Below are 137,471 nucleotides of genomic sequence, written 5' to 3'. Positions count from 1 at the left end.
TTCATCGCGTAAGCGATATAATTCCAGGTGACAGAGCTTTAATTACCGGAGAATTGTAGATCTGGCCCACTGGGGTCAACATGCTGGAACATGGACCCTTGGAGACAGGCCCAGGTACCAGAGGACACAAGTCCAAGATGGACACAACTAGGTCCACATCCTGGTTCTCTCGTGTCCAGGAACAAAGCCCGTTCTTCTGCCCATCAGGTCCTTGAGGTCAAACTCACCTGACCCAGGTGAGCTGCTGTAGCAAATTGCCATTGGTGGCTGGTTTTGCCAACACGCCCAGTCACTTACGCGGCAGGTGGGATGATGGAGCTCTGGGCATGTGATTTCAATTCCTTTGCTCAGCCCGGGTCACCTGCCCAGCGGGCTGCACTGGAGCGACAAGTCCCGCATTTCTGGGATGTGGATTCTGCTGTTTGAGCCTCTGGTTTCCATCCCATTGTTCAGCCCAGTGGCCTGGCTGGGGCTGAGCTCACACCTCCCATTGTGAAGCTCAGCACTGACCATCGCGAATACATCTAGAGAGCTAAAAGGCACAACTCTGCCTACCACCATGGCACAGACAGCAGCACACACGGCTCCAAGTCATCAGCTTTCATTGGACACCTCATGGGGTCCTCCCGGCTCCAGAACTGGGGCTGATAGATACACTGGGTGCATAAATATAAAAATCCAGCTGGGCCTGGCCAGCACCCTGCCTGTTCCACCCGGGGCTCACCCTGCCGGTGCGCTGGGGAGCAGGGTCTGGTGGGCCGGGTTCCACCGGGGACTCACCCTGCAGGTGCGCTGGGGAGCAGGGCCTGGTGGGCCGGGTTCCACCGGGGACTCACCCTGCCGGTGTGCTGGGGAGCAGGGCCTGGTGGGCCGGGTTCCACCCAGGGCTCACCCTGCAGGTGCGCTGGGGAGCAGGGCCTGGTGGGCCAGGTTCCACCGGGGACTCACCCTGCAGGTGCGCTGGGGAGCAGGGTCTGGTGGGCCGGGTTCCACCGGGGACTCACCCTGCAGGTGCGCTGGGGAGCAGGGTCTGGTGGGCCGGGTTCCACCGGGGACTCACCCTGCCGGTGTGCTGGGGAGCAGGGCCTGGTGGGCCGGGTTCCACCGGGGACTCACCCTGCCGGTGTGCTGGGGAGCAGGGCCTGGTGGGCCGGGTTCCACCCAGGGCTCACCCTGCAGGTGCGCTGGGGAGCAGGGTCTGGTGGGCCGGGTTCCACCGGGGGCTCACCCTGCAGGTGCGCTGGGGAGCAGGGCCTGGTGGGCCGGGTTCCACCGGGGACTCACCCTGCAGGTGCGCTGGGGAGCAGGGCCTGGTGGGCCGTGTGATGGGGTTCTGGGGTCCCCCAAGCTCTGCACCCTGTCCGCAGGCAGGAGAGTCTCTCACTTAGCAGGAAAACAGCAGGTTTATTAGCCGACAGGACACAGCATCATACAGAGGAGTCAGTACAGCCGGCAGAGACAGCCAGTCCCATCCATGTTGGGGAGAGGAGGCCCCGAGGGGCCCCCAGAGCTGGGGCCTGGCCCCCTTCTTTGTCTCTCTCTCCCTCAGCCCAGACTAACTGCTTCCAACTCCCAGTTCCAATTCAAACCCCTCAGGCTCCACCTCCTCCTTTGTCTGCCGTACAAAGGTGTTACCTGGTTGTTAGGGTTACCCTCAGCAGGAGCCCCACACCCTCTGTGAGCCACACACACACACACAGGTATCCCCCACTCCATCACATCTCTCCCCCCTTCCAGACCGAACTGAGCGGGGTCACTCAGCCAGTGACCTGGGGAAGTCTGGGGCCCTCCCCTCGTGATTGGGCATCAGCTGCACCCTCAGTGCTCCCCTTGATGTGCACCACCTCCCAGCCAGCCTGGAAATTTGCAAACCAAACTGCTTTCTGAGAGCTGTTTTGTGAGTCCCAGTCGCAGAATCCACATGGAGGAATCCCTGTTTATCCCTTACAGGCCCACCAGGCCCACAGCTCCTTTGTCCTTCCCCCTCCAACTACTGCCTCCCCATGGAATCAGAAGTGGAGTCCAGTATAAGAATATAAGTGTTTCCACCATCCGGAGATGGGGAATTGCTGGCCCTCTCCTGCATCCTACAGAGACTGACTGTGCAGCTGTTTTACTTGGTTCTCACAGGGCTGCTCACGTTCCCTGATAGTTTTTACTTTACTTGCACCAGCTTCCAATTCCTGAGAAACTTTTACCCTGCCTGCTTTGGACCCTTGCAGAGCACAGCCAGTGGTTTCACACTCAGGCAGGTCCTGGCCATCAGGAGCTGAAACAAACTTCTCCCCAGGCAAAGGGCTGCTCTGGTGCTTACAGACAAGCACCTTTCCTGTTCACTCTCCTCCACCTCACTCCCATTTTCTGCAGTCCCCACAGACGGGTCAGGAAAAGTTTCAGGGAAACTCTCTTCCTCAAGACCTCCCCCAAACAATAACTCACCCCTGTCTGGCTCCACAGGGGCACTGCTCCCTTGAGCCGCAACCAGCTCCTGTGTTTCACCTACACCCAGGATCACTTCTGGCCCATCAGGCAGATTCCCATGTAATCCCCCTCCAGGCAGACAGCCAGTACCACCGGACAGAAGGTTAGGGTCCCTTTCCTCCCTTCTGCGACCAGCTCCTTTATCTTCATCAGTCAGCATAACTCCATTGCCCATCTGTTCTTGTGTCCTGGCGAGAGGATGACTCTGGTAGGACAGAGTCCTCTCACCCCCTCCCAGTAACACCTCAGCATCAGGCAAAGAACAAGTACCAGAATCGTCTGGTCTCTGGGATTCCCTGATGATAGTAACTGGATCAGACCGAGTTAAAGCATCATCCCCCCTGAGAGACACAGAGGTAGGCCCACTTCCCATCTGGGCTTCAGCTGCCCTCAGATCCAGCTCTGGGATCTTGGCTCCATCTTGGGCCCCCACAGGCTCAGGCAAAGGATTCACTCCCCCAGAAGCAGAAGCACTTTTCTTGCACCAAGGACCAGTGTCCTTATCAGGGACACCACTGCCCATCCCAGAGCCATTCCCTCTGCTCCAGCCCCCATGGCTGGAGTCAGTCACACCTGGAATGCTCTTTCCTGGTGGTTCCTTCTCCAGCCACCCCAGGCTGGTGAAGTCTTCCTTAGACAATGGGCTAGTTTCCTCATTGGCACCTTTTCCAAATGCAGGCTCTGCTCTCTCCCCAGGCTGCTGCTGCTGTTCAACACAGACAGACAATGGGAGACACTCTCTCCTTTGTCCCAGCCCCCCGGCTGGTCTCCACACACACACACACAGAAGGTGGAGCAGCTTCTCTCACAGACAACTTGCCATTCCCAGTGGACAAGCTGCTTTCCTGCACAGACACACAGGCACCTTCCTCGGCCCAGGCCTGGAAAACTCTTCGCAGGTCTGTCTTGGCCACTAGTAGATGATGGGTTGGAATCGCTCCTTCCCTCCTTGAGCTGTGGCAGGCCACTCGGTTCAGAGCTCCAGGCAGTCCAGGGTTCCTTGCCCCGATCCGGGCTCACCTCTGCAGGATTCTCCTTAACCCTCAGCTCTGCCACTGCACATCCACGCTGCCTTGTCCATCTTCTTTAATCTCGATTCGGTTTCCAGGTGCTGCCACTTCACAGCGGAGTTGCTCAGCGTGGTTGCAGGCTCTCAGGCTGATGCCCTCTGCACCCCACGATTCCTGGAAGAATCCCTTCAGTGTGCCAGGCTCCTTGCGGGTCACAAGCTCCCTGGGGTTAGGCCGTAGGCCTCTCTGCCCTCTGGGACCGACTCCAACAGACTCTCAGAGGAACCCCTTCTTCAGTATGACACCCGCTCTCAGGGACCATGAGCACCCTGTCTTGGGAAGAACTCATTCAGCGTCAGCCTCCTTGTGGGTCACTTGTTTTCTGGGGGTTGGGCCCTCGGCCCCTCCACCTTCTGGGACCGACTCCAACAGATTCCCAGGAGTAACCCCTGCTCGGGTGTGGCACCCCCTCTCGAGGACCACGACCGCAGTTGCTTGGGTTCAGCCGCAGGCCCCTCCGCCTTGGGGAGCTGCACCTCACTGCCCTTCAGCACACCTGGGTCTCGCAGGCCCCACTCCTTCCGGGGCCCCGGTCACTTACTGCTGGATGCTTTATCCTCAGGGTGCAGAACATCCCACTGCTGACACCAGTGTGATGGGGTTCTGGGGTCCCCCAAGCTCTGCACCCTGTCCGCAGGCAGGAGAGTCTCTCACTTAGCAGGAAAACAGCAGGTTTATTAGCCGACAGGACACAGCATCGTACAGAGGAGTCAGTACAGCAGGCAGAGACAGCCAATCCCATCCATGTTGGGGAGAGGAGGCCCCGAGGGGCCCCCAGAGCTGGGGCCTGGCACCCTCCCTTGTCTCTCTCTCCCTCAGCCCAGACTCACTGCTTCCAACTCCCAGTTCCAATTCAAACCCCTCAGGCTCCACCTCCTCCTTTGTCTGCAGTACAAAGGAGTTACCTGGTTGTTAGGGTTACCCTCAGCAGGAGCCCCACACCCTCTGTGAGCCACACACACACACACACAGGTATCCCCCACTCCATCACAGGCCGGGTTCCACCCGGGGCTCACCCTGCAGGTGCGCTGGGGAGCAGGGCCTGGTGGGCCGGGTTCCACCTGGGGTTCACCCTGCAGGTGCGCTGGGGAGCAGGGCCTGGTGGGCCGGGTTCCACCGGGGGCTCACCCTGCCGGTGCGCTGGGGAGCAGGGCCTGGCGGGCCGGGTTCCACCGGGGACTCACCCTGCAGGTGCACTGGGGAGCAGGGCCTGGTGGGCCGGGTTCCACCGGGGACTCACCCTGCAGGTGCGCTGGGGAGCAGGGCCTGGTGGGCCGGGTTCCACCCGGGGCTCACCCTGCAGGTGCGTTGGGGAGCAGGGCCTGGTGGGCCGGGTTCCACCGGGGACTCACCCTGCAGGTGCGCTGGGGAGCAGGGCCTGGTGGGCCGGGTTCCACCGGGGGCTCACCCTGCAGGTGCACTGGGGAGCAGGGCCTGGTGGGCCGGGTTCCACCCGGGGTTCACCCTGCAGGTGCACTGGGGAGCAGGGCCTGGTGGGCCGGGTTCCACCGGGGACTCACCCTGCAGGTGCGCTGGGGAGCAGGGCCTGGTGGGCCGGGTTCCACCGGGGGCTCACCCTGCAGGTGCACTGGGGAGCAGGGCCTGGTGGGCCGGGTTCCACCGGGGGTTCACCCTGCAGGTGCGCTGGGGAGCAGGGCCTGGTGGGCCGGGTTCCACCGGGGGCTCACCCTGCAGGTGCACTGGGGAGCAGGGCCTGGCGGGCCGGGTTCCACCTGGGGTTCACCCTGCTGGTGCGCTGGGGAGCAGGGCCTGGTGGGCCGGGTTCTCCTCTGCACCCTGAGGCTCCCCTGACGGGCAGGTGGGGTCTGGGAGGTGCTGTCCCTGGGCAATGCACGCTGCCATGGTTGTGCTACTTCCCTGAGGTAAGTTTGATTCACCTCTTGAATCGCTGGCTGCTCTCTCAGCCCTGCCTTGCAGATGTGGCTGCTGGCCAGGGAACTCTCCCTGCCCTTCAGTGGACCCCCGCAAACAGCACTGGGTTAAGCCTGTGCTCCCACCAGCACACCGGGCGGGTGGGGTTGCTCCTGCTGGGCAGGGGCCGGGCGCGGTGAGAGGTTCCTTGCACCCTAGGAGAGGCTTGTAACACCGAACGGGCTGCAGGGCCTGGCACTCCCTGGCACGGCCCTGCCCGCGTGGAGGCAGCAGGGGTTGGTTCTGAGCATGGGGGGCTGGCCTGGTCCCCAAAGGCTGAGAGACCCCGGGGTCAGCCCCTTTCCTGTGGGTCTGTCCACAGGCAGATGCAATGGCCTGGCGGGCTCCCCCCACACCCCGTGGGAACAGGCTGCACCAGAAGGCCCCTGGCTGGCCTGGGCACAGAGAGAGGCCCTGCTTCACGGGAGCCCTGCCCCCTCCAGCTTGGCACTGCCTGGCTGGGCACCTGCCCCATAGCTGGCAACGGCAGCTGCCCCACTGTACCTGGCACAAGCCAAGGTGCCAGGAGGCCCTCCAGAAACCCCCTTGGGGAGCGGTGAGAATCTCCCAGGGTCCCGGCCTGGTCCTCTGCTCCCAGCAGCGCAGCCCGGCCCCCACCGCATCCCCCCTCCCGCCCAGCCCCCACCCAGCCCCTTCTGCAGGCCCCATCACAGCCCCCCTCCCACCCAGCCTCCATCACAGCCCCCTCCGCAGTTCCCCTTCTGCCTAACCCCCACCACAGCCCCTCCACAGCCCCCTCCCTCCCAGCCCCCATTGCAGCCCCCCTCCTGCACAGCCCCCATCGAAGCTCCCCCAGCCCCCACCCATCCCCCATCACAGCCCCCACCTGTCCAGCCCCCCTCCCACCCAGCCCCCTTGCACTCAGCTCTGCAGCCCCTCTCTGCCCAGCGCCAGCCCCCTTGAGTCCGCTCCTGTGCCCCAGGCAGGCTGCAGGAGAGGGAGCAGGATGCTGCAGCCTGCGACTCCCTGAAGGGAGCTCTGAAGAGGATGGGGAGAGGCTGTTCTCAGGGGTGTCAGACGGCAGAACAAGGAGCGATGGGCTGAAGTTACAGAGCGGGGGGTGCAGGTGGGATATTAGGACAAACTCGTTCCTCAGGAGGGTGGGGAAGCGCCGGGATGCGTTGCCCAGAGAGGTGGTGGATTCTCCATCCCTGGAGGTGCTTAAGTCCCGGCTGGACGAGGTCCTGGCTGGGATGACTTAGTGGGGGCTGGTCCTGCTTGGGGCAGGGGGCTGGACTCAGTGAGCGCCTGAGGTCCCTTCCCACCCTGGGCGTCTGTGGTTCTAGGAGGGGGCTCCAGCCCCGTCCGCCCCTCCGTGCCCCTCCCTGCAGCAGGCCCGGCTGGGTCCCCTGTGCCCCTCAGCCAGCCTGGCCCAGCCCAGCCCCGGCCCATCGTTAGCCCCAGGCTGTGCCGGGCTGGCTCAAGCCCCCACCCCCCCCGCTAGGCACTCTGCCCCCGCCCCCGCCCCCCAGCCCGCGTGGGACTCAGCCTGGCCTGGGGCTCCCGCTCCCCCCGGCAGGCCGATGGCGGTTTCATGAGCCAGGAGGAGCCGCCACCGGCCGTGCGTGAGCCGCTCGCTTGGCCCTTCCCTGCCCGAGGCCTCATCTGGGCCCTGCTAACGAGCGGAGCAGGGGCCTTTCCCTGGGATTGCACAGTGCCTCGGGGCTTGGCCTGCGCCCAGTCCTTAACGCCCATCTGCCCTGGCCTCCCCAGCGCCCCGGCAGGGGCAAGCCCCACTCCTTGCCTCTCTCCCTGGCCCACGCAGCCAGCCTGAGCCACGCCCCACCTCGCAGCCCCGAGCGGGCTCTCCGTCCCGCCTGGGCCTCCCAGGCCCTGCAGTGCTCGGCGCTGGTGCTCCCCAGCCAGCCCCACGGCCGCCCCACGCCCCAGACCCGGCGCTGCCACCACGCCTGCAGGAAACCGCTGCAGGCAGCGACGTCATCCGCGGGGCCCGTCTCCTGCGCCCCGGGGAGCCCCTCCGGCAGCACTTGGCATCCAGGCCCGACTGCAGGGGTGCCACCTGCCACCAACCCCTGGTGCCACCTCTGCACCGCCCAGCAAAAACAAGGGCTCCCCATAGCTGGCAGCTCGGCTGTGGGCCCTACAGGGGGTTGCACAGCCCCCTGGGCACCTGGCTTTGTGGAGGGAAGAGCCCCCCCAGCCGTGGGCTCGCCCTGTGCCCACATTGCCGGGCACGCTGCCCATGGGTGGCAAGACACAGGCCGGACAAGGGGTGACGGTTGCCCCGGCACCCAGCCCACGCCCCGTGACATCACCGAATCCGCAGAGCATCTCTTGCTCTCCAGCAGCTCCCGCACCCTGGGCCCCCCCCCCGCCGCGTCGAGCCGCTCGAGTCGTTAGCTGGCCGAGCTGCCTTCCATTAGGGCGGGTTGCATCAGCAGCGGCCAAGCGAGCTGGAAAGCAGAGCTCCCCCAGGGGCCGGAGCCCGGCTGAGGAGCCCGCTGTCCCTGGGGCGGGGCCGGCTGGAAAAGGGAGGGGAAGGCAGGGACTGCTGCTGACAGGGGCCCCCGGCCCCATCCGCCTGCAGCTGCATTCCTGGCCCCTTCTTGAGCCAGCTGCATGCCAGGCTGTGCCCCTCAAACCTGCGCCCATGGGCAGGACAGCCCCTGTGCAACCCCTTGGCTCCCTCCACCCCTGTGCCCCCGCCAGCCTGGGCGAGCGCCAGGGTTCTCCAGGCCCCTGGGAGCCCCCGGGCCCCCGGCAGCTCAGCCTGGGGCCCCTGCCACTCTCCAGAGTCCCAGCAGTGCAGCAGGAGGGGGCTGGTGCTCGGGAGCTGTGGGGCTGCACCGCGGGAGCTTATCACCTTTGGGGTGGCATTGGGACGCCTCAGAGTGGCCCCAGTGCTCCGGCAAGTGCGTGAGAGGACGGGGTTTCTGGGCACAGCAAGAGAAGTCAGTCCCAGGCTGGGATTTCCTTCTCACCAGCCACCACAGCACCTCTGCCAGCCCCGCTGGCCAGCCAGAAGCCACAGACTGCCCAGCTGCTCTGCCAGCCCAGCCCAGCAACCCCCTGCTCAGGTGAGAGGTTATTAAACCGGTTTCACCAACACCACAGGATTCTTCCAGACCCCAGAGGCCCCAGCCCCAGACCCCCATCAATATACACTTGGATCTTACCCAAATCACCATGCGAAAGCCAGATCCTGAGATCTAATATCTAAGGGCTTATTAATACAGAAGAAAGTGCAGGGTTAGAGTCGTTAATGCAGCCAGCAGTGTTATATGCTGATTCTTCAAAGTCTTTGCAAACACCCCTCTGAGGGACGGGCCCCCAGTCCAGGCAGGCTTCACTCATGAGGACAGAAGAACAGGAAAAGTCCCTGCCAGGGCCCATCTTACAGCTTTTCATACGCGGAGGGAAAATTTCATCCTTGTCCACTGGCCTTGGCCCACCGCCTGGCCTGCTGGGTCTCTGTGCTGAGTTTCCATTCGTTGCAGTCCCAGTAGGAAAACCCACCACCACAAACTGGGTGACAAGTATCAGACAGGAGCCGTGTTCATCTGTCGCTTCGAGAACAAGCAGTCCTGTGGCACCTTATAGACTAACAGAGATTTTGGAGCATCAGCCTTTGTGGGCAAAGACCCGCTTCAGCAGATGCATGAGACAAAATGGGATAAAATGGGTGTTCGCCGTCTGGGCCTGTGCTCAGTCTGTTGTCCTGGCTGGGGTGGAGCCCCACCTCCCTCTGTGAGCCTCAGCACTGAGACATTTCTCACGCAGCTGTAGAGCTGAAATCAGTAACTTCACCTACATACATGATACAGACACGCGAGGAGCACGCACAGATTCAGGGCATCCTCAGTTTTGCTTAGACACCTCTCACACACACCCCAGCACAATATCGGGGCCAATAGCCACACTGGGCATTAAAATAGCTCCCAGACCCAGTATCAAAATCCAGCCACACGACAAAGGGCCGTTCCAGGGTCTTGCTGCTGCTCTGAACACTGTTCCCACACGCTCGGGGTGGGAGAAGTTCACAGATTGCTGCAGAAAGGGCGGGCGCCCCCTGCCCATGTTTGCCCAGGTGTGGCTACTCCGAAAGGAGCTGCCAGCCCAATGTCAAGCGGAAGTAACCGAGTTACAAGGTGCCGATCTCGGCCATTGCTGCCCCCGCGGCCCTGCATTTGCCGCGGACCTGGTAGAAAGCATGGCTTGTCCTCGCTGGGCCTGCAGCCCCGAGCGTTGGGCCGGACTTGCAGTTCCCTGTTTGCTTCTGAGCAGCACCAGTGATGTGCTCCGCCAGGGCAGGGCGAAGGGGCCGCTCCAGGCGCTTAGCTCCCCACGAGGCCGGGAGACTTTCCTGGGAACCTCCACACTGGACTGTGGCGTAGGGCCTCTGCTGCCACCGGCGGCTTCGCCCGTGTGACTCCAGGCTCCAGCCTGTGGCCGCTCTTGTCCACGTGGGATTCCCGCCACGTGGCGGACAGTATCCGAGGCTCTTGCAACCCCTCCATTCTGCTCTTTTTCTGCTCCAGCCTCTGCCAAGGGGCGTGCGCTGGCTGCCGACTGAGGGCCGCCAAAGGTTTGGAAGCAACCAGAGCCTTGACTGAAGGCAGCAGGTTATCCCATCTCGGCTGCACGCCTGCATGGAGGCTTTTGCAACTGGTGTGTGCCTGAGCCCTGCCGCAATTTTAACTTGCTTCCGTTCTTCAACCGTCGCTGCCTTTGGCCCAGTATCTGGAGCCGGCCGAGGTGTGATGGGGTTCAGGGGTCCCCCTGCACTGCACCCCGTCCGCTGGCAGGAGAGACTCTCACTCAGCAGGTACAACAGAAGGTTTATTAGGCAACAGATGCCCAGTTTCTCACAGAAGCGACAGCACAGCAGCCAGAGACAGTCCTTCCAACCCATCCTGGGGAGAAGACCCCGAGGGGTGCCCCTCTGGGGTGTAGCTTCCCCCTCCTCAGGCTGGCTGCCTTCCAGCTCTCCCTTTTCCTCCTCTCTAACTGCCACCCCCGATTCAAACCCCTCTCAGCTCCTCCCTGCTCTTTGTTCAGGCAGAGGTGTTACCTGCCAGTTGTAGCCCCAGGGTCATCCTTAGCCACTGGGAGCTGCTGCTTGCCTCAGACATCCAGCCTGACTCACCCATGCACCCCCTCCCACTCCATCACATCTCTTCCCCCTTCCAGACCGAACTGAGCGGGGTCACCTAGCCAGTGACCTGGGGAAGTTCGGGGCCCTCCCTGCGTGACAGGGCATCGGCTATGGTGTTGTTGTTCCCCTTGACGTGGACCACCTCCATGTCGTAGTCCTGCAGGAGCAGACTCCACCGCAGGAGCTTGGCGTTGGCCCCTTTCATGTGATGCAGCCAGGTCAGGGGTGAGTGATCGGTGTACACGGTGAAACGCCGTCCAAACAGGTACGGCTGCAGCTTCCCCAGTGCCCACACCATGGCCAGACATTCCTTCTCTATGGCCGCGTAGTTCTGCTCCCGGGGCAGCAGCTTCTTGCTCAGGTACACGATGGGGTGTTTCTCCCCTTTGTCATTCACTTGCATTAGCACCGCCCCCAGCCCCACGTCTCAGGCATCGGTGAACACCAGGAAGGGCTTGTTGAAGTCGGGATTTGCCAGCACTGGGGCCCTGACCAGAGCCTCCTTCAGCGCGCAGAGGGCCTCTTGGCACTGCTCGGTCCAGACCACCTTGTCACGCTTTCCCTTTTTACACAGTTCCGTGAGGAGGGCTGCGATGGAGCTAAAGTGGGGCACAAACCTCCGGTAGTACCCCGCCATCCCAATGAAGGCCTGGACCTGTTTCTTAGTCTGGGGTGTTGGCCAATCTCTGACAGCCTCCACTTTAGCTGGCTCTGGCTTTAAGCAGCCGCTGCCCACCTTGTGGCCCAGGTAGGTCTCCTCAGCCATCCCCACCTTGCACTTCCCTGCCTTGATAGTCAGACCAGCCTTCTGGAGTCGGTCCAGCACCTGCTTGACCTGGGACACATGGTCCTCCCACGTCTGGCTGAAGATGCAAATGTCGTCCATGTAAGCCAGGGCAAAGCTCTCCATCCCTTTCAGTAGCTGGTCCACCAGACGCTGGAAGGTAGCGGGTGCCCCCTTGAGGCGAAAGGGCAGGACCAAGAACTCGTAGAGCCCCACAGGAGTGATGAAAGCCGACTTCAGCCGGGCATCTTGGTCTAATGGCACTTGCCAGTACCCCTTGGTGAGGTCTATGGTGGTGGGGTAACGGGCTCCCCCCAGCTTGTCTAAAAGGTCATCAGGCCTGGGCATTGGGTAGGCGTCCGAGACTGATGGCGTTAAGCTTGCGATAGTCCACACAAAACCGAACAGACCCATCTTTTTTAGGGACTAACACCACGGGAGAGGCCCAGGGGCTGGACGAGGGTTGGATCACCCCCAGAGCCAGCATGTCTTCAACCTCCCGCTCTATGTCCTGAGCCGTCCTCCCTGTGGCTCTGAATGGCACACACTTGATAGGGGCGTGGGTGCCTGTCTCTATTCGGTGGACAGCAAGGTCAGTGCGTCCGGGTCTGTCCGAGAACAGCTGTTGATGCAAATGCAGCACCTCCTTGATCTCCGTCTGCTGGGCAGGGGTCAGCTGGACTGAGAGGGGAATAGACTCCAGCAAGGAGCCGGCTCCAGTCCTTGTGAGTAAATCCACCAAGGGATCATCCCCCTGCCCCTCCCAGTGTCTGCACACGGCCAGCACCAAGTTCTGCCTGTCCCAGTAAGGTTTCATCATGTTCACATGATAGACCCGGTGGCTGTGGGCCCGGTTCGACAGTTCCACCACATAATTCACGTCATTTAGCTGTTTGACGACCTTGAAGGGCCCATCCCAGGCCGCTTGCAGCTTGTTCCGCCGCACAGGTATAAGGACCATCACTTGATCCCCGGTGGCATAGGCTCGGGCCCTGGCGTTACGGTCATACCAGACCTTTTGCTTCCTTTGGGCCATGGAGAGGTTCTCCCTGGCCAGGCCCATGAGCTCGGTGAGTTTTTCCCGGAAGGTCAGTACATACTGTACCACTGACTCCCCTTCAGGGGAGGCCGTCCCCTCCCACTCTTCTCTGAGCAAGTCCAAGGGTCCCCGTACCCTCCTTCCATACAGCAGCTCAAACGGGGAGAACCCCGTGGATTCCTGGGGCACCTCCCTGTATGCAAACAGCAGGTGGGGTAAGTACTTGTCCCAGTCATGGGGGTATTGATTCATGAAGGTTCTCAGCATCTGCTTCAGAGTCCCATTGAACCTCTCCACCAGCCCATTGGTCTGCGGGTGGTAGGCTGTGGCCCAGGTGTGCCGGACCCCACACTTGTCCCACAAGCTTTGCAGTAGGGCCGACATGAAGTTGGACCCCTGATCTGTGAGGACCTCCTTGGGGAACCCCACTCTGCTGAAAATGGACAGCAGTGCATCAGCCACGGTGTCAGCGTCGATAGAGGTCAAGGCCACTGCTTCTGGGTATCGCATGGCAAAATCTACCACTACCAAAATATATTTCTTCCCCGAACGCGTTGCCTTGCTGAAGGGGCCCACTATGTCTATAGCCACTTTCTGGAAAGGCTCCTCTATGATGGGCAGTGGCCTCAAGGCAGCTTTCCCCTTGTCCCGGCTCTTCCCCACCCTCTGGCAGGGATCGCAGGACAGGCAATACAGACGGACAGCTGCAAAGATCCCTGGCCAGAAAAAGTTCTGTAACAACCTTCTCCTGGTGCGGTGGATCCCCTGGTGTCCTGCGAGCGGGACATCATGGGCTAGGTACAGCAGCCTGCGCCGGTACTTTTGGGGAACCACCAGTTGCCTCTGGACCTTCCATGGCTCCGCTTTGCGTCTGGGAGCCCATTCCCGGTACAGGAATCCCTTTTCCCACAGGAATCTCTCCCTGCAGCCCTCCCCCAGCTGTGGAGCTGGGCTGAGACTGGCCAGTTCCCTCAGCTTCTGCAAGGAGGGGTCTCTCTGCTGCTCTGCCTGGAATTCTTCCGCTCGGGCAGGAGCGGATGCTACTTCCCCATCCCTGCCTGGCTCCAGCATCCCTGGCCTGTGAGATCTGGTTTTTGGGGGCCCCCTTTCTCTCAGGGTTGGCCCCTGTGGCTTTGGCTGGGCCTGTACCCCTGAATCTGGGGAACGCACCCCTCGTTTTCTTTGGCTACGGGTCAGGACCAGGGCACGAGGGCGTTCACCTTGCCAGTTCTCCAGGTCACCCCCCATCAGTACATCTGCCGGCAAATGGCTGTGCACGCCCACCTCCTTGGGGCCTTCCTTCTTCCCCCATTTCAGGTGCACCCTCGCCATGGGCACCTTGAAAGGGGTCCCATCAATTCCTGTTATCGTCAGGTGGGAATCGGGTATCATGCAGCCCGGTGCCACCACCCCGGGTCGGGCCAGCGTCACGTCAGCGCCTGTGTCCCAGAACCCCGTGACCTTTTTCCCGTCTACCTCGAGGTGTTTGAGACACTTGCTCCACAGAGGTAGCGCTGCCCCCACTCTGTAAACTGGCCTCTGAGCATTTGGTCCCCCTGAGGAGCTGGTCTGTGGGGCGGACTCGGCCCAATCCGAGTGCCCATTGTCAGCACCACCCGCCTTGGCCGCCAGCCCCTCTGACTTCTGGGACCCCACCCAGTTGACTCCATGACCCCCCGGCCTGCTCAACCTGTCTGGGAGCCTGGGGCACTGGGCTGCTCTATGCCCCTTTCGCCCACAGCGATAACAGCCTGGGTCTTGTTGTGTCCCTCGGGCCGGCTGCTCTGTCCGGGCTCTGTTTGGCTCTCTGGGGGGTGGGTGGCTGGCCCCTCTTTCCTGGGCCTGCCCAAGATGTGGTCCCCTCTGTCGTACAGTTAGGGACCGGTCTCTCTGAGATTCTCGGTTTCTCCAGGACTCCCTCTCCCTCCGGGACTCCCTCTCTTTGTGGGGCTCACTTTCAAACCTGGCCCGGCTGTTTGTGAAGTCATCTGCCAGTTTCCCTGCATCATGTGAGTCCCCTGGCTTCCGGTCCATGAGCCACACCCTCAGGTCAGGTGCGCACATCTCGTAGAATAGCTCCACGACCGCCAGCTCGATCAGGTCCTTTACGGACTGGACTCCCATTCCGAATGCCCACTTCTGGTAGTATTGCTTCAGGCGGGCAGTTGTATCTACGTGGGTTTCCTCTGGCCTCTTCTGCGCCTCCTGGAACTTCTTCTTGTACATCTCCGGAGTCAGCCCGAACTTATGCAGCAGGGCCTGTTTGAACCGTTCATAGTCCCCAGGCTGCAGCCCCACCAGCTGGCTGAGCACCGCTGCGCCCTTCCGGCCCAGCAAGGGGGTGAGGTGCCGGAGCCACTCATCTGGGGGAACCTCATGCAACTCACAGGCTCGCTCGAAGGCGGTAAGGAACTCGTCCATGTCCCCTGGGTGCTGACACTGGGCCAGCACACGCGTCTCCAAGTGACTGGCCACCCCGAGCCGTCTGGCCCTCTCCCCGCTTACCGCAGCTGGGGCCTCTTGGCGTCTCGCCTCTGCCATGGTTCGCTCATGCTCCCGCTCTCGCTCTCTCTCCTTCCGTTCTCGTTCTTTCTCCTCGGTCCAGGCCTTCATTGGGATGGCGGGGTACTACCGGAGGTTTGTGCCCCACTTTAGCTCCATCGCAGCCCCCCTCACGGAGCTATGTAAAAAGGGAAAGCCTGACAAGGTGGTCTGGACCGAGCAGTGCCAAGAGGCCCTCTGCGCGCTTAAGGAGGCTCTGGTCAGGGCCCCAGTGCTGGCAAATCCAGACTTCAACAAACCTTTCCTGGTGTTCGCCGATGCCTCAGACGTGGGGCTGGGGGCGGTGCTAATGCAGGTGAATGACAAAGGGGAGAAACACCCCATCGTGTACCTGAGTAAGAAGCTGCTGCCCCGGGAGCAGAACTACGCGGCCATAGAGAAGGAATGTCTGGCCATGGTGTGGGCTCTGGGGAAGCTGCAGCCGTATCTGTTTGGACGGCGTTTCACCATGTACACCGATCACTCACCCCTGACCTGGCTGCATCACATGAAAGGGGCCAACGCCAAGCTCCTGCGGTGGAGTCTGCTCCTGCAGGACTACGACATGGAGGTGGTCCATGTGAAGGGGAACAACAACACCATAGCTGATGCCCTGTCACGCAGGGAGGGCCCCGAACTTCCCCAGGTCACTGGCTAAGTGACCCCACTCAGTTCGGTCTGGAAGGGGGGAGAGATGTGATGGAGTGGGGGGAGTGCATGTGTGAGTCAGGCTGGATGTGAGAGACAAGCAGATCAGCTCCCAGTGGCTAAGGATGACCCTGGGGCTACAACTGACAGGTAACACCTCTGCCCTGAACAAAGAGGAGGGAGGAGCCGAGCTGGGTTTTTGAATGGTGGGGGGGGGCGGCAGTTAGAGGCTAGGGGAAGAGGAGCTGGAAGGCAGCCAGGCTGAGGAGGGGGAAAGCTACACCCCAGAGGGGCACCCCTCGGGGTCTTCTCCCCATGACAGGTTGGAAGGACTGTCTCTGGCTGCTGTAGTGACGCTTCTGTGAGAAACTGGGCATCTGTTGCCTAATAAACCTCCTGTTGTACCTGCTGAGTGAGAGTCACTCCTGCCAGCGGACGGGGTGCAGTGCATGGGGACCCCTGAACCCCATCACAACCACGCACCAGCCAGCCCTGCCATGAGCGCACCGCATGGGGCCAGCAGCTCTCTGTACCGTGCACCAGCCAGCCCTGCCGTGAGCGCACCGCACGGGGCCAGGAGCTCTCTGTACTGTGCACCAGCCAGCCCTGCCGTGAGCACACCGCACAGGGCCAGCAGCTCTCTGTACCGTGCACCAGCCAGCCCTGCCGTGAGCACACCGCACGGGGCAACGTCTGCCTGCTCCACGTTGGTCTGGCGGCTGCCTCCAGGCACGGCCGTGTGGGTCTCATGTGTGACGAACTTTGGCCCTGCAGGGAATCCAGCATCTCTGGGTTGGGCTGCGGGCGCCAAACTGGGGTCCTTGGCCTCCCAGAACAACCTCTCGGCCTCTGTTGTCCTCCCCCGAGGGAGGCCACCTCCAGCTCAGCAGCTGTTGGGGGTGAGGGGGAACTGCTGATTTCCTCGTGGGCAATGCCCGCAGGCAGCCCCAGGGGACAGCAATGGGTCACTCCGCTACGGCACCACGCAGGGCCATCCCCCACCAGCCCGGCTGCGTTCCCTGTCACCAGGCGTCTCTGGCCCCGGCTCACGTCGTGCCGAACGATCAGCTGTGGCTCACCCACAAGTGCTGGGCCCGGGGCAGGAACCCTGAGGGGCGATTGCCAGCGGGTGACAGGGGAGTGCACACTGGGTGACCCTAGGGGGCCCCTGAAGCTTATGGAAGCTCGGCTGCATCTAGCTCCGTGCCCGGGGTGGGGCTCAGTCTCCTCCCGGGGGGGTGCGGTGGGTTGCAGTGGGGCACGTTTTGTGGCTAAGGGAGGGGATGGGGAACATTCACACCCCCGCAACAGCCCGAGCTGCAGATCCAGAGGGACTGTCCCTGCCCCCAGCCGCTCACAACCAAAGCAGTTGGAGTGGGAGCCCAGCCACAGCCTCCGGAGGGGGAAACCGAGGCCCAGACTCCACTCGCAGCCTGCACAAGCGCCAGGTGTCCTTTGCACCCCAGGGCCCTGCCTTAGCGCCAGGCCTGCCTTCTCTGGCCCTGTGCCCAGCGGCTCAGCAGCAGGCTGGACGGCCCACCGCTGTGCCGTGGGCTTGGGCTCTTGCACTTGTAATGGTCTGTCCGAATGATGCCGATGCTGGGAAAGCGCTGGGCAGGTGAACAGAGCGCCGGGGGCCGAGGGCGTCTCCTGGGCCTTGCTGCACTGGGGGGCAAGGGCCCGGCTGGGACCGGCATAAGGATCCCCTTGGAGAGCGTGGCTGTTGGCAGCTGGGAGCTCCGAGACCTTGGCTGGCGCGGGGCCGCAGGCTGCAGCAGCGAGCGCCTTCCAGCGGGGCTGGGGGCTGACACGTGGCTCACAATGAAAAATCCCTTGGGTGGCCGTGGTGCCCTGTGGGCAAAGAGCCCTCTCCCAGGCAAGCAGAACTCACCCGACGCTACTTTCCCCAGGGCCTTGCCCAGTCTAGCGCCCGTCCCAGGCTCCAGGACTCCCACCCTCCTGTATGGAAACAGTCCCAAAGCCGGCCCCGGGATGTCCTGATCTGGGGCCAAAATACTCCCCTACCGGTCGTATGCCGCCCCCCCACCCCGAGGCTGGCACCGGGGCACTGGCTCAGCTCATCCAGACCCATTCGCTCTCTTCAGCTTCTGGCCCAAACCAGCCCCACCAGTGCCCGTTCTGCAGTGCCACACGGCCCTGGGCAATGCCCCATCCCCACACCCCGGCGGCCGGCTTGGCTCAGCCCATGGGGCAGGGTGACGTTACTGGACTTTAACACGAGGGTGAGAACCATTAGTGTAACCATGGGCCTCAGGCTGCAACCATCGCGAACTGAATCTTGTGCCAAGGGGGCCGAGGGAGGAGTCTCGTGAAAGCTGGTGAGTCACTGGGACTGTGTGTGCCACTCGTCTGCCAGTGCCATTCTGAGAGGCAGAGGTGTAGAGGTGTAAGTCCTGGCTCTGGGCTTCCCACTGAAGTTAGATCACAGTCGGAGGGTGGTACCTCCCAGCCAGGTGATGCTGGACTTCCCAGGGAAAGGGCCTCACCACACCCCAATCCACAGCGCAGGAATTCAGCTATGGATGTGTTGTCTGCAGGCTGCTGATGGCTCAATGCCCAAGGAAAGCACACGGCCAGGTGACTTGCTCATGTGTGTCTCCATTGCCAGCGTGCTCCCAGACAGGGATGATTTCCTTCCACGTGGGAACCCTGAAGTTCCTCCATTTGGTCTCCAAGCTTCAGTCTTCAACCCAGGAGCAGCTCTGCCATGAACCGAGCCCGGAAGGATCCCTGACCCGTCCTCACCAAGGCCGCACTCCAGACGCTTTTAAGATAGCAGCTTATTCCGCCTGCTGCAGCCTGCACCCAGACCTTCAGGCCCAAGGTGTGTAATTTGATTGCGTCAACAATCTGACTCTCCCCCGGTCTCCTTTCCTTGTATTAATAACCCTTTCGCTTCTAAAGGCCGGGCCCAGCACGCTGGTTGGGTAAGGGGTTCTGGGGCGCATGGCAGCCTGGGGATGTGGCTGCTTCTTTGGCGCTGTGAGCACCTGTGTGGGGTTGGTGTGATTTGGTTTTCAGACCCTTCCGTGTGCGAGGAGGGGCTGGGCTGTGGCACCAGGGAAGCCGGAGCGGCTGAGGGTGTTGCCCACGAGACTTCTGGCTGGCCCAGGGGTCAGCAGCCTTTCCGCAGCAGAGGGCCGAAATTTGCCCTCTTGCCCCTCTACAGAGCTGGGGGCCGGAGATGCTTTTTCAGGTCACTAATAGTCCTACTGACAAGAGCCTCCGTCATAAGCGAAGGAAGCCGCAGACCCTTACCGGCTGGGCGGGTGGTAGCATCTCCCCGGGCGGCCTGGGGCGGTGGGGCAGGCCTGAGCTCCCACTGCAGGTGCTGGTGGAAATCGGCTCGTGTGCCGCTGCTGGCGTTTGGGCCAGCGGCTGCTGCTGGCTGGGCGGGCTAGGGAGGCAGCAGAGGCGCCCTGTGTGACCGGCGTGGTGCCCGAGGGCGGATGCGTCACCCAGACGGGGCCGTGTTAGCAGTGGCCCAGTCTGGCTCTCTCCGCTGTGCCTGGGAACTGTCCTGCGCTGCAGCCAGCACCAGCACTGCAGGTGTGGGCACCCTGCCGTGGGCAGGGGCAGGGGCAGGGGGAGGGCAGGGGGGCTGGCTCGCTGCCAGGAAGGTCTCCAGCAGAAAGCTGGCGCGTGAGGTGCCCTCCCCCAGGCAGCCGGAGGGCCCTGCCTGTATTACGGTCACTCAGTCCCTTGTCGGGCGGCCGCATCCCCTCGCAGCAGGGCACCTGCCCCGGAGGCAGCAGCGAGACCCTGGGGACCATCCCAGCCGCCAGGCAGAGCCAGCCCTGGGCTGTGGCCGGCCGGACTGGTGCAGCCACATCCCCCAGCCCCGTGCCGTGCCGTGGAATTGCCCCACCAGGCAGCGCGGGGCAGCCCTGCAGTGGGGCTGGTCTCTGGCTGCAGAGAATGCTCTGGCACGAGGGTTGTCTGCACCGTCAGCAGCCCCCAGCCCCCTCTCTGCCCGTCACCGCCGGGACCAGCCCAGGCCTCTGCACAGCTACAGGTGGCGTCCGCCAGGCGACCAAGCACAGGCTCTGCCAGTGGGTGGAACCGATCTCCTCTTCTGGGTGGATCGGCACCAGCCCCGCAGAGACCCTCCCAGCACGTGGCTGGAGCAGCTCTAGTGTAGACAGTGCCTCTGCCGCCCTTCCCCCTTGTCTCTCCTCGGGCGGCACGTCTGAGTTGAAGGCTCCATCCGAGGGGATCCTATGGCATCGCCTGCCATGTCTCCAGGCTCCCTAGTGCCTCAGCATCTGCCAGCCCCACGCCGGCCCCAGAGCAATCCCCGGCCCTTCCCTTTCCCGCCTGCTGACATGTGCTGGGGAGGTCCCGCTTGCTGGGCTGCTGTGGGGACTGGCAGGAGGGTGGAGGTGCTGCTCTGAGGGTTTGCTATAGGTGGGATGGGTGCGGGGGGGACCCCACTTTCCACAAGCCTGTAGGGTGCAATCTGCAAGGAGTGCCTTTCGCCTTTGGGGGCAGGGCGGAGGGCCTGACGTACGCAGGTGGATTTGGGCGGGCGATAGTGGGGTCCCCTTGGCTGGGTGGGCTTGGGGCAGTGCTGAGGTGTCGAGTTACACCCTTGAGTTTGGGGGGGCAGCATTGACAGCTCCGTTCCTCAGGGTGGCTTGGAGTGTCCCTGAACTGTGTGAACTTGAAGGCCATGCAGGGGCCCTACTAATGGAGTGGCTGGGAGACTGGCGGGGCTGGCTGGGATCCCTTTCCCTTGGTGGGTTCAGGGAGCTGTCTGGGTCCTGCTAATGGGGTGGATTGGGGTGCAGATGGGGGGCTGGCTGGGGTCCCTTCCCTTGGTGGGTTCTGGGGCCCAGCTGAGTTCCCACTAATAGGGTGGCCTGGAGGCCCTTTGGATGGGAAGATTTGGAGCTGTATAAGGCCTTTACCCTTGTGGATTTTGGGGGGCAGCTGGTGGGATCCTTTATCTTTGTGGGTCTGGGGGTGCTGGTGGTTCCTGCTCACAGTTCAGGTTTTTGGGGGGCAGGATCAGGGTCCCTTTGGATTTCAGGGGGCCGGGTGGGGTCCTGCTAATTAGTAGACAGGGGTGCAGATGGGGGGAGATGGGGGTGCAGACGGGGGCTGGCTGGAGTCCTGCTTATCAGCAGACGAGGGTGCAGATGGTGGCTGGCAGGGGTCCTGCTAATCGGCAGATGGGGTGCAGAGGGGGGTGCAGACAGGGGCTGGCTGGAGTCCTGCTAATCAGCAGATGGGGGGCAGACGGGGGTCCCACTAATCAGCAGACGGGGTGCAGAGCGGGGGCCACGGGGGTGCAGACGAGGGCTGGCTGGAGTCCCGCTAATTGGCAGATGGGGGTGCAGATGGGAGGAGATGGGGGTGCAGACTGGGGTAAGCAGGGGCTGATGGGGGTGCAGACGGGGGCGATGGTGCAGATGTGGGTGCTGGCAGGGGTCCCGCTAATCAGCAGATGGGGGCTGGCGGGTGGTGATGGGGATGCATACAGGGCCTGGCTGGGGTCCTGCTAATCGGCAGACGGGGTGCAGAGGGGGGTGCAGACAGGGGCTGGCTGGAGTCCTGCTAATCAGCAGATGGGGGGCAGACGGGGGTCCCGCTAGTCAGCAGACGGGGTGCAGAGGGGGGGCGATGGGGGTGCAGATGGGGGCTGGCTGGGGTCCCGCTAATTGGCAGACAGGGGTGCAGAGCGGGGCCGATGGGGGGTACAGACGGGGGCTGGCTGGGGTCCCGCTAATCGGCAGAGGGGGGCAGATGGGAGGAGATGGGGGTGCACACTGGGGTAGGCAGGGGGTGCAGACAGGGGGCGATGGTGCAGATGTGGGTGCTGGCGGGGGGCCACGGGGGTGCAGACGGCGGCTGGCTGGAGTCCCGCTAATTGGCAGATGGGGGTGCAGATGGGAGGAGATGGGGGTGCAGACTGGGGTAAGCAGGGGCTGATGGGGGTGCAGACAGGGGGCGATGGTGCAGATGTGGGTGCTGGCGGGGGGCCACGGGGGTGCAGACGGCGGCTGGCTGGGGTCCCGCTAATCGGCAGACGGAGGCTGGCGGGGGCCCCTTTCTCCCGGCGGTGTCGGGGGTCCGCGGGCGGATTCGGGGGCCCCGGCGCGGCCCCCGGCGGCGGCTCGGGGAGGGGCCGCTCCTCCCCGGAATGATGTCAGCCGGCCCGGCCGCGGCCCCCGCCCTCCCCGGGGAGGAGGCGGCGGCATGGCCCGGGTCGGCCAGGCCGGCAGGGGCCGGGGCCGGGGCCGGGGCCGGCCGGGGGCGCAGAGCGGCGGCGCCCCGGGGACCGGGCCGGGGGCCGGGCGGCCGGTGCTGCTGCTGCTGCTGCTGCTGCCGGGCGAGGGGCGGAGGAGCCGCGGCGGGCGGCGGGGAGGCGGCCGGCCCAGGGCCCCGCTCCCCCGGGAGCGCCCGCGGCTGCTGCTGCTGGTGCCGCTGCCGCTGCCGAGCGCCAGGCCCGCCGCCGCCGCCGCCCCCGCCTGGATGGTAACCGGCCCCGATCCCGGGCCCGATCCCGATCCCGGTCGCGCTGCCGCAGCGCCCCCCCTTCCCCGCCCCGCCCCGCCCGCGGCGGCTGATTCGCACTCGGCTCCCGCTCCTCTCCAACTTCTCCGGAGCTGCCCCCGCCCCGCCCCGCCCCGGTCCGCTCCGCCCCGCCCCGCCCCGCCCCGCCCGGCGGCCGCCAGCCCGGCCCAGCCCGGCCCAGATGCGCTCCGCTCCGCTCCGCTCGGCTGCCGGCCGGGACGCTCCCTGCACCGGGTCTCCTGGCCGGGAGCAGCGCGCCCCGCCCCCTCCCCCCGCCCCGCCGGCTTTGGGGGACCCCCGCCCCCCGCTTTTGAGTGGCATTTGCTAGAAGTTGGACCCAGCCCAACTTTCCCCCGGGGGGGCGCCGGCCCGGGACCCCCGCCCCTTGCCAAGGCCCTTTGATGTTCTCCACCCAGGAGGGGCTCCCCAGAGGCGGGCTGGCCATGAAGGAAGAGCCCTTGAGCAGTGGACTGACATCCGTCCGGTCCTGGATGCAGGGCGCTGGCTTCCTGGATGCCAACACCGCAGCCCAGAGGTAAGGGACCCGCCTGGCCCGGCCCGGCCTCCAGAATGACACAGCTCTGCGGTCCCCGCGCATCCTCCCAGGGCTGGCACTCGGCGTGGTGCTGTGGGGGCCAGAGCTGTGCCAAGGGGCCCAGCGCTTGCTGCTGGGTCTGCGCAGGAAAGTTGGTAGTTTTATTCTGGTTGGCGTCTTTAGTGTCTGACCTGGTGGCGAGGAAACCTCCAGAGAAGCGGCCGCTGGGGCAGCCTGGCAGGAGAATTGGGGGGGGAATTTCGGTTCGGTGCCCGGTACCTTTTATCTCACGCACTCATTCTTTGGGAGGGTAGAAATTACCATCATTTTGTCCAGGCGTCTTCTGCCGACTGCCAATAAAGCCTGGAGCTGGCTCTGGTACCAGAGAAGGAGAAATGCACTTTGGGGCTTCTCACAGCAGCATCAGCGGCAGAAATAGGGATGCTTTCAGCTGCCTCTCTCCACAGCATCCGACCCGGCTTTGATAGGAAATGACAGGGGAGATCAGTTCATGTTACAGAAGAAATCTCGGTTGTGTTTCCTTTCCCAGGCCCCGGGAAAGGGTTTGGAAATTAACACTTCTGGCTGGCACGGCGCAGAGAGAATGGGCTCTCCACCAGGCAGGAAAAATTATTCCTTTGCTGAACGCCCACCGCTCTGAAACTTCAGACCCAGGACTCTTAACTGTCAGGGAAAGTTGGTTCTCAGTTTCTGGGAGGTGTGCAGCCTCTGGGTGGGTTTGGTGCTTTTTAATTGGTTACTTTATGCATGTCCCATACTGGCTCGTGGTGGGATTTAATGGGGGAATGTAAACACAGGACACTCTCAGTTTGCTAATGCTCAGACCCTTCTGTTGTGTGGAAGGGTGGACCTGAGGTGAGCCCGTTGGCCTGTTCTGCGGGTTGCTAAACAGGAGTATGCAAGGGCAGAGATTGGAGGACAGAGATTTTTGCTTCTTTCGATTGTAATTGTTTTCCTTTTCCTTTTCTTGATCACGAATATTGCCAGAGCTTTGGTTTCTGCCATCCTTTAGGGTTTGTGTCGCTCAGTCATGCAGAGGGGAGCTGGGGATTGTGGCTGTAACGTGGCTTAGATCCTACCTAAAGTGTGCGTCTTTAGTTTAGCATTTCTGCTGTCTGTCTCGCTCACTGGCCGGCTGAGTTTTCCCAGGAGTGGGGAAGGCGCTGAAGCCCTCCAGCTGGGTGATCTCCTGACCTCCTCTAGGAAAAAGGGCTGTGAACTTGCCCAACCCTTGGGCTAAGCCTGGACCTGAAAGCGCCCTGCAGCGTGAGGCTCCGGGGGGGCAATGTACCGTTTCGCTCTGGCTAGTCGGAGCTTGGGAACTGCCTGGGAACGTCACACAAACTGGAATTGCGGAGGGGCTGGCTCTGCCCCATCGCTCCTGCCTGGTCAGTCCCTAGCAGGGCTGTCCCCTTTTCTCTGGCTCCTCGTTCCGAGGCGAGGCAGTTTTTAAGCATCACAAGCCACCAGGCTGAGCAGGAGTTTGTCTTTCAAATGCATTTTGGGCTGTTTATGTGGCAGTCCCTGGAGAAACGGTAAAGGCTGATGTTAAACCCTACGGGCGGAACTGCGCAGAAGTCCATCTCTCGGTCTGTCTGCCTCTCTGCACGTCTGTCTGTCTACCCCCCCGCAGCAGCTATCTGCTTGTCTGTCTGTCTAGCTGTCTGCTTCACTTAATCCATTTAAACGGTTCCATCTGTTGAGTTCCACCCCTGCAGTTGACACTGCTGCTCTCTGGTGCAGAGGGCACCGGGCACAGTAGGGTGGACTAGGCAGGGCAGCTCTGCCCCATCTCCCCTCCTGTGCCCAGCCCCGGGGCCAAGGAGAAAATTGGGTGACCCCAGCCGCGAGGCTGGGCCAGGGCGTGGAGGAGGTGGCCAGGCTGGGCTCTCACCACTGACCTGTGCTGGGTTTCTCCACCCTGCACCAGGCCCTGCCAGGCTCCCCATAGCGATGAGCTCTCCAGGTGCTCTGGGGCCTGCTGGGGCTGATCTCAGTAACCACCTGTGACTCCCACGCCAGTAGCTGAGTTTAGCTCTGCTCTGCCCGTAGGGCCCCTGCCAGCCCCCATGGGATCAGCAGAGAGGTGCAGGCGGGTGGCTGGGCTGGGGTCTGACCCTCTTACACTCACACAGCGGTTGGCATCTTCAGAGCAATTTGCCCTGCCAGCTGCCTGCTGGGGTTGGGGGGAGTGGGGCCCAGGTCCAGAATACCTGGGGTAGGTATACCCGCCCCCCCCCCCCGGCACCCCTGACATTAACAGGCTGAGCCAGGCAGACATGCACAGGAAACAGATGAATTCAAAGATCCCTCCCCGCTTTGCTGGGCTCCCTGTCACCTAACCCAGCACCGAGCGCGCTTGTGAACAGGTGTCCAGCCCTGCCTCATAACCAAACCCCGCCGCTGGTGTGCGAGGGGCGGCCGGAGTCGGAGCTCACGGAGGGAGCGGGTTCCAGCCGGACGGAACGTGTCTCGGCTTTTGTTCCATGGATTAACTCTGCCGGGGCCGATAGTGCTGGTGGGGCCGGGGCTGGGCCCCGGGGTGCAGAGCCAAGGCGCGGGGGCTCTTCCAACCGGCGCTGTAAGAACGGCACAGACCCCGGCCGGCAGCGGGAGGCAGAGCTTGGCTTCGCTGCCTTCCCCCCTCCCCAGGCGGCCGTGCCCACGGCTCCCTGGCGTCAGCGGCAGCTGCAGGAGATCAAACACAGGAAGGGTTTCGGCTCCTGGCTAATTGCCCCAATGGGGATTAGTTTTTCCCCAAGGTGTGTCCTTCGCCTGCGCTCCGGCTGCTGGGCGAGTCCCTCTCCGGGCCGCAGGGAATCCTTACCGGGCAACACCGCAGTTCCCAGGACGCTGTTCAGCCCGGAGTTGGCCGGAAGGGCTAATTAACCCCGAGCTCAGGTCCACAGGCGCCTGCTTGGCCTTTCCTCGGGCACCCGCCGGAGCCCAGTCCAGGGAGTGAGTGACACAGGGTGGGCTGGGGGAGGTGAAGTGCACTGGGCCAAAGGCTGAGCTAGCAAAAATCAGGGGGTTCTCTTGACTCTGGGGGCTGGGCAGAGCTGTCCCCGGCTGCCCCAGAGGAGGTGGTTCTGGGGGGCCAGGGAGGGCTGGCGGTTGGGGGGGGGGCTGGCCCCTCAAGCAGGGAGGGGCCGAGCCAGGGAGGGCGAGAGGCGCCTGAGTTCGTTGTAGCAGCGAAGAGCAGCATTGGTCCCGTCTTACAACCCATCGGGCCCTGCACTGGTTCCACCCGCCAAGGCTCCCTGCTCTGCTCCCCCTGCGCCGCCTCCCTCCTGCTGTCACCCCGAGCGAGTGGTGGGTCTCCCGGCGCCCCTGGTTCTTCTGGGCCCAGACCGGCCTCTGAGCACGTCCCGGTGCAGCCCCGCAGGCGAGCCCCTGGCCCCAGGATGGAGGGCGGCAGCGTCTCGGCAGCGTGATTCCATCGGGCCCCTGGTTCCTGGAGCAGCCGGGAGCGGAAGCGGCTGCTTTCCTGTAACAGGCATTGGCTGGGCTCGTTTGCTAGGAAATGCTCTGATTTCCTTTAATAATTAATGGCAGCCGGGCCAGCCCTCGGCGCAGTGGGGCCCAGCTGCGCTCAGCGCCTGACGGCTTCTGCCCTCGCTCAGTCTGTCTGTCTGTGTCCCTCCGACCCTCTGCTCTCCCTGCCGGGCCAGGGGCAGGGCATGGAGTTACAGGCTGGCACGGGCGTGCTCCCCGGCAGGGAAATGTTAGCAGGAGCCCTGGTGGCAAGCCTGGGTGTCCAGTCCCAAGAGCCAGAGCCAGGGCTGCCCCCATTGGGGGCTGGTGATGCGTCCCGCCAGACTGGCCAGAGCTCCTGCAGGGCAGGGCAGGGCAGGGCCGGGCCGGGGGTGGGCCAGCAGCTCACCGATGGGGCTGCAGCGCCCGAGCCGGGGTGACCTAGCGGAGTTGTCCTCGGCAGTGCACGGTGCTGGGCTGGGCAACGCCTCTCCCCCTCCTTTCCCCACTGCTCCACAGTAATATAACACAATGGGCCCAGCTCTGCGGCCTTCCGCACGCCCGTGCTGGTGTCCCTCCGGACGCGGCTCCCCCAGCCCGCTCCCAGAGCAGCTGCTGGGAGGTGGCTGGCCTGGGGAGCAGGGGCTTGGCTCCAGTGTCTGGCAGGTGACCGGGTCGCCTGGTGCAAGCTCCCGGGCCCCAGGCAGCGTCTGGCTCAGGGACTGTCTCCCAGCTCGGCGTGCCCTGCGCAGCCCTTGGCCAGCACCAGCTGCATGGCCCAGAGCTCTGCAAAGGGCCTGGGCGACGGCTCCCTGGGCTGCCTGAGGATGTGCGGCTGGCAGGGAAGGCCCAAAGCTGACGAACTGACTCGCACGAGTAACGTGCAGCTCTGTGGATCTCACAGGGCAGCTCCCGTGCTTGTGTCGCACGGGTGCACGAGCGTGTGCAGGGTTGGTGCTGGGGCTGGGCACAGCAGGGAGTGCCACCCCCTCTGCAGCTGCTTCCGAACAGCCCTTGCCCCGAGCCTGGCACGTGGCCGGGGGGAAGGGAATGGCAGTGAGGAGCCGGGGGGGGACGCGTGTTCCCGCAGGCTCATTCGTGAGAAACTCTGCGGCCAAGCAGCTTTGTACTTGCAGTGCAGTGTTGGGGGGGGACACCCAGCCACCAGCGCCAGGCGTGGCAGACCAGTGCTGGAGGCCTGGCCCAGCCCGGCCTCGCACGGAGCAGGCGTAGGGCAGAGCTGCTGGTGCTTGGGGCTGGCTGTGCTTTCCTTCCCCAGCCCTCTCACGCCCCCTCCTTCCCGGTCGGACGACTCGGGTTTCAGCCCCCCGCTCGCGGTCGGCCCCTTGGCACCTGCGCACACGCTTGGATGGAGCGGGGCTGGCCCCTGCTCGTCCGCCAGCCCCAGGGCTGGGCATTTCTCTTTTCCCAGCTAGGGTCTGTCCTCCCCCAGGCCCCACCTGTCCGGACTATATCCCAGGGGAGCCCAGTGGTGCCCGGACAGGCCTGCGGCCCCAGGGACCCCCGGGACTATGGGCTCAGCCGTGCCGGCTGGCTGGCGTGGAAGTGATGCCCAGGGTGTCCCTGCCCAGCTTGGAGCTGTCCCGTAGGGATGCTGGAGCCTGTCTGTTCTGCACCAGGAGCTGGTGGGGATGTGGAGGTGGACGGGCTCCTTGGGGAGGGTGCAGCCCAGGCTGCCGGGTCTCTAGCAGGGTTTGGCTGGCGGAGGTTTGCCCCGGGGCTCTGGTGTTGGCGCTGCGCGAGACGCAGGGCAGTTGATATTTCGTGAGTCGCAGGGCGGCGTTCCCTCACGCTGGGTGTCTGAGCCCGAACGGTTGTGGCTAAGGCACTGCTGGCTCTGTCGCCGCAGCACCATCCTCTACCTGCCTCCTCCGCCCACGTGCCGTGCCTCAGTTTCCCCTCTGGCTGTTGGGGAGAACCGCCCCGCCCAGCTCCCCAGGCGTGTGAGGAGGTAGCCGGGAAAGTGACAGTGCTGGGGAGCCGTGGCCCTGCCAGCACCCCCCAGCAGGGGCGGGGTGGGAGGGCACACGGAGGGGACTGCTTGAATTGCTTGGCTTTTGGCTGAGCCCTGTGGCAGGTGTCCAGGAGAGCCACCATCGACAGATTCATGCCTAGGGCTGGCGTCTGTGGCTGCTGGGTCACAGCAAGTGCCCCCGGCCCCCTCCCCGTCCTTAGGGCACAGAGCCCCCCCTCAACCACCCACAAGCCAAGGGCTGGCTCCCAGGGCTCAGTGCCAGGGCTAAGGTGATCAGGCCTTCCTCAGCCTCGGCTGCTCGTGCGTCCCAGCTGAGCAGTGTGATCCCCGCTGTCCCAATGGGGGTGGAATGTAGAGGCTTTTCTGGGCACTGCTGAGGGTGCCAAACCAGGGCACGTTATTTAACGCTGGGCCACTTGCAGGGGTCCTCCAGTGCAAAGCACTGAACCCGTCCCACAGAGCACGTCTGTCCCTGCGCTGGCCAGCCAGAAGTCACGTGAGTCAGATGCTCCAGCACCCTGGGGCCCCAGCCCGGCCCCTCCACACAGCAAGAGCTCATGAAACCCATCGCACCAACTCCACACAGGTTCTTCCCAGCCACGCCCCGAGGTGCACGTGTACCTCTGGTCTGATCCCAACGGACGCCCGGGGCCCGGCCTTTAGCATCTGACATCTAAGGGGTCATTGATAAAAAAGAAAGACAGACAAGCCCGAGTGTGGAATTGTTAAAGCAGACAAAGTCCACGCCCCGAATGCAGAGTTCCTGGGCAGGGTCTGAGCAGGGGTGGACCAGGCTTCTGCCTGGCGCCTCTCGAGCGCGTGCTCCGGCGGGACAGGTCGCCGACCCTTCGGGCTCAGATGCTCCTGAAGTGATGAGCTGGAAAGGAGACAAAGATGGAGGAGGAACCTTGGGGCCCCTTTATGCCCCAGCCCATTGTTCTCGCTGGGTGACGACACCTCCCCAGGTGAAGGGGGTCACGTGAGCCGGTCACCTGTGGGGGCCTTGCAAGGCCGTCTGACTCTTCCAAGCCAAGTTCTCACCTGTGGGTTGGCAGCTCTGAAGGCCCTTTGCCAGTCACCTCCTGTTTCACCTGCCTGGGAACCTTTCACAGCAGGCGGCCGGCCAGAAGCGAAGGCTTCAAGGGGAAGCCCGGCGCCGGTACCGGCGCTTCAGACACAGAAGTGGCCCCTGCGTGTGAGCTGCACAAGCAGGTTCAGCAACTCACCAGCTTTCACTGACGTCTCCCTGCCCCCCCCCCCCCCCGCCGTGCACAAGCTGTGGTGCAAAGCTCGTGCTGTGCTTGCGGCAATGTTTTGCACGTTCGCCTCAGAATCCCAGGAGCCATCGGGGGGACAAGTCGGCGGATGGGGCTGGGCTGAGCTGGCACTGAGGGAGGCCCTGCCCTGGGTGCTGCGACGGGGAACGAGCACGTTGCTTTGCAGGGCGCAGGACAGCCCCAGGCCGAGCTTGGAGGTGCGCGGTGCCGGGGGCAGCCCGCCGTGGCTGCGGGTAGCTGACCCTGCTCTGCAGCTCAGGGCTGAGTCGCCGGGCGCTATCGCTGGCCGGGGTGCGGTGGGACTCGCTGGCTGGGCGCTGGCTGCGGTTTCTGGAGGCAGTTCTCAGGCTGGGTCGGGCACCTGGCGGGGGCCGAACGTTGGCCGGGTGGGACGAGCTATCGGGGAGGGAGATGCAGCCGCTGGGCTCTCTGCCTGTGCTGGCAGTGCAGAGCTGTGCTGACGTTACCGGGGCTTGTGGGGCAGGACTGAGGGGTGCTTGCAGGTTGGGGGCTGGAAGTGGAGTGCGCTGGCTCGAGGGCAGCCCCGGTGTGGAGCTGGTACCGCCGGGCGCTGGAGCGTCCTGCTGAGGGCTACACGTGGGGGGTTGGAGCTCTCTGGGTGGGGCAGGGCAACGGCAGAGGAGCAAACACAGCTGGAGGGGCAGATCCCCAGCCGCGCCTGGCCTGCCGGTGCCCCAGGGTCAGCGTGCCAGTCATGGGTGGGGCAGCCTCTTGCCATAGGGGCACTGACAGCCTGGGGCTGGGGGTGAACCACACTGCGGGGACCTGCTGGGCCCAGACATCCCCCTGAAGTCCCCAGGGAGCCTGGCTCCTCAGCCCTTCCCGGGGCTGGATTTCCCCCCATGTCTCCAGGCAGCCTGAGCGCTCGGTGCCCATGGCTGAGGCCTGGCACTGCTGGGCGCGTTCACAGGGCCCATGGGGGGCTTTTAGAAGCGGCCTGGCCCGTCGTGTGCCCTCTGTGGAGGAGCCGGGCGGCCTGGAGGTCTCCGTGGTTTTCTCTGGCAAGCCCCGGGGACGGCGGGAGAGCTCCGGGCTGTCGGACGCGAGGGGCGAGTGCTTCGCAGAGAGGATCTTTCTCCCTCAGGTGCACCGAGCGTTGGAGTTAAATAGCCTGTTCCAGACCAGGGCCCTTAGAGAGCCTGAGTCCCGGCGCTTCCTGTGAGCGGCCCGGCTGCCGCGGTCTGCTCATTCCACTGGCTGCCTCCCCAGCGCGTCCTCCTGTGAAAAGCTGGCCAGAAAAGGGGCTGTTTGCAAAGTCCTGCCAGCCTCTCTGTCTGTGGGGCTGGCGCCAGGCACGACCCAGACCCAGTGCGCAAAGCCCGTCCCCGCCCGCCCTGCCTGGCGGTGGGGAGCCTTGGAAACGAGCCCCCAGGCAGGCAGAGAGAGGCTGGGGGCGGAGGACGTGTTTGAATTCTTTAAAAATGACAGACTGTTTTGATTCACACCCAGCCTTTGTCAGTGCGCCTGTTTGCAGACAGCCGGGCCCCGGCTGTGGCTCTTTAAGAGGGCTGGGGGGTGACCCTCTAGTTACAGGCGGCCGCGCTGAGCATGGGGTGCAGTGCGTGGGGTGGGCTCTGCCATCAGGGACGAGGCCCTTGTGACAGTCTGTGGCTGCACGGCTCTTACTTCTGTGCTTGCCGGGGGCTCCTGGAGCCTGGGGACAGCCACGGGGGTGGGACTGGGCTCCTCCAGACTCTCCAAGCACCAGGAGAATCTCCGTTAGCATTACAGGGCCCATGACACACGGCCAGCCATTCTGATCCTGCGTGCTGGGGACGGGGGGGCACCCTGGATGGCTCCTGACTGTGTTGGGATGTCAGGGCGATGCTCTGGCTGGTCCAGGGAGTGCCCCGGCCCTGCACCCCCTACCCCACGGCAGCCTCCCACCCTCAGCAGACAACTCGGCTCTCAGGGGCTTTTTCAGAGTCTGGGGCTGGGATGAGTCTCCTGACACCCTGCCCTGCCCTGGGTCGCCACTCCTGCCCCACACGGAGCAGGGGGCAGCCCTAGCCCCGCCCTGGTGAGCCTCTGGGGAGCGGTATGTAACGGCAGCCTGCCTGCCCCCCACCCCGGCACACGCCATGGGGAGGCGAGGGGCCTCCCTGGACCTGAGAGGGGCTGTGGGAAAGTAAGTGGCTGGGTAACAAAGTGCGAATGCGATTGAAGGTGGCTCGCTGTGGAGTAAGGCGCTTTGGGGGAAAAGCCCAGCTCCGTGTGCCAACTGGGGGGCTCGTTAAAACGGGCCTTAGAGGAGGGGGAGAATAGCTCTGACCATCCCTGGTCCACTCACATCCCCAGTACGGCGGCCGGCTGCAGTCGTCTCCTCTCCGAAAACAGGGCAGCAGCAGCGGCTGGGGCGGGAACGGGCGCTGTGTGCAGAGGGGAGGACGGGGCTCTGCTGCTGGGAAGAGGGGAGACGACGGGGGACGTGAAATAGCACGTGAGGGAACCTCATTTGCTGGGTCGTCTCCAAATGGAGTGAAGGGGCAGCAGGCCGAGGGCTGGAGACGGGGGTTTCTGAGGCGGCGCGGGGTCGGCCGGGGGGACTCCTCGCCGGGGCGTTGGGAGGACGGGGCTCCCCCAGGGCTGAGAAAAGGGCTGGGTGCAGGCGTGTGCCTCAGTGGCCCTTGGCCAGGCCGGGCGGGGAGCGTCCCAGCCGTGGTCGTCAGAGGCTGGAGATGGGTGACGGGGGGTCGCCCAGTGATCACCGGGGTGCCCGGCACTGGCCGCTCTCGGCAGACAGGACACAGCTCCGTGGCCCTTGGATCTGACCCAGTCCGGCCCTTCATGGGGGGACGCCGATGCAGGGGGTTGTGTTGCGGGGGGGAGTGTGGTGCACCTCCCCCAGGGTGCTGTTGCGGGGGGAGAAACTAGGGGGTCGTCTTCTGACCCCAGCGCCAGGCTCCCTCCCACACCCCAAACTCTGCAGCCCCAGCCCACCCCCCCAGCCCAGAGATCTCTTCCCAGCCCTGAGTCACATCCTGCACCCCCAAGCCCACATTCCCAGCTCCCCGCAGCCTGCACCCCAACTCTGCCTGTGCCCCCCACACCCCCAAGCCCACATTCCCAGCTCCCCAGAGCCTGCACCCCAGCTCTCCCTGTGCCCCCCACACCCCAAAGCCCACATTCCCAGCTCCCCGGAGCCTGCACCCCAGCTCTCCCTGTGCCCCCCACACCCCAAAGCCCACATTCCCAGCTCCCCGGAGCCTGCACCCCAGCTCTCCCTGTGCCCCCCCACACCCCCAAGCCCACATTCCCAGCTCCCCGGAGCCTGCACCCCAACTCTGCCTGTGCCCCCCACACCCCAAAGCCCACATTCCCAGCTCCCCAGAGCCTGCACCCCAGCTCTCCCTGTGCCCCCCACACCCCCAAGCCCACATTCCCAGCTCCCCAGAGCCTGCACCCCAACTCTGCCTGTGCCCCCCACACCCCCAAGCCCACATTCCCAGCTCCCCAGAGCCTGCACCCCAGCTCTCCCTGTGCCCCCCACACCCCCAAGCCCACATTCCCAGCTCCCCGGAGCCTGCACCCCAACTCTGCCTGTGCCCCCCACACCCCCAAGCCCACATTCCCAGCTCCCCGGAGCCTGCACCCCAACTCTGTCTGTGCCCCCCACACCCCCAAGCCCACATTCCCAGCTCCCCGGAGCCTGCACCCCAACTCTGCCTGTGCCCCCCACACCCCAAAGCCCACATTCCCAGCTCCCCAGAGCCTGCACACCAACTCTGCTTGTGACCCCAAAGCCCTCACGCCCAGCTCCTGGCATGAGGGGCCCTGCTCTGGGTGGTCGGTGCAGCACCCGACGTGAAGGCCCCGCTCTGGGGGGTTCTGTGCAGCGCCCGGCATGAGGGGCCCCTCTCTGGGGGGTCTGTGCAGCGCCTGGTGCGAGGGGCCCCCCCGGGGGTTCGGTGCAGCGCCCGGCGTGAGGGCCCCTCTCTGGGGGGTCTGTGCAGCGCCCCGCGTGAGGGGTCCCACTCTGGGGGGTCTGTGCAGCGCTCGGCACGAGGAGTCCCGCTCTGGGGGGTTCGGTGCAGCGCCCGGCACGAGGGGCCTGCTCTGGGGGGTCTGTGCAGTGCCTGGTGCGAGGGGCCCCCCCGGGGGTTTGGTGCAGCGCCCGGCGCGAGGGCCCCTCTCTGGGGGGTCTGTGCAGTGCCCCGTGCGAGGGGTCCCACTCTGGGGGGTCTGTGCAGCGCTCGGCACAAGGAGTCCCGCTCTGGGGGGTTCGGTGCAGCGCCCGGCACGAGGGGCCTGCTCTGGGGGGTCTGTGCAGCGCCTGGTGCGAGGGGCCCCCCCGGGGGTTCGGTGCAGCGCCCGGCGCGAGGGCCCCTCTCTGGGGGGTCTGTGCAGTGCCCCGCGCGAGGGGTCCCACTCTGGGGGGTCTGTGCAGCGCTCGGCACGAGGAGTCCCGCTCTGGGGGGTTCGGTGCAGCGCCCGGCACGAGGGGCCTGCTCTGGGGGGTCTGTGCAGCTCCCGGCGCGAGGGGCCCCTCTCTGGGGGTCGGTGGGATTCTGTGGGCAGGACTGACTGGAGAGGAAAAGACCCCGACGACACTTTGTTAACTGAGCTGGTTCCCATGGGCAGTGCCCGGGGGTGACGCAGGCCGCAACGGGGGACACTGGCAGAGCTGGGCGTGGGGCCAGCCAGGCTCTGGGGGTACCTGGGACCTGCACGTGTCTCCCCACCACCCAGCCCTATGGGCTTTGCAAAGCAGCTCACAGAAGACCCACGAAGTCAGCGCCAGTGGCTCCCTGGGGCCTTTCCTCCTGCACTGGGGTTTTGACTGGCTGGGCAGCATCTGGGTCTGGGCTCCAGAGCCTGTCCCCGTGCGAGGCTGGCTGGGCAGTAGGTGTGTGTGGGCTCCGGAGCCTGTCCCCGTGCGAGGCTGGCTGGGCGGTAGGTGTGTGTGGGCTCCGGAGCCTGTCCCCGTGCGAGGCTGGCTGGGTGGTAGGTGTGTGTGGGCTCCGGAGCCTGTCCCCGTGCGAGGCTGGCTGGGTGGTAGGTGTGTGTGGGCTCCGGAGCCTGTCCCCGTGTGAGGCTGGCTGGGCGGTAGGTGTGTGTGGATTCTGGAGCCTGTCCCCGTGCGAGGCTGGCTGGGCAGTAGGTGTGTGTGGACTCTGGAGCCTGTCTCCGTGCGAGGCTGGCTGGGTGGTAGGTGTGTGTGGACTCTGGAACCTGTCCCCGTGCGAGGCTGGCTGGGCAGTAGGTGTGTGTGGACTCTGGAGCCTGTCCCCGTGTGAGGCTGGCTGGGCGGTAGGTGTGTGTGGACTCTGGAGCCTGTCCCTGTGCGAGGCTGGCTGGGTGGTAGGTGTGTGTGCTCTCCGGAGCCTGTCCCCGTGTGAGGCTGGCTGGGCGGTAGGTGTGTGTGGGCTCTGGAGCCTGTCCCCGTGTGAGGCTGTCTGGGCGGTAGGTGTGCGTGGGCTCTGGAGCCTGTCCCCGTGCGAGGCTGGCTGGGTGGTAGGTGTGTGTGGGCTCTGGAGCCTGTCCCCGTGCGAGACTGGCTGGGTGGTAGGTGTGTGTGGGCTCTGGAGCCTGTCCCCGTGCGAGGCTGGCTGGGCGGTAGGTGTGTGTGGGCTCCGGAGCCTGTCCCCGTGCGAGGCTGGCTGGGCGGTAGGTGTGTGTGGGCTCCGGAGCCTGTCCCCGTGCGAGGCTGGCTGGGTGGTAGGTGTGTGTGGGCTCCGGAGCCTGTCCCCGTGCGAGGCTGGCTGGGTGGTAGGTGTGTGTGGGCTCCGGAGCCTGTCCCCGTGTGAGGCTGGCTGGGCGGTAGGTGTGTGTGGATTCTGGAGCCTGTCCCCGTGCGAGGCTGGCTGGGCAGTAGGTGTGTGTGGACTCTGGAGCCTGTCTCCGTGCGAGGCTGGCTGGGCGGTAGGTGTGCGTGGGCTCTGGAGCCTGTCCCCGTGCGAGGCTGGCTGGGTGGTAGGTGTGTGTGGGCTCTGGAGCCTGTCCCCGTGCGAGGCTGGCTGGGTGGTAGGTGTGTGTGGGCTCTGGAGCCTGTCCCCGTGCGAGGCTGGCTGGGCGGTAGGTGTGTGTGCTCTCCGGAGCCTATCCCCGTGCGAGGCTGGCTGGGTGGTAGGTGTGTGTGGGCTCCGGAGCCTGTCCCCGTGCGAGGCTGGCTGGGCGGTCGGTGTGTGTGGGCTCTGGAGCCTGTCCCCGTGCTGGGAGGGCTGGCTGGGCGGTAGGTGTGTGTGGTCTCCGGAGCCTGTCCCCGTGCGAGGCTGGCTGGGTGGTAGGTGTGTGTGGTCTCCGGAGCCTGTCCCCGTGCGAGGCTGGCTGGGTGGTAGGTGTGTGTGGGCTCTGGAGCCTGTCCCCGTGTGAGGCTGGCTGGGTGGTAGGTGTGTGTGGGCTCCGGAGCCTGTCCCCGTGCGAGGCTGGCTGGGTGGTAGGTGTGTGTGGGCTCTGGAGCCTGTCCCCGTGCTGGGAGGGCTGGCTGGGCGGTAGGTGTGTGTGGACTCTGGAGCCTGTCCCTGTGCGAGGCTGGCTGGGTGGTAGGTGTGTGTGGGCTCTGGAGCCTGTCCCCGTGCGAGGCTGGCTGGGTGGTAGGTGTGTGTGTGCTCCGGAGCCTGTCCCCGTGCGAGGCTGGCTGGGTGGTAGGTGTGTGTGGGCTCTGGAGCCTGTCCCCGTGCGAGGCTGGCTGGGCGGTAGGTGTGTGTGGGCTCCGGAGCCTGTCCCCGTGCGAGGCTGGCTGGGTGGTAGGTGTGTGTGCTCTCCGGAGCCTGTCCCCGTGCGAGGCTGGCTGGGCGGTAGGTGTGTGTGGGCTCTGGAGCCTGTCCCCGTGCGAGGCTGGCTGGGTGGTAGGTGTGTGTGGGCTCTGGAGCCTGTCCCCGTGCGAGGCTGTCTGGGCGGTAGGTGTGCGTGGGCTCTGGAGCCTGTCCCCGTGCGAGGCTGGCTGGGTGGTAGGTGTGTGTGGGCTCTGGAGCCTGTCCCCGTGCGAGGCTGGCTGGGCGGTAGGTGTGTGTGGGCTCCGGAGCCTGTCCCCGTGCAAGGCTGGCTGGGTGGTAGGTGTGTGTGGGCTCTGGAGCCTGTCCCCGTGCGAGGCTGGCTGGGTGGTAGGTGTGTGTGGGCTCTGGAGCCTGTCCCCGTGCGAGGCTGGCTGGGTGGTAGGTGTGTGTGGGCTCTGGAGCCTGTCCCCGTGCGAGGCTGGCTGGGTGGTAGGTGTGTGTGGGCTCTGGAGCCTGTCCCCGTGCGAGGCTGGCTAGGCAGTAGGTGTGTGTGGGCTCCGGAGCCTGTCCCTGTGCGAGGCTGGCTGGGCGGTAGGTGTGTGCGGGCTCTGGAGCCTGTCCCCGTGCGAGGCTGGCTGGGCGGTAGGTGTGTGTGGGCTCCGGAGCCTGTCGCCGTACGAGGCTGGCTGGGTGGTAGGTGTGTGTGGGCTCCGGAGCCTGTCCCCGTGCGAGGCTGGCTGGGCGGTAGGTGTGTGTGGGCTCCGGAGCCTGTCGCCGTACGAGGCTGGCTGGGTGGTAGGTGTGTGTGCTCTCCGGAGCCTGTCGCCGTGCGAGGCTGGCTGGGTGGTAGGTGTGTGTGCTCTCTGGAGCCTGTCCCCGTGCGAGGCTGGCTGGGCGGTAGGTGTGTGTGGGCTCCGGAGCCTGTCCCCATGCGAGGCTGGCTGGGTGGTAGGTGTGTGTGGGCTCTGGAGCCTGTCCCCGTGCGAGGCTGGCTGGGCAGTAGGTGTGTGTGGGCTCCGGAGCCTGTCCCCGTGCGAGGCTGGCTGGGTGGTAGGTGTGTGTGGGCTCTGGAGCCTGTCCCCGTGCGAGGCTGTCTGGGCGGTAGGTGTGCATGGGCTCTGGAGCCTTTCCCCGTGCGAGGCTGGCCGTGGGGAGGCAGCTGGCTGTGGGGCGCGGCGGGGCGGGGGTGGCGGTTGGCTGTGGGGCGCGGCGCATGATGGAGTGGGGGGGGCTGCATGTGTGAGTCAGTCTGGGTGTCTGAGGCAAGCAGCGTCTCCCGGTGGCTAAGGATGACCCACCGCACCCCATGGCTAGCCACCACCCCCGGCCCTGCAGCACCCCACAGCCAGCCGCCTCCCCATGGCCAGCCGCCACCCCTGCCCCATGGCCAGCCACCACCCTGCGGCCAGCCGCCGCCCCCGCCCCGCCACACCCCATGGCCAGCCACTTCCCCACAGCCCACCACGACCCACGGCCAGCCACCGCCCCCGCCCTGCTGCTCCCCACGGCCAGCCGCCGCCCCAGCCTGCCACGCCCCACGGCCAGCCGCCGCCCCCGCCCCGCCGCGCCCCACGGCCAGCCGCCACCCCTGCCCCGCCGCCCCCCACGGCCAGCCGCCACCCCTGCCCCACCGCGCCCCACAACCTAGGCTGGCAGGTAACACCTCAGCCCTGAACAAAGAGCAGGGAGGAGCTGAGCTGGGTTTTGAATCGGGGTCGGCAGTTAGAGGCTAGGGAAAGGGAGAGCTGGAAGGCAGCCAGCCTGAGGAGGGGGAAGCTACACCCCAGAGGGGCACCCCTCGGGGTCTTCTCCCCAGGACGGGTTGGAAGGACTGTCTCTGGCTGCTGTGCTGTCGCTTCTGTGAGAAACTGGACATCTGTTGCCTAATAAACCTGCTGTTGTACCTGCTGAGTGAGAGTCACTCCTGCCAGCGGACGGGGTGCAGTGCAGGGGGACCCCTGAACCCCATCACAGCGTGGCGGGACAGGGGTGGCAGCGGCTGTGGGGCGCAACGGTCCGGGGGAGGCGGCTGGCCATGGGGAGGCGGCTGGCTGTGGGGCGTGGCGGGCTGAGGGCGGCAGCTGGCTGTGAGGCGCGGTGGGGTGGGTTAGGGTTATGTGGCGGGGCGGGGGCGGCGGCTGGCCGTGGGGCGCGGTGGGCCGGGGGAGGCAGCTAGCTGTGGGGTGCGGTGGGCCGGGGGTGGCGGCGGGCTGGGGGCGGCGGCTGGCCGTGGGGCGTGGTGGGGTGGAGGAGGTGGCTGGCCGTGGGGTGGTGGCTGGCCGTGGGGCGGCGGCTGGCTGTGGGGCGCGGCGGGGCGGAGGGGGTGGCTGGCTGTGGGGCGGGGGCGGCAGCCGGCCGTGGGGCGGGAGAGGCGGCCGGCCGTGGGGCGCGGCGAGGCGGGGGAGGCGGCCGGCCGTGGGGCGGCGGCTGACCATGGGGCGCGGCGGGGCGGAGGGGGTGGCTGGCTGTGGGGCGTGGCGGGGCGGGGGCGGCAGCCGGCCGTGGGGCGCGGTGGGGCGGGGGAGGCGGCCGGCCGTGGGGCGCGGCGAGGCGGGAGAGGCGGCCGGCCGTGGGGCGCGGTGGGCCGTGGGGCGCGGCGGGGCGGGGGAGGCTGCCAGCCGTGGGGCGCAGCGGGGCGGCCGGCCGTGGGGTGGGGCGGCCGGCCGTGGGGCGCGGCGAGGCGGGAGAGGCAGCCGGCCGTGGGGCGCGGTGGGCCGTGGGGCGGGGGAGGCGGCCGGCCGTGGGGCGCGGCAGGGCGGGGGAGGCGGCCGGCCGTGGGGCGCGGCGGGGCGGGGGAGGCGGCCGGCCGTGGGGCGCGGCGAGGCGGGAGAAGCGGCCGGCTGTGGGGTGCGGTGGGCCATGGGGCGGGGGAGGCGGCTGGCCGTGGGGCGCGGTGGGCCGTGGGGCGGGGGAGGCGGCCGGCCGTGGGGCGCGGTGGGCCGTGGGGCGTGGCGGGGCGGGGGAGGCGGCCGGCCGTGGGGCGCGGCGGGGTCCCCAGGCGCCCGCACTCAGCTCGCTGCGCTCTGCCTTGCAGCGGGGTGGGCCTGGCCCGCGCTCACTTCGAGAAGCAGCCGCCCTCCAACCTGCGCAAATCCAACTTCTTCCACTTCGTGCTGGCCATGTACGACCGGCAGGGGCACCCCGTGGAGATCGAGCGCACCTCCTTCATCGACTTTGTGGAGAAGGACAGGGTGAGAACCCGCCCCACGGCCAGCCCCACCTCCTCGCCGTGCCTGCCCCACAGCCAGCTCCGTGCCAGCCAGGGCCCTTCCTATGCCCGGGAGGGGGCGGGTTGGGGGTGGGGGCGGGAGTGGGGGCTGGGGCTCAGATCCCAGCAACCAGCCAGTGCCTGACGCCCCCATCTCCCTCCCCAGGAGCAGAACGGTGAGAAAACCAACAACGGCATCCACTACCGTCTGCAGCTCCTGTACAGCAACGGTAAGGTGGGCCGGGGGTCGGGAGCTGGGGGTCGGGGGCCGGCAGTCAGGGCTCAGGGGCTGGGGCTCGAGCCGGGGGTCAGGGCTCAGGGGCCGGGGCTCAGGGATCAGGGGCCGGGGCTCAGGGGCCGGGGCTCAGGGCTCAGGGGCTGGGGCTCGAGCTGGGGGTCAGGGCTCAGGGGCCGGGGCTCAGGGGCCGGGGGTCAGGGGCTGGGGCTCAGGGGCTGGGGGCCGGGGCTGGGGGGTGCACAGCAGGGAGCAGGGGCTGTGGGACCAAGCAGATTGGGGGCTGTGGGCTGGGGGCTCCGCACCATACACGGCACCCAAGGTGAGCGACCCCCATGTCCCCTCTCTCGTGCCCTGCGCCCCATGGATGGGCTGAGCGACGCACAGCCTGCACCCCTGTTGCCTGGGCAGGTCCCAGAGCCTGTGGGGTTCTCTGGGGCACCACCGGCAGGGTCAGGTCAGGGCACCTGGCTTGGAAAGGGCTGTTCCCAGCCCAGGCTGGGGCCTCCACTGGCAGGCACCAGACCCGGCCCACCGAGCACGTCTGTCGCTGCCCTGGCCAGCAGGAAGCCGCACCAGCAACTCCCTCCGACCCCCAGCGCCCTGGGGCCGCAGCCCAGCCCCTCCGCACAGCGAGAGGTGAGGAAACCGAGCGCACCAACTCCGAACAGGGTCGCCCAGTCCCCCGGGACCAGCCACAGCCCAGGGCAATGTGCGCCCCGGTCCGATCCCGACGGGCGTGCAGGGCCAAGGACGGAAGGACGGACGTTAATTGTTAAAGCAGACAAACTCCACGCCCCGAATGGAGAATTCCCGGGCAGGTTCCGAGCAGGGGTGGCCCAGGCTTCTGCCTGGCGCCTCTCGAGCGCGTGCTCCGGCGGGACGGGTCGGCGACCCTCCGGGCTCCGTTCCGGGTGGGTTTGGTCCTGCGGCGATGAGCAGGGATGAAGACGGATGCGGAGGAGCCCCAGGGCAGGAGTTCCAGTGTTCGCCTGGCCAGGATGGAGCCCGGCCCGCGAGCAGGTCACCTGTCTGTGCCGGACTCAGTCCCTTCGGCGGCCGTGGCTCACCTGCGGGTCTGAACGGCCGGGGGAAGCTCCCCTGAGGGGCATTGGCGCCGAGTCAGGCCCTTTGTCGGCAAGCACCGCTCCTCACCGGGCTAGGAACCGCTCGCTGTCGCTGGCCGCCCTCCTGTGAGGTCTCCCAGAAGCCAACTCTCCAAATACCAGCCCCGGGCCGCGCTCGTCCCGTCGAACGCAGAACTGGCCCTGCATGGGAGCGGCAGAGACACAATCCACGACTCACCAGCTCCTTACACCCCTTGCTTGGCCCCGGGCACAAGATCGGGGGGAACGTAGACCGGGGTCACTGCAGTGATTTGCATGTTCATCTCAGAACCCAGCGTCACAGGGGCACCAGGAGGGCTGGTGGGGGGTCAGAGCTGGGCTGGCGGGGGCTAAGGGTCAGGAATGAGGGGCACCGGAAGGGCTTTTGTGGGGAGCCCAGGGCTGGGCTGGGAGGGGCTGTAGTTCAGGAGTGATAGCACTGGGAGGGGCTGTGGGTCGGGAGTGAGGGGCGCCGGGAGGGGCTGTGGGTCGGGAGTGAGGGTGCCGGGAGGGGCTGTAGTTCAGGAGTGATGGCACTGGGAGGGGCTGTGGGTCGGGAGTGAGGGGCGCTGGGAGGGGCTGTGGGTTGGGAGTGATGGCACTGGGAGGGGCTGTGGGTCGGGAGTGAGGGGCGCCGGGAGGGGCTGTGGGTCGGGAGTGAGGGGCGCCGGGAGGGGCTGTGGGTCGGGAGTGATGGCACCGGGAGGGGCTGTGGGTCGGGAGTGAGGGCACCGGGAGGGGCTGTGGGTCGGGAGTGAGGGGCGCCGGGAGGGGCTGTGGGTCGGGAGTGAGGGCTCCGGGAGGGGCTGTGGGTCGGGAGTGAGGGGCGCCGGGAGGGGCTGTGGGTCGGGAGTGAGGGGCGCCGGGAGGGGCTGTGGGTCGGGAGTGAGGGCACTGGGAGGGGCTGTGGGTCGGGAGTGAGGGCACTGGGAGGGGCTGTGGGTCGGGAGTGATGGCACCGGGAGGGGCTGTGGGTCGGGAGTGAGGGCACTGGGAGGGGCTGTGGGTCGGGAGTGAGGGGCGCCGGGAGGGGCTGTGGGTCGGGAGTGAGGGGCGCCGGGAGGGGCTGTGGGTCGGGAGTGAGGGGCGCCGGGAGGGGCTGTGGGTCGGGAGTGAGGGCACCGGGAGGGGCTGTGGGTCGGGAGTGAGGGGCGCCGGGAGGGGCTGTGGGTCGGGAGTGAGGGCACCGGGAGGGGCTGTGGGTCGGGAGTGAGGGGCGCCGGGAGGGGCTGTGGGTCGGGAGTGAGGGCTCCGGGAGGGGCTGTGGGTCGGGAGTGAGGGCGCCGGGAGGGGCTGTGGGTCGGGAGTGAGGGCGCCGGGAGGGGCTGTGGGTCGGCATGGATTGATGCCGACAAGCCGGCATGGTGGGCCGGCACCGGGAGGGGCTGTGGGTCGGGAGTGAGGGCTCCGGGAGGGGCTGTGGGTCGGGAGTGAGGGGCTCCGGGAGGGGCTGTGGGTCGGGAGTGAGGGCGCCGGGAGGGGCTGTGGGTCGGGAGTGATGGGCGCCGGGAGGGGCTGTGGGTCGGCATGGATGGAGTGGCGCAGGCTGCGTGAGACTGTCTCGTGTCGCCCCCTTGCAGGGCTGCGGACGGAGCAGGACCTCTACGTGCGGCTCATCGACTCCATGTCCAAGCAGGTACGGCCGCCCGCTGGCTGGGGCAGCGCAGGGGGAGATTCGGTCTGGGCTGGGGGCTCAGAGCAAGTCACCCCTCCCAGCAAGTCCTGTGCCTCCATGGTGCCACCCAGCCCTGGACTGGCCTGCCTGTCGGTCTCCTCCTGCCCCTGGGCTTCCCCAGCAGTGCCCGTGTCCTTCCCTGGGCACCAGTGCACCCAGCCCCACCCCGAGGGCAGCACCCCAGCAGGTGCGCGTCACGGGCTGGGTGAGGTCACGGAGCAGGGGGCCTCCAGAGGGCCAGGCTGACTGGCCCACAGCCCCTGGCTGGGCAGCTCCCGGCTGGCCCCGTTCTCTCCGAGGCGCGTGGCCCTGGGTTCGGTGGTCTGCGAGGGTCGGAGCCGCCACCAGCTGTGCTGAGACCCGCGGGCCGCGGCTGGCAGCTCCCTCACCCACTTTCTCCCGCCAGCCCATCATCTACGAGGGGCAGGACAAGAACCCCGAGATGTGCCGCGTGCTGCTGACCCACGAGATCATGTGCAGGTGGGTGCCGCTCAGCCGAGGGCCGGCCGGGGCCTGAGTCTGCAGGGGTGTGTCCCAGCCGGCCCAGCTCTTGCCCAGACACGGGGACCGGCCCCCTTGTCCTGGGGGTGAGGCTGCTAACCGGAGCCCCGTGTCCCCAACCCGCATTGCGAGAGTCAGCCCACGGGCACGGCTGGCCTCTGGGGGCATTGCCGGCACAGTGCCGGTTCTGCCAGGGCTCTCAGGCTGCCCCGTCAGTTGGTGTCAGGGCCCCAAACAGCTGGGAGCAGCTGTGCTCTGGTGGCCGAATTTCTGCCCCGCTGCTGCCTTCCTGTGCTCGGCTCGGAGCCCGGGTCCCCTCCTGTGCTCGGCACGGTGCCCGGGTCCCCTCCTGTGCTCGGCGCGGTGCCCGGGTCCCCTCCTGTGCTCGGCGCGGTGCCCGGGTCCCTCCTGTGCTCGGAGCCCGGGTCCCCTCCTGTGCTCGGCATGGTGCCCGGGTCCCTCCTGTGCTCAGCGCGGTGCCCGGGTCCCCTCCTGTGCTCGGCATGGTGCCCGGGTCCCTCCTGTGCTCGGTGCCCGGGTCCCCTCCTGTGCTCGGCGCGGTGCCCAGGTCCCTCCTGTGCTCGGTGCCCGGGTCCCTCCTGTGCTCGGTGCCCGGGTCCCCTCCTGTGCTCGGCATGGTGCCCGGGTCCCTCCTGTGCTCGGTGCCCGGGTCCCCTCCTGTGCTCGGCATGGTGCCCGGGTCCCTCCTGTGCTCGGTGCCCGGGTCCCCTCCTGTGCTCGGCGCGGTGCCCGGGTCCTTCCTGTGCTCGGCGCGGTGCCCGGGTCCCCTCCTGTGCTCGGCTCGGTGCCCTGGTCCCCTCCTGTGCTCGGCGCGGTGCCCGGGTCCTTCCTGTGCTCGGCACGGTGCCCGGGTCCCCTCCTGTTCTCAGCTCGGTGCCCGGGTCCCCTCCTGTGCTCGGCGCGGTGCCCGGGTCCCCTCCTGTGCTCGGCTCAGTGCCCGGGTCCCCTCCTGTGCTCAGCTCGGTGCTCGGGTCCCCTCCTGTGCTCGGTGCGGTGCCCGGGTCCCTCCTGTGCTCGGTGCCTGGGTCCCCTCCTGTGCTTGGCGTGGTGCCCAGGTCCCCTCTGGCCAGGCCGGGCAGGAGCGCAGGGCACTGGGGTTGGAGGGCGGCAGAGCCCCTGGGCGCTCACTGGCCGCACACAGCCCCTGGACAGCCGACAGAGCCAGCCCTGCCCGAGAGCTCTCGGGAGCCCCCACCCGGCTGTCCGGCCCCACGGGAGTGGGGGGAGCCGGGAGCGTCCCTCCCCCAGCGGCGGCTGCATGTGGTCCCTGGTGCCCCATTACAGCTGCCTTGTTTACGCCGCCCGCACCGGGTGTGTGTGGGAATTAGCGGTGGTGGCAGCGCCTGGCTAATTGATCTCCAGGAGCTGCACTAATGATCCCGGGGCTCAGGGAATAGGGGCGCGGGGTCGGGGGGGGACACTTCCCGGCCACAGCTTTGTGTGGCGGAGCCACTGGGGGCCTCCCACCCGCTTGTTTATCAGCTGCCTCCAGCCCTGCCCTGCCCCCCTGCTGGGAGAGCTTGGGGGGGTCACAGCTCAGGGGGGCTGCAGCTCTGGGGGGGTTGGGGCGGACAGCTCAGGAGGGATCACAGCTCAGGGGTTCAGCTCAGGGGGGTTCGTGGCTGGGGCGGATAGCTCGGGGATCACAGCTTGGGGGGGTCGCAGCCAGACGGGGGTCACAGTTGGGGGGGTGCAGCTCAGGGGGGTTTGTGGTTGGGGGGTGCAGCTCGGGAGATCACAGCTTTAGGGGTTGTAGCTCAGGGGGGTTCGTGGTTGGGGCAGTCAGCTGGGGGAGTCACAGCTCGGGAGGTCTCAGTTGGGGGCTGCATCTTGTGGGGATCACAGCTCGGGGGGGGTCGTGGTTGGGGGTGCAGCTCTGGGGGATCACATCTGGGGGTGTCACAGCTCGGGGGGGTTCGCAGTTGGGCCGGACAGCTCGGGGGGGTCACAGCTCAGGTTCCGTACCTTGGGGAGCCTGCAGGTTGGGGTGTCACAGGTTGGGGTGTCACAACTCAGGTGGTTGCAGCTGAGGGGGGGTCGCAGCCTGGGGGCCAAGGCTCAGGGTCCGAAGCTCAGGGGCCCAGCCTTGGCCAGCCCGGCCCGTGGCTTGGCTTTGGCTGCACTTGGGGTCGGGCTGGGAGGTGGGGGCAGAGCCTCCCCGAGGGTCGGCAGCTCAGCCCCCCAGCTGGCAGTGAGCGAGCCCCAGCGACACCCCGACGGGGGCTGAGGTGTGTGGCTAGAGGGTGCAAGGGGCCTGCCCCGGGGGGAGCCGGGCTCGGAGCGCCTCAGCAGAGCAGCCGGTGGTGTGGTGCTTTGCCAGGCCAGGAAGGGACTGGGTTACCCAGGCTCACTGGAGAGCCCAGCTGGGGGCCGGTCGCCCTGGGATGTTGCAGGTCCCTCCCCAGCCATGGGCCGGGGGCAGAGCTCAGGGCTGGCTTGCTGGACAGAGGCTCTGGGGCATCCGGCCTGCGGCTTTGCCACTGTGATTTACCCCACCACCTGGCCCCACGGCTGCAGAGTCCATGACCGCCGTCCCCCCACCCGGACAGCGCTGCCTGGCCCCGGGCTTAGGAAGGGACGTGCCCCCAGACAGCAGCCAGTTCTTTGGGGCTCCCCCAGGGGGCCTTGGCATCTGGCAGCTCCCACAGCGCTGGCTTGGCCCCTCCATGGGGCAGAGCCCGGCATGGCTGTGCCTCTGCCTGAGCCTGGCCCCTCTGGGCCCGGCGGCACAGGGAGCCCTGCTCTGGTGGGGGGTGTCAGCAGGAGCCCTGCCTGGGGGTGTCGGGGGACCTGGGGGGAAGTGCGGGAGGCTGGGTGGGGGGAAGAGGGAAGGGATGGGGGCTCCTAGCCTGGGCCATCCTGTCCTGCTGCCCGTAGGGACGGGGAGTGGCAGGTGTGCTGGGCAGCCCCCCGGGTGTGGGAGGGGCCATGCCGGGTGTTCCTCCCCTGCTCCCCCCAACGCCTGTCTCCCCTTCGCCTGGCCCAGCCGCTGCTGCGACAAGAAGAGCTGTGGGAACCGTAACGAGACGCCCTCCGACCCCGTCATCATCGACAGGTAAGTGGGGCCCCCCACTGTGGGACCCCCCTGCTGTCCCCAGGGCCTCCCCAGCCAGGGGCTCTGGGCCAGCTGGGGCACTACCGGGGCTGTGCGGCTGCTCCGGGACCCCGGACAGCACGGCGCTGGCTGAGGGGAGGAGAACGGGGAACAGCCTGTGGAACTCACTGCCACAGGGGAGCCCTGCGGCCAGGACTGTGCCGGGTTCTAGCTCGTCAAGCCTGGCCTGGGTCAGGAGAACACCCGATTCCACTGGGAAGAGAGCGGGGGAGGGGACATAACTCCTGCAGCTGCTGGGCTCGAGTCCCCCCTTTCCCGCCCCACCTCCAGGCCTGGGATGAGACCTGCCCGGGCCACGGTGGGATTTCTTGGAGCATCTGAGGCTGGCTGCTGTCAGCCAGGAGACCAGACTGGCCCTGCTGGGCTGTGTCGGACTGTGCTCTCTTGGATGGAATCAGAACTCTTCTGCTCTGTGTCAGAGGCCCCGTACTGTCGAGCGCAGCGAGTCCCCATTAGCTGCAGTGGCGGGAGAAGCGGAGTTCTGCCCCCACTGTTGGTATTCGTGGCCTCCCGCCTGGGCCTCGTGCCAGCTCCGGGGCTGAGCCCCAGGGGACCGTTGCCATGTGTCGGTGTTACTGCTGCCTGTGGTGGATGGGGCTCCGGGCTGTGTGATGTGATGTGTGAGGAGGGGGGTTCCCAGCAGCTAGTGCAGAGCGCTGGCCTGGAAGCATGAGCCCAGTCTGCCCCCACCCTCCCCCAGTGAGCCATGCGACTGCCGGCTCTTGTCCCCAGCATGTTCCTGCTGAGCGAGCCGGCCCATGCAGGCCACAAGCTGAGGCCCTGGTGCCTCTGGCTGCCCCAGAGAACCACATGGCCCTGCTGCGACTGGGGGGGCAGGGGCAGAAGGGGAGACTCCAGGCTGGTCATGGAGGCCCCCCACGCCGCAGTCAGACGCAGCTGGTTCGGGGCATGGGGTGCACACTCCAGCCTGGGGGTTTGAAAAGTGCTCAGGGCACCGGTGGCCAGACACTGGTCTCAGCCTGGGCCCCAGAGAGAGATGAGTTTGGGGGCCTCTGTCCTGGGGCTGGTGCTTTCAGCAGTGGCCAAGGGCTCGCTGGCCGTGGGGACAGATGGGCTCTCTCTGGCGCTAGGGCCCAGAAGTCCCCCCACGCTTGTCAGGGAGGCGGGTTGGGACTGTGGGGCACTGGCAGAGCCGGGGGTGCTGGCCAGGGCTGGCTGAGCAGGGAGCACTGAAGGGCAGCAGGAGGCGTTTGCTGTCTGCCCCCCGCCCCCCCATTCCCTGCTCTGCACTGAAAATTCCCCCTTAAAACAGTCTCACCCCAAAGCCCCCAAACCTCGGGCGCCTGTGGGGCCCCTGCAGCTGGAGAGGAGGCAGAGGCCGGGGGGGGAATCCGGGGAGCGAGTGCCCATCTCTCTGGGGGGCTGAGCTCCGCGGTGCTGGTGCCAGCCCTGAGTCCGAGGCTCTGCCCGGGTTGCCCCCCCAGGGCTGGGCTGCATGCATCCCAGATGGGGGCCCCAGGTCCTGCACCGGCGCCATTCCCGGCCTGGGGCTTTCCGGCCCGGGGTTGGGTGTCTCCCCCAAGCGGGTTCGGCAGGCAAGGTCCCCGGTCCGCAGTGACGCCAGCAGTGCGCTGGGAAGCACTTCCCTCCCGCTGGCTGCCTCCCTCCCGCTCACGGCTGCCAGGCAGCCAGACGTGGCAGATGGCGGCAGCGACACAAGCCGTCAGCGTGCCACCTTCCCTGCAAATACAACAAGTAAATAATACACACAACAGGGAGCCGTGGCCATCCGCCAAACGGGGAAGAGGTATCGGCATGGCACCAGGACGCTCCCACTCACCGGGCACTCTCCGTGCGAGGGGGAGACACGCCAGGCAGGTGCCTCACACACCCAGGGTGTTGCAGGATGCAGGCCCGGCAGCCACCCAACCCCACTGACATGCCACAGGCAGACCCCGCCACGCCAGCTACATACAAGTGTGCAAATGCTCCTCCTGCATCCCACTGCCCACACGCGCGCAGGCGTGCCTCGCACTGGCTGTTTCCACACCGCCCGTGCCGAGCATTCCCACACGTGCCATCATGTGACCCCGCGGCACGCACAGCCCCTACGTGTGCATGCTGTAGGTCACTCGTGCACACGCACGTTCCTGCCTACCGCGGTGGTCTGTCGCCCGGCAAGGTGCGGACAAATTGGAGAATCTGGAGAAAAGCCACGAAAATGATGAAAGAAAACAGACCTCTGAGGGAAGGCAAAAGAGCTGGGCTTGTTTAGTGTAGGGAAGAGACGGCCGAGAGGGGACATGGCAGCGGTTTTCGCGTACCTCGAAGAGGGTTACCAGGAGGAGGGAGAAAAATTGTTCTCCTTGGCCTCTGAGGACAGGACAAGAAGCAATGGGCTTACCAAGCTGGGAGGGGTTGCGACTGCTTTGGAGGACACGGTCATAATTCAAAAGGATCTGGATAAACTGGAGAAATGGGCTGAGGTAAACAGGATGATGTTTAATAAGGACAAACGCAAAGTGCTCCACTTGGGAAGGAACAATCAGTGTCACACATACAGAATGGGAAAGGACTGCCTAGGAATGAGTACAGCAGAAAGGGATCTAGGGGTCATAGTGGACCACAAGCTAAATATGAGTCAACAGTGTGATGCTGTTGCAGAAAAAGCAAACCTGATTCTGGGATGCATTAACAGGTGTGTTGTGAACAAGACACGAGAAGTCATTCTCCCGCTCTACTCTGCGCTGGTGAGGCCTCAGCTGGAGTGTTGTGTCCGGTTCTGGGCACCGCAGTTCAAGAAAGATGTGGAAAAATTAGAGAGGGTCCAGAAAAGAGCAACAAGAATGATTAAAAGTCTAGAGAATGACCTATGAAGAAAGGCTGAAAGAATTGGGCTTGTTTAGTTTGGAAAAGAGAAGATTGAGGGGGGGACATGATAGCGGCTTTCAGGTATCTAAAAGGATGTCATAAGGAGGAGGGAGAAAACTTGTTCTTTTTGGCCTCTGAGGATAGAACAAGAGGCAACGGGCTTAAATTGCAGCAAGGGAGGTTTAGGTTGGACATTAGGAAAAAGTTCCTAACTGTCAGGGTGGTCAAACAGGGGAATAAATTGCCAAGGGAGGTTGTGGAATCTCCATAGCTGGAGACATCTAAGAACAGGTTAGATGTCTATCAGGGATGGTTTAGACAGTACTTGGTCCTGTGGTTGGGGCAGGGGGCTGGACTCAATGGCCTCTCGAGGTCCCTTCCAGTCCTGGCAGGTTGTGATTCTGTATTCTGTGAAACTGCAGCAAGGCAGGTGTAGGTTGGACATCAGGGAAAACTTCCCACCTGTGAGGGCGGTTAACACTGGAATAAGTTACCTGGGGAGGTTGTGGGATCTCCAGTGCCGGAGATATTTAGAGCGGGTTAGACGGACATCTGCCAGGGAAGGTCGGATGGTGCTTGGTCCGGTCGTGAGGGCTGGGCCTGGACTCGATGGCCTCGCAAGGTCCCTCACAGGCGTGTGGCTCTGTGATGACACATCCATGTACTGGCACACTGTGTGCATGTGACATGTTGACAGCACATCCTGTCCAGGTGCAGGTGTGCCAGGCACCCGTCCCCACTTGTGACACACGCCAAGAACTCCTGGACTGGCTGGGAGGCACAGGCTGGTCTGGTTTCCTGCCAAGGAGCCCTGGTAGTAGGAGGCTTGGAAGTGCAGAGACTCATCCGCTAGGAACTTGGCTGAGGCCCCCGACTTCGCTGCCCGTGTGCAGCCCCACTACTTGTGAGCAGGCTGTGCCGTTTGGCCCCCGCGGCTGTGGGAAGTGCTGGGCTGAAGGCTCTGCAGCCGGCTGCCGTTCCCCAGCCCAGCAGGTGCTCTGACTTCAGAAAGAAATGGTCTCTGGGCCTGCCCCCGGGCTAGATGGGGGTTTCCGGGCACAGCTAGGGAAGTCTTCTAAAATCCAGGCCACTTACAGCCCCGGGCTGGATTTCCTTCTCCCTAAGGCAGCAATTCCCAATCTTTTCCAGGCAGTGACCCGTTGTGACAGTACGGGAGGACTTGATGACCCAAGGCAATTGGAAAACAAGGTGGGGAGGCAGGGAGAGCAGGGCCGTAACTAGCTAATTTTGTGCCTGAGGCAAGAATATAAAATTGTGCCCCCTCCTCTTTACATTCACAAGAGTTATTTCATAGAAAAGGGGAAATAGACGAATAAAATAACAACACTACATTTACTGGAGTCGGTCAGAGCGGTGGTGGTGGAAAGACTCATCCCCAAACTGCCCCCATGTGATGGGGTTCTGGGGTCCCCCAAGCTCTGCACCCTGTCCGCAGGCAGGAGAGTCTCTCACTCAGCAGGAAAACAGCAGGTTTATTAGCCGACAGGACACAGCATCGTACAGAGGAGTCAGTACAGCAGGAAGAGACAGCCAGTCCAATCCATGTTGGGGAGAGGAGGCCCCGAGGGGCCCCCAGAGCTGGGGCCTTGCCCCCTCCTTTGTCTCTCTCTCTCTCCCAGCCCAGACTAACTGCTTCCCAAATCCCAGTTCCAATTCAAACCCCTCAGGCTCCACCTCCTCCTTTGTCTGCAGTACAAAGGTGTTACCTGGTCATCAAGGTTACCCTCAGCAGGAGCCCCACACCCTGTGTGAACCCCACACACACACAGGTATCCCCCACTCCATCACACCCCGCCACCGGCTTAAGCCCCACAATCAGGGGCTTGGGGAGTCACACTCAGGAGCTAGGAGTTGCTCAGGGGCTGAAGGGGGCTAAGGGTGTCTCACTCAGGGGCAGGGGTCACTCGGGGGCTGGAGGGAGCTGGGGAGGCACACAGACCCCGGTGGCTGGAAGCCAGCTGGGGCACAGAGCCCCAGCTCACAGGGCCAGCAGGAACCCTGCTGGGGGCTGCGGGACTCCATCTCATGCAGAGTCTGGAAGCCCCGGAGGTGATCGGCTCTGCCCTCCCTCCCAACCTCAGCCTCAGCCTCCATTGGGCCTGAGCTGGGCGCTGCTCCTCAGGTCTGCAGGTCTCTGCCCTACAGCTGAAACGGTTGGTTGGTTGGTTGGTAGGTAGGTAGGTTGGTATAATTAATTGATTGAACTGCCTGATGGCTGTAAATCCAACTGAGAAGTTGAGAACCACTTCAGGAGTGTGAATGGCTTCTTAATAGCCACCTGTGGAGCTGCCCAGCCCAGCCCAGCCCGTGACCCTTTGGAAATGTAATAAGGTTGGGAAACCCTGCACTAAGGCAAATCCAACCAGCCTCAACAGCCCCTCTGCCAGCCCACTGGCCAGCCCAAAGCCACACAAGCAAACCCACAGACTTCCCAGCTGATCTACCAGCCCAGACCAACAACCCCCAGATTCAGGTGAGCAGTTATTAACCCTGCTTCGTCCAACACCACACAGATTCCTCTGGATTCCCGTGGGTCTGGCCGCAGAACCTGGTCAATGTGTACTTGGATCTTACTAAAATCAGTATGCTCACCAGTTCTTTAGATCTACTATCTGAGGATTCATTACTAAAAAAGAAAGAACAGGGTTGGAGAGAAGAATCGTTAAAGCAATACTTTGCACACATCAGTCACGACTACTGGCGCAGCCAGCGATGTTATCTGCTGATTCCTGAGAGTCTCTGAAAGTTCTTTTCAGGTCACATAGATTCAGTCATTGGAGCGTTGTAGATCCGGCCGCTGGGGTCCACATGCTGGACATGGACCCTTGGAGACCATGGCTGCGTCTACACGTGCACGCTACTTCGAAGTAGCGGCAGTAACTTCGAAATAGCGCCCGTCACGTCTACACGTGTTGGGCGCTATTTCGAAGTTGAAATCGACGTTAGGCGGCGAGACGTCGAAGTCGCTAACCCCATGAGGGGATGGGAATAGCGCCCTACTTCGACGTTCAACATCGAAGTAGGGACGTGTAGACGATCCGCGTCCCGCAACATCGAAATAGCAGGGTCCTCCATGGCGGCCATCAGCTGGGGGGTTGAGAGATACTCTCTCTCCAGCCCTTGCGGGGCTCTGTGGTCACCGTGGGCAGCAGCCCTTAGCCCAGGGCTTCTGGCTGCTGCTGCTGCAGCTGGGGGTCCGTGCTGCATATACAGGGTCTGCAACTAGTTGTTGGCTCTGTGTATCTTGCACTGTTTAATGAAAGTGTGTCTGGGAGGGGCCCTTTAAGGGAGCGACTTGCTGTTGAGTCCGCCCCGTGACCCTGTCTGCAGCTGTGCCTGGCTCCCTTATTTCGATGTGTGCTACTTTGGCGTGTAGACGTTCCCTCGCTGTGCCTATTTCGATGTTGGGCTGAGCAACGTCGAAGTTGAACATCGACGTTGCCAGCCCTGGAGGACGTGTAGACGTTATTCATCGAAATAGCCTATTTCGATGTCGCAACATCGAAATAAGCTATTTCGAAGTTGGGTGCACGTGTAGACGTAGCCCATAAGACAAAAAATCCAAGACAGACACTGCTAAATCCACATCGTCCCTCTGAGGGACGGGCCCCCAGTCCAGACAGGCTTAACTCATGAGGACTGAAGAACAAAGGAAATACCTGCCAGGGCCCATCTTACAGCTCTTCATATGCGGAGGGAAAATTTCATCCTTCTCCACTGGCCTTGGCCCACCACCTGACCTGCTGGGTCACTGTGCTGAGTTCCCATTCGTTGCAGTCCCAGTAGGAAAACACACCACCACAAACTGGGTGTTGGCCGTCTGGCCTGTGCTCAGCCTATTGTCCTGGATGGGGTGGAGCCCCACCTCCCCTTGTGAACCTCAGCACTGAGACATTTCTCACGCAGCTGCAGAGCTGAAATCAATCACTTTACCTACATACATGATACAGACACGCAAGGAGCACACACAGATTCAGGGCATCCTCAGCTTTCCTTAGGCACCTTCCATGGCACCCCTAGCACGACATCTGTGTCCAATAGCCACCCTGGGTGTTAAAATGGCTTCCAGACCCAATATAAAAGGCCAGCCCTGTGACACGCCCTCCAGCTGCTTTTAAGGGGGCCCTTGGCTAATTTAGCTTTTTTCCGAAATCCCTGGCGCCCCTCACCAAATGGCTTCTTGTCACCAGGGAACCCCTGGAGGAGGCAACGGGGCTTGGGTGGTCCTGGTCCAAGCGCCACTGAGGGCACAGCAGACGTTGCCGCTGACTGCAGCTGGCTAACCTCACACTCGCCTGTCTTCAGTCACTGGTGACTTTGTTCAGCCTGAAGTTCCCCTGCCTCGAGTCTGCCCGGGGGGGCGGGGTGTGCTTGTTAGTTCTGGCAAATTGGGGTAAAACGGTTTGGCTGGTTTGAGTCAATCAAGTGACCCCCAAAGCCCCTACAACAAACCTGCAACACACGCACCCTTCCCCCCTCGAGACATTCTCCTGCAGCCTGAGGGCGGAAGTTGCCCATTGCTCCCTGGGGAGGAGGTCGGAACGGGCTGGCTTTAGGGAGATAAGGGGCCACACAGCGCCCCGCTGGCTTGGTGCTGGCCAGTGAGGTGCACCCCGAACTGCGGCTGTGGGGAATATGTGCATGGCCGGCTCCGCCGGTGCAGCGTGGGTGGGGCGTGGCTGGGACAGGAGCCCTGGGGCAGGGACTGCATTGGACCAGCTCTGAAGACAGCCGTGTGCTGCTGGCCTGCGCTGTGTGGCTGTTCTAAGCGCGGCCCCCGGGTGGAGGGTCCCTTTAAGACCTCGGCACTTCCGCCCGGCCAAGAGCTCTGCTGCGGGAATTTTGAGGACAACCAGTAGAAGGGCAGGAAGGCGCCAGAGCGACCGGTTGGGTCCTTCTTTGGCTAGACTGACACCTTCCTCCGAGCGTCTCCCCTCCCCTGCCTGTGCAGCACATTGCAGCTGAGTGTGAGGAAGAGATGAGCTGGTATTCCCTTACCTCCTGCACCTGTAGGTGTGTGCTGCAGAGTCGGCTGCCTGTAGCCACCCGTAGGTGTGCGCTGCAGAGCTGAGCGCCTGTAGCTGCCCGTAGGTGTGCGCTGCAGAGCCGGGCGCCTGTAGCCGCCTGTAGCCGCCCGTAGGTGTGCGCTGCAGAGCCGGCCCCCTGTAGCCGCCCGTAGGTGTGCGCTGCAGAGCCGGCCGCCTGTAGCCGCCCGTAGGTGTGCGCTGCAGAGCCGGGCACCTGTAGCCGCCCGTAGGTGTGCGCTGCAGAGCCGGCCCCCTGTAGCCGCCCGTAGGTGTGCGCTGCAGAGCCGGCCGCCTGTAGCCGCCCGTAGGTGTGCGCTGCAGAGCCGGCCGCCTGTAGCCGCCCGTAGGTGTGCGCTGCAGAGCCGGCCCCCTGTAGCCGCCCGTAGGTGTGCGCTGCAGAGCCGGCCGCCTGTAGCCGCCCGTAGGTGTGCGCTGCAGAGCTGGCTGCTTGTAGCCACCCGCAGGTGTGTACTGCAGAGCCGTCCGCCTGCAGCCGCCTGTAGGTGTGTGCTGCAGAGCCGGCCGCCTGCAGCCGCCTGTAGGTGTGCGCTGCAGAGCCGGCCGCCTGTAGCCGCCCGTAGGTGTGCGCTGCAGAGCCGGCCGCCTGTAGCCGCCCGTAGGTGTGCGCTGCAGAGCCGGCCGCCTGTAGCCGCCCGTAGGTGTGCGCTGCAGAGCCGGCCGCCTGTAGCCGCCCGTAGGTGTGCGCTGCAGAGCCGGCCGCCTGTAGCCGCCCGTAGGTGTGCGCTGCAGAGCCGGCCGCCTGTAGCCGCCCGTAGGTGTGCGCTGCAGAGCCGGCCGCCTGTAGCCGCCCGTAGGTGTGCGCTGCAGAGCCGGCCGCCTGTAGCCGCCCGTAGGTGTGTGCTGCAGAGACGGCCGCCTGTAGCCGCCTGTAGGTGTGTGCTGCAGAGACGGCCGCCTGTAGCCGCCTGTAGGTGTGTGCTGCAGAGACGGCCGCCTGTAGCCGCCCGTAGGTGTGCGCTGCAGAGACGGCCGCCTGTAGCCGCCCGTAGGTGTGTGCTGCAGAGCGGCTGCATGGAGGCACACCTCGCTTGCTGCTGCGGCCGGTGCGCTGTGGCCACCTGGGGGGGAGAGTTGTGCGTGATCTCAGGCAGCGTGTTCCTTCCCTGCGTCCTCCTGGTGCTGTTCTCCTTCTCCGCCGTCTGACCTGCCTTGGGAGCTCAGGTTTCCCTCTGTGGCAGTTTCTCCGACCTGACCCGCGGGGTCCCGCAGAGCCTGGCCCGCCGTCGTTGCTGTACCCGCAAGAGCGTCTTGCCTGTGCCGCTCAGCGGGGCCGGGCCGGGCAAGGCGGGGTGGCTTTGCGCCTGTGGCTCTCTCGCTGCGCGTGCAGCGCCCAGCAGAAGGGCACCGCTTGGCGCTGCAGTCCTGGCCTGCCAGCGCAGCGGGTGACGGGGGCGCCCTGTGCTCAGTGGAGCCGAAGAGCCGTGACTCCAGGAGCCGGAGGGACCTGCTCCTCCCGCCTGCGCCCCGATGAGCCAGCGGCGGCTGAGCCCGGGTCTCCATCGGCTCCACCGAGACGCGCACCCCCACCCCGGGCGCCCGCTCCAGCGCCCCATGCAGCCCAGCCGGCCAGGCAGGGGAGAGCTTTCGCCCACCCAGCGGGATTTAACCAGATGGGTCGGGGGCAGCCCTGGGCCCTGCGTGTCCCTCGCCTGTGTGTGCCCGGAGCTGGGGATAGGCGGGAGCAGCTGGATCCCTGCTCTGCTCACTCCCTCTGGGGCCCCAGCTCCGGCTGCTGCTGGCAGACAGGACACGGGCTGCTTGGACCAGGGGCTGAGCCCGTCTGGCCCTTCTGAAGCTCTCTGGGCCGGTGGCTCTTTGCCTCTCACCAGAGGGCTTTCTCCTGCTGACTCCTCGGCCGCTGGCCTGCGGTGGAGGCTGAGCCCAGCAGGGTGGCAGGTCTGACCCAGACGGCCTGGCTGGCCGATCGGGGCTCTCTGCCCACCCCGTGGCAGGGCATGCAGGGTGGAGTGTCGCCCAGCAGGGCTGCCCTGCACTGGGGAGAGACAGCCTCGGGCGGGCCCCTGCAGAGCTCTTGCCGGTCGTTACTGGGATGGGCCATACGGGAGACTGGGCACTGGGGCTCACCAGCTTTCCCGGCCGTGAGAGGCGTCTGGCCCCCGGCGGGATAGTGCCCCGGTCCTCGTGCAGACAGCAGAGCTCTGTGTGCGCAGTCCCTGCAGCACACCCAGACGGGGTCACCGTTTAGCCCTGCGTGTGACACAGCCGGGCGCTTCAGCCCCCCCTGCGGGTCGCCTCCGTCCCAGGGCTGCTCTGCAGCACAGGAAGCCTGGCGTGGCTGGTCTCCAGGGCTCGCGTGCGACTCCGGCAGAGACGTGCCAGGGACCCCAGCGGCCAGGGCTCTTGGCAGGAAGAGGTCGCGGGGCGCCGGGGGGTGCCGTGCAGGAAAGGGAGGCTGACAATTAATTTAGCAGGCGCCAGGGTGCATTGTGGGAGAAAGAGAGGAGCCCAGCTGTCAGTTTGAGAAATGAGGTGTGAGGCGGGGGCCAGATGTGCCGGCGAAGGGAAGGGAGCTCGTTAGCTAATTGCACATGCAAATCGCCACTCCCCATCCCTTGGCACCAGGGCCGAGCTGCGCAGCTGGCACCGTGCGGCTAGGTGAAGGGGACAAGGTGCCCCCCTGATGTCCCAGCCAGATAGGGTAGACCGCTGGCCCAGGTCCAGTGGGACCCCACGCCCCGCCGGCCAATCAGCGCAGCGCAGTCTGGTAACCCACCCGACCCAGCCAGCAGTCGCTGCATTGGGTGCACCCTGCTGCCATGTGCCCATGGATGCCAGAGTCCCCTGCTGCCGCCTGCAGGCCAGGCACTCGGGCAGCACCTTGGGGTCACCCCAGGGGCCAGGGCCAGTGGGGTCATTCAGATGCCTCCCCCAGTCTGAGTGCAGCAGCCCCCACCCAGCAGCAGCCCCAGCTGTGTGCGGGGGAAGGTGTGATCCGGCGTCTGGGCCCCATCCCTCCCGGCCACCGATCCCACCGTCCTTCTCCCAGGCGCGGAGCCCAGAGCAGGGCTGGGTGGGTCTGCGGGCCCAGTGTGTGGGGCATCTCTGCCCCCTGTGCTGCCCTGAGATAGTCCTGCCACCGGCGGAGGAGTGCTGCTAGCTGGGGCGGGGCTGTCGGGGGTGTGTGTCTCGCTCTGGCTGTGTTGCTGTGCGCTGGCAGGAGTCGCTGTGTGTGTGTTCACAAGTGCATGCAAGTGCATGCCTGGCAGCACGGACACTGGGGCGGAAGAGACCCCGTGCGATGGCCGAGGCCCGGTGGCAGGGCCGAGTGCACCAAGCCCAGCCCACCTTCCCGGCTCGCTCTGACGACCCTCCAACGCCAGGGTCCCTCACCCCCAGCCGGTGGCCTGGCCTGTCTCACCGCCGTCTCCCAGCTGATCCTCGCGCTGCCTGCAGCCCCCCTGGCCGCTTCCCAGCAGCCTTTCCCCGGGCCAGACCTGGCCCATCTCTCGTCCAGCCTAAGCAGGCAGCTTGTTCCACCTCGGAGCAGGTGACTGGCCGGGGGTCTGAGCAACGGCCCGTCTGGAAGTGGCTGAGCTTGGGGCAGCTGGTGCCAGGTGTCCGGGGACGGAGACAGCAGGGCGCTGACAGAGCGATGGACCCAGCTCGGGCAGGCAGAGGTGGGTTTCGAAATCGCTCCCAGCTCGGCTGCTCTCCTCTGCCTGGAGCCCTAGCGCCTGGCCCGCAGCGGGGGGCCGAGCTGAGCAGCACCGTGACCCCCGTGGCTGACCTGGCACCGCCGTTGGTGTCCCACCAGAGATAGCCCAGCCCCTTGTTGGCTCATGCTCAGGTGTGACCCACTGGCAGTGCCAGCAGTGGGGGCCCTGCGCTTGGTTCTCCGCTTGGCATGCGGCTTTCCGGGAGGGTCTTCTGTTGATATCAGGCCCCTTCTTAAGCTGTGTGAGTGTCAGTGCTGTGTGCCAGGGCCATTGTGAGCACACATGCTGTGTGTGAGCCCGTGTGTGGTATACCTGGGCCGTTGTGCGCACGTTACTGCATGCGTGCTAGCCTCTCAGCATCTGCGTGTTGTGTGCCTGGGCCAGCCGGAATGCACAAGTGAGTGTGTGCGTGCAAGTGTGTGTCAGTGTGCAGTATGCCTGGGCCAGTGTGTGCACACGTGTTAGTGTGTGTGTGAGTGCCTGTTGCATGCCAGGGTTGTTGTGAGCACACGTGTTGGTGAGTCCACGCAAGCATGTGAGTCAGTGTGTTGTACGCCGGGGCCATTGTGCACACACCTTTAGTGTGTGTGTGTGCGAGGGTGTGAGTGTCTGTGTTGTACACTGGGGCCATTGTGCGCACATGTGTGCGAGCATGTGAGTCTGTGTGTTGTACGCTGGGGCCATTGTGCACACACCTGTTATTGTGTGTGTGTGTGAGTATGCGAGTGTCTGTGTTGTACGCCGGGGCCATTGTGCACACACCTGTTAGTGTGTGTGTCTGAGTGTCTGTGTTATATGCCGGGGCCATTGTGTGCACACCTGTTTGTGTGTGTGTGTGCATGTCTGAGTGTCTGTTGTACACTGGGGCCATTGTGCACACACCTGTTTGTGTGTGTGTGTGTGTGTGCTTCTCAGTGTCAGATGTACGCCAGGGCCATTGTGCACATACCTGTTAGTGTGTGTGTGAGTATGTGAGTGTCTGTTGTACGCCGGGGCCACTGTGCACACACTTGTTAGTGTGTGTGTGAGTATGTGAGTGTCTGTTGTACACTGGGGCCGTTGTGCACACACCTGTTAGCGTATGTGTGTGCAAGTATGTGAGTGTCTGTTGTACGCCGGTGCCATTGTGCACACACCTGTTAGTGTGTGTGTGAGTATGTGAGTGTCTGTTGTACTCCAGGGCCATTGTGTGCACACCTGTTAGCATTTGTGTGTGTGCAAGTATGTGAGGGTCTGTTGTACCCCAGGGCCATTGTGCGCACACCTGTTAGTGTGTGTGTGCGCGTGTCTGAGTGTCTGTTGTACACCGGGGCCATTGTGCACACACCTATTAGTGTGTGTGTGTGTGTGAGCAGTTTTTAAACTAAGAGGTGGGGGAAAGCCGATTGGTGCGGGGGAGCACCTGGATCGGACGGAGACTTCTCTTACACGAGGCTCCATAGACAGGGATTCCCTAGAAGTTAGTCAGATAGGGAACGTGGGAAATAATATATGGGCAAGATCAGATATGAAACAATCGTGCATAAAAAAATCCAACGCGTCTGTGAAAGGCGGACATATAAATAGTGGTAGTTTTCTAACATGCTTTTACACTAATGCTAGGAGTCTGTCTAATAAGATGGGTGAACTGGAGTACCTCATATCAAAGGAGGAAGTTGACATAATAGGCATCTCAGAAACATGGTGGAATGAGGAAAATCAGTGGGACACTATCATACCGGGATATAAATTATATCGGAAAGACAGAACAGGTCGTGCGGGTGGCGGAGTGGTACTATATGTGAAGGATAATATAGAATCAAATGAAGTAAAAATCCTAAAGGAATCAAAATGTTCCATAGAATCATTATGGATAACAATTCATTCCTCTAATATGAATATGGCATTAGGAATATATTACCGACCACCTAACCAGGACAGTGATAGTGATGCTGAAATGATGAGGGAGATTAGAGAGGCTATCAAAATAAAAAACACAGTAATAATAGGAGATTTCAATTATCCCCATATTGATTGGGTGCATGTCACCTCAGGACGGGATTCAGAGATTAAATTTCTTGATGCCTTAAATGACTGCTTCTTGGAGCAGCTAGTACAGGAACCCACAAGGGGAGAGTCGATTCTCGATCTAGTCTTGACTGGAACGCAGGATCTGGTCCAAGAGGTAACTGTTACTGGACCGCTTGGAAATAGTGACCACAATATAATAACTTTTAATATTCCTGTGTTGGGAAGAACACCGCAGCGGTCAAACACTCTGGCATTTAATTTCAAAAAGGGGAATTACACTAAAACGAGGAAGCTAGTTAAACAGAAACTAAAAGGTAGAGTAATTAAACTAAAATCCCTGGAAGCTGCATGGAAACTGTTTAAAGACACCATACTAGAGGCCCAACTTAAATGTATACCCCAAATAAAAAAACACAGTAAGAGACCTAACAAAGAACCACCATGGCTAAACAGCCATGTTAAAAAGGCAGTGAGAGAGAAAAGGGCAGCTTTTAAAAAGTGGAAGTCAACTCCTAGTGAGGAAAATAGAAAGGAACATAAACACTCCCAAATTAACTGTCATAATGTAGTGAGAAAAGCCAAAAAAGAGTTTGAGGAACAGCTAGCCAAAAATTCAAAAAACAATAGTAAAATGTTTTTTAAATACATTAGAAGCCGGAAGCCTGCTAAAAAAGCAGTGGGGCCCTTGGATGATAAAGATATAAAAGGAGCGATCAAGGAAGACAGTGCCATTGCGGAGCGATTAAATGATTTCTTTGCTTCAGTCTTCATGGCTGAAGATGTTACAGAGGTTCCTAAATCTGAGCCAGCCTTTTTAGGCAACAAATCTGAGGAACTCACTCAGATTGAAGTGACATTAGAGGAGGTTTTGGAATTAATTGATAAGCTGAATAGTAACAAGTCTCCAGGACCAGACGGCATTCACCCAAGGGTTCTGAAAGAACTCAAATGTGAAATTGCGGAGTTATTAACAGTGGTTTGTAACCTATCCTTTAAATCCACTTTGGTACCAAATGACTGGAAGACGGCCAATATAACACCAATATTTAAAAAAGGCTCTAGAGGAGATCCTGGCAATTATAGACCGATAAGTTTAACATCAGTACCAGGCAAATTAGTAGAAACACTAGTAAAGAGTAAAATTGCAAGGCACATAGAAGAGCACGAATTGTTGGGCAAAAGTCAGCATGGTTTCTGCAGAGGGAAGTCGTGTCTGTCTAATCTATTAGAATTCTTTGAAGGGGTTAATAAACATGCGGACAAGGGGCACCCAGTGGACATAATATACCTAGATTTCCAAAAAGCCTTTGACACGGTCCCACACCAAAGGCTTTTATGTAAATTAGGTGGTCATGGGATAGGAGGAAAGGTCCTTTCATGGATCGGGAATTGGTTAAAAGACAGAAAACAAAGGGTTGGAATAAATGGTAAATTTTCACAATGGAGGGGGGTAACTATTGGTGTTCCCCAGAGCTCAGTCCTGGGACCGATCCTGTTCAACTTGTTCATCAATGATCTAGAAAATGAGGTAAGCAGTGCGGTGGCAAAGTTTGCAGATGACACCAAGTTGTTCAGGACAGTCAAAAGCAAAAGGGATTGTGAAGAACTACAAAAAGATCTCAGCAAACTGAGTGATTGGGCAGCAAAATGGCAAATGAAATTTAATGTGGGTAAGTGTAAGGTAATGCATGTTGGAAAAAATAACCCAAATTACACGTACTACATGATGGGGTCAAATTTAGCTACGACATATCAGGAAAGGGATCGTGGAGTTATAGTGGATAGTTCTCTGAAGACATCCACGCAGTGTGCAGCGGCAGTTAGTAAGGCAAATAGGATGTTAGGAATTATTAAAAAAGGGATCGATAATAAGACAAAAGATATCATACTTCCCCTATATAAAACTATGGTACGCCCACATCTTGAGTACTGCGTGCAGATGTGGTCTCCTCACCTCAAAAAAGATATATTGGCATTAGAAAAGGTTCAGAAAAGGGCGACTAAGATGATTAGGGGCTTGGAAAGGGTCCCATATGGGGAGAGGCTAGAGAGACTGGGACTTTTCAGTTTGGAAAAAAGGCGATTGAGGGGCGATATGATAGAGGTATATAAAATCATGAATGGTGTGGAGAAAGTGAATATAGAAAAATTATTTACCTTTTCCCATAATACAAGAACTAGGGGACACCAAATGAAATTGATGGGTAGTAGGTTCAAAACTAATAAAAGGAAATTTTTCTTCACACAGCGCACAGTCAACCTGTGGAACTCCTTGCCCGAGGAGGCTGTGAAGGCCAGGACTCTATTAGGGTTTAAAAAAGAGCTTGATAAATTTTTGCAGGTTAGGTCCATAAATGGCTATTAGCCAGGGATAAAGTATGGTGCCCCTAGCCTTCATAACAAGGGCAGGAGATGGATGGCAGGAGATAAATCACTTGATCATTGTCTTCTGTTCTCCTTCTCTGGGGCACCTGGCATTGGCCACCGTCGGCAGATGGGATGCTGGGCTTGATGGACCTTTGGTCTGACCCAGTATGGCCATTCTTATGTTCTTATGTTCTTATGTTCTTATGTGTGCAAGTATGTGAGTGGCTGTTGTACGCCGGGGCTATTGTGCGCACACCTGTTAGCGTGTGTGTGTGTGAGTATGTGAGTGTCTGTTGTACTCCAGGGCCATTGTGTGCACACCTTTTATCATTTGTGTGTGTGTGAGTATGTGAGGGTCTGTTGTACGCCAGGGCCATTGTGCGCACACCTGTTAGTGTGTGTGCGCGCGTGTCTGAGTGTCTGTTGTACACCGGGGCCATTGTGCACACACCTGTTAGCGTGTGTGTGTGTGTGCAAGTATGTGAGTGTCTGTTGTACACCGGGGCCATTGTGCGCACACCTGTTAGCGTGTGTGTGTGCGTGTATGTGAGTGTCTGTTGTACACCGGGGCCATTGTGTGCACGCCTGTTAGCGTGTGTGTGTGTGTGCGAGTATGTGAGTGTCTGTTGTACACCGGGGCCATTGTGCGCACACCTGTTAGCGTGTGTGTGTGCAAGTATGTGAGTGTCTGTTGTACGCCGGGGCCATTGTGCGCACACCTCTTAGCGTGTGCGTGTGTTAGCGTGCGAGTGTCTGTGCACAGTGAGAGTCCCCCGGGAGGGCCGGCAGGGCTGGGAAGACAGGCCCTGGCTGGTGGCGATGGGCAGTGCCGATACCGCGGTGACATTTCTCCGGGTTTCGTCTGCCTCGATAGCATCTGCCACGTCCTGCTGAGGCTGGAGCAGTGGGACGCTGCCTGTCACTCAGCCCTGGCGGAGCTGCTGCCGGCAGAGACAGGGACCGGCCCTGCAGCAGGAGAGATTGGCAGGAGAAGAATCAACCCCATTACCGCCAGTCCCACAGCCATTGTGTGCCTCAGCCTTTCATTCTCCCCTCCCTCCCTTCACCCTGGGGCTGGGGAGTGTGGCTCGGGCAAGGGGGTGTGGGAGGGCGCTGTCTGTCTGTCTGTCCCTGTACCCCTCTGTCTGCCCACCTGATCATCCGTCTGTCTGTCCGTCTAGGCCCCACCACTCTCTGTTGCCCTGACATGGACACAGGGGGCTCCAGCGGGAGAGAGATGGGGTCTGAGGCCCCATCAGTGCCACGCGGCGCTGTCCAAGGCACCGGCAGCCCTCCCAGGGCTTTTCCTGGGTCAGGGATGGGAAAACTGGGCTCCGCCGTTCCCAGCACCTAACCAGGGCTGGCACCACAGGGCAGGTGTGGCCTCGGCCCCTCGGCCGCAGCGTCTTTGGTCCCCTGAGCAGAGAGCCGGCTGCATGGCAGCTGTGAGGCGAGGAGCCAGCGAGGGGCTGTTGTTTCCGCCGGGAGCATTGTGCGGAGGGGCCAGGAGGGAAATTGGCTTCTCCAGCCTGTGCAGAGCTCTCTGCCCTCCCTGCAAAGGGCTTCCAGCGCCCAGAGGAGCCCAGCGGCCGAGTGCCTGCAAGGAGGGACCCCACAGTGGAGCGACGCTGAGAGGGAATGAGGAGCCTGCTGTGGGGGGCAGGCTGTGGAGATGGGAGTCAGGCCTGTGGTGGCCACGTGGCTGTGACGGGGGCTCCCTGCGTGGGGTCTCATCTCACGGAGACGGAAGGGGGTGAGGGGGGTGTCTTGGCTGGAGAGCAGGAGCGTGAGGAGACTGGTGCTGGCCTAGGGCACGGGGCTGCGGGCACCTTGTCCAGGGGGCTGCCCCGGGCGGTGCAGAGCTCCCTAGTAATGACACAGACGCGGCCTGAGCCAAGGACAGGAGAGCTGGCAGCTCCTGCCCCACAGCACAGGGCTTGGGCGGCCACCCCCTGCACCGGCACAGGGAGGTGCTGGCATGAGGAGGGCAGAGGGGATGGGACCCTGAGCGGAGGGAGAGAGTCCCATGAGCCAGGCTCAGCTGAGCACTGGTGCAGGGGCTGGAGAGGGAAAGAGGCCTGTGGGCCCAGCTGTCTCCGCATGGCACACCTGTGACTCACCATCGGACCTGGAAAGCTGTCGGGCATGGCCAGCTGCATCCTGGGGGCACCCGCATGGCCCGGGTGCTCCTGAAGCAGGGCCTGAGTGCTCGGCTGGGCTGGGAAATCCCCCTGCGTCGCGGGGTCACTGCCACGCACGTTGCACTAATAAGCAGGGTCGTGCGTCTTCTCCCTTCGTGCCACGGCTCCCGCTGTGCAGAGCTGAGCAGAGCTCTGGCCTTGCCCCTGCAGGGGCTGGGCACGCCGAGCGACCCGTCTCTCCCGCCCATGCGTGCTCCCAGTGATGGGGCGGTGGGAGCAGGCTGGGGTGAGCAGAGCTCCCTGCGGGAAGGAGTGAGCCAGGTGGGACTCTTCCAGGCTGTGGCCTCTTCCCCCCAGTGGTAGGGAGTTCCGCAGGCGAGCTGCAGTTCCCATGGGGGCTGTCGGCCCTCCCGCAGCGTGCCGAGCTCCGGCGGGCTCTGAAACTTGCTGAGGGGCAAAACGCCCCCGGCTGGCAGGTGGTCAGACGCTCCAGTGGCCTTGGCTGTGCTTCCCAGGCACCAGCCGCTTACAGCCAGCGCCAGGCCGGGTTAGCGGACAACAGGCAGGGGAGGGACCCAGGGACCAAGGCAGCAGCTGTAACACACACGGAGCGCGAAACCCAGCAGACATTGTAATAAGGGAGGTTCTCCTGGGCACAGCCGAGAGGCCAAACTGCTTAAAGTCAGGCGACGTACAGCCCAGACTGGGGGTCCTCCACTGTTAGGCACCAAACCCATCCCAAAGAGCACCTCGGCCGCCTGCCTAGCCGGCCAGAAGTCACACAAGCAAATCCCTCCCACTCCAGCTTCCCATGTGCCACAAACCGTCCTGTCCTGTCCCCCCACCGTGAGAGGTTATGAAACCCATCACACCAAACCCACACAGGTTCTTCCAGTCCCCTAGGGACCAGCCACCTCCCCAGGTCAATGTACACCTGGGATCCCACCCCCGAGAGCATGCCAGGCCAGCCCTTTAGAAGCTAACAGAAGAAATGGAAAAGAAGAATAAAGTGAGCGTAAAATTGAGAAAGCCACCGAAGTCCCTGCGCCAGGCGCAAAGGTCTGGGTGCAGGCTGCAGCCGGGAGAAAAGCTGCTGTCTTAAAATTCTCTGGAGTTTGTCGTCTGCTAGGAGGGGTCGGCAATCCTTCCGGGCTCAGTTCCTAGCAGAGCTGGAGTGAAGACAAGGCTGGAGAAGACCCAGGGCCCTTTTTAAACCCCTGCCGCTGTTCTCGCTGTGCAGAGCCGGGTCCTAGCTGGAGCCTGTCACTGCCCACATCCTTTGGAGGCCAGCGGCCATCACCTCTGCTGGCTGGCATGTTCATAGCCAGATTCTTCAGATGTTGAGTGACGCCGGATAAGGCCCTTTGTCTATCACTGGGCTAGGAACCCTTTCACCCTCCTGTTGAGGTCTCCCAGAGACACACCTTTAAATACGAGCCCAGAACCAATGCTTATAATTCCACCTCCAAAATGATGCACACATCTGAGCAGCGTCAGCCGAATCAGCCCATCACCAGCTTGCACGAGACGCTCCCTGGGCCCAGGACTCGGTGCAGACCTAGGACAGTGGTTGCGAGATCGGTTTGCATGTTCATCTCAAAGCCCAGCACCACCCCAGACCCCTGGGAGCGTCTCACCCTGGCTGCTCTGCAGCTTTCGCTGGCCTGGCCGGGACCCGTCACGGAGAGCAAGTTGCTTGGTCCCGTCTCTGCTGAGGTGGGGAGTGAATACGGCGCTCTCTGTCCCTGCCTCTGGGAGCGCTGTTCCCTGCGTCTCTGGCTGCAGGCCTGCTGGGTTAGCCGCAGGGCTGAGGCAACGCCGGGTTCCTCTGCCTAGCCAGCCCTGTCCCTAGGCTCGGCTGTGTGGCTGAGTGACTCGCGCAGAGGGAGTTGTTCGCTCCCATGTACCGGTAAGCCCCGCATTGCGCAGCGCCATTTGCGGCCAGCCTGGCTGGAGCTGTCCGAGGGCACCCAGAGTTGGCTGCCGGGGCAGCAGCGTGTTGGGCACGGCGAGTTGGCTGGGCCTGAGGGCAGGTAGTGCCCTGAGTCCCTGGCCTGGGAGAGTGTTGTCAGTCTGCAGAGCTTGGCTGTGGGCCCCGGGGCTCTGCGTTGGGCCCGTGCCGTGGGAGGGGCAGAGCGGCTGGTGCTCCAGAGGGCTGGCCAAAGGCGGCTGACTTGGTGTCGGGTCCTGGAACAGCTGCTCCTGCGTCCTTCCCAGGTGGCGCCCCTGCCCCATGCGGCGTACCACCGCCGGGTCCCCCGGCCAAGCAGCGAGGGCAGAGAGCGCCACTGACTGGCCTGTGGAGACCGAGCAGCTCCCTGGCCTGGCGGGTGGCTCAGCTGTCCAGGTTGGCGTCTCCCTGTCCCCGGGCCATGCTGGGCTCCAGCCTCCAGCGCACCCAGCCTGAACCTCCCATCGGCCCAGCCTCGCAGCAGGCAGCGTGGGAGCCCCTCTGCACCTTGCTGGCTTCCTCCAGGTGATCCCAAATAGCAGCTCAGGTGCTGCCGCTGCCAAGGCCAGGAGATTTCCACCCACCTGAGCGCCCGGCGAGCCGTTCCTCTCCCGGCAGGCGGCCGCCATGGGTGAGCAGCTGGGCAGCTGGGCGCAGGCGGCGGGAAGTCGGGTCGAGCTCCTGGGGGAGATGCTGCCAGCTGTCTGGAACCAGACTTCCCACCCCCCTGCCCTGCCCGCTGGGTCACCGGGCACTGCGACACGCAGCAGCAGAGCAGCGTCTCCTGTGAGGGGCTGCAGGAGGGACTCGGATCCCAGGTCCCGGTGTGCACTGGGCTGAGAGCTGCCAGCTGCCCAGGGCGCGGGGATGGGGCAGCTCGGGTGGCCGTGAGGTGCGTGGGAGCCGGGGAGGTGCGTGCACCAGGAAAGGGGCTGGGCTGGGCCTCTCCGGGAATGCCCAGGCTGACAGCTGTGCCGGCTCAGGCTGAGGGGCTGTGTAGCCAGTTCTCCCAGAGCTCCCGCGCCGCAGGTCTGGAGTGCCCTGTCCTTCCCCTGCAGCCTCTGGCTCGTCCCGCCATGTCCTCCCTCGCAGGCGCCGTCCAGTGGCTCTGCGCTTCCCCAGCTTCTCCTGCTGTGTGGGGGAGCGGTGCCTTGTTCCCCTCCCACCCAGCATGTCGCCTTTGGGCCGGGGGTGGCTGGCCCATGAGCCGAGCAGGATGGCGGTGGGACAGCAGGGGGCTGGGCGACCTCCTTAGAAGATGCTGCCTGCTGTGCCGGGGTGGTGGGGGCTCTCCTGGGGTTCGGCGCTGGAGAAGGCCACTGGCCTGGCGCTCTGGGCAGCAGAAACCGATACTGCAGTGAGACACCAACGTCCGAGCCAAACCCGTGTGGGCCTGCCAGGCCCCAGCGCCGGCCCGGGTCCCCTTGGGTTCCCTTCCCGCCTTCCACACAGGTGGTCACCCCAGCGCCTCTCCTCTGGCCTTCCTTCTCCTGCCCCTCCATCCCTCCTGTTCCCTGGGCACCCCCGTCTGCGCGTGGGTCAGCTGGGAGGGGGGCAGGATCTCCCCTTCCGCCAGCCTCCCATTCCGGCCGCTGCGCTGCTCGAGTTCCCCAGCGGACGCCCAGCCCCACTGGTTTAGAGAGCCTGATAAGTGCCCTATCAACATGTTAATCAAATTACTTAGGAGCTAAAATTGACGCTTTTCATTAATTATACAAGATTATTCTAATTGCAAATTCAAATTTATGCGCTCGGAACAGAAGGTGTTCGGCAGCGTTGCTGGGAATTTGCATATTAAATGGGGAGCGTTGTGCATTAGAGATGCTAATGTATGCACATTGTCTTTATTTTTAACTCCCGGGCCCATATGCGCGGCTGCCGCTTCGGGAGGTGAAGAAGTCCGACGGAGTTTTCTTATTATTCCCCCCTCTCCTCTTAGTCGAAGTCGGTGGTGCCTGAGGGGTTGGGAGCAGCCATGGGGGGTTCACTGGGGGCTCGGGGCTCTCTCGCTTGCTGGGGCCAGGAGGGGGGATAGCAAATCCGCCCCCCCACTTCCCATGTTCCTTCCTCTCTCTGATTACCACCTGGGCTGGGTGGGTTACCTGCCGAGGTCCCTGCTCCCGTCTGTCGCTCTGTCTTTCTCCTTCCCTCACCTCCCCCCGCCCCAAGGCAGCGCTGCACTGTCAGCGCATTGCACGGACCCATTGAATCCCCTGCCTGGCCCCACTGCCTTGGGGCCCCCCAGTCCTGGCGAGGCCAGAGGACTGAGGCTGGCACTGTCTTAGAGGCGCTGCAGGGGCTGGAGGCAGAACTGTGCCCCAGGGGTGGCCCAGCGGCACTCCACATGTCTGAGTGTGGGTGCTGCAGGGTCTGGAGTGGCCTGGGGGTTCTAGAGCGGCGCAGCGTGTTCGGGGTTCTCGACCAGCCCGTCCATTCTCGATCGCTGGGCTGGTCAGGGCTCAGGCTGCCCTGGCTGCCCTTGCCACAGTGTCCTGGGCGGGGGCAGGCCCCTCAGTACAGCTCTGCCGTGGCCAGGGCGGGGTTAGTGCCCCCAGGACAGGACGCCCAGTGCCCAGGGAGACACTGTCAAATGCTGGGGAGTGCCTAGAAGAGCCCGGCCCCTGGCCGCAGAGGGGCTCGTCTGCCAGGGCCCGGCAGGCGGTAACCCGCAGGCAGCCGGGCCTGGGGCCAAGGGGACCGCCGAGGGCTCAGGGCTGATGTTCTCTGCATTGTTCTGAGTGCGGCACCAAGCGCTGGGCCCTGCCACGTGGCTCTCACAGAGCCCCTGGGCCGGGGTCGATGGCCAGGGCCTGGCGGACTCGGTGACACCCCCCACTCTGGCGGGCGCTCGCGGGGCAGGATGCGAACCATGAACGGGTGGGGAAGGGAGGCAGGCGGGGTCATGGGAACACACAGGCAGGTCTCTCGGCTGCTGCCTGGTGCTTACTTAGATGCTGGTAGAGCCGAGGGCCCCAGGCTCAGAGTGGGGCGCCCCAGAGTCAGGCAGTGGACAAACCCAGCCCAGAGGGGGTCCCTGCCCACTCAGCCCAGACCAGTGGGGACATCGGGGTGGGGACTGCTCGGGAGCAAGGAGATGGGTGACCAGGGCTGTGGCCACGAGTGCAGCGGGCAGTTCCCAGGCAGTTCGGGGCAGCGTGGGGTTTCAATGTACTAGCCGGGGCCGGCAGCCCGGCGTTCTGGGATCCCTGCGGCTGCTCTGCCCTGCTGCCATGCACAGCCGGGGGTTCCCAGAGGCTCGGACGGGGATCCCGGCACTGAGGGAGGTTGAGAACGGGGGGGGTTCCCTGCTGCCATGCACGGCCGGGGGTTCCCAGAGGCTCGGACGGGGATCCCGGCACTGAGGGAGGTTGAGAACAGGGGCGGGGGCCTCGCCGAGCTAAATCTCCCTGGCTGTAGGCTTCACCCATTGCTCCTGCACACAGAGAGCAACTGGCCCCCTGCTCTGTGACTGCCCTTTACGGAAGTAAGGGCTGTTACCAGGTCCATTCGGTCATCTCCCTGGGGCTCAGCCCTGCCCCCCGGTTCCTCACCACCACCACAGGGCAGGTTCTCAGCTCTCCTCTGCACCCTCTGATGTGCCCTCCTCTCCCCGCGGCCGGCCCCCAGACCTGGCTGCAGCGTGCAGCCTCGGGCTGAGGAGAAGGGACAGTTACCTCCCGTCTTACCTGCGACGTGCAGGGGAATGCCTGCCGCGGCACGAGCCCGGTCTCCCCCGTGGCTCCGATTGGACCTGTGACACCAGCTCCTCACCTTCTCCAGCAGCGCACAGACAAGCCGTCCCCACGGTGCCTGCTATGGCCTCCCTCGAATTTCACCCTGATTTGTCGGGTCCGTTTGACTTCTCACCCTGTCCCCCGCTAGCTGCGCCCTCCCGGCTGAGAGCGAGCCGGGGCAGCTGCTCCTTCAGCCAGCCAGGCACCCCTGCGTAGGAATTTCAGCCAACTCACAGGTCTCTGGCCCTCTCCAGGGACCATCCTGTGGGACGGTGGGACAAGTTCTCAGGGCCAGCTGCCGCCCCAGCCCACTCACCGGCAGCCCCGGCCAAGGAGGGAGTTAGGATGGTTTGGTCTAGGCCAGTCTATGCTGTTCAAGGCTTTGTTCCAGGATCTTGCTGGGTATCAGTCTGTGATTCTCCACGCCTTCCTCCCCCTTCCTAACAGGCAACGTTTGGGCTTCTCCTCCCTGAGTTCCCAGGGACAGTTGCTACAGGTTCCGAGGTCGCCTCGTCTAGCGCCCAGAGAGCCTTGGCTGGATCCCATCACGCGCGAGTACCTGCCCCGGGAGCTGTGAAATCCCTGCCACAGCGTGGGGAGGTCACTGAGGCTCACTCAGGACAGTGTGTTTCCCCTGGGAGAGTCCAGCCCTCCTTGGAGCTGGCCTCTCCCCAAGGAGAGCTGGAGGCCGGATGATGACCACAGCTCCCTGAAATGGCTCCCAAGGGGCACAAGGCTCCCTGTTCCCAGTGTCGTTCACAGAAGGGCTGATCCCTGGAGGTGTCCCTCACCCCCAGCCCGGCCCTGCGAGCCCTGCGAGCTGCACAGCTGTGGCACAGAAGCAGGCAGAGGAAAGGGGTAGCGAGGCCTTGGAGAACCATCTGTGCCCGCTTTGGGGCCAGAGGGGAGCGATGAGGTCTCAGGGAAGGGGCTGGAAGAAAGACGGAGAGCCGGGCTGGGAAAGGCCTGTGTGCTCCCAGCTCCGTCAGCCCCTGGGGCTGTAGTCCTGGAGGCTTTTCTAGGCACAGCTGAGAGGGACAAAGCAGGGCACTTTGCTTAAAACAGGACTACTTATGGCCCAAGATGGGGGATACCCCAATTTAAGGCACCAAGCCAGTCACACACAACATTTCTGTTGCCACACCAGTCTTGTGCCACAGCCAGCACCACCTTTACACGGGTGAGAGGGTCTGAAAACCAATCTCACCACATCTGAACAGGTTCTTCCAGCCCAAGGGGGCAGCCACATCCCCGGGGCAATTATACCTCAGATCTTACCCAAATCAGTACGCTGGGCCAGCCCTTTGCCACCTAGCATCTAAAGGCCCTTCCTTCAAGTCAGACAGAAAATCTGGAGGTTTATTGATAAAAAGAATAGGATGAGAATAAAATTGTGAAAGCCATGAAGTTACACACAGCAGTCACAGTTCTCGCCGCAGGCTTGCAGCAAAGGGGGAATCCGCTGCCATCTTAAAAAGTCCGTCCTTCGTTAGGACGAGTCAGCACTTTTTCAGGGCTCAGTTCCAAGCAAAGATGCTCCTGAAGTGATGAGCTGGAGTGAAGACAAATAGAGGAGCTCTCACGGTTGCCTTTGTACTCTGGCCCACACGGTGGGAATTGCACTGTTCTCCCTGCGTGGAAGCATGGCCAAGATGGAGCCTGTCACGTGAGCAGGTCACCTGTCCAAGTCCTTTGTAGGCCACCAGCCATCCCCTGTCTGCTGGGTGACATGTTCACAGACAAGTTCCTCAGAAGCGAATTGGAACCTGATCAGGCCCTTTATCAAATACTGAACATTTCCAGCAGGTCTAGAGAGGTGGCTGTTCCCCTCTAATCGGCACTGGTGAGGCCGGATCTGGAGTACTGTGTCCAGTTCTGGGCCCCCCAGTATAGAAAGGGTGTGAATATGTTGGAGAGGGCTCAGCAGAGGGCAATTAAAATGATGGAGGGGGTGGAGCACGTGACCTATGAGGAGAGGCTGAGGGATTTGGGCTTGTTTAGTTTACAGAAGAGAAGACTGAGGGGTGGTTTAAGAGCAGCCTTCAGCTTTCTGAAGGGGGGCTCTGAAGAGGATGGAGAGAAACTGTTCTCAGTGGTGGCAGAACAAGGAGCGATGGGCTGAAGTTACAGAGGGGGAGGTGTTGGTTGGATGCTAGGAAAAACTACTTCCCCAGGAGGGAGGTGAAGCACTGGGATGCGTTGCCTAGAAAGGTGGTGGAATCTCCATCCCTAGAAGTTTTTAAGTCCCGGCTTCACAAAGCCCTGGCTGGGATGACTTAGTGGGGGTTGATCCTGCTTTAGGCAGGGGGCTGGACTAGATGACCTCTTGAGGTCCCTTCCAGCCCTGGAATTCTAGGATTCATTCGACTAGGAGCCCTTCCATACTAGGTTGCCAAGTCTCCTGTTGAGGTCTCCCAGAACGGAAAGTTCAAATACAAGCACAGAGGCAAGACTTATAACTCCCATACGAAAATGATACAAACATCTGAGCCATAAAAGCAGATTCAGTGAATCATCAGCCTTCAACAGACACCTCCCTGGGCCCAAGATTTGGTGCAAGCAGAGAACAATGGATGCAGTAAGGTTTCGCATGTTCATCTAAAGTCCCATAACATCACAGGGGCCTCCAGAGCCCAGTTCATCCTCCAGAGCTGTGTCCTGTCCCCGCTGCTGTGTCCCAGCAGCCGTCCTCCCTGGGCAGCTCATTCACAGCCTCCCGGATCCCCCAGTGGGAAGCCCTGTGCCCTGGGGCAGGCTCTAGGGTGGGGCTGGAGCAGAGTCCTCAAGCAAGCTGTTCAGATACAGCTCCTTCGTCCAGCACCCTCAGGGCCTCACTGGTCCTGGCCAAGGGAATTCTCTGGATGAAGGCAGGTGCCCTGCTCCAGCCACCCAGTCTGCTGCCAGCTCCTCTTCCCCCGCCCCACCTCCAGCCCTGGGCCCCCTTATCTCGTGCCAGACCTTGGCCCCTGCGGTCCGACACTGGCCTGGCCACCTCCAGCTGCCAGCTGTGGAGGCTGGTTCCAGCCCCGCGGTGGACATGGCCCCAGCTGCAGCCCCAACCCCAACCACAGCCCTGACCACATGGGTGCCAGCTTCACCCCGACTAAGCTGCTGGCATGGTCCCCGCGCCACAGGCCCTGCAGAGACCTGCTCCTGGCCTGGCCAGGGAGCTGGTCACTGCCCTGACACCAGCCCAGGGGCCGGCTCTGGACCAGCCAGGTTGCCGGCACAGCCCCTAACTCACAGGTGCTTGGTGTGGCCCCAGCCCCATGGATGTCACCTCTGGCCAGGGATGCAAGCCCCGCTGGGTTCCCCCGTCCAAGGTGACTGGGCTCCCCTTACCTCCCTAACCCTACCCTGGGGTCTGTGGTGCAGTGACATCCGTGGTCCTGCCGGGCGATGGATGTTGCCAGACAAGAGAATTCTGGTCTGGGGAGGCTTAACGGTGATGGCGGTGAGACCACACTTCTGACACCGAGCTGGGAGGGTGGCCAATGCTTCGGAGGAGCGGCTCAGAATTCAGAAGGGTCTGGGCAAACTGGAGAAATGGTCCGAGGCGAACAGGGCGAAAGTCAATAAGGACAAACGTGAAGTACGGCGTTTAGGGAGGAGCAATCAGCATCACGCACACAGAAGGGGAAGTGGCTCCCTGCGAAGGAGTCCTGCGGAAAGGGATCTAGGGGGTCACAGTGGACCACAAGCTAAAGATGAGTCAACAGTGTGACGCTGTTGCAAAAAAAGCAAACGTGATTCTGGGATGCGTTAACAGGTGTGTTGTGAACGAGACACGAGAAGTCGTTCTCCCGCTCTGCTCTGCGCTGGTTAGGCCTCGGTTGGAGTATTGTGTCCCGTTCTGGGCACCGCATTTCGAGAAGGATGTGGAGAAGGTCCAGAGAAGAGCAGCAAGAATGAGGAAAGGCCTGGAGAACATGAGCTCTGAGGGAAGTCTGAAAGATCTGGGCTGGTTTAGTTTAGAAAAGAGAAGACTGAGAGGGGACATGACAGCGGTTTTCAAGTACCTGAAAGGGCATTACAGGCAGGCAGGAGAAAAATTACCCTCCTGAGCCAGTGGGGATAGGACAAGGAGCAATGGACTTAACCTCAGCAAGGGTGTGTAAGATGTTTGAGGACTGGTAGATTGCTGTGTGGATGGGAATGCAAGTGTGTGTGGCTGGGTGTGCTGGTAGATTCGTGTGTGTAGATGTGTTGCTAGACCTGTGCACATCAGGATGTCTGGGTGTCTCTCGGTGCCAAGGAGCCAGTTGTACGTGCTGGTAGAACCCAGGGTGTCAGCCTGGGCGTGAGTCCAGGTGTCAAGAGGCCCTAGGATGTGCATCCTGGTGTTTAGAGTCCCAGGGTTGTGTCTGGGTATTGAGAGGCCCTGGGGTGTGTGTCGGGGTGTCAGGAGGCCCTGGGGTGTGTGTTGGGGTGTCAGGAGGCCCTGGGGTGTGCATCCAGGTGTCGGGAGGCCCTGGAGTGTGCATCCAGGTGTCGGGAGGCCCTGGGGTGTGTGGCAGGGTGTCGAGAGGCACTGGGGTGTGCGTCCGGGTGTCAGGAGGCCCTGGGGTGTGCGTCCGGGTGTCAGGAGGCCCTGGGGTGTGCGTCTGGGTGTCGAGAGGTCCTGGGGTGTGCGTCCAGGTGTCAGGAGGCCCTGGGGTGTGTGTCGGGGTGTCGAGAGGCCCTGGGGTGTGCGTCCGGGTGTCGGGAGGCCCTGGGGTGTGCGTCCGGGTGTCATGAGGCCCTGGGGTGTGTGGCAAGGTGTCGAGAGGCCCTGGGGTGTGCGTCCGGGTGTCAGGAGGCCCTGGGGTGTGCGTCTGGGTGTCATGAGGCGCTGGGGTGTGCGTCCAGGTGTCAGGAGGCCCTGGGGTGTGTGTCGGGGTGTCGAGAGGTCCTGGGGTGTGCGTCCAGGTGTCAGGAGGCCCTGGGGTGTGTGTCGGGGTGTCGAGAGGCCCTGGGGTGTGCGTCCGGGTGTCAGGAGGCCCTGGGGTGTGGGGTGTGCGTCCGGGTGTCAGGAGGCCCTGGGGTGTGCGTCTGGGTGTCATGAGGTGCTGGGGTGTGCGTCCAGGTGTCAGGAGGCCCTGGGGTGTGTGTCGGGGTGTCGAGAGGTCCTGGGGTGTGCGTCCAGGTGTCAGGAGGCCCTGGGGTGTGTGTCGGGGTGTCGAGAGGCCCTGGGGTGTGCGTCCGGGTGTCAGGAGGCCCTGGGGTGTGCGTCCGGGTGTCGAGAGGCCCTGGGGTGTGCGTCCAGGTGTCAGGAGGCCCTGGGGTGTGCGTCGGGGTGTCGAGAGGCCCTGGGGTGTGCGTCGGGGTGTCAGGAGGCCCTGGGGTGTGCGTCCGGGTGTCATGAGGCCCCGGCATGTGCGTCCAGGTGTCGGGAGGCCCCAAGTGCCGGCTGTACGTGGTGATGAGCCCCTGGGTGTTCTGGTGCGAGCGCTGCTGCTGCCCATTAATTATTGAGGGCGTGAAGGTGATTCTGGGGCCTGTGCAAGCACCCTGAATATTTCATGAGGCTGAGCCGCTGCTGGGAATGGCTGGGCTCACAGCTCGTCCATCTTCCCCAGGGCCCTGCCCGCTGCCTGCTGCCTCAGCTGCTCCTGGGAGGCAGGGCCAGGCTCCCCCTCTAGCCTGGACTCCCCTCCTCGCCTGCCCCACGGCCATGGGGCACTGCCCTCCCCAGCCCCCTCACTGCTGGGGCCCACAGGAGGAAGTGGCCTACGTAGGGCCTGGGAATGGGGCTTGTTCCCCTTCTCCCCCCCGCCCCCGTCACTTCCCTGGGGGAGCTCTGCCTGGGATGGGGAGAGGGGAGCGAGGGGAAGGAGGTGGGGGGGTGACGTGGGGGAGGGGCACCGGCCCCCCCACGCTGAACACTTGGATTTCTCCCCTTTTCTCTCAGGTTTTTCCTCAAGTTCTTCCTCAAGTGCAACCAGAACTGCCTGAAGAACGCGGGGAACCCCCGGGACATGCGCCGCTTCCAGGTGGGGGCTGGGACCGCGGCACGGCCAGGGGCCGGCAGGAGAGCGTGGCGCCTGCACGCGCCTGCCCCTTGTCCCGTGGCCATGGGGGTCTCTGGGGCCTCAGCTGGGCTGGGCTTGCGGGGGCTGGCTGCCCCCCTCTGTCTCTGCTCCCCTGGAGCCAGTGCCCCAGTGGCAGGGGGTAACTGGCTCAGCCCTGCCCCACGTGGCAGCTCAGGGCCTGAAGGAGGCCAGGCCTGTCTCCGGGCAGGACCCGGCAGTAAGGCTGGGCACATCCCAGCTCCGGGCGACTCAGTCAGCCCCCAGCGAGGGGAGCACCCGGCCCCCCACGTGGCCAGGCTGTGGGGCAGGGCGGCCTGTGTCCTCGCTCAGTGCAGAGGCTGCAGCCTGGCATGCACCGGCCCCCCTGCACCGATGCGGGTGGGACTGGTTCCCTCCACTCACCGGGGCGGGGAGCTGGTGCCTCTCACCAGCCGGCTGCGTCGTTTGCAGCCGGCGCCTCGAGAACAGCTGCACACTTTGTTCGTGCTCCACGCCCCGCGGTCCTCACCCTCTCGTCCCGCCCCGATGCGAAGCGGCAGGGCTGTGTGACCCCGATGGAGGGCGAGCCGCCATGGGCCAGCCTGTACGCCACCTTCATCCCAAGGCTTAGCGGGGACATCAGCTGGCGGGTCCTTCCCGGAGCCATGAGCACAGGAGTGTACTTGGCCCGGTTCATCCCCGTCCTCCGACACCTGCTCCTTTCGTGGCATGAGGGAAAGCCTGGCGCACGCCTACCGCGGGTGTGCCAGGTCACAGCCCCTGTTCCGGCTCCTCTTGTAGGGGTTCTGGCTGCAGCTCTCCCCACACCTGTTCCTATGTGCACACCCCACCCGTGGCCCCACAAAGTCGCCAGACCTCCCCGTCCGCCTCCTCCTGGTGCTCTCCAAAGCTGCGATCTGTCGCACCAGGAGGAGGCTGGAGGACGAGGGGCGCTCTGCGGCTCTGAGGCTTATTTCCGTTCCTCCCTGGTCGCACGCACCTGGGCAGAGTTCCCCTGGGCGCGTCCGCTGGCTCCTTAGCCAGCTGTGAGGAGCAGCGGGCGCCGTCTGGGCCTCTCTGCTCAGTGTCCCCTTCCAGTTCCCTCGTTTTAAACCTGTGACCCTCACCCCCGTCCCTGTCTAATTTGTCCCACGTATCCCCATGGGTCTGGGTCCAGTAGCCCCTCCTGCTAGGCTGGCCTGGCCTGCCCCCACCACCAGCAGCACCAGCATGAAACCCCCCAGAGATTCACCAGCAATGGCTCCCTGCCCCACATACAGCCCAGCAGCAGAGAGGGGGTTAAACCCATCTCAAGGCCAGCGCTGACAGCCCCATGCCAGGGCCAGCTGGCACGCTGAGTTCGGGCCGTTTAGCCCTGGCTGACAAGGCTCCTGGGGGCTCAGGGGAGGAGGCTCGTTAAGTCCCCGTGGCTGGGAGGGAACAAACTCAAGTGAGATACACAGCCCTTGCACTGTCTCTCCCCACAGAACAGGGCGGGAGCCCCACTGCAGGCTGCATGCACTGGGCGGGGACCCCAGGAAGGCACTGGCAAGCAGGTTCTGTCTGGGGAGTCGGTCACCAGGCAGTGGAGCGCATGGGGCAGCTTAGGGGAGTTAGGAGCAATTCCCCCCCGAGTGACTGCACTGACGGATCCTGCTGGGTTCTGGCACCGTTTCTCTGCTCAGCACAGCTTGCCTGCTCCCTCGCCCCAGCCCTCCTTCCACTGGCGCCTTGCCTGGCTCCCGCCCAGCACAGGTGTGAGGGTTATGGTGTCTGCCGGGCGTGGTGTTACGTGGGGCCAGGGGGCTGGGCGAGGCACATAGCAGCAGCCCAGTGGCCATTCTCCGGCATTGTCTGTCTGATTGTCCCACCTGAGAAAAATAGTCAGGGCTGGTATTGGAGACCAGTGCAAAGCCCCAGCCTGGCACCACTGCCAGCTTCTGGGGGCATGGGGGGGCCTGCCAGCCCAGGGCCTCCTCGGGTCTAGGCGAGCCAGGGGTCCCAGGCTGCAGCTGCACTCCCAAGCTTGCCGGATTGAGCCACGTTGCGCTGGGTGGCTGCAGCCCAGGCAGGGGAACAGGGCATCTGGAATGCCAGGTCCTTTGAGCAAGCCGGGGGTGAACGGTTGTATCACAGACACGGCTGTCCCCCGTCTGCCACGCTGTCAGGCAGGGGATCCAGTGTCTCTCCTCTGCAGCGCTCACAGTGCTGTATAGCAGGAGCAACGCCTCAGCCATTCACAGATGGTAAACTGAAGCATGAAGTCCAGCGCCTGCACCCGGCAGAGCAGCTCAGAGCCAGGGGCCCTTACAGAGTGCTCCCAGCCAGAGGGTACATACCCTTTCCCAGCCCTGGTCCCCACGCCCCCGGTGCATTGCTTAGAGCAGCCCGGCACGTCTCCGTGCTCGGCCTGCCTGGCCCCTGCCCGCCCCTAGCATTCCTGCGCGAGTCCGTTCCGGCCTGGCATGCCCAGCGCCCCGTGGCACTGCTGGGTGCAGCTCAGCAGGTGGAGGTGACGGCTCTGGCCCCTCTCCCCAGCTCACACCCAGCGCGGGCGCCTTCATTAGGGCCTCTCGGAAAGATATGATAATTGTGACATTTTTACATGATTAACAACCCATCCAATTTGCATAGCACCGCGGCTCCTGGGAGAGCAGCCAAGCCTGCCCCCCGAGGAGCCAGCGAGTGGGGGGAGCAGGGAGGGGACCTGGCATCTGGGCTGGGGACGGACAGGCCTGGCCCCCTCACCCCAGGAGCATAGCCCTGGCTCCGCAGGGGCTTGCTGCAGCTCGGGGTTTGGGGCTGAGAAGTTCCTGTGGGCCAGAGCCCCCCCCCGCAGCTTTCCCATGACGCACCCTCCTACTCAGCCCCCCAACATTGCACCACCCACCCCTGGCAGGGCTGGGCCACAGCTGGCATTTGGGCTGCGCAGTGCCCGGGGCTACCCAAGTCAGCAGACACAATGGTGTGATGGGCTGTCCCATTTGCGGGGTGGGGGCGCAGATCTAAGGACTGCAGAGAGATGGGCTGTCAATGGGGGGGATCTAAGGACTGCAGAGAGATGGGCTGTCCCATGGGGGGATTTAAGGGCTGCAGAGAGATGGGCTGTCCCATGGGGGGATCTAAGGGCTGCAGAGAGATGGGCTGTCCCATGGGGGGGATCTAAGGACTGCAGAGAGATGGGCTGTCCCATGGGGGGATTTAAGGACTGCAGAGAGATGGGCTGTCCCATGGGGGGGATTTAAGGGCTGCAGAGAGATGGGCTGTCCCTTGGGGGGGGGATCTAAGGACTACAGAGAGATGGGCTGTCCCATGGGGGGGATTTAAGGGCTGCAGAGAGATGGGCTGTCCCATGGGGGGATTTAAGGGCTGCAGAGAGATGGGCTGTGCCATGGGGGGGATCTAAGGACTACAGAGAGATGGGCTGTCCCATGGGGGGGATCTAAGGGCTGCAGAGAGATGGGCTGTCCCATGGGGGGGATCTAAGGACTGCAGAGAGATGGGCTGTCCCATGGGGGGATCTAAGGGCTGCAGAGAGATGGGCTGTCCCATGGGGGGGATCTAAGGACTACAGAGAGATGGGCTGTCCCATGGGGGGGATTTAAGGGCTGCAGAGAGATGGGCTGTCCCATGGGGGGATTTAAGGGCTGCAGAGAGATGGGCTGTGCCATGGGGGGGATCTAAGGACTACAGAGAGATGGGCTGTCCCATGGGGGGGATCTAAGGACTGCAGAGAGATGGGCTGTCCCATGGGGGGATTTAAGGACTGCAGAGAGATGGGCTGTCCCATGGGGGGGATCTAAGGGCTGCAGGGAGATGGGCTGTCCCATGGGGGGGATCTAAGGGCTGCAGGGAGATGGGCTGTCCCATGGGGCAGATCTAAGGACTGCAGAGAGATGGGCTGTCCCATGGGGGGGATTTAAGGACTGCAGAGAGATGGGCTGTCCCATGGTGGGGAGTCTAAGGACTGCAGAGAGATGGGCTGTCCCATGGGGGGGATTTAAGGACTGCAGAGAGATGGGCTGTCCCATGGTGGGGAGTCTAAGGACTACAGAGAGATGGGCTGTCCCATGGGGGGGATCTAAGGACTGCAGAGAGATGGGCTGTCCCATGGGGGGATTTAAGGACTGCAGAGAGATGGGCTGTCCCATGGGGGGGATCTAAGGGCTGCAGGGAGATGGGCTGTCCCATGGGGGGGATCTAAGGGCTGCAGGGAGATGGGCTGTCCCATGGGGCAGATCTAAGGACTGCAGAGAGATGGGCTGTCCCATGGTGGGGAGTCTAAGGACTGCAGAGAGATGGGCTGTCCCATGGTGGGGAGTCTAAGGACTGCAGAGAGATGGGCTGTCCCATGGTGGGGAGTCTAAGGACTGCAGAGAGATGGGCTGTCCCATGGGGGGGATCTAAGGACTGTGGAGAGATGGGCTGTCCCATGGGGGGGATTTAAGGGCTGCAGAGAGATGGGCTGTCCCAAGGGGGGGATTTAAGGGCTGCAGAGAGATGGGCTGTCCCATGGGGGGGATTTAAGGGCTGCAGAGAGATGGGCTGTCCCATGGGGGGGATCTAAGGACTGCAGAGAGGTGGGCTGTCTCATGGGGGGGGATCTAAGGACTGCAGAGAGATGGGCTGTCCCATGGGGGGGATCTAAGGGCTGCAGAGAGATGGGCTGTCCCATGGGCGGGGATCTAAGGACTGCAGAGAGATGAGCTGTCCCATGGGGGGAATCTAAGGGCTGCAGAGAGATGGGCTGTCCCATGGGGGGGGGATCTAAGGACTGCAGAGAGATGGGCTGTCCCATGGGGGGGATCTAAGGACTGCAGAGAGATGGGCTGTCCCATGGGGGGGATTTAAGGACTGCAGAGAGATGGGCTGTCCCATTGGGGGTGTGGGGGCACGGATCTAAGCACTGTGGAGCAATGGCCTGTCCCATTTGGGGGGTTCTAAGGATTCTGTGGGGTGATAGGCTGCCCAGTTGGGGTGGAGGTTTCTAAAGACTCTGCGGAGCGAGGGGCTGTCCTGTTTGGGGGGGCAGGTTCTAGGGATTCTCTAGTGCGATGGGCTGTCCCACTGAACGGGGGGCTCTAAGGACTGTGCAGTGTGTTGGGCTGTCCCATTGGGGCAGGAGGCTCTAAGGACTGTGCAGTGTGATGGGCTGTCCCATTGGGGCAGGAGGCTCTAAGGACTGTGCAGTGTGACGGGCTGTCCCATTGGGGCAGGGGGCTCTACGGACTGTGCAGTGTGATGGGTTGTTCCATTAGGGCAGGGGGCTCTAAGGACTGTGCAGTGCGATGGGCTGTCCCATTGGGGCGGGGGGCTCTAAGGACTGTGCAGTGCGATGGGCTGTCCCATTGGGGCAGGGGGCTCTAAGGACTGAGCAGTGCGATGGGCTGTCCCATGGGGGCAGGTGGCTCTAAGGACTGTGCAGTGTGATGGGCTGTCCCATGGGGGCAGTGGCTCTAAGGACCGTGCAGTGCAAAGGGCTGTCCCATTGGGGGGGGGCTCTAAGGACTGTGCAGTGCGATGGGCTGTCCCATTGGGGCAGTGACTGTAAGGACTGTGCAGTGCGATGGGCTGTCCCATTGGGGGGGGGGCTCTAAGGACTGTGCAGTGCAATGGGCTGTCCCATGGGGGCAGTGGCTCTAAGGACTGTGCAGTGCGATGGGCTGTCCCATGGGGGCAGGTGGCTCTAAGGACTGTGCAGTGCGATGGGCTGTCCCATGGGGGCAGTGGCTCTAAGGACTGTGCAGTGCGATGGGCTGTCCCATTGGGGCAGGTGGCTCTAAGGACTGTGCAGTGGGATGGGCTGTCCCATGGGGGCAGGTGGCTCTAAGGACTGTGCAGTGTGATGGGCTGTCCCATGGGGGCAGTGGCTCTAAGGACCGTGCAGTGCAAAGGGCTGTCCCATTGGGGGGGGGCTCTAAGGACTGTGCAGTGCGATGGGCTGTCCCATTGGGGCAGTGACTGTAAGGACTGTGCAGTGCGATGGGCTGTCCCATTGGGGGGGGGGCTCTAAGGACTGTGCAGTGCAATGGGCTGTCCCATGGGGGCAGTGGCTCTAAGGACTGTGCAGTGCGATGGGCTGTCCCATGGGGGCAGGTGGCTCTAAGGACTGTGCAGTGCGATGAGCTGTCCCATGGGGGCAGTGGCTCTAAGGACTGTGCAGTGCGATGGGCTGTCCCATTGGGGCAGGTGGCTCTAAGGACTGTGCAGTGGGATGGGCTGTCCCATGGGGGCAGGTGGCTCTAAGGACTGTGCAGTGCGATGGGCTGTCCCATGGGGGCGGGGAGCTCTAAGGACTCTACTCTTGGCCTGCCCAGCCTAACCCCGGCCCTTTGCACGCTTAGCTCAGTGTCCCCGGCGGGCTGTGCTCCTGAGAGCTTGCTGGCCAGTGCACCAGGCTCTCCCACGGGGCTGTCTCTCCTGCCGCTCGTCTGGTGCAACACTGATGTGCTCTTGGCCCCCAGGTGGTGGTGTCGACGACAGTGAACGTGGATGGCCACGTCCTAGCGGTGTCTGACAACATGTTCGTCCACAACAACTCGAAGCACGGCCGCCGGGCTCGACGCCTGGACCCCTCCGAAGGTGAGTCCCTGGCTCTGCTGGCGCGCCCAGCTCCCTGCTGCAGGAAGGCCAGCGTGTGCCAGGAGTGAGCAGCTCAGAACGTGCAGCCGGTTGGACAGCCTGCAGCGGGTGGGCCCCAGCTGAGTGTGGACACAGCCCTGGGGTTTGAGAAATGGCTCAGAGAGCAGTACCCAGTGCAGCCCAGGGCCATGGCACAGCTGGGCCAGAGTGCGTGGGGTTCGGCCCTGCCCAAGAGACACAGCCCCCGCAGCAGTCCCGGGCCCTCCTCTCACACGGGCGTCCCCAAAAGTGCCAGGGTGCACCGCTGCGATCTCCGTTTCCCTTTGTGAACGCACCAGGCCCCGTCCCGCCCCTCTCCTGAGGGCCTGCACTCAGGGCCTGAGCCAGAAACCAGTGCCACGCTCTGTCCCGGGGTCAGCAACCTTTCCCAGGGGGAGTGCCAAAAAGTGACCTTTTGGCCTCTGTGATCCGAGTGCCAGTGGGTGATACCTTTTAAAGTCACTAACAGTCCGACTTACAACAGCTTCGTGAATAAATAAATAAAGATGCCAAGATTTACCACCTCGGTGGTGCTTGGTAGCATTAGCGGATCTTTTGTTAATCTACAGGTGCTATGGCTTTCAGCCAGCTCCCAGGTGCATGGGGGAGGAGGGATGTAAAATGACAGGATCTCTGGGCACCCATAAGGAAATCAAACCAGGGTGTTTGCTTAGAACTGAGCCACTTACAGCCCCAGGCTGAGATTTCCTTCTCACTAAGGCAAATCCAACCAGCTGCGAAAACACCTCTGCCAGCCCGCTGGCGAGCCAGAAGCCACACAGGCAAACCCCCACACTGCTCAGCTACTGCACCAGCCCAAACCAACAACCCCAACTAAGGTGAGAGGTTTTTAAAACCTATTTCACCAACACCACACAGATTTTTCTGGACCCCAAAGGGTCCAGCCACAGTCCCAAGTCAACATGTACTTGGATCTTACCCAAATCACCAAGCTTGCCAAATCCCTCAGATCTAAACATCTAAAGGTTTATTCATGAAGCAAGAAAGAAGAGGGTGAGAGAGGAGAACTGGTAAAACGATACTTTACACACATCAGTTGCAGCTATTGATGCAGCCAGCGACGTTCTGTGCCAATTCTTGAAAGTCTCTGAAAGTCCCACCAGGAAGGGCTGCGATTCCAGGTTACATAGTCTTAGTCCCTGGTGTGATGGGTTCAGGGGTCCCCCTGCACTGCACCCCGTCCGCTGGCAGGAGAGACTCTCACTCAGCGGGTGCAACAGATGCCCAGTTTCTCCCAGAAGCGACACTACAGCAGCCAGAGACAGTCCTTCCAACCCGTCCTGGGGAGAGGAGCCCGAGGGGTGCCCCTCTGGGGTGTAGCTTCCCCCCTCCTCAGGCTGGCTCCTTCCAGCTCCCTCTCCCCCAAGCCTCTAACTGCCGCACCCAATTCAAAACCAGCTCGGCTCCTCCCTCCTCTTTGTTCAGGGCGGAGGTGTTACCTGCCAGCCTAGGTTATAGCCCCAGGGTCATCCTTAGCGACTGGGAGCTGCTGCTTGTCTCTCACATCCAGCCTGAGTCTCACCCATGCACTCCCCCCACTCCATCACATCTCTCCCCCCTTCCAGACCGAACTGAGCGGGGTCACTTAGCCAGTGACCTGGGGAAGTTCGGGGCCCTCCCTGCGTGACAGGGCATCGGCTATGGTGTTGTTGTTCCCCTTCACATGGACCACCTCCATGTCGTAGTCCTGCAGGAGCAGACTCCACCGCAGGAACTTGGCGTTGGCCCCTTTCATGTGATGCAGCCAGGTCAGGGGTGAGTGATCGGTGTACACGGTGAAACGCCGTCCAAACAGGTACGGCTGCAGCTTCCCCAGCGCCCACACCATGGCCAGACATTCCTTCTCTATGGCCGCGTAGTTCTGCTCCCAGGGCAGCAGCTTCTTGCTCAGGTACACGATGGGGTGTTTCTCCCCTTTGTCATTTACCTGCATTAGCACCGCCCCCAGCCCCACGTCAGAGGCATCGGTGAACACCAGGAAAGGGTTTGTCAAAGTCTGGATTTGCCAGCACTGGGGCCCTGACCAGAGCCTCCTTCAGCGCGCAGAGGGCCTCTTGGCACTGCTCTGTCCAGACCACCTTGTCAGGCTTTCCCTTTTTACATAGCTCCGTGAGGGGGCTGCAATGGAGCTAAAGTGGGGCACAAACCTCCGGTAGTACCCCGCCATCCCAATGAAGGCCTGGACCTGTTTCTTGGTCTGGGGTGTTGGCCAGTTTCTGACAGCCTCCACTTTAGCTGGCTCTGGCTTTAAGCAGCCGCTGCCCACCTTGTGGCCCAGGTAGGTCACCTCAGCCATCCCCACCTTGCACTTCCCTGCCTTGATAGTCAGACCAGCTTTCTGGAGTCGGTCCAGCACCTGCTTGAGTTGGGACACATGGTCCTCCCACGTCTGGCTGAAGATGCAAATGTCGTCCATGTAAGCCAGGGCAAAGCTCTCCATCCCTTTCAGTAGCTTTTTTTTTTTTTTTTTGCAGGTTAGGCCCATAAATGGCTATAAATTTTTGCAGGTTAGGTCCATAAATGGCTATTAGCCAGGGATAAAGTATGGTGCCCTAGCCTTCAGAACAAGGGCAGGAGATGGATGGCAGGAGATAAATCACTTGATCATTGTCTTCTGTTCTCCTTCTCTGGGGCACCTGGCATTGGCAACCGTCGGCAGATGGGATGCTGGGCTCGATGGACCTTTGGTCTGACCCAGTATGGCCGTTCTTATGTTCTTATGTTCTTAGCTGGTCCACCAGACGCTGGAAGGTAGCGGGTGCCCCCTTGAGGCCAAAGGGCAGGACCAGGAACTCGTAGAGCCCCACAGGGGTGATGAAAGCTGACTTGAGCCGGGCATCTTCATCTAATGGCACTTGCCAGTACCCCTTGGTGAGGTCTATGGTGGTGAGGTAACGGGCTCCCCCCAGCTTGTCTAAAAGGTCATCAGGCCTGGGCATGGGGTAGGCGTCCGAGACAGTGATGGCGTTAAGCTTGCGATAGTCCACACAAAACCGAACAGACCCATCTTTTTTAGGGACTAACACCACGGGAGAGGCCCGGGAGCTGGAGGAGGGTTGGATCACCCCGAGAGCCAGCATGTCTTCAACCTCCTGCTCTATGTCCTGAGCCGTCCTCCCTGTGGCTCTGAATGGCACACACTTGATAGGGGCGTGGGTGCCTGTCTCTATTCGGTGGAAACCTAGGTCAGTACGTCCGGGTCTGTCCGAGAACAGCTGTTGGTGTGAATGCAGCACCTCCTTGATCTCCATCTGCTGGGCAGGGGTCAGCTGGTCTGAGAGGGGAATAGACTCCAGCAAGGAGCCGGCTCCAGTCCCTGTGAGCAAATTCACCAAGGGATCATCCCCCTGCCCCTCCCAGTGCCTGCACACGGCCAGCACCAAGTTCTGTCTGTCCCAGTAAGGTTTCATCATGTTCACATGATAGACCCGGTGGCTGTGGGCCCGGTTTGACAGTTCCACCACATAATTCACGTCATTTAGCTGTTTGACAACCTTGAAGGGGCCATCCCAGGCCACTTGCAGCTTGTTCCGCCGCATAGGCTCAGGCCCTAGTGTTACAGTCATACCAGACCTTTTGCTTCCTTTTGGCCATGGAGAGGTTCTCCCTGGCCAGGCCCATGAGCTCGGTGAGTTTTTCCCGGAAGGTCAGTACATACTGTACCACTGACTCCCCTTCAGGAGAGGCCGTCCCCTCCCACTCTTCTCTGAGCAAGTCCAGGGGTCCCTGTACCCTTCTTCCATACAGCAGCTCAAACGGGGAGAATCCCGTGGATTCCCGTGGATTCCTGGGGCACCTCCCTGTCTGCAAACGGCAGGTGGGATAGGTACTTGTCCCAGTCCTGGGGGTATTAATTCATGAAGATTCTCAGCATCTGCTTTAGAGTCCCATTGAACCTCTCCACCAGCTCATTGGTCTGTGGGTGGTTGGCTGTGGCCCAGGTGTGCCGGACCCCACACTTGTCCCACAAGCTTTGCAGCAGGGCCAACATGAAGTTGGACCCCTGATCTGTGAGGACCTCCTTGGGGAACCCCACTCTGCTGAAAATGGACAGCAGTGCATCCGCCACGGTGTCAGCGTCGATAGAGGTCAAGGCCACTACTTCTGGGTATCATGTGGCAAAATCTACCACCACCAAGATATATTTCTTCCCCGAACACGTTGCCTTGCTGAAGGGTCCCACTATGTCCATAGCCACTTTCTGGAAAGGCTCCTCTATGATGGTCAGTGGCCTCAGGGCAGCTTTCCCCTTGTCTCAGGTCTTCCCCACCCTCTGGCAGGGATTGCAGGACAGGCAATATAGACGGACAGTTGCAAAGATCCCTGGCCAGAAAAAGTTCTGTAACAACCTTCTCCTGGTGCGGTGGATCCCCTGGTGTCCTGCGAGTGGGACGTCATGGGCTAGGTACAGCAGCCTGCGCCGGTACTTTTGGGGAACCACCAGTTGCCTCTAGACCTTCCATGGTTCTGCTTTGTGTCTGGGAGCCCATTCCCGGTACAGGAATCCCTTTTCCCACAGGAATCTCTCCCTGCAGCCCTCCCCCAGCTGTGGAGCTGGGCTGAGACTGGCCAGTTCCCTCAGCTTCTGCAAGGAGGGGTCTCTCTGCTGCTCTGCCTGGAACTCTTCAGCCGGGGCAGGGGGGGAAGCTACTTCCCCATCCCCGTCTGGCTCCAGCACCACTGGCCTGTGAGATCTGGTTTTTGGGGGGCCCCTTTCTCTCAGGGTTGGCCCCTGTGGCTCCTGTGGCTTTGGCTGGGCCTGTACCCCTGAATCTGGGGAACGCACCCCTCGTTTTCTTTGGCTACGGGTCAGGACCAGGGCACGAGGGTGTTCACCTGGCTAGTTCTCCAGGTCACCCCCCATCAGTACATCCGCCAGCAAATGGCTGTGCACGCCCACCTCCTTGGGGCCTTCCTTATCCCCCCATTTCAGGTGCACCCTCGCCATGGGCACCTTGAAAGGGGTCCCGTCAATTCCTATTACCATCAGCTGGGAAGTGGGTATCATGCGGCCCGGCACCACCACCCCGGGTCGGACCAGCGTCACGTCAGCGCCTGTGTCCCAGAACCCTGTGACCTTTTTCCCGTCTACCTCGAGGTGTTTGAGACACTTGCTCCACAGAGGCATTGCCGCCCCCACTCTGTAAACTGACCTCTGAGCATTTGGTCCCCCTGAGGAGCTGGTCTGTGGGGTGGACTCGGCCCAATCCGAGTGCCCATTGTCAGCACCACCCGCCTTGGCTGCCAGCCCCTCTGGCTTCTGGGACTCCACCCAGTTGACTCCATGACCCCCCGGCCTGCTCAACCTGTTTGGGAGCCTGGGGCACTGGGCTGCTCTATGCCCCTTTCGCCCACAGCGATAACAGCCTGGGTCTTGTTGTGTCCCTCAGGCCGGCTGCTCTGTCCAGGCTCGGCTTGGCTCTCTGGGGCGTGGGTGGCTGGCCCCTCTTTCCTGGGCTCGCCCAAGAGGTGGTCCCCTCTGTCGTTCGGTCAGGAACTGGTTTCTCTGAGATTCTCGGTCTCTCCGGGACTCCCTCTCTCTCCGGGACTCCCTCTCTTTGTGGGGCTCACTTTCAAACCTGGCCCAGCTGTTTGTGAAGTCATCTGCCAGTTTCCCTGCATTGTGTGAATCACCAGGCCTCCGGTCCACGAGCCGCACCCTCAGGTCAGGTGCGCACATCTCGTAGAATCGCTCCAGGACCGCCAGCTCGATCAGGTCCTTTACGGACTGGACTCCCATTCCGAACGCCCACTTCTGGTAGTATTGCCTCAGGCGGGCGGTTGTATCTACATGGGTTTCCTCTGGCCTCTTCTGCGCCTCCTGGAACCTCTTCTTGTACATCTCCGGAGTCAGCCCGAACTTATGCATCAGGGCGTGTTTGACCCGTTCATAGTCCCCAGGCTGCAGCCCCTCCAGCTGGCTGAGCACCGCTGCGGCCTTCTGGCCCAGCAAGGGGGTGAGGTGCCGGAGCCGCTCATCTGGGGGAAACTCGTGCAACTCACAGGCTCGCTCAAAGGCGGTAAGGAACTCGTCCATGTCCCCTGGGTCCTGACACTGGGCCAGCACGCGCGTCTCCAAGTGACTGGCCACCCCGAGCCGTCTGGCCCTCTCCCTGCTTACCGCAGCTGGGGCCTCTTGGCGTCTCACCTCCGCCATGGCCTGCTCATGCTCCCGCTCTCACTCTCTCTCTTCCCGCTCTCGCTCTCTCTCCTCCCGCTGTCTCTCTTGTAGCTGGCGCTCGTGCTTACGCTCTCTTTCCCGTTCCTGGCGCTCACGTTCCCTCTGCCGTTCCTGGGCTTCCAGTTCCTTTAATCTCACCTCGAGCTCCAGTCGTCGCAGCTCTGCGGTGGGGGACTCTGCCCGCGATGGACCACCGCTAGCTGAGCGCGACCTGGAGGGCACCGTGTGTGTCTGACGGCGTCGAGCCCCGGCTCCTGTTGGAGAATCCAAAACGCTTCCTGAGGGTGACTGGCCACTTCCTGTCGGGACAGGCTCTGGCCCCCCAGATCGGTCATTCTCTTCCAGCTGGGCAATGAGCTGGGCCTTGGTCGCCTTGCCCATGGTCAGGCCCCTCTCTCTGCACAGCCCCGCTAGCTCTGCATTCAGGAGTCAGGTATAATCCATCTCCCCACTGTCTCCCGGGGTATCCACTCACCAGCAGCAGCTGCAGGAATTGCTCTGCTCCCCCTCTGGCTCTTGTGAGGCTCCTTCCTTCTCTTGCGCTCAGTCAGCCACTGCTGGGAGCTCATCCGTGGGTGCAGTGCATCCCACTTCTGACACTCATGTGATGGGGTTCAGGGTGTGATGGAGTGGGGGGGGTGCATGTGTGAGTCAGGCTGGGTGTCTGAGGCAAGCAGCAGCTCCCAGTGGCTGGGGATGACCCTGGGGCTACAACTGGCAGGTAACACCTCTGCCTGAACAAAGAGCAGGGAGGAGCTGAGCTGGGTTTTGAATCGGGGGCGGCAGTTAGAGAGGAGGAAAAGGGAGAGCTGGAAGGCAGCCAGCCTGAGGAGGGGGAAGCTACACCCCAGAGGGGCACCCCTCGGGGTCTTCTCCCCAGGACGGGTTGGAAGGACTGTCTCTGCCTGCTGTACTGACGCTTCTGTGAGAAACTGGGCATCTGTTGCCTAATAAACCTGTTATACCTGCTGAGTGAGTGTCACTCCTGCCAGCGGACGGGGTGCAGTGCAGGGGGACCCCTGAACCCCATCACACATTGGGATGGCGGGGTACTACCGGAGGTTTGTGCCCCACTTTAGCTCCATCGCAGCCCTCCTCACGGAACTGTGTAAAAAGGGAAAGCCTGACAAGGTGGTCTGGACCGAGCAGTGCCAAGAGGCCCTCTGCGCGCTGAAGGAGGCTCTGGTCAGGGCCCCAGTGCTGGCAAATCCAGACTTCAACAAGCCCTTCCTGGTGTTCACCGACGCCTCGGACGTGGGGCTGGGGGCGGTGCTAATGCAGGTGAATGACAAAGGGGAGAAACACCCCATCGTGTACCTGAGCAAGAAGCTGCTGCCCCGGGAGCAGAACTACGCGGCCATAGAGAAGGAATGTCTGGCCATGGGGTGGGCTCTGGGGAAGCTGCAGCCGTACCTGTTTGGACGGCGTTTCACCGTGTACACCGATCACTCACCCCTGACCTGGCTGCATCACATGAAAGGGGCCAAAGCCAAGCTCCTGCGGTGGAGTCTGCTCCTGCAGGACTACGACATGGAGGTGGTCCATGTGAAGGGGAACAACAACACCATAGCCGATGCCCTGTCACGCAGGGAGGGCCCCGAACTTCCCCAGGTCACTGGCTAAGTGACCCCGCTCAGTTCGGTCTGGAAGGGGGGAGAGATGTGATGGAGTGGGGGGAGTGCATGTGTAAGTCAGGCTGGATGTGAGAGGCAAGAAGCAGCTCCCAGTGGCTAAGGATGACCCTGGGGCTACAACTGGCAGGTAACACCTCTGCCTGAACAAAGAGGAGGGAGGAGCCGAGCTGGTTTTGAATCGGTGGCGGCAGTTAGAGGCTTGGGGGTGAGGGAGCTGGAAGGAGCCAGCCTGGGGAGGGGGAAGCTACACCCCAGAGGGGCACCCCTCGGGCTCCTCTCCCCAGGACGGGTTGGAAGGACTGTGTCTGGCTGCTGTACTGACGCTTCTGTGAGAAACTGGGCATCTGTTGCCTAATAAACCTCCTGTTGTACCTGCTCAGTGAGGATCACTCCTGCCAGCGGACGGGGTGCAGTGCAGGGGGACCCCTGAACCCCATCACATCTCCACCTCCATCCATCCCATCCCTCCGTCCCGATTCACTGCCCTGCACCCACCTGCCCCGTTCACACTCCTCCTGGCTGTCTCTCTCCCAGCCCTGCCGTATCCGAGTTCCACCCTCGCCCCCTTCGTCCTCTTTCTCCTCCTCTCCCTTCCAGCCCCAATTCTCCCGCTGCTCAGCCCGCGCTGACTGTGCCCCCTCCCTCCCTACCGCAGCAGCCACACCCTGTATCAAAGCCATCAGCCCCAGCGAGGGCTGGACAACGGGCGGCGCCACCGTCATTGTCATCGGCGACAATTTCTTCGACGGGCTGCAGGTCGTCTTCGGCACCATGCTGGTGTGGAGCGAGGTGGGTGAGAGAGGTACCCTCACGCCTGCCAGGTGCGCCCTGGCCCAGCCCGGCCTGCCGGTACCGCTGTGCCCCACGCGCCTGCCCGCCCGCCGGTACCGCTGTGCCCCACGCGCCTGCCCGCCCGCCGGTACCGCTGTGCCCCACCCGCCTGCCCGCCCGCCGGTACCGCTGTGCCCCACGCGCCCGCCCACCCGCCGGTACCACTGTGCCCCACGCGCCTGCCCACCCACTGGTACCGCTGTGCCCCACGCGCCTGCCCGCCCGCCGGTACCACTGTGCCCCACGCGCCTGCCCACCCACTGGTACCGCTGTGCCCCACGCGCCTGCCTGCCCTCCGGTACCGCTGTGCCCCACCCGCCTGCCCACCCACTGGTACCGCTGTGCCCCACGCGCCTGCCCGCCCGCCGGTACCGCTGTGCCCCACCCGCCTGCCCGCCCGCCGGTACCGCTGTGCCCCACCCGCCTGCCTGCCCGCCGGTACCGCTGTGCCCCACACACCTGGCCCAGCCCGCTGGTACCGCTGTGCCCCACGCGCCTGCCCACCCGCCGGTACCGCTGTGCCCCACACACCTGGCCCAGCCCGCCGGTACCGCTGTGCCCCACGCGCCTGCCTGCCGGTACCGCTGTGCCCCACGCGCCTGCCCGCCCACCGGTACCGCTGTGCCCCACCCGCCTGCCTGCCCTCCGGTACCGCTGTGCCCCACCCACCTGCCTGCCCTCCGGTACCGCTGTGCCCCACGCGCCTGCCTGCCGGTACCGCTCTGCCCCACACACCCGGCCCAGCCCGCCGGTACCGCTGTGCCCCACGCGCCTGCCCGCCCGCCGGTACCGCTGTGCCCCACGCGCCTGCCCGCCCGCCGGTACCGCTGTGCCCCACCCGCCTGCCCGCCCGCCGGTACCGCTGTGCCCCACGCGCCTGCCCGCCCACCGGTACCGCTGTGCCCCACGCGCCTGCCCGCCCACCGGTACCGCTGTGCCCCACCCGCCTGCCCGCCCGCCGGTACCGCTGTGCCCCACCCGCCTGCCCGCCCGCCGGTACCGCTGTGCCCCACCCGCCTGCCTCCCCTCCGGTACCGCTGTGCCCCACCCACCCGCCTGCCTGCCCGCCGGTACCGCTGTTCCCCACCCACCTGGCCCAGCCCGCCGGTACCGCTGTGCCCCACACACCTGCCTGCCCTCTGGTACCGCTGTGCCCCACACACCTGCCTGCCTGCTGGTACCACTCTGCCCCACATGCTCTGCCTGCCCGCCGGTACCGCTGTACCCCACCCACCCGGCCCAGCCCGCCGGTACCGCTGTGCCCCACCCGCCCAGCCCAGCCCGCCGGTACCGCTGTGCCCCACCCGCCCAGCCCAGCCCGCCGGTACCGCTGTGCCCCACCCGCCTGCCTGTCTCCCTGGCTCCTACCCTCTGTAACAGCTCAGCCCCATGCCTGTGGGCCTGGGCAGGCCCCTTCCAACTGAGCCGGGGCTGCTGTGGGTCAAGGCACAGGGGCCCTGCCCCCCTTCTCTGCCCCACCCCCTGCCTTGTGCTGCAGCAGCCTGAGGCGTGCAGCCAGGCTCCCCTGGGCGCGCCGGCCCCCGCAGGTCGGCAGTCCCTGTGCCAGGGCGCTCCCGGGTCCTGCAGGGCCCAGCCTGGCCTGGGGGGCTGGGGGAGTCCCGGCTGGTGGGGCAGGCTGGGTTCAGCCCAGGGGCACTGGGGGAGGGAGCGAACCTGCCCCTGAACTGGGGCTTTAACCCCCACCCCATGCCTGGGCTCAGCCCCTGCTTCCGCCCTTGCAGCTGATCACCCCCCACGCCATCCGCGTGCAGACGCCGCCCCGCCACATCCCTGGCGTGGTGGAGGTGACGCTCTCCTACAAGTCCAAGCAGTTCTGCAAGGGAGCGCCCGGCCGCTTCGTCTACACAGGTGAGCGCCGCACGGGCCGGGCGTGAGCAGGCGTGAGCAGGCGTGCACGGGGGGCTGCCGTGCGAGCGGCCGTTTGCGGTTCCTCCGCTCACCAAGAGCCGGGGGTGGGGGGCCGGGGCGGAGGCAGGTGCTGTGAGATATGGGGGCACGGGGGTGGAGAGGGGACCTGTGGGGGGCAGAGGAGGTGGGGAGTAGGTGGGCGTGGGGCTGGGGGGAGCTGAATGGGTCGGTGAGCAGGCGGGGAGGGAGGAAGGGAGGTGGATGCACAGAGGGGAGGCGAGGGGCAGGGAGCTGATGCTCCCAGTTGCTGCCTCCCTGGGGCGCAGGGCCGGGCTCTCTCCCACGCTCCCACTCCCACTCGGCCCTGCCTGCTGCCCTCCCGGCTGGGTGGGGCCCTGATGGGGGCCCTGGGGGGCAGCGGTTGCAATGGCCCCAGCACTGGCCGGGTCCCCGTTTCCGGCCTCGCTGGCTTTGCCCAGCTAGGAGGTGAGCGCCGGGGTGGGAGGCCCGGTCGGGAGCATTCCCGGGGCGTGACGCCGTCTCGGCAGCATCACCGGTACCTTCACGTGTGCGTCCTCAGCCTGAGTCCCCGGCCCGGCGGGATCCCGGCTGCCGAGTGGACGAGCCATTCTCCAGTGACCCCCCAGGCAGGGGCTCTCGGGCTCTGGCTCACAGCGTGAGGGATGTGAATGGGGCACGCAGCCCTCCTGGGCCTTCGGGGCAGGGCCTTCCTCGGGAACCAGCCTGTCCCACCAGCAGAGCAGCCAGGGCTCCAGCCACGGCATGCGCCCCCCAGCACCTCGTCCCGCCAGCCCCGGCACCCAGCCCCGGTACACAGCCCCCACCCTGTCCTGCCAGCCCCGGTGCCCAGCCCCCACCCTGTCCTGCCAGCCCCGGCACCCAAGCCCCCCCATCCCGCCAGCCCCGGTGCCCAGCCCCCACCCCATCCCACGAGCCCCGGCACCCAGGCCCCCCCATCCCGCCAGCTCCGGAGCCCAGCCCCGGTGCACAGCCCCCACCCTGTCCTGCCAGCCCTGGTGCCCAGCCCCCACCCCATCCCGCCAGCTCCGAAGCCCAGCCCCGGTGCACAGCCCCCACCCTGTCCTGCCAGCCGTGGTGCCCAGCCCCCACCCCATCCCGCGAGCCCTGGCACCCAGGCCCCCCCATCCCGTCAGCTCTGGTGCCCAGCCCCCACCCCATCCCACCAGCCCCGGCGCCCAGCCCCGGTGCCCAGCCCCCACCCCATCCCATGAGCCCCGGCACCCAGGCCCCCCCATCCCGCCAGCTCTGGTGCCCAGCCCCCACCCTGTCCCGCCAGCCCCGGTGCCCAGCCCCCACCCCATCCCACCAGCTCCGGAGCCCAGCCCCGGTGCACAGCCCCCATCCTGTCCTGCCAGCCCCGGTGCCTAGCCCCCACCCCATCCCGCGAGCCCCGGCACCCAGGCCCCCGCATCCCGCCAGCTCCGGAGCCCATCCCCCAACCCATCCCACCAGCCCTGGCACCCAGCCCCCACCCCATCCCGCCAGCCCCGGCACCCAGGCCCCCCCGTGTCCCGCCAGCTCCGGTGCCCAGCCCCGGTGCCCATCCCCCACCTCATCCTTCCACCTCCGGTGCCCAGGCCCCACCTCGTCCCACCAGCCCCGGTGCCCAGGCCCCACCTTGTCCCTCCAGCCCCAGCACCCAGGCCCCACCTCATCCCACCAGCCCCGGCACCCAGGCCCCCCCGTGTCCCGCCAGCTCCGGTGCCCAGCCCCGGTGCCCATCCCCCACCTCATCCTTCCACCTCCGGTGCCCAGGCCCCACCTCATCCCACCAGCCCTGGCGCCCAGGCCCCACCTTGTCCCTCCAGCCCCAGCACCCAGGCCCCACCTCGTCCCACCAGCCCCGGTGCCCAGGCCCCACCTCGTCCCGCCAGCCCCGGCGCCCAGGCCCCACCTCGTCCCGCCAGCCCCAGCTCCTCGGCCGTGCTCCCTGTCCTCTCTTCTCCCAGAGCCCCCAGAGCCAACGCAGGGCACTGGTCTCGCCCGGAGCCAGCCCTGCCTGTGGGGCCGAACTCGGTTGCTGCCCTCCTCTCTCTCCGAGACTGACAGACCCCCTGGCCAGGCAGCTGGGGGTGGGGCAGGGACACCCGAGCCCCTGGGTTCAGCCCACGCTGGGAGCAGTGTGGCTGGGCCTGCGGGTCACAGGCTGGGTGTGTTTTCTGGCCGAAGGGGTTGTCCATCATAGCCTGGGGTTCTCCGTGGCTTTGGGTTGGATGTGGCCCCTCTGCAGCCTGTCAGCTCACTGACACCACCCCACTGCCGTACCTCCCAGCCTGATCCCTGCAGCCAGGGAGGGAAACTGAGGCACACATCAGCATCATAGAATCATTCCCAGGCATTCCTGCTTTGTGCCCCCTGGACTCCTGGCTCTGCAGCCTGGCTGTGTGCCCGTAGGCAGCTCAGCCCCCTCTGCTGTGCCTCAGTTTCCCCCACTGGGACAGTGCCAGCCTATGGGGCCTGACCCTCACTCTCTGCGTCCCCCCAGCGCTGAACGAGCCAACCATTGACTACGGGTTCCAGCGGCTGCAGAAGGTGATCCCCCGGCACCCCGGCGACCCAGAGCGCCTGCCCAAGGTAAGCACGGGTTGGGGTGGGCAGCCCCATGGCAGGCCGGTTCCCAAGGCGCCAGCCCAGCCACGTGACCAGCAGACACCCGTGTGGGGAGCCCCCGTACCCACGCTGTGCTGGCAGAGAGCGCCTGCCAGCGGTGCCAGGGACAGGCACAGCCGGCCCCAGGCTCAGTGAGCCATCGGCCACGGGGAGGGGGCGTCAGGCTGGTCAGGGCTCCAGGGCTGGCCCCAGATCCCTGAGACCTGCATGGACTCCCCTGCTGGGCACCCCGCTTTGCAGGCCTCCCCGGAAGGGGCAGCGGGTCACTGTGGCTGTGCTGGTTGGGCCGGAGGCTGGACCTGGCCTGGGGAGAGCCCCGCGTGGGGGGGAATGGCCCTCGTGGAGCCTGGGGCCCTTTGGAGCAGGTGCCGGGGTGGGCAGCCGGGCTGGCCTGTGTGTGGCGAGGGGGCACCACAGGGAGCAGGGCCAGGCCTCTCCCTCCCCCCCACGACCCCTGCCCGCCCACGCGGTGGCACTGCTGGCTCCAGGCAGGCCGGGCTGCGTGACGAGAGGTGACAGGCCGACGCTGGGGACAACCTGGAGCCATTCACCCTGTGGTGATGGGGCCCAGCCGCCCTCACTGCGCTCGGTGACGGCCCTGCAGGGATGGGGATGGCCGGGGACCCCCATCCCAGCATACGCAGGGGGCTGCCCAGGGCCCAGAGGCCATCGGCGTCAGTCCCTGGCTTAGGTCCTGCTCCCGGTTCCCTGGTCGTCCACGGCACCGCCCCCGCCCCCTCTGCTGGGGGACCCGCATGGCATGTCCGTGTCACCCACGGTCACGCTCAGGGAGGTGCTGGGGGGTGCCACCCCCCCGCACGGCGCACCGCTGGCTGGGCTGGGCTCGGGTTCCCGGGGAGGGAGGCTGTTGCGGTTGTGCTGCAGGCTGCACGAGGCCCCCCTGGCTTCCTGCCCCCAGTCCGTGCCCATAGCTGAGATGTGCTGGGTGTGGGGCATTGCCCCTTAGCTGCAGAAAGCTGCTGTCTGGCTTGGCGTAGCCCTCAGAGCCAGTCCAGGCCAGGGACTGGGGGGCCCTGCGGAGGGGTCACTGCCCCCTCACTCCCTGCCCACCCCCAGCCATCCCACAGCGCCAGGGAGCAGCCTGTGCAAGCGGCTGGCAGCGTGGGCTGCAGCCGGGTCTTTCCCTGGAGGCCCAGCTTGGCCTCGTTGCAGGCGGCACTGCAAGTCACTGTCCTGGGTCCCCGAAGGGGGGTCCAGGGGCAGAGGGGGGCCGCTGGACGAGGAGGGGGCTGCTCAGCTCATCCCCAGGCCTGGCACCGCCGCCCGCCGGGAGCCTGAACAAATGGCAGGAACGGGCGGGGGCAGCGCCACGCACGGGGGACCTGCTCCTTCTTCAGCTCTGCCAGGCGAGCGGCAGGGCCCTGTCCACGTCCAGCCCACGCCCCGTCTGCAGCCCCAGCCACGTACCCACAGCCGGGGCCAACGGGGAGCCTGGAGTCCAGGGAGCGCCCCCCACGCCAGACAGAGCTGGGCGCAGATGTGGGGGCGGCTGCTGGCCCGTCCCTCGGGGCGCAGGGGCGGGGGTCGGGGAGGTGCGCAGAGGGGGTGTGGCTCGTGCGAATGCCCCCATGTCCCAGCTGAGCTGCGGCTGGGAGCCCAACCCTGGGGAGCAGCCTGGCTCCTCTGCGGCTAAGGCTGGCACAGAGGCACCCTGCTCATAGGAACGGGTTTGGTGCGCAGCTCTGGGGGCGTCGTTCTCACCGCAGCTGGACGCGACTGGCCGGCTCCATCGGTGCGGCCCTGATGGGGTCCCCTCTGCCATTGTCACCCACCAGCCGGGAGCGGGGTGGGGCTGGTCTCCAGCAGCAGGTGTGACATCCGGGGCGGCCCCGGCGCCGGCAGGCCTGTGGTGGGGAGGGGAAGCCCACAGATGCCCCTGGCTGTTCTGCCCGACCCCAGGGCAGATGAGTCCCGCAGGGGCCCTTCCGTCAGCTGAGATTGCAGGGGGCTAAAACCCTGCGGAGAGGGGCTGGGACCGCTCGGCCGCTTGGGCTCCGGGGCAGGTTTCAGGAGCCCCCCCCTGCTTGGCCTGGGCTTGCCCTCGTGCATGGCTAGGGGCTGCTTGTGCCTGCACCTCAGGTTGCCTTCTGAAGCATGAGGCACGCGTGTGTGTGTATGTGTGTGTGTGCGCGTGCGTGCACATGTGTACATGTGTGTGCATGTGTATGCGCACATGTGTGTGCACACGTGTGCATGTGTGCGTGTATGTATGTGTGTATGAGTGTGTGTGCATACGCGTGTGCATGCATGCGTGCGCGCACATGTGCATGTATGTGTGTGCGTGCGTCTGTGTCTATGCGTGTGTGCATGTGTATGTGTGTGCATGTCCGTGTGTGTATGTGTGCACGTGTGTGTGTGTGTGCGCACGCCAGTAACCGTGTCACTCCCTGCCATTTCCTCTCCTAGTTGACACCTCTGGATGTAGCTGCAGCAGGGGGCCCAAGTGCGGTGTGGGGCGAGAGCTGAGGTGCAGCTGTCCTGGGGCAGGGAGTAACCCGACCATTGCTGTGACGTGGGGGGAGGGACCGGCTCTCCCAGGGGACAAGGCAGATCAGAGCCCCAGGGGACAGCCTGCAGCTCCACGGTTAGGCTGTGCTGCTGCCTGAGGAGTTTGCGCTTGGTACATGGATGGTGAACACAAACAGCAGAACTCCCTGCCTGCCCTGGCTCCTGCACCCGGCCGGCTCTCAGCCCCAGAGCACCAGGGCGGGAGGCGCGACCCACAGCTAAGCGACGTTACCGATCAGGGCCCCAGTGCTGCTGAAAGTGTAAGCTGGGTCCCAGGACTTGGCCGGGTTACGGAGCAGCCCCAGGGAGCGGCCCCTGTTCTGCGATAGGCCCGGGAAAAATCCTGCCCAGATCTGTGTGCAGAGGAGAATGTCCTGGATCAGGCAGACCTCAGCGCAGGCTCCCAGGCCTTGGGCCAGGTGTCCAGAAGGAGCAGTGAGGAGGGCTCAGGACACTACAAAGGAGCCCCCGCCGGAGAGCTTGGCTCTTGGCTGCCCTAAGAGAGAAGTGGTGCTGGCAGCCAAAGAGAACTGCCCCCCACACACCCACCAGAGGCAGAGCGAGCTCAGACAGTGCAGCCAGGACTGGAGCAGTGGAAGGAGTTTCTCCAGCCAGTGAGCTCACCCCCCAGCACCAGGGAGGGGAGAAGGTCTGTCCAGCGGCACCAGCAAACACCAGTCTACCTGCTGCTGGGAGGCTGCTGGGGCCACAGTGTCTCGGAGGGAAGTCGGTGCAGGGAAAGCCCCAGGAGTTTGTAATGAGGCGGGGGAGGGTGATGCTCAGGCCGACCTGAAAGCAGAAAGGTGGGCGATCACCCCGCACCCCGTCGCTTGGCGTTCAGGGGCTGCGGCCTGTTTGACAGGGTCACCCGCACCGAACACACGTGGAGAACGTGAGATTTTGTAAGACGCTGGGTAACGGGGGCAGGGCTGGAAGGGGGCACGACCAACGTCGTTGGGGGATGTAATAACAGCAGCGTGGTGAGCAGGACATGGGACGTCGTTCTGCTCCCCTCTGCATGGATTGGGCCTCGACTGGGGTATTGTGTCCGGTTCCGGGCACCATGTTTCAGGAGGGATGTAGGCACGTTGGAGAAGGTCCAGAGAAGAGCCACAAAAATGATAAAAGATCTGGAGAACATGAGCTAGGAGGGAAGACTGACAGAACTGGGTTTGTTTAGTCTGGAAAAGAGAAGACCGAGAGGAGCCGTTGTAACAGGGCAGGGTTTCTGGGCACAGCTAGAGAAATCAATCCAAGGTGCCTGTGCTTAAAATCCAGGCCACTTACAGCCCCAGGCTGGGATTTCCTTCTCACTAGGGCAAATCCAACCAGCCACAAAAGTGCCTCTGCCAGCCTCACTGGCCAGCCAGAAGCCACACACGCAAACCCACAGACTGTCCAGCTGCTGCACCAGCCCAGTCCAACAGCCCCCAAATTCAGGTGAGCGGTTATTAAACTCATTTCACCAAACACCACACAGATTCTTCCAGGGCCCAGCCCCAGACCCCAGTCAATATATACTTGGATCTTCCCAAACAGCCACGCTCACCAACCCTTTACATCTAATATCTGAAGATTTATTAATGAAAAAGAAAGAACAGGGCTGGAGAGAAGGATGGTTAGAGCAACACTTTACGTGCATCAGCCAGAACTACGGACGCAGCCAGCGATGTTATTTGCTGATTCTTGAGCGTCTCTGAAAGTTCATTTCAGGTCACATAGATTCAGTCACTGGAGTGTTGTAGATCTGGCTGCTGGGGTCCACATGCTGGGCATGGGCCCTTGGAGAGTAAAAGATCCAAGATGGACCTGCTAAGTCCACACCATTGTTCTCTCGTGTTCAGGGACAAAGCCCTTTCTTCTTCCCCTCGTCCCTTGAGGGTCCTCCTCACCTGACTCAGGTGGGCTGTTGCAGCAAACTGCAAATTGAATCCCAGGAGACAGCCTCAAAGTCTGAAATGGACCTGGTCCTTTGTCTGAGTTCTGGTGACCGATTGTGATGGGGTTCAGGGGTCCCCCTGCACTGCACCCCGTCCGCTGGCAGGAGTGACTCTCACTCAGCAGGTACAACAGAAGGTTTATTAGACAATAGAAGCCCAGTTTCTCACAGAAGCGACAGCACAGCAGCCAGAGACAGTCCTTCCAACCTGTTCTGGGGGGAAGACCCCGAGGGGTGCCCCTCTGGGGTGTAGCTTTCCCCCTCCTCAGGCTGGCTGCCTTCCAGCTCTCCCTTTTCCTAGCCTCTCACTGCCGACCCCCATTCAAAACCCAGCTCAGCTCCTCCCTGCTCTTTTTTCAGGCAGAGGTGTGTAATGGAGTGAGGGGGGTGCATGTGTGAGTCAGGCTGGATGTCCCAGGCAAGCAGCGGCTCCCAGTGGCTGGGGATGACCCTGGGGCTACAACTGGCAGGTGACACCTCTGCCTGAACAAAGAGCAGGGAGGAGCTGAGCTGGGTTTTTGAATCGGGGGCGGCAGTTAGAGGCTAGGAAAAGGGAGAGCTGGAAGGCAGCCAGCCTGAGGAGGGGGAAGCTACACCCCAGAGGGGCCCCCCTCGGGGTCTTCTCCCCAGGACAGGTTGGAAGGACTGTCTCTGGCTGCTGTGCTGTTGCTTCCGTGAGAAACTGGACATCTGTTCCCTAATAAACCTGCTGTTGTACCTGCTGAGTGAGAGTCTCTCCTGCCAGCGGACGGGGTGCAGTGCAGGGGGACCCCTGAACCCCATCACACTGGTGTCAGAAGTGGGATGCACTGCACCCACGGATGAGCTCCCAGCAGTGGCTGACTGAGCACCAGAGAAGGAAGGAGTCTCACAAGAGCCAGAGGGGGAACAGAGCCATTCCTGCAGCTGCTGCTGGTGAGTGGATACCCCGGGAGATAGCGGGGAGATGGATTATACCCGACTCCTGAAGGCAGAGCTAGCGGGGCTGTGCAGAGAGAGGGGCCTGACCGTGGGGAAGGCGACCAAGGCCCAGCTGATTGCACAGCTGGAAGAGAATGACCGATCCGGGGGGGCAGAGCCTGTCCTGGCAGAAAGTGGCCGGTCAGCCTCGGGAAGCGTTTCGGATTCTCCGACAGGAGCAGGGGCTCGACGCCGTCAGACAGACGCGGTGCCCGCCAGGTCGCGCTCAGCTAGCGGTGGTCCATCGCGGGCAGAGTCCCCCGCCGCAGAGCTGCGACGGCTGGAACTCGAGGTGAAATTAAAGGAACTGGAGCACCAGGAACAGGAAAGAGAGCGTGAGCGCCAGGAACGGGAAAGAGAGCGTGAGCACGAGCGCCAGGAACGAGAAAGAGAGCGTGAGCACGAGTGCCAGCTACAAGAGAGACAGCGGAAGGACAGAGAGCGAGAGCGGGAGCATGAGCGAACCATGGCAGAGGCGAGACGCCAAGAGGCCCCAGCTGCGGTAAGCGGGGAGAGGGCCAGACGGCTCGGGGTGGCCAGTCACTTGGAGACGCGTGTGCTAGCCCAGTGTCAGGACCCAGGGGACATGGACGAGTTCCTTACCGCCTTTGAGCGAGCCTGTGAGTTGCATGAGGTTCCCCCAGATGAGTGGCTCCGGCACCTCACCCCCTTGCTGGGCCAGAAGGCCGCAGCGGTGCTCAGCCAGCTGGTGGGGCTGCAGCCTGAGGACTATGAACGGTTCAAACAGGCCCTGCTGCATAAGTTTGGGCTGACTCCGGAGATGTACAAGAAGAAGTTCCAGGAGGCGCAGAAGAGGCCAGAGGAAACCCATGTAGATACAACCGCCCGCCTGAAGCAATACTACCAGAAGTGGGCGTTCGGAATGGGAGTCCAGTCCGTAGAGGACCTGATCGAGCTGGCGGTCGTGGAGCGATTCTACGAGATGTGCTCACCTGACCTGAGGGTGTGGCTCATGGACCGGAAGCCGGGGGACTCACAGGATGCAGGGAAACTGGCATATGACTTCACAAACAGCCGGGCCAGGTTTGAAAGTGAGCCCCACAAAGAGAGGGAGTCTCGGAGAGAGAGGGAGTCCCGGAGGGAGAGGGAGTCCTGGAGAAACCAAGAATCTCAGAGAGACCGGTCCCTAACTGTACGACAGAGGGGACCACCTCTTGGGCAAGCCCAGGAAAGAGGGGCCAGCCACCCACCCCCCAGAAAGCCAAACAGAGCCCGGACAGAGCAGCCGGCCCGAGGGACACAACAAGACCCAGGCTGTTATCGCTGTGGGCGAAAGGGGCATAGAGCAGCCCAGTGCCCCAGGCTCCCAGACAGGTTGAGCAGGCCGGGGGGTCATGGAGTCAACTGGGTGGGATCCCAGAAGCCAGAGGGGCTGGTGGCCAAGGCGGGTGGTGCTGACAATGGGCACTCGGATTGGGCCGAATCCGCCCCACAGACCAGCTCCTCAGGGGGACCAAATGCTCAGAGGCCAGTTTACAGAGTGGGGGCGGCAATGCCTCTGTGGAGCAAGTGTCTCAAACACCTCGAGGTAGATGGGAAAAAGGTCATGGGGTTCTGGGACACAGGCGTTGACGTGACGCTGGCCCGACCCGGGGTGGTGGCACCGGGCTGCATGATACCCGATTCCCACCTGACGATAACAGGAATTGATGGGACCCCTTTCAAGGTGCCCATGGCGAGGGTGCACCTGAAATGGGGGAAGACGGAAGGCCCCAAGGAAGTGGGCGTGCACAGCCATTTGCCGGCGGATGCACTGATGGGGGCGGACCTGGAGAACTGGCCAGGTGAACGCCCTCGTGCCCTGGTCCTGACCCGTAGCCAAAGAAAACGAGGGGTGCACTCCCCAGATTCAGGGGTACAGGCCCAGCCAAAGTCACAGGAGCCACAGGGGCCAACCCTGAGAGAAAGGGGGGCCCCCAAAACCAGATCTCACAGGCCAGGGGTGCTGGAGTCAGGCAGGGATGGGGAAGTAGCATCCGCTCCTGCCCGAGCGGAAGAATTCCAGGCAGAGCAGCAGAGAGACCCCTCCTTGCAGAAGCTGAGGGAACTGGCCAGTCTCAGCCCAGCTCCACAGCTGGGGGAGGGCTGCAGGGAGAGATTCCTGTGGGAAAAGGGATTCCTGTACCGGGAATGGGCTCCCAGACGCAAAGCGGAGCCATGGAAGGTCCAGAGGCAACTGGTGGTTCCCCAAAAGTACCGGCGCAGGTTGCTGTACCTAGCCCATGATGTCCCGCTCGCAGGACACCAGGGGATCCACCGCACCAGGAGAAGGTTGTTACAGAACTTTTTCTGGCCAGGGATCTTTGCAGCTGTCCGTCTGTATTGCCTGTCCTGCGATCCCTGCCAGAGGGTGGGGAAGAGCCGGGACAAGGGGAAAGCTGCCTTGAGGCCACTGCCCATCATAGAGGAGCCTTTCCAGAAAGTGGCTATAGACATAGTGTGATGGGGTTCTGGGGTCCCCCAAGCTCTGCACCCTGTCCGCAGGCAGGAGAGTCTCTCACTCAGCAGGAGAACAGCAGGTTTATTAGCCGACAGGACACAGCATCGTACAGAGGAGTCAGTACAGCAGGCAGAGACAGCCAGTCCAATCCATGTTGAGGAGAGGAGGCCCCGAGGGGCCCCCAGAGCTGGGGCCTGGCCCCCTCCTTTGTCTCGCTCTCCCTCAGCCCAGACTAACTGCTTCCAACTCCGAGTTCCAATTCAAACCCCTCAGGCTCCACCTCCTCCTTTGTCTGCAGTACAAAGGTGTTACCTGGTCATCAAGGTTACCCTCAGCAGGAGCCCCACACCCTCTGTGAGCCACTCACACACACACAGGTATCCCCCACTCCATCACACATAGTGGGCCCCTTCAGCAAGGCAACGCGTTCAGGGAAGAAATATATTTTGGTAGTGGTAGATTTTGCCACGCGATACCCAGAAGCAGTGGCCTTGACCTCTATCGACGCTGACACCGTGGCAGATGCACTGCTGTCCATTTTCAGCAGAGTGGGGTTCCCCAAGGAGGTCCTCACAGATCAGGGGTCCAACTTCATGTCGGCCCTACTGCAAAGCTTGTGGGACAAGTGTGGGGTCCGGCACACCTGGGCCACAGCCTACCACCCGCAGACCAATGGGCTGGTGGAGAGGTTCAATGGGACTCTGAAGCAGATGCTGAGAACCTTCATGAATCAATACACCCATGACTGGGACAAGTACTTACCCCACCTGCTGTTTGCATACAGGGAGGTGCCCCAGGAATCCACGGGGTTCTCCCCGTTTGAGCTGCTGTACGGAAGGAGGGTACGGGGACCCTTGGACTTGCTCAGAGAAGAGTGGGAGGGGACGGCCTCTCCTGAAGGGGAGTCAGTTGTACAGTATGTACTGACCTTCCGGGAAAAACTCACCGAGCTCATGGGCCTGGCCAGGGAGAACCTCTCCATGGCCCAAAGGAAGCAAAAGGTCTGGTATGACCGTAACGCCAGGGCCCAAGCCTGTGCCACCGGGGATCAAGTGATGGTCCTTTTACCTGTGCGGCGGAACAAGCTGCAAGCGGCCTGGGATGGGCCCTTCAAGGTTGTCAAACAGCTGAATGACGTGAATTATGTGGTGGAACTGTTGAACCGGGCCCACAGCCACCGGGTCTATCATGTGAACATGATGAAACCTTACTGGGACAGACAGAACTTGGTGCTGGCCGTGTGCAGACACTGGGAGGGGCAGGGGGATGATCCCTTGGTGGATTTGCTCACAAGGACTGGAGCCGGCTCCTTGCTGGAGTCTATTCCCCTCTCAGACCAGCTGACCCCTGCCCAGCAGACGGAGATCAAGGAGGTGCTGCATTCGCATCAACAGCTGTTCTCTGACAGACCCGGACGCACTGACCTGGCTGTCCACCGACTAGAGACAGGCACCCACGCCCCTATCAAGTGTGTGCCATTCAGAGCCACAGGGAGGACGGCTCAGGACATAGAGCGGGAGGTTGAAGACATGCTGGCTCTGGGGGTGATCCAACCCTCGTCCAGCCCCTGGGCCTCGCCCATGGTGTTAGTCCCTAAAAAAGATGGGTCTGTTCGGTTTTGTGTGGACTATCGCAAGCTTAACGCCATCACTATGTCGGACGCCTACCCCATGCCCAGGCCTGATGACCTTTTAGACAAGCTGGGGGGAGCCCGTTACCTCACCACCATAGACCTCACCAAGGGGTACTGGCAAGTGCCATTAGACCAAGATGCCCGGCTGAAGTCGGCTTTCATCACCCCTGTGGGGCTCTACGAGTTCCTGGTCCTGCCCTTCGGCCTCAAGGGGGCACCCGCTACCTTCCAGCGTCTGGTGGACCAGCTACTGAAAGGGATGGAGAGCTTTGTCCTGGCTTACATGGACGACATTTGCATCTTCAGCCAGACGTGGGAGGACCATGTGTCCCAACTCAAGCAGGTGCTGAACCGACTCCAGAAGGCTGGGCTGACTATCAAGGCAGGGAAGTGCAAGGTGGGAATGGCTGAGGTGACCTACCTGGGCCACAAGGTGGGCAGCGGCTGCTTAAAGCCAGAGCCAGCTAAAGTGGAGACTGTCAGAGATTGGCCAACACCCCAGACTAAGAAGCAGGTCCAGGCCTTCATTGGGATGGCGGGGTACTACCGGAGGTTTGTGCCCCACTTCAGCTCCATCGCAGCCCTCCTCACGGAGCTGTGTAAAAAGGGAAAGCCTGACAAGGTGGTCTGGACAGAGCAGTGCCAAGAGGCCCTCTGCGCGCTGAAGGAGGCTCTGGTCAGGGCCCCAGTGCTGGCAAATCCAGACTTCGACAAACCCTTCCTGGTGTTCACCGACGCCTCAGACGTGGGGCTGGGGGCGGTGCTAATGCAGGTGAATAACAAAGGGGAGAAACACCCCATCGTGTACCTGAGTAAGAAGCTGCTGCCCTGGGAGCAGAACTACGCGGCCATAGAGAAGGAATGTCTGGCCATGGTGTGGGCGCTGGGGAAGCTGCAGCCGTACCTGTTTGGACGGCGTTTCACCGTGTACACCGATCACTCACCCCTGACCTGGCTGCATCACATGAAAGGGGCCAACGCCAAGCTGCTGCGGTGGAGTCTGCTCCTGCAGGACTACGACATGGAGGTGGTCCATGTGAAGGGGAACAACAACACCATAGCCGATGCCCTGTCACGCAGGGAGGGCCCCGAACTTCCCCAGGTCACTGGCTAAGTGACCCCACTCAGTTTGGTCTGGAAGGGGGGAGAGATGTAATGGAGTGGGGGGAGTGCATGTGTGAGTCAGGCTGGATGTCTGAGGCAAGCAGCGGCTCCCAGTGGCTAAGGATGACCCTGGGGCTACAACTGGCAGGTAACACCTCTGCCTGAACAAAGAGCAGGGAGGAGCTGAGCTGGGTTTTGAATCGGGGGTGGCAGTGAGAGGCTAGGAAAAGGGAGAGCTGGAAGGCAGCCAGCCTGAGGAGGGGGAAGCTACACCCCAGAGGGGCACCCCTCGGGGTCTTCTCCCCAGGACAGGTTGGAAGGACTGTCTCTGGCGGCTATGCTGTTGCTTCCGTGAGAAACTGGACATCTGTTGCCTAATAAACCTGCTGTTGTACCTGCTGAGTGAGAGTCTCTCCTGCCAGTGGACGGGGTGCAGTGCAGGGGGACCCCTGAACCCCATCACAAGGTGTTACCTGCCAGTTGTAGCTCCAGGGTCATCCTTAGCCACTGGGAACTGCTGCTTGCTTCGGACATCCAGCCTGACTCACACATGCACTCCCCCGACTCCATTACACTGATCATTGGGCTTCCTTCCTTTGACAAGACCCACGTGTCTGAAATGTGAGTTCAATGTCTGAGCCTTTGTTTATAGTCCATTCGTCCTGGCGGGGGCTGAGTGCACACTTCCCACTGTGAAGCCTAACACTGAAACATTTTCTAACAGCTGCAGAGCTAAAATCTAGAACTTTACCTACACACATGATACAGACCCACAAGTAGCACACCTGGATGCAGGGCATCATTAGCTTTCCTTAGACATCTCACACGGCCCCCCAGCACACTATTTGGGGCTGATAGCCACACTGGGCATTAAAATGGCTTCCAGACCCAATGTAAAAATCTGGGCACGTAAAAGCATGTTACAGGGAGGAGGGAGAAAAACTGTTCGCCTTAACCTCTGAGGACAGGACAAGGGGCAATGGGCTTAACCGGCAGCAAGAGAGGTGTAGGTTGGACATCAGGAAAAACTTCCTAGCTGTCAGGGTGGTCAAACAGTGGAATAAATTGCCTGGAGAGGTTGCGGCATCTCCATCGCTGGAGATATTTAAGAGCAGGTTAGACAGACGTCTACCAGGGATGGTCCAAACGTTGCCTAGTCCTGCCATGAGTTTGGGTGACTGGACTTGATGACCTCTTGAGGTCCCTTCCTATAGGGCCAGGTGCCAGGGCACAGGCCCCAAGCTGGCAGTGAGTTGTGTACTTGGATTTCCCCAGTTACCCCGGGCACCAGGAGAGCCCAACAGGGAGTCACAGACAGGTCCCGGATGTCTCCGATCTGTCTTGCCACCAGCTGAGCCGCCTTAGTGCCAGACGCTCCCTCACCCCACACGTCACTGCAGCACTCGGGTCACGCCCAGCCCCGCAGGAGCCGTCGCCGGCCCTGGTTCAGCTCCACCTTAGATCTCCCCAGGGACGGTGCTTGTAGCCGCTCCTGGGACAAACTGAGTCCAGCTGAACTAACTAGGAAAGGAAATGGGAGTTAATGAGAAGGTTACAGCCGGCAAACACCGCCCCCCCCGCACACACATACACACACACACGTTACAGCCGGCAAACACCCCCCACCGCACGCACACACACACGTTACAGCCGGCGAACACCCCCCACCCCACACACACGCACACACACACACGTTACAGCCAGCAAACACCCCCCACCCCACACACACGCACACACACACACGTTATAGCCGGCAAACACCCTCCACCCCCCCCACACACACACGTTACAGCCGGCAAACACCCCCCCACACACACACAGGTTACAGCCGGCAAACACCCTCTACCCCCCCACACACACACGTTTCAGCCAGCAAACACCCCCCCCACACACACACGTTACAGCTGGCAAACACCCCCCCCACACACACGTTACAGCCGGCAAACACCCCCCCACCCCACACACACGCACACACACACACGTTACAGCCGGCAAACACCCTCCACCCCACACACACACATACACACACGTTACAGCCAGCAAACACCCCACCCCACGCACACACACACACAGGAGTTCCCATCTTAAGACTAGAAAGGCAACAGAAGCTTCTCTCATAATCAGGTTCTAGACTTGCTTTAGGGCAAACTCAGGTGTAATATTTGAGGTTTTCCGGGCACACCTGAGAAGGCCAAATCAGGGCACCTGGCTTAAAGCAGAACGACTCACGGCCCAAGACTGAGGGTCTCCCACTATAAGGCACCAAACCAGTCACAAAGAGCACTTCTGTTGCCACTCTGGCCAGCCGGAAGTTACGCAAACAATTCCCTCAGCCACTCCAACTTCCCCTGTACCCCAACCCGTCCCCTCCTCACACAGACAAGAGGTTATGAAAACAAGTGACACCAAACCTGGACAGGTTCTTCCAGTCTCAAAGAACCAGCCAGATCCTCAGGCCAATTTACACCTCAGCTCTTACCCAACAGAGCGCGCCAGGCCAGTCCTTTCGACTCTGAAATCTAAAGGGGTATTAATAAAAAGAGGAAGGAAAGAACAGATGGAGTGAAATTGTGAAAACCGTCGAATTGCGCACACCCATCGCAAAGGTCTGGGTGCAGCCTGCAGCAGAGGTGGAATAAGCTGCTATCTTAAAAGCCTCTGCAGTACGGCCTGTGTTTGGGTGGGCCAGCGATCCTTCTGGGCTCAGCTCATGGCAGAGATGCTCCTGAAGTAATGAGCTGGAATGAAGACAAATGTGAAGGAACCCCCTGGCCCTCCTGATCCCCTGGCCCACGTGGAGGGAATTCCGTTGTTCTCCTGGGGGGAAGCACATCCGAGATGGAGCCTCTCCCACGAGCAGGTCACTTGTCCGCGTCTCAGGGTCTTTACCTGTTAAGTATCAGAGGGGTGGCCAGGTTGGTCTGCACCTTCCAAACCAACAAGAAGCCCTGGGGCACCTTGCAGGCTAACAGATATTTTGGAGCACACGCTGTCATGGGCAAGGCCAAGGTGCCCCAGGGCTTCTTGTTGTCACCTTTCAAGGCCCTTTGTGAGTCACGTGCTGATTCACCGGACGAGGAACCTTTCGCCGCCTCCTGCTGAGGTCTCCCAGCAGCAAACATTCCAAATACCAGCCCGGGGCCAGCGCTCATCACGTCACGTGTACAAATGATGCATGCACCCGAGTGGCAAAACCAGAATCAGCAACTCACCAGCTTTCAGGAGCCGCCTCACTTGGCCCCCCCAGCCACAAGATCTGGTGCAAACAGAGAACAGGTGTTGCAACAACGTTTGACCCGTTCATCTCAGAATCCAGTAACATCACACCAGCCTCAGGCCTGAGCATCTCTTCCATGTGCCTAGAAACCTGCCCCCAGAGTCCAAGCAGCAGAGAGTTCCTGTTCCTCCTTAGGGGTTTTATCCTGCTCTTCCCACCTTCTGGGAGCTGAAAAATCAGCTGCCGGGAGGAATCCACTTACCACATTCATCCTCACTTGGAGGGCTGGGGGGTTGCAGGACAGAACATCAATGTCTCTTGTCCTCTTTAATGTCCCCCAGTCGCCTCTCTAGTGTTGCTGCACCTTCCCTGCTGGGCTGGAGCAGCTCCTCGTGCGGGGTGCGGGTTACTCTCGCTCTCCTGCCTGGGCTGCAGTCACAGGTGCTCGTAAGGCAGAGGCTGAGCAATCGCCTGGCCCGGCACTGCGCGGGTTGCAGGTGGGATCCGTGGGATTAACGGGGACAGCAGCTCACAGGCGGCACAAACTCTGAACGCCCAGCTCGTTCCCGTTTTCACTCACGACACTCGCGGCCTCTGACCAAGCGGGTCTTTGCCCACGAAAGCTCCTGCCCCAGTAAATTGGCTAGCCTGTAAGGTGCCGCAGGACTGCTCGTTGTTTTAACACTGGCACTTGGGGCTGCTAGGCTGGGCCCAGCTGAGGCGTGGGGACCTTGGCAGGAACTGGCCCCTGCTTTGCAGTGGGGTGATGCCCAGAGCTCTGTGGAGCTGGCAACAGGGCCTGGTCGTGGGGTCCCAGCGGGGGTGCAGGCCGGGGGTGGAGGGGCCCACCAGCGTCTGGCTCTGGGGGTGGCGTGTGGGGAGGTGCTGGAGGAATGCGCCAGGTGGTGCCACTCTTGCGAGGTGGCTGAGAACTCTCCATGCAACTGCCCTGCTGAGCACAATCAGCCTGTGGAAGCCGGTCCGGAGCCCCTGGCCGCCACCCCTCAGACCTCTCTCTCCCCCAGGAAGTGCTGCTGAAGAGGGCGGCAGACCTGGTGGAGGCTCTCTATGGGATGCCGCACAATAACCAGGTACTGCAGGACTGTGCCCTGCTGCAGACCGGCCCATCTGCCTGCCCATCACCTTGGCACCTGTCCTCCTACCGGGGCACTGGCCTGGGTGCTGCCTGACGTGGCTGGGCGGCCTGGCACAGAGCCACTGCCTGGTCTTGGCACCATGTGAGAGATGGGGCACGGGTCCTGCCACTGCCCAGTGGAGCCCGTGCCCAGGGAGAGTGGGCAGCCGGCGTCTCCTGCCCGCAGGGGCGAATCTGCCCTCCGCCCCATCCATCCCCCTGCGCCCTGCCAGCCCCTGCCTTGGCTGCCCCATCTATCCCACCTGCCCCTCCCGCTCCCCACTTCTCCCTTCCCCCCACCTCTCCCTGCCCCCTTGCCCTGCCTCTGCTGCCTGCCCCCTGAACAGGCCTGGCTCCGTCCCAGCTAAGCAATGCCCTGGGATCCCCCCACAGGCCTGGCCCCTCTGGCTCAGTCCAGCTCCTGGGTTTCCAGGCTCACCCGGGGCCTGCATGACATGAGCTGGGGAGGCCTCAGCCGTCAGCCCCGCATGCTCCTGTCCCCCGCCGGCAGGGAGGGTACGAATGGGCTGTCAGCCCAGCCCCGGTGGGTCCCTGGGACTAGCGGCTGCTCCCGTCTCTGCAGGACATCATCCTGAAGCGCGCGGCGGACATCGCCGAGGCCCTGTACAGCGTCCCACGCACCCCCAGCCAGCTGTCCTCACTCGCTGGGAACCACGCCCACGCGGGCATGATGAGCGTCGGCTCCTTCGGCAGCCAGCTGGCCGTCAACCTCGGTGACGCTGTCCCGGGCACCGAGCAAGGTGTGTGCGGGCGGGGTGGGGGGCGGGGCAGAAGCCAGTGCCAGGGTGTCAGTGCCCAGGGAAAGCAGAACAGCTGAGGCTGAGCTCCATGGGGGTGGAGTGCTGTGAGGGGCCTCCGGGAATGCGGTGCCCCACGGTCTGAGCCTGGGCCCTGTGCCAGCAGTGCAGCTTCATCCCTGGCCCCCCATGTGCCTGTGCCTCAGTTGCTGGGAGTTGTTAAACGGCCACTGTGCCCTCCCCAGAGGTGGCTGCATTGCAGTGCTGAGTTGCCTGGCCCTGGGAGCTGCTCGGTGGGGCCGGTGTGCTGCCCAAAGGGCTCTTTTGTCACACCGGGGGGGCCTGAGCAGCCCGGGCAGTGAGGGGGCAGGTTCTTGGCCAGGCCTGGCCATGGGAGGTGGAGGAGGGAGTTTAGATTAGTGCTGCCACTGGGAGCCTGAGGTGCAGCCTCATGGAGGCCGGGCCCTGAGAGTACGGGCCCAAGGTCGCTGTGCTCCCCGTATGGACCAGCCCCCAGGAACACGGACCGGCCCCCAGGAACACAGCGTGGTCCAGTCCCCAGCTCACTGTGCTGCCCATACGGCCCAGCCCCCGGGAACACGGCACGGCCCCGCCCCCAGGTCGCTGTGCTGCCCGTACGGACCAGCCCCCGGGAACACGGTGCAGTCCAGCCCCCAGGTCGCTGTGCAGCCTGTACGGACCAGCCCCCGGGAACACGGCGCGGTCCAGCCCCCAGGTCGCTGTGCTGCCCATACGGACCAGCCCCCGGGAACACGGCGCAGTCCAGCCCCCAGGTCGCTGTGCAGCCTGTACGGACCAGCCCCCGGGAACACGGCGCGGTCCAGCCCCCAGGTCGCTGTGCTGCCCGTACGGACCAGCCCCCGGGAACACGGCGCAGTCCAGCCCCCAGGTCGCTGTGCTGTCCGTACGGACCAGCCCCCGGGAACACGGCGCGGTCCAGCCCCCAGGTCGCTGTGCTGCCCATACGGACCAGCCCCCGGGAACACGGCGCAGTCCAGCCCCCAGGTCGCTGTGCAGCCTGTACGGACCAGCCCCCGGGAACACGGCGCGGTCCAGCCCCCAGGTCGCTGTGCTGCCCGTACGGACCAGCCCCCGGGAACACGGCGCAGTCCAGCCCCCAGGTCGCTGTGCTGCCCGTACGGACCAGCCCCCGGGAACACAGCGCGGTCCAGCCCCCAGGTCACTGTGCTGCCCATACAGACCAGCCCCCAGGAACACGGCACGGCCCCACCCCCAGGTCGCTGTGCTTCCCGTACGGACCAGCCCCCGGGAACACGGCGCCGTCCAGCCCCCAGGTCGCTGTGCTGCCCGTACGGACCAGCCCCCGGGAACACAGCGCGGTCCAGCCCCCAGGTTGCTGTGCTGCCCGTACGGACCAGCCCCCGGGAACACGGCGCGACCCCGCCCCCCGAGTCGCTGTGCTGCCCGTATGGACCAGCCCCCGGGAACACGGCGCGGCCCTGCCCCCCAGGTCGCTGTGCTGCCCGTATGGACCAGCCCCCGGGAACACGGCATGGTCCAGCCCCCTGGGGTGGGACGAAGCCAGGTCAGGGAGGGGAGAGGACTGGGCCTGGGGTTTGGTGCCATGTCCTGCCCAGGGTGCCCACTCCCACCATGCACCTGGCTGGTGGCACCTTCCTGCCTTGTGGCTCGGTGGCCGGTGAGTGGGGAGGGGAGCCCCCCGGCTGGCTGCCAATGCTGCTCCCTCGCCCGCAGGCTACACCCGCAGCACGGGCAGCGTCTCGCCGCGAGGCTACGTGCCCAGCTCCAGCCCTCAGCAGAGCAGCTACAGCACCATCGGCTCCAGCATGAACAGCTATGGGGGTGCAGCCATGACCAGCCTTGGGGTGCCCGGCTCCCCCAGCTTCCTCAATGGCTCCACCGCCAACTCCCCCTACGCCAGTGAGTCGCAGGGCCTGGGCGGGCACTGCCACCCTGCACGGGGCCTCTCCCGCTGGGCCAATGTTCTCCGCTGGTGCCCCTCCTCGTCCCTACGTGTCCCTGGGGGCGCAGCCAGGCACCAGGCCTGGGGCTGCCTCAGGCACCTCTGGGGACCGCAACACTCCAGTGCCCCATTGCCTGGCACAGCCCTGCCCCACAGCCTCGCAGCAACCCCTCACCCCACCACCTGCCCAGTGCCTGGGCCCCTCAGGCCTCTGCTGGGCACATGCTCCCAGCCCCTTCCTTGCAGTGTCTGCCCCTCACAACTCCACAGCCCCCCAGTGCCAGGCGGGGGGAAGGGTGTGACCACCCACATCCCTTCAGTGCAGGGCGGGAGCAAGGGGTGACCCCCCCCAACCCTCCAGTGCTGGGCAGGGGGAAGGGAGTGACCACCCACAACCCTTCACCCCAGTGCTGGGCAGGGGCAGAGAGTGACCCCCACAGCTCCCCAAAGCTGGGCAGCCAGCACCCCAGACACCACCCTGAGCCTGCCTGCTGCCGGGCCCCCGCCATGCTCTCTGTCTCTGCCCGCTGCAGTCATGCCCTCTAGCCCCCCACTGGGCACCTCTTCCATCACGCTCCCAGCTGGCAGCGCCTCCGCCCCCGCCGGCGTCTTCGCCTTCTCCCCGGTCAACATGATCTCGGCCGTGAAGCAGAAGAGCGCCTTCGCCCCCGTGGTGCGGCCGCCCACCTCCCCCACGCCCACCTGCGCCGGCACCAACGGGAGCAGCCTGCAGGGTGAGCCACAGCAAGGGCCAGGCGCTGCTGCCTGGCCGCCGCCCCCGGGGCTGGGGGCTGGTGCTAGCAACAGGCAAAGTCGGGGGCATGGGCCCTACACCAGAGAGTACCAGGCACTCGCCTCCACTGCCAGCCACGGCCAAGCTCCTCGCCCTCCCGCCTCCCCTGCCAGCCATGGCCGAGCTCCTCGCCCTCCCGCCTCCCCTGCCAGCCACGGCCGAGCTCCTCGCCCTCCCGCCTCCCTACCAGCCACGGCCGAGCTCCTCGCCCTCCCGCCTCCCCTGCCAGCCACGGCCGAGCTCCTCGCCCTCCCGCCTCCCCTGCCAGCCACGGCCGAGCTCCTCGACCTCCCGCCTCCCTACCAGCCACGGCCGAGCTCCTCACCCTCCCGCCTCCCCTGCCAGCCACGGCCGAGCTCCTCGCCCTCCCGCCTCCCTACCAGCCACGGCCGAGCTCCTCGCCCTCCCGCCTCCCTACCAGCCACGGCCGAGCTCCTCGCCCTCCCGCCTCCCTGCCAGCCACGGCCGAGCTCCTCGCCCTCCCGCCTCCCTGCCAGCCACGGCCGAGCTCCTCCCCCTCCCGCCTCCCCTGCCAGCCACGGCCGAGCTCCTCACCCTCCCGCCTCCCCTGCCAGCCACGGCCGAGCTCCTCGCCCTCCCGCCTCCCCTGCCAGCCACGGCCGAGCTCCTCGCCCTCCCGCCTCCCTACCAGCCACGGCCAAGCTCCTCACCCTCCCGCCTCCCCTGCCAGCCACGGCCGAGCTCCTCGCCCTCCCGCCTCCCCTGCCAGCCACGGCCGAGCTCCTCCCCCTCCCGCCTCCCTACCAGCCACGGCCGAGCTCCTCGCCCTCCCGCCTCCCCTGCCAGCCACGGCCGAGCTCCTCGCCCTCCCGCCTCCCTACCAGCCACGGCCAAGCTCCTCACCCTCCCGCCTCCCCTGCCAGCCACGGCCGAGCTCCTCGCCCTCCCGCCTCCCTGCCAGCCACGGCCGAGCTCCTCGACCTCCCGCCTCCCTGCCAGCCACGGCCGAGCTCCTCGCCCTCCCGCCTCCCTGCCAGCCACGGCCGAGCTCCTCGCCCTCCCGCCTCCCTCCCAGCCACGGCCGAGCTCCTCGCCCTCCCGCCTCCCTGCCAGCCACGGCCGAGCTCCTCGCCCTCCCGCCTCCCTACCAGCCACGGCCGAGCTCCTCGCCCTCCCCGCCTCCCCTGCCAGCCACGGCCGAGCTCCTCGCCCTCCCGCCTCCCCTGCCAGCCACGGCCGAGCTCCTCCCCCTCCCGCCTCCCCTGCCAGCCACGGCCGAGCTCCTCACCCTCCCGCCTCCCCTGCCAGCCACGGCCGAGCTCCTCGCCCTCCCGCCTCCCCTGCCAGCCACGGCCGAGCTCCTCGCCCTCCCGCCTCCCTACCAGCCACGGCCAAGCTCCTCACCCTCCCGCCTCCCCTGCCAGCCACGGCCGAGCTCCTCGCCCTCCCGCCTCCCCTGCCAGCCACGGCCGAGCTCCTCCCCCTCCCGCCTCCCTACCAGCCACGGCCGAGCTCCTCGCCCTCCCGCCTCCCCTGCCAGCCACGGCCGAGCTCCTCGCCCTCCCGCCTCCCTACCAGCCACGGCCAAGCTCCTCACCCTCCCGCCTCCCCTGCCAGCCACGGCCGAGCTCCTCGCCCTCCCGCCTCCCTGCCAGCCACGGCCGAGCTCCTCGACCTCCCGCCTCCCTGCCAGCCACGGCCGAGCTCCTCGCCCTCCCGCCTCCCTACCAGCCACGGCCAAGCTCCTCACCCTCCCGCCTCCCCTGCCAGCCACGGCCGAGCTCCTCGCCCTCCCGCCTCCCTGCCAGCCACGGCCGAGCTCCTCGACCTCCCGCCTCCCTGCCAGCCACGGCCGAGCTCCTCGCCCCTCCGCCTCCCTGCCAGCCACGGCCGAGCTCCTCGCCCTCCCGCCTCCCTCCCAGCCACGGCCGAGCTCCTCGCCCTCCCGCCTCCCTGCCAGCCACGGCCGAGCTCCTCGCCCTCCCGCCTCCCTACCAGCCACGGCCGAGCTCCTCGCCCTCCCGCCTCCCCTGCCAGCCACGGCCGAGCTCCTCGCCCTCCCGCCTCCCTGCCAGCCACGCCGAGCTCCTCCCCCTCCCGCCTCCCCTGCAGCCACGGCCGAGCTCCTCACCCTCCCGCCTCCCCTGCCAGCCACGGCCGAGCTCCTCGCCCTCCCGCCTCCCCTGCCAGCCACGGCCGAGCTCCTCGCCCTCCCGCCTCCCTACCAGCCACGCCAAGCTCCTCACCCTCCCGCCTCCCCTGCCAGCCACGGCCGAGCTCCTCGCCCTCCCGCCTCCCCTGCCAGCCACGGCCGAGCTCCTCCCCCTCCCGCCTCCCTACCAGCCACGGCCGAGCTCCTCGCCCTCCCCGCCTCCCCTGCCAGCCACGGCCGAGCTCCTCGCCCTCCCGCCTCCCTACCAGCCACGGCCAAGCTCCTCACCCTCCCGCCTCCCCTGCCAGCCACGGCCGAGCTCCTCGCCCTCCCGCCTCCCTGCCAGCCACGGCCGAGCTCCTCGACCTCCCGCCTCCCTGCCAGCCACGGCCGAGCTCCTCGCCCTCCCGCCTCCCTGCCAGCCACGGCCGAGCTCCTCGCCCTCCCGCCTCCCTCCCAGCCACGGCCGAGCTCCTCGCCCTCCCGCCTCCCTGCCAGCCACGGCCGAGCTCCTCGCCCTCCCGCCTCCCTACCAGCCACGGCCGAGCTCCTCGCCCTCACCGCCTCCCCTGCCAGCCACGGCCGAGCTCCTCGCCCTCCCGCCTCCCCTGCCAGCCACGGCCGAGCTCCTCGCCCTCACCGCCTCCCCGCCAGCCACGGCCGAGCTCCTCGCCCTCCCGCCTCCCCTGCCAGCCACGGCCGAGCTCCTCGCCCTCCCGCCTCCCTACCAGCCACGGCCGAGCTCCTCCCCCTCCCGCCTCCCTACCAGCCACGGCCGAGCTCCTCGCCCTCCCGCCTCCCTACCAGCCACGGCCGAGCTCCTCGCCCTCCCGCCTCCCTACCAGCCACGGCCGAGCTCCTCGCCCTCCCCGCCTCCCTGCCAGCCACGGCCGAGCTCCTCGCCCTCCCGCCTCCCCTGCCAGCCACGGCCGAGCTCCTCGCCCTCCCGCCTCCCCTGCCAGCCACGGCCGAGCTCCTCGCCCTCCCGCCTCCCTACCAGCCACGGCCGAGCTCCTCGCCCTCCCGCCTCCCTGCCAGCCACGGCCGAGCTCCTCGCCCTCCCGCCTCCCTCCCAGCCACGGCCGAGCTCCTCGCCCTCCCGCCTCCCCTGCCAGCCACGGCCGAGCTCCTCGCCCTCACCGCCTCCCTACCAGCCACGGCCGAGCTCCTCGCCCTCCCGCCTCCCTACCAGCCACGGCCGAGCTCCTCGCCCTCCCGCCTCCCCTGCCAGCCACGGCCGAGCTCCTCGCCCTCCCGCCTCCCCTGCCAGCCACGGCCGAGCTCCTCGCCCTCCCGCCTCCCTACCAGCCACGGCCGAGCTCCTCGCCCTCCCGCCTCCCTACCAGCCACGGCCGAGCTCCTCGCCCTCCCGCCTCCCCTGCCAGCCACGGCCGAGCTCCTCCCGCCTCCCCTGCCAGCCACGGCCGAGCTCCTCGCCCTCCCGTCTCCCTTTCCAACCACGGCCGAGCTCCTCGCCCTCCCGCCTCCCCTGCAGCCACGGCCGAGCTCCTCGCCCTCCCGCCTCCCTGCCAGCCACGGCCGAGCTCCTCGCCCTCCCGCCTCCCCTGCCAGCCACGGCCGAGCTCCTCGCCCTCCCGCCTCCCTACCAGCCACGGCCGAGCTCCTCCCCCTCCCGCCTCCACTGCCAGCCACGCCGAGCTCCTCGCCCTCCCGCCTCCCCTGCCAGCCACGGCCGAGCTCCTCCCCCTCCCGCCTCCCTACCAGCCACGGCCGAGCTCCTCACCCTCCCGCCTCCCCTGCCAGCCACGGCCGAGCTCCTCGCCCTCCCGCCTCCCCTGCCAGCCACGGCCGAGCTCCTCGCCCTCCCGCCTCCCCTGCCAGCCACGGCCGAGCTCCTCCCCCTCCCGCCTCCCCTGCCAGCCACGGCCGAGCTCCTCGCCCTCCCGCCTCCCCTGCCAGCCACGGCCGAGCTCCTCGCCCTCCCGCCTCCCCTGCCAGCCACGGCCGAGCTCCTCGCCCTCCCGCCTCCCTACCAGCCACGGCCGAGCTCCTCGCCCTCCCGCCTCCCCTGCCAGCCACGGCCGAGCCTCCCACTTGCGGCCAGTCCCCAGCACAGGAGCCAGGCCCAGCCCATGGTCCTCACTCCTCTGCTGGCCCCACCTGTACTAATGTTTTCAGCTCACCAGCCCTGCAACCCCCAGTCCCACAGATTAACAGTGCCCTGCACTGCCTGTCCAAGTGTGCACCCCTCGGCCCCCATGGCTGCCCCTGCCTTTGGGGGCTGTGTGCAGGGCTTGGCCCCCTCACCAAACCAAGATGTTAGTCCTGACGCTGGCCAGCAGCCGGGCGCAACAGATGACAGCGTGGCTGGCTGGGGATCCCTGCCGAGAGCGGCCACCATGGGTCCCACCGGGGTAAGGGGTCTCACCCAGGGGTAGGGGGTTGTAATGCCTGCAGACCTGGGCACAGATTGGCTGTGGAGTTGGGGGGTCAAGTGGCCTTGCTGGCTTTCGCAGTGCCCTGTTGGTGTTCTCTGTCACCCCCTTTCCCCTGCACTCATCGTCTGCCTCTCCCCCCGGCACTGACTGTCTGCCTCTCTGCCCCGCTGCGCTCACCGACTGCCACTCTGCGCCCCCTGCACTCACCAACTGCCACTCTGCGCCCCCTGCACTCACCAACTGCCTCTCTGCCCCCCCGCGCTCACCGACTGCCTCTCTGCCCCCCCTGCGCTCACTGACTGCCTCTCTGCCCCCCCGCGCTCACCGACTGCCACTCTGCGCCCCCTGCACTCACCGACTGCCTCTCTGCCCCCCCGCGCTCACCGACTGCCTCTCTGCCCCCCCTGCGCTCACTGACTGCCTCTCTGCCCCCCCGCGCTCACCGACTGCCTCTCTGCCCCCCCGCGCTCACCGACTGCCTCTCTGCCCCCCCTGCACTCACCGACTGCCTCTCTGCCCCCCCGCGCTCACCGACTGCCTCTCTGCCCCCCCTGCACTCACTGACTGCCTCTCTGCCTCCCCTGTGCTCACCGACTGCCTCTCTGCCCCCCCGCGCTCACCGACTGCCTCTCTGCCCCTGCGCTCACCGACTGCCTCTCTGCCCTCCCGCGCTCACCTACTGCCTCTCTGACCCCCCGCGCTCACCTACTGCCTCTCTGCCCCCTGCGCTCACCGACTGCCTCTCTGCCCCCCTGCGCTCACCGACTGCCTCTCTGCCCCCCCGCGCTCACCGACTGCCTCTCTGCCCCCCCTCTGGCGCTCACCGACTGCCTCTCTGCCCCCCCTGTGTGCTCACCGACTGCCTCTCTGCCCCCCCTGCGCTCACCTACTGCCTCTCTGCCCCCCGCGCTCACCGACTGCCTCTCTGCCCCCCCTGTGCTCACCGACTGCCTCTCTGCCCCCTCGCGCTCACCGACTGCCTCTCTGCCCCCTGCGCTCACCTACTGCCTCTCTGCCCCCCGCGCTCACCGACTGCCTCTCTGCCCCCCCTGCGCTCACCGACTGCCTCTCTGCCCCCTGCGCTCACCGACTGCCTCTCTGCCCCCCCTGCGCTCACCGACTGCCTCTCTGCCCCCCCTGCGCTCACCGACTGCCTCTCTGCCCTCCCGCGCTCACCGACTGCCTCTCTGCCCTCCCGCGCTCACCGACTGCCTCTCTGGCCCCCCTGCACTCACCGACTGCCTCTCTGCCCCCCCCGCGCTCACCGACTGCCTCTCTGCCCTCCCGCGCTCACCGACTGCCTCTCTGCCCCTGCGCTCACCGACTGCCTCTCTGCCCCCCGCGCTCACCGACTGCCTCTCTGGCCCCCCTGCACTCACCGACTGCCTCTCTGCCCCCCCGCGCTCACCGACTGCCTCTCTGCCCTCCCGCGCTCACCGACTGCCTCTCTGCCCCCCTGCGCTCACCGACTGCCTCTCTGCCCCCCTGCGCTCACCGACTGCCTCTCTGCCCCCCCTGCGCTCACCGACTGCCTCTCTGCCCTCCCGCGCTCACCGACTGCCTCTCTGCCCCCCTGCGCTCACCGACTGCCTCTCTGCCCCCCCCGCGCTCACCGACTGCCTCTCTGCCCCCCGCGCTCACCGACTGCCTCTCTGCCCCCCCTGTGCTCACCGACTGCCTCTCTGCCCTCCCGCGCTTACCGACTGCCTCTCTGCCCCCCCTGCGCTCACCGACTGCCTCTCTGCGCCCCCTGCCCTCACCGACTGCCTCTCTGCCCCCCCGCGCTCACCGACTGCCTCTCTGCCCCCCCGCGCTCACCGACTGCCTCTCTGCCCCCCCTGTGCTCACCGACTGCCTCTCTGGCCCCCCGAGCTCACCGACTGCCTCTCTGCCCCCCCTGTGCTCACCGACTGCCTCTCTGGCCCCCCGCGCTCACCGACTCCCTCTCTGCCCCCGCTGCGCTCACGGACTGCCTCTCTGCCCCCCGCGCTCACCGACTGCCTCTCTGCCCCCCGCGCTCACCGACTGCCTCTCTGCCCCTGCGCTCACCGACTGCCTCTCTGCCCCCCGCGCTCACCGACTGCCTCTCTGCCCCCCCGCGCTCACCGACTGCCTCTCTGCCCTCCCGCGCTGACCGACTGCCTCTCTGCCCCCCCTGCTGCCCAGACCAGCCTTTTGAGGACTCGGACAAGTTTCATCCTCCTGCTCGGTCACTCCAAGGACTGGCCTATTCCTAGACACAGTACGTCTCTGGCGCCCCCATGCTATGGGTGTGGGACTCTGGTCTGGGGGGCGACCCCTGGGCTCCGGCTGGGCCGCTCCCCACTAAGGGGCAGGAAGCTTTCTCATGGCAAGCCGGGCGGGGGTGGGGGACCTGGGATTATGGGGCAGCCTGGCCCAGTGTCCAGGGCATTAGCCTCGGGAGGCCCTGAGAGCCGGGGACTGCCCCACTGCCGGGCACCCCACAGCGCTGGGCAGGCTCCCAGCATGCCCCAGGTGCGGCACCCGGCCCGCTGTGCCCATGGGGTGCGGAGGGCTGGGCCTGCCCTGTGCTCAGGAGCTGCAAGGATTCCGGTGAGCTGCCAGGCTCTCCCCATGCGCTGGCCGTGGTGGGGGCGGCGGGACGCTCCTGGGAGGAGATTCCCAGCAGCTTCTCCCACCTCCATTCAGCTCCCACACCTGAGCCCTATGCATGAGGCTGGCACTGCTGGCCCCCCGACTGCTCCTGCCCACCCAAACACCTCCCCTCCCCCGCAACGCTCCCCCCCGCAACTCCCACGCACCCCCTGCTCCCGCACCGGGCACCTCCGACGCCTGCCCCTTTCCCCGTGACGCTCCCCCCACCCCCACCGCAGCTCCCACGCACCCCCTGCTCCCGCGCCGGGCACCTCCGACGCCTGCCCCTTTCCCCGTGACGCTCCCCCCCCGCCCCCCCCCGCAGCTCCCACGCACCCCCTGCTCCCGCGCCGGGCACCTCCGACGCCTGCCCCTTTCCCCGTGACGCTCCCCCCACCCCCCCCCGCAGCTCCCACGCACCCCCTGCTCCCGCGCCGGGCACCTCCGACGCCTGCCCCTTTCCCCGTGATGCTCCCCCCCACCCCCCCCCCCCCGCAGCTCCCACGCACCCCCTGCTCCCGCGCCGGGCACCTCCGACGCCTGCCCCTTTCCCCGTGACGCTCCCCCCACCCCCCCCCGCAGCTCCCACGCACCCCCTGCTCCCGCGCCGGGCACCTCCGACGCCTGCCCCTTTCCCCGTAATGCTCCCCCCACCCCCCCCCGCAGCTCCCACGCACCCCCCCTGCTCCCACGCCGGGCAACGCCGACGCCTGCCCCTTTCCCCGTGACGCTCCCCCCCCGCCCCCCCCCGCAGCTCCCATGCACCCCCTGCTCCCGCGCCGGGCACCTCCGACGCCTGCCCCTTTCCCCGTGACGCTCCCCCCCGCCCCCCCCGCAGCTCCCACGCACCCCCTGCTCCCGCGCCGGGCACCTCCGACGCCTGCCCCTTTCCGCGTGATGCTCCCCCCACCCCCCCCCCCGCAGCTCCCATGCACCCCCTGCTCCCGCGCCGGGCACCTCCATCGCCTGCCCCTTTCCCTGTGACGCTCCCCCCCACCCGCCTTGCAGCTCCCACGCACCCCCTGCTCCCGCCCTGGGAACCTCCAACGCCTGCCCCTTTCCCCGTGATGCTCCCCCCCACCCCCACCGCAGCTCCCACGCACCCCCTGCTCCCGCGCCGGGCACCTCCGACGCCTGCCCCTTTCCCCGTGACGCTCCCCCCCACGCCCCCCCGCAGCTCCCATGCACTCCCCGCTCCCGCACCAGGCACCTCCATCGCCTGCCCCTTTCCCCGTGACGCTCCCCCCCACCCGCCTTGCAGCTCCCACGCACCCCCTGCTCCCGTGCCGGGCACCTCCAACGCCTGCCCCTTTCCCCGTGACGCTCCCCCCCACCCCCCCACAGCTCCCACGCACCCCTGCTCCTGTGCCGGGCACCTCCGACACCTACCCCTTTCCCTATGATGCCCCCCCACTCCCCCCCCGCAGCTCCCACGCACCCCCTGCCCCCGCGCTGGGCACCTCCAATGCCTGCCCCCTTCCCCATGACGCTCCCCCCCACCCCCACCCCGCAGCTCCCACGCACCCCCTGCTCCCGCGCCGGGCACCTCCGACGCCTGCCCCTCCCCCCCGCAGCTCCCACGCACCCCCCCCCCACACTGGACAGCCGCCGACGCCTTGTCCTTCCCCTACAGCAATGTCGGGGCTCGTGGTGCCGTCCATGTGACCTGGGACTGCTGGACGAGGACCCCGGAGGGGACAGACCCTGCCCAGGGACCGAGCCTCACCACTGACTGGTCCCCAGGGCTGCGGGCCCCTCCCTCCCAGGACACCGTGGCCGTGGCTGCTCGCTGGGAGCCGGGCTGAGGCCAGAGGGGAGCTGCGCCCTCCGGCTGGAGGCAGTTCTGCCCAGAGCTGCCTGGCTGCACGATGCCAGCTGGGTTCCCCAGGGGCCGGGGCTAGCTGGGTGCAAGTGGGGGTCTAGCACTGCCTGCCCACCCCCTTCAGCGGCTGCCCCAGCACAGGAATGCCCTGCCCAGCCACCCCAGGTGGGGCGCTCGGGGGCTGGGCGAGACATGGGGTGTGGTGGAGGCGGGGGGGGGGGCTCCCCTGTGGCCCAGCAGCCTCAGGACTGGCTCTGGCATCAGTACTCGGGTTCTCATGCTGCCTCCATCCAACTCCCTCTGTAGGCCTGGCGACTCGCTGCCCCTCTGCCCCAGCTGCAAAGGGGCGGTAGGGGGCCAAGGGGAGAGGGGGCCCTACTGCTGGGCTGCAGCCTGGTCCCCGGAGCGCTGGCAGTGCTGTGGGTTAGGCCCCAGGGCTGAGCAGAGCTCATGGGGCCCAGCTCAGTTGCTCCGTGTGGGGGGAGGGGGCTGCTCCAGCACGTACCTGCAGCACCCTGGGGTGGTAGCAGCACCGAGCCGGGCAGCCAGTGGGGACGCCGGGGCAGCAGAGACACCCCAGCCCAGCCAAGAGCCGGCTGCGCTCAGTGCTGAGACGTACCACACAGCTGCTGGCTTCATCCTGAACGCCCCAGCCCCCATGTCTCCAGCCCAGCTTAGCATGTGGCTGGGTATTCCCAGCCAGCTGGGGTGCTGCGCCCTGACCCACACACCGCCCTGCGTCGGCCGCCCGAGTGCTGGTGGGGTGGCTCTTGCTCAGGCCTGGCCAAGCCGCTGGCCCCAGCCTTGCGGAAGTGGAGGAACTGGAGCCCGAGTCCCCCAGAGCCCACGGGCATCACCGGCTGATCCCCAGCGTGGGGCAGGAATTAACAAGGGGCAGGAGGCTCAGGCCAGCCCCATGGAAACACAGCACCCAGGGCCAAGTGCACGGCCCCCCCGCACTGAGAGACCCCTCTCTGTAACCCCAGCGATGTCCTGATCCTCTCAGCTCCATTTCACCCTTTGCAGCCGGGGCCAAGGTGGGACCCTGGTCCCCAGGCTGCAGGCCCTGGCTGTCTGGGAGCCGTGGCCCACCCGTGGCCTCTGGCTGTCTGGGAGCCGTGGCCCACCCGTGGCCTCTGGCTGTCTGGGAGCCGTGGCCCAGCCATGGGTCCAAAGTGCAGACACCGAGTGAGAACTTCCAGCTTGGAGATTGAAGACCCCTCGGCCCCTCCCGGTGTTCAGTGCTGATGGACGGGGTGGTGGGGCTGGGCCTTTCTCCTGTCTGCTCCTGCCCCCAGGCAGCGACGGCGGCGGCGAGGGAGCCCCGGGTTTGTAAATAAGGAGGTGGGAGCAGAAGGGAGCTCGCTGCTGCCCACAGGGCCTCGGCTTCGCTGTGTGTGTCTCGCTGCCGGGTGGGCGTCTCCCCCGCTGTCCGTCGTGTGTTCAGTGTAGCCTGTTCGGCAGGCTTGGCGCTCCCTGCCTGCCCTGTGTAAACGTAAGCACCTGTACCGCAAGTACCGGCCCCCGAGGCGCTGGGCCTGAATATACTGCCTGCTGCTGCTACTGCCTCCAGCCGGCGCACCTGTGTCTGTATCTGCCCCACGCCAACCTGCCACCACCCCTAGCCAGGCCGGGGCGGGCACCCACCTGGCCGGCACTGAACTCCCCTGGGCCAGTGGGCAGAGAGCTGCTGGGGGAGGCAGGGACTCCCAGCAGCAAAACTTATCCAAGGGCCAGAACGGCCCCTCAGCCAGGCTGCCCTGCAAAGACCCTGGCCAACACCTCCTGAGACTGCCAGAACAGCCCCAGGGGCCTGAGGCATTTTGTAGCCAGATGTCCCAGCTCCAGGCCGGGGCCCCCCGTACCACCTGGTGCCCCTCAGTGAGTGCTCCCAGGGCTGGCACCCGGGCCCCCATCTGACCACACCCTCCTGCTGCCCAATGGCTGCAGCTGAGGGAGAGCCAAGCTTGGGAGCAACCCCTTGGGGCATGTAGCCTGGCTGTCCCACCACCCTGGGCCAATGGTGGGTGGGACCCCCAGTCCATGCTGCAGCACAGGGGCCAATCTGGTCTCAACAGCCCCAGGCACTGGGTTCACATCCCTGGGAGACTCAGCCATGCCCAGGCCCAGCTGCACCATTTCCCAGCACACAGCCCATCCTGGTCCTCTCTGGCCTCTTGCCTATAATAAGGGGATCTCGGGGAAATGCCACTGAGGCTCCGTTCACAGCAAATTGCTCAGAGACAGGGCTATTGACAACTCAGTCTGGGGGCCCTCCCCTCGATGGCACCAAATCCATCACACCGAGCACCTCCGTGTGCCACACTGGCTAAGCAGAACCCCGGTGTGCAGTTCCCTCAGACCCTCCAGTTCTCTTGTGGCACCACCAGTGCCCCGCCTTGGACAGGCGAGAGGGTATAAAAACCAACCACACCAAAGTCAAACAGGTGCTTCTGATCCCAAACGACCAGCCACACTCCTGGGTCAATGCATAACGTAGAAACGTGCCCAAAAGGCACACGTTGCCATCGATCTGAATCTAAAATAAGAAAGAAAGAAAGAAAGAAAGTTAGTTGCGGTTGGGAAGGTCCAGGTTGAACATTAGGAAAAACTTTTTCACTAGGAGGGTGGTGAAGCACTGGAATGTTCTACCCAGGGAAGTAGTGGAGTCTCCATCCCTGGAGGTGTTTAAGTCTTGGCTCGACAAGGCCCTGGCTGGGCGGATCTGATGGGTTTGGTCCTGCTTAGAGCAGGGGCTGGACTCGATGGCTTTTTTAGGTCTCTTCCAGCTCTATTGTTCTATGACTCTATGAAAGAAAGAGAAAGGAACGTGTTAGCATTGTGAAAGAATCACACCCACCCACTGCAAAGCCCCAGTGCAGGGTTGTAGCGAAGGTGCAACAACCTGCTGAGGTGCATCTCTGGAGCACGTCCACTGCCAGGGTGCATCGCTCAGTCCTTGTCAAGACCCTCCAGAGGGGAGAGGCTGGACTGAAGACGAGATGGAGGGATTTCTCGGCCATGGGGAGGGAATCTCATTGTTTCTGCTGTGGAAAAGTACATCCCGAGATGGAGTTTGGAGTCACATGAGCAGGTCCCCTGCTCATGCCTGGCTCAGTGCTTTGCAGATGGACACCATTGGCCACATTGCAGAGTGAAGGTTTCCAGAAAGCCCTTTCACTGCAGTTGGTGCCTCCCAGGCTTCATTGTTTATTGATTGTTCCTTGATGGGCCAATCAACCTGAACAGCCTTTCCCAGGCACGCTGGCTGGCTGCTCTGTGCGTGTTACTCCAGGAGCTAACGTTGGAAATACTGACACACGGCTACTGTTCACAGCTTCAAGAACAAAAATAGTACGTGTACAAGTGACACTATTACAGCCAGCAAATCAGATCTCTCCTGGCAATATCTCACCTGACCACATCGGTACCAGATTTGTGGCTCGTGTAAGACCGTGGCTCACTCTTCACGCTGAGGACGTGACAGAGATTCCCAAACTCGAGCTATTCTTTTCAGGTGACGCGTCTGAGGAACTGTCCAAGATTGAGGCGTCATTAGAAGAGGTTTTGGAACAAACTGATTAAAAAGTAACAAGTTACCGGGACCAGCTCTAATTCACCCAAAAGTTCTGAAAGAACTCAAATGGGAAATTGCGGAGCTATTAGCTGTGGTTTGGAACCCGTCCTTTAAATCAGCTTCTGACCCCAATGATTGGAGGATACCTAATGTGACATCAATTTTTAAAAAGGCCTCCAGAGGTGAGCCCAGTAACTACGGGCTGGTCAGTCTAACCTCAGTACCAGGCAAATTGGTTGAAATTATAGTAAAGAACAGAATTGTCTGACACATAGATGAACACAGTTTGTTGGGAAAGAGTCAACACGGTTTCTCTAAAGGGAAATCACACCTCACCAATCTACTAGAGTTCTTTGAGGAGGTCAGTAAGCATGTGGACAAGTGGGACCCAGTGGCTATATTGTACTTAGATTTCCAGAAGGCCTTTGATGAGATCCCTCACCAAAGGCTCTTATGCAAAATAAGCTGTCATGGGATAAGGGGGAAGGTCCTCTCATAGGCTGATAACTGGTTAAAAGACAGGAAACAAAAGGGTAGGAATAAATGGTCTGTTTTCAGAAAGGAGAGAGGTAACTAGTGGTGTTCCCCAGAGGCCCATATTGAAACCAGTCCTATTCAACATTCATAAATGATCTAGCAAAAAGGTTGAACAGTGAGATGGCAAAATTTGCCGCTGCTGCTAAACTATGAAATCTAGTCAGGTTCAAACAGACTGCGACAAGCTTTAAAAGGTTCTCATGCAACTGGGTGAGTGGGCAAAAAAATGGCTGATGAAATTCAACATTGATAAATGCAAAGTCATGCGCATTGGAACACACCAGCCCAACTCTATGAATTAAATGATGGGGGTTAAATTCACTGTTACTGCTCCAGAGAGAGATCTTGGAGCCACTGTGGAGAGTTCTCTGAAAACATCCACTCGATGTGCAGCAGCAGTCAGAAAAGCAAACAGAAAGTTGGGACTCATTAAAAAAGGATAGAAAATACGGCAGAGAATTTCTTATTGCCTCTCTAGCAATCCATGGTGCACCCACATCTCCAATACCATGTGTGGGTGTGGTCACCTCATCTCAGAGATATATTATCATTGTAAAACGTTCAGGAAAGGGCAACAAAATAATTAAGGCTTTGGAACAGTTGCCATATGAAGAGAGATTAATAAGGCTGGCACAGTTCAGCTTGGAAAAGAGACAACTGGGGGGGCAGCTGTGAGACAGATCTGAAAAATCGTGAGTGGTGTGGAGAGAATGAATAAAGAAGAATTATCTACCCTTTCCCATAATACTGGAAATGGGGGTCACCGAATGAAATCAACAGATAGCTAAAAAACCAAGGAACTTCTTCACACAACACAGTCAACCTATGGTCTGACCCACGATGGCCCTTGTTACATGGTAGCAACGATGAGGTTATATCACAATCCAACAACATGACAACCCTTTCAAACTCTTCGTAAGACCAGCTGGGCTCAGCCGTCAGCGACACCTTCCCAGGTCCAGCGCAGCCATCTCGTGTGTATTGTGTCCCAGACACATGCTCCCTGGGCAGGCACCGTCCCTGCCTCGCTGCACTGCCTTGCAGGGCGCAGAAAGCCAAGGACAGGGCGGGCCTCTTATTGCGGAGGGAAAAACAAGAACAGAAAATGTGGGAATGGCAGAGGTGCTTCATCGTCATCAACAGCCATGGTCCCATTGACGTCCGACGCCTCCCTCACTATTTCCTTCCGGTTTTCCCTGTCCAGCGCGGAGCGGCTTCGTTTCTGCAGACTGGCTCTGCACCAATCTACTCTATCATCTACCCATTCTCTGTGGGGTCTGCCTCTCCTGTTCGAACCGTCCGTTATGCCGAATACCCGGGTCCTGGTTTTTCGTTTGTCGTTCATTCTGCAAATATGCCCAAATAGCTGTAACTTCCATTGTGTAACCTTCTGCAGCAGGTTCTCTTTGGGCTGTATCTTCCTATATGATTCCTCATTGGTGGCCTTCTGCATCCACCCTATTCCCAGGATCTTTCTATCACAACTCCTCTCGAATGCCAATATTCTTCTTTTCGAATCTTTCATTGTCACCCACGTCTCACATCTGTACAACATGCTGCTGAATACACACGTTTTCAAGATGCCCAGCTTCGTTCCTAAGCTAATCACTTTGCTTTTCCAGATCTTATCCATCGCCTTCAAACTCGCTCTTGCTTTCACTATTCTAGTCGCTATTTCCTTCTTACAGTCTAGATTGTACGTTATGGTGCCCCCAGATATTTGAACTTCTCTACGTTCTCTAGTTCAGTCGCACTGGCATCAGATTTCATTCATATTGTTTCATGGTCAGTACATCGCCACTCATCTGACCAACCCTCCTCCTTTAGCTGGGCTTGGGACTACCATGGAGCCCCTAGAGGATTCATGGTGGAGTTTGAAGTGCTTCACAAGGTCTTTATTTTGTGTTTCTTTATTGTATTTATTTCAGTTTTCACCAAGAAGCTTGGTGGTGATTGGACAGGTACCTCAGCGAGTGCTGGAGAAAACGGGGTTGGAGCAGAAGCTAAAATAGGGAAAGAAGTGAAATTTACTTAGGAAAATTAAGTATCTTCAAGTCATCAGGGCCTGAGGAGAGGCATCTTCAAAGGCTCAGGGAGCTGACTGAAGAGATAGCTGAGCCTTTGCTGATTATCTTTCAGAAGTCATTGACTGGAAGAGGGCAAATCTTGCACCTAGCTATAAAAAAAGAAATAAGGACAACCCAGGAACCTACAGACCAGTCAACTTACATTCTGTGCCAGTAAAAAATAATGGAGCTGTAACATTTAGGGGATTCTGGGCACAGCTGAGGACCTACCCTGGGCAAATTGCTTAAAAGCAGGCCACTTACAGCCCAGACTGGTGTTTCCTCCTCAGTGAGGTGAACCAAGCCAGCCACACAAATTCCTTTGCTAGCCCCTCTGGCCAGCCAGGAGTTACACAAGCAAAAACCACAGATGCTCCAGCAGTCACGGTGCTCAAACCAGCAGCCTTCCTAGTCAGGTGAGAGGTTATGAAAACCTCTTTCACCAAATCTGCGCCGGCTCATGACCTATGAGGGAAAACTGAAAGAATTAATTGAGCCTTGTTAGTCTGCGAAAGAAAATGAGAGGGCAGCTGTGTAGGTCTTCAGCTTCACACGTAACAAGCAGTCTTCTGGCACCTTAGAGAATAACCCATTTATCAGGTCATGAACTTTCATGAGTAAAATCCACTTCAGATACCACAAAGGCTCATGACCTCTGAGGAGAGGACAAGAAGCAATGGGCTTACATCGCAGCGAGGGAGGTTTAGGCTGAGGCTGGAGGTTAGGAAAACTTCCTAATTGTCAGGGTGGTCAAACACTGGGAGAAATTGCCTGGGGAGGGTGTGGAATCTCCAGCACTGGAGATATTTAAGAGCAGGGGATGATCTAGACGGTGCTTGGTCCTGCTGTGAGGGCCGGGGGCTGGACACAATGACCTCTCAAGCTTCCTTACACTTCTAGGCTTCTAACACAACTGGCTGTGGTGATGCTGTGGCTGCATCCCCTGACACACACCTTGGCCCTGCCCTACCCCACCCCATCTAGCCCTGACCTGCCCTGCCAGGCCAGGAGCTACCCTGGGGCAGAGGAGGCTCATGGGGTAAGCTGTCTGATGTCAGGCTTATTGCATTATCATGGGGCAGTGCTGCAGCCCTGAACCCAAGACCAGGGTCAGAACAAAGGTCCATCTATCCCAGTCTCCTGGCTTCTGGCAGCGGCCGATGCCAGGTGCCCCAGAGGGAGTGAACAGAGCAGGTGATCCCTCGCCTGCCATCCGTTGCCAGCCTCAGACAAACAAAGGCTTGGACACCACCCCTACTCGTCCTGGCTAATAGCCACTGATAGACCTGACCTCCATGAATTTACCAAGTTCTTTTCTGAAGCCTCTTAGAGTCCTGGTCCTCACAACCTCCTCTGGCCAGGACTTCCACAGGCCGAGCCTGTGCCGCGGGGAGAAAAGCCCCCTCCTGTTAGGTTTTAACCTGCTGCCTGTTAATTCCATGCGGTGGCTGCCCCCCCATTCTCCCATTGCGGGAACAAGTAAATAACGTTTCCTTATTCACTGTTTCCACACCTGTCATGATTTTATAGACCTCTGTCATATCCCCCTTAGTCTCCTTGGATCTAAGCTGAAAAGCCCCCGTCTTTTTCCTGTTCCAAACCCTTCATCGTTTCTGTTGCCCTATTCTGAACCTTTTCAATGCCAGCCTATCTTTATTTGAGATGAGGGGACCGCATCTGTACGCAGTACTCAAGATGCGGATGTACCTGGGATTTACATACACGCACTAAGATATTCGCCGTCTTAGTCTCTGTCCCCTTTTCCATGATTCCTAACATCCTCTTTGCTTTTCTGACTGCTGCTGCTGCACATTGAGTGGATGTTTCCACAGACCTCTCCCCAGCGATGCCAGGATCTCTCTCTCGAGTGGTGATAGCTCAGTTAGTCCCTGTCATTTTGAATGTAGCTTTGGGGTTACTTTTTCCAAAGGTCATTACTTCCCATTTACTGACATTAAATTTCATTTGCCACTTTTGTTGCTCCGTCACTTAGTTTCGTGGGATCTTTGTGAAGCTCTTCAGACTGCTTTGTTCTTATCTATCCTCAGCAGTTTTGTGGCATCTGCAAATTTTGCCACCTCCCTGTTTACCTCTTTTTCCAGATCATTTACAAATAGGTCAAACAGGACTGGTCCCCGTGCAGACCCCTGGGGGACACCATTTGTTCACCGCTCTCCTTTCTGAAAAGTGACTGTTTATCCCGACCTTTGTTTCCTGCTCCTGCGGGGAGCCACTCTGGGTACAGGAATCCCCTCTCCCCCAGGAATCTCTCCCGTTGAACAGTGGCCGAGAGGGAGCCATGTTAGTCTGTATTCTATCAAAGCAGTCCTGTAGCACTTTAAAGACTAACAAAGTAATTTATCAGGTGATGAGCTTGCGTGGGACAGACCCACTGCTTCAGACCAGAGCCATATTGTGTCTGTGCTGGTCTGGCTGTGGTCTGACAAAGTGGGTCTGTCCCACGAAAACTCATCACCTAACAAATAATTTTGTTAGTCTTTAAAGTACTACTGGACGGCTTTTTGTTTTGATAGGAATCTCTCCTGATAGATTCCCCCAGGGGCTGAGCCGCACCCCAGCCAGCCCAGTCCCTCAGCGTCTGTAGGGAGGGGTCTGCCTGCACCTCGGCCTGAAGTCGGCAGCTGGGGATGGGACAGGGACCTGCTCCCCACCACTGCCTGGGCCCAGAGTCCCGGCCCTGCTGAGCCCTGTGCCTGTTGGGTCGGGACCTTGCGCCCCCTGCAGGGTGCCCTCCCCTGGGTCAGGGCTGCAAACTCCTCGCTGCCTCTGGCTACGGGTAGTGATCAGAGCACTGGGGGGTCCTTCTGGCCACTACTCTGGGTCACCCCCATCAGCACCTCTGTAGGCAAGTGCTGGAGCACCCCCACTTCCTTGGGGCCCTCCTGAGACCCCCATTTCTGATGCACCCGGGATGCGGGTACCTTGAATGGGTCCCGTCTGTGCCCCTCAGGGTCAGCAGGGTGTTGGCACCATGGGGGTCTGGCCCCACTTGCTCAGGCCGGGCCAGCGTCACCTCCGCCCCCCTGTCCCAGAAGCCCGTCACCTTCCTGCCCCACTGCTAGGGGCACGAGGCATTCGCTGTGCAGGGGCTGCCCCACCCCCACCCAGACACGGAGACACCCACCTCTGGGTGTCAGGTCTCCCGGAGCTGCTGGCCTGGGGATCTGTCCCCACAAGCTGAGGACGTACTGCCAGCCCCTCCCGCCTGGGCAGCCGGCTCCTCTGGCCGCTGGGACCCCACCCAGTTGACCCCATGAGGCCTCTGCCGGCTGGGTCTGTCGGGGGACTTGGGGCACTGGGCCTGTCTACGCCCCTCCTGCCCACAGCGATAACAGACCAGGGCTCACTGTGTCCCTCGGGCCGGCTGCTCCGTCCAGGCCCTGGCTGGCCCTCTGTGGAGCTGACCGTCAGCCCGTTCCCTGGGCTCGCCCGGTGGGAGATTCCCTCCATTGCACATCTGGGGATCGGTCTCTCCAGGATTCCCTTTCTCGAGATCCTCTGTCACACCCGGCCCGGCTGTCCATAAACTCATCAGCCAGCTTCCCTGCACCGTAGGGGTCCTCGGGCTCCCGGTCCTCAAGCCACAGCCTCAAGTCGGCGGACGTGCTCCACAGAACCATTCCAGGACCATCAGCGTAACCAGGTGCTTGGTGGTCCGAGTCCCCTGTCCCAAACCCCCGCTTTTGGTAGTGCTGCGTCAGGCGGGAGGGTGGATCTGCACAGGTCTCCTCCGGCCTCTTCTGCGCCGCCTGGAACTTCTTCCTCTGCGTTTTGGGGGTCAGGCCAAAGTTACACAGCAGGGCCTGTCTGACCCATTCGTAGCTCCCAGGGTGCAGCCCCTCCAGCTGCCTGAGCACCGCTGCAGCCTTCTGGTCCAGCCAGGGGGTGAGTGGCTGGAGCCATTCGGCTGGGGGACCTGGCGCAACTCACAGACTTACTCAAAGGAGGTCAGGAACCCACCCAGGTCCCCCAGGTCCTCACACTGGGCCAGCACGTGCGACTCACACTGACGGCCAGTCCCGGGCTGCCTGGTCCTCTCCCCGCCCACCACAGCCGGGGCCTCGTGGTGTCTCGTGTCTGCCAAGCTCTGCTCATGCCATCACTGTCTCTGTCCTCCTGCTCCCGCTATGGTCCCCCAGGTCTTTTAAGCATAGCTCGATCTCCAGCTGTCACGGCATCAAGGGGGGCCCCACCGGGAGGAACTGCTGCTGGTGATGGAGCGCGGCCTGGTGGGCACCGCGTCTGTCTGGCACAGTCCAGCCCCCTCCTCCTGCCTGAGGGTCTGAGACACTCCCAGGCGGCGACCGGCTGCTCCCCACTGGGACAGGATCCGGCCCCCTGGATCGGTCCTTCTCTTCCAGCTGAGCAATCAGCTGGGCCTTGGTTGCCTTCCCCATGGTCAGGCCCCTCTCCTGGCACAGCCCCCCAGGGTTGGCCTTCCGGAGGCGGGTGTAATCCATCTGCCTGCCGTCCCCCGGGTGCCGACTCACTGGCCGACGCTGCAACACCAAACGACTCCCAAGAATCGCTTTGTTTCATCTCCAGCTCCCCTGGCTCTTGAAAGCCTCCTTCCTCCTACTGTGCCCAGTCAGTCACTGCTGGGAGCCCATCCACGGGTGCAGTGCATCCCACCTCTGCCACCAATGTAATGGGGTGCAGGGGTCCCCAGGCTCTGCACCCAATCCGCAGGCAGGAGAACAGGCAGTTTGTTAGTCGACAGAGACACAGCGCAGTGCAGAGGTGCCAGTACAGCCGCCAGAGACAGTCAGTCCAACCCGTGCTGGGAAGGGAAGGCCCAAGGGGAGCCCTCAAGCTGGGGCTGGGACCTCCTTTGTCTCTCTCCCCCAGCCCGGGCCAACTGACTGCCAGCACTGCACACACTGACTGCCCGCCTCAGCCGGGCTCCTCCCCGCTCTTTGTTCGGGGACTGAGGTGTTACCTGCCAGCGTAGGTTACAGACCACAGGGGGTCGTCCACAGCCTGTGCCAACTGCTCAGCCTGCCCCACACCCCCTCACTGCATCACAGCGGCCTGGCAGGGCAGGGGGCTAAGCCTGGCCTTTGTGCCCAGTTCGCCCCGCCCAGTGTCACCTGCAGCCAATGGCAGGCCTGGAGGGAGAATAAAAGGAGGGGACGCGGCTCAGTTCCGGGCTGACCAGTGACGAGGCAGGAGCTGGTTCTGTGGTGCACAGGCAGGAGCGCACAGACCACCAAACGCTTGCCCAGGGGATGAATCAGAAGCAAAGCCCCACTGAGGAGGGGAAATTGGCCTCTCTGGGCGGTGCCCCAAATAGAGGGAGCAGACTCTGGTAAGTGGCTGGAAGTGCCACACCCTGGGCCCCCAGTTAACACAGGGACCTAAACACTGGGCCACCCCACGGCTAGGTGGACCCAGCCACAAATGGCTTTAACAATTTGTCTCTCAGCCTAGTATCAGAGAGGGAGCCGTGTTCGTCTGTAGCTTCGAGAACAACAAGAAGTCCTATGACTTAGTTATTCCTCTTTATTCGGCACTGGTGAGGCCACGTCTGGAATATTGTGTCCAGTTTTGGGCCCCCCCCAGTATAAAAAGGATGTGGATTTGCTGGAGCAGGTTCAGCGAAGGGCAACAAAAACGATTAAGGGTCTGGAGCACAAGACCTACGAGGAGAGGCTGAGGGATTTGGGCTTGTTTAGTTTACAGACGAGAAGACTTAGAGGTGATTTAACAGCAGCCTTCAACTTCCTGAAGGGGAGCTCTGAAAAGGAGGGTGAGAAACTGTTCTCAGTGGTGTCAGATGGCAGAACAAGGAGCAATGGTCAGAAGTTGAAGAGGGGGAGGTGTAGGTTAGACATTAAGAAAAACTACTTCACCAGGCGGCTGGTGAAGCACTGGGATGCGTTGCCCAGAGAGGTGGTGGATTCTCCATCCCTTGAGGTTTTTAAGTCTCGGCTGGACAAGGTCCTGGCTGGGATGACTTAGTGGGGGTGGATCCTGCTTGAAGCAGGGGGCTGGACTAGATGACCTCCTGAGGTCATTATCAGCCCTGTGATTCTGTGATTCTGTGACACCTTATAGACTAACAGAGATTTTGGAGCATCAGCTTTCATGGGCAAAGACCCGCTTGGTCAGATGCATCTCACGAAGGCCTTTGTCCACGAGAGCTCATGCTCCACAATCTCTGTTAGTCTATAAGGTGCCACAGGGCTGCTTGCTGTTTCTCAGCCTAGTCTTCCTCTCTGGTATTGGCAACCCCCCTGCAGCTGTGAGAGGCGAAAGGCCGGGCCCAGCGCCCTGCTTGGGGTGAGATCTGAGGCTCACATTGCCCTGGGCTGTGGCTGGTCCCTGGGGACTGGGCGACCCTGTTCGGAGTTGGTGCGCTCGGTTTCATCACCTCTCGCTGTGCAGAGGGGCTGGGCTGCGGCCGCAGGGCGCTGGGGGTCGGAGGGAGTTGCTGGTGCGGCTTCCTGCTGGCCAGGGGAGCGACAGACGTGCTCGGTGGGCCGGGTCTGGTGCCTGCCAATGGAGCCCCCAGCCTGGGCAGCCCATGGCCCTGGTTTAAGCAGTTGCCCTGGTTTGGGCTCTCCGCTGCGCCCAGAAGAACCTTCATTGCTGCAACCTTAAAACCCACTAACACCCCCGGGTGGCAGCCCCCGGCCCGCCCACTGCTACGGGCCGCTGGTAGCGCAGACAACAGGCTGCCCCACAATCCCCTACCTGCCCCATCTCTCCCCCACCCCTGGCCTCCGCCCGGCAGCTGCCCTGAGAGCACAGCCCCTCCTGACTCCCCCCCACCCCCCGGCTGCCCCCAGCTCTGCCTGCTGGCCGCGGTCAGTCACACGGCCTCTAGCCAGTCCCACCCCGGGGAGGCAGTTACACCTGGCACAGGGGAGCCAGCCAGCACCACTGGGACCCACAGCTCCCCAACAGGAAGTGCCGGACTGTTGCTCAAACGAGGCCCCAGTGAGCCTTGGGACTCTCATTTCTCAGAAAACCCCGGCTCCGCTGGCGGCTACGGCCTCACCCAGCGCGCAGGGCACCAACAGCCACCGGAAACCCACTGCCAGGTGCCAGCGCCCCGTCCCTGGCTGCAGCTCTGCCCCACGCACCCACCGGAGATGAATGCAGCCCCGGCTCCCCCAGCACAAGCAGAATCGCAGAGCAGCCTCTGATTGCACCCAGGGGAAGGAGCTAGCAAAGCGCCCCCCACCTGGGGCCTCCTGCCACGTCACAGCCGCAGGTTCGGGCTGGGCCCTGCAGCAGGAGCACCCTAGCTGTGTCCAGACACCCCATTCTGTACCACAGGCACACACACGTACACACTTGCACACACATACACGCATGCGCACTCAAGCACACACACATGCACAAGTGCACACATACGTGCGTGCACACACAAGCACGCATGCACACGTGCGCACACAAGCACACACCTGCATGCGCACACATACATGCATGCACACTCAAGCACACACAAGCACGCGTGCACACATGTGCACACACATACACATGCACGCACGCACACACGCACACACACACAAACGAGCACGCACACATACACCCACGTGTGCACACACGCACATCCTGAATTCATCACAGTGCAAATGCTCGTCACAAGGCTTCAGCACAAAGCAGTGGCGGCCAGGGCCCAGCCCTGGGCGCCCCAGTGGAAGAACCGCCGTGTGGGAAACCGCGGCCCTGCCTCTCGCTGGTGAAACGGCCTGTGCGCTGCCAGCCACCGAGCACAGCCCAGGCAGTGACTCGGCACCTCTGCCACACGAGGCCTCGCGGTCGAGAAACAGCCAGAAGACGGGCTGAGGCCGGGGGGCAGCAGACACGCCCGGCCCAGCACAGAGGGGTCTGCGCAGCCCCACAGCAGGGCCTGAGGCGCCTGGCTCTGGGGACGTGCCCGGCCTGGTGGAGAGGCTCAGGTCTAAGAGCAGGAAATAGTCATTGTGCTGATCTGACGCTAGCAGCTCAGCAGCCCGCTGGGGCCCAGGCCTCACCGTACCCCATTACACCTGTCCTCAGCCAGCCGGGCCGGCCTCACAGTGTACAGCTGTGCTGAGTTACACCCAGGCTGTTCGGGCTCCAAGCCGGCTCATGCTCACGGGCCTTGTGAGATGGGGTTCAGGGGTCCCCAAGCTCTGCACCCCAGCCGCCGGCAGGAGTGACTCACCCAGCAGGTAGAACAGGAAGTTTATTAGGCGACAGAGCCCAGCTCAGCACAGGTGTCAGTACAGCCGGCAGAGA

At 63.4% G+C, this 137,471-nt stretch overlaps 1 protein-coding gene across 4 annotated transcripts; it reads left to right on the top strand.

Moving 5' to 3' along the window:
* The first annotated feature begins 21,869 nt into the window (after positions 1-21,869).
* Positions 21,870-127,165, top strand: EBF4 (EBF family member 4). Of its 4 annotated transcripts, XM_074992173.1 has the most exons (18): positions 21,870-22,133; positions 22,589-22,707; positions 39,187-39,343; positions 39,527-39,590; positions 42,282-42,337; positions 42,783-42,856; positions 45,885-45,953; positions 75,685-75,766; positions 82,249-82,366; positions 90,897-91,030; positions 92,815-92,941; positions 95,469-95,557; positions 110,462-110,527; positions 111,155-111,332; positions 113,067-113,252; positions 113,829-114,029; positions 120,767-120,842; positions 122,850-127,164. In XM_074992173.1, exons 1-17 carry the CDS (start codon positions 22,131-22,133, stop codon positions 120,835-120,837), a joined length of 1,794 nt encoding a protein of 597 aa, XP_074848274.1. In that variant the 5' UTR covers positions 21,870-22,130; the 3' UTR covers positions 120,838-120,842; positions 122,850-127,164. The 4 variants fall into 4 exon arrangements, 3 of the variants coding, with proteins under 3 accessions (XP_074848274.1, XP_074848273.1, XP_074848275.1); XR_012645300.1 differs by lacking the exon at positions 21,870-22,133 and having other exon boundaries at positions 22,574-22,707; positions 120,772-120,842; positions 122,850-127,165; XM_074992172.1 differs by lacking the exon at positions 21,870-22,133 and having other exon boundaries at positions 22,574-22,707.
* Positions 127,166-137,471: the final 10,306 nt, after the last annotated feature.

This window comes from Carettochelys insculpta, chromosome 4 (genome assembly GCF_033958435.1).
Source record: "Carettochelys insculpta isolate YL-2023 chromosome 4, ASM3395843v1, whole genome shotgun sequence".
In the NCBI taxonomy this organism is placed as follows: Eukaryota; Metazoa; Chordata; order Testudines; family Carettochelyidae; genus Carettochelys; species Carettochelys insculpta.
The sequence above is the reverse complement of the archived record's forward strand: the minus strand, read 5'-3'. Positions and strand labels throughout refer to the sequence as shown.

What these genes read in the sequence shown, in the direction of transcription:
- EBF4 (XM_074992172.1), top strand. Translation starts at nt 22,574, where the DNA reads ATGTTCTCCACCCAGGAGGGGCTCCCCAGAGGCGGGCTGGCCATGAAG. An exon ending in GACCCCGTCATCATCGACAG is followed by an intron (nt 45,954 to 75,684) that starts GTAAGTGGGGCC and finishes CTTTTCTCTCAG; the next exon opens with GTTTTTCCTCAAGTTCTTCC. An exon ending in CGGCCGCTTCGTCTACACAG is followed by an intron (nt 92,942 to 95,468) that starts GTGAGCGCCGCA and finishes GCGTCCCCCCAG; the next exon opens with CGCTGAACGAGCCAACCATT.